This window comes from Camellia sinensis, chromosome 9 (genome assembly GCF_055761805.1).
Source record: "Camellia sinensis isolate YWXY chromosome 9, ASM5576180v1, whole genome shotgun sequence".
In the NCBI taxonomy this organism is placed as follows: Eukaryota; Viridiplantae; Streptophyta; class Magnoliopsida; order Ericales; family Theaceae; genus Camellia; species Camellia sinensis.
The window spans coordinates 66,481,178-66,625,356 of NC_138969.1; the positions used below are offsets into that span (position 1 = coordinate 66,481,178).

At 37.2% G+C, this 144,179-nt stretch overlaps 3 protein-coding genes across 4 annotated transcripts; all 3 read right to left on the reverse strand.

Annotated features, from left to right (window-relative positions):
• Window positions 1–9,420: 9,420 nt before the first annotated feature.
• Window positions 9,421–10,676, reverse strand: LOC145799507 (uncharacterized). The gene is made up of 2 exons (XM_082889099.1): window positions 10,163–10,676; window positions 9,421–10,079 (listed from the first exon to the last, which is right to left on the reverse strand). The coding sequence occupies exons 1-2, from the start codon at window positions 10,674–10,676 to the stop codon at window positions 9,421–9,423; spliced, it is 1,173 nt and encodes a 390-aa protein (XP_082745225.1).
• Window positions 10,677–29,364: 18,688 nt separating this feature from the next.
• LOC145799508 (uncharacterized) lies at window positions 29,365–30,564 on the reverse strand. The gene is made up of 2 exons (XM_082889100.1): window positions 30,330–30,564; window positions 29,365–29,669 (listed from the first exon to the last, which is right to left on the reverse strand). Exons 1-2 carry the CDS (start codon window positions 30,562–30,564, stop codon window positions 29,365–29,367), a joined length of 540 nt encoding a protein of 179 aa, XP_082745226.1.
• Window positions 30,565–53,458: 22,894 nt separating this feature from the next.
• Window positions 53,459–112,203, reverse strand: LOC145798640 (disease resistance protein At4g27190-like). 2 transcript variants are annotated; one of them, XR_014339914.1, is made up of 5 exons: window positions 112,004–112,203; window positions 103,098–103,203; window positions 70,193–73,443; window positions 54,087–54,182; window positions 53,459–53,704 (listed from the first exon to the last, which is right to left on the reverse strand). XR_014339914.1 is itself a non-coding variant. In XM_082887011.1 (4 exons), exons 3-4 carry the CDS (start codon window positions 73,439–73,441, stop codon window positions 53,660–53,662), a joined length of 3,294 nt encoding a protein of 1,097 aa, XP_082743137.1. In that variant the 5' UTR covers window positions 73,442–73,443; window positions 103,098–103,203; window positions 112,004–112,203; the 3' UTR covers window positions 53,459–53,659. The 2 variants fall into 2 exon arrangements, 1 of the variants encoding a protein (XP_082743137.1); XM_082887011.1 differs by lacking the exon at window positions 54,087–54,182.
• Between the last annotated feature and the right edge of the window lie 31,976 nt (window positions 112,204–144,179).

Genomic DNA, 144,179 nt, shown 5'->3' on the forward strand with positions numbered 1-144,179 from the left:
ACCAGTTGCCCCAATTTCCAATTTTTTACCATTAGACAATTGAATAGTCTTGATCGATTATTTGTAATCCAAGGGCCAATAATTAGGTTGCATATGGTGTGCAACCTTAAAAAGGTTGCTCAATTAAACAACTCCCATAAATATTTTACTAAGGTGAGGAGTGAAACCACAAGAAGTGTGTGTTTGATGTTTGCCAATTATTCTTCATGGTTGTAATGTAAAATTTTATTTTATTTGGAAAATTATTTTATTCTATATAATTCTTTGATTTATCTTAACTCCGAGTACGGTGAATGCTTAGAATTCCCTACGAATTAAATTACTAGTTTTGACATGTTTAACCAATCAAGATTTTATGAAATCATCTTTTGGAAAATAATTTTCATGAACTAAAAATTGCTAAACTTTCCGATTGGGTTCAACTTTTGTATGAATCTCAATTTAGTTATAAAATTAGAATTTTTGGCAAACACCATTCAACTTGTTGTGAGTGGATCTCTGAACCTTAATCTCATTAAAATTTTTATAATCAATCACGTTAAATTTTCTGTGACCAAATCAAACTTCATATCAATCCAAAATTTCATAATCACTTTGGACTTGCGCAATAAATCCCTGTGGAAATGACCTTGGAACTTCCAAGAATTACTATGCATGATGATGACATTTTCCTATGCTTGGGAAGCCAATTATAGTGAACAACAAAAACCGACAAGCACTAAGTAACTTAGGCTTAAACTTTTAGGTCATGTTGGTAGACCCACAAGCTATTTGGGATAGCAAGTAGTGGGGCGTTACAACATAGAGTGGTGGTTTTGCTCTATTAATCTCTTAAAGGTAAGATTTTGTTATTGTACCCCTATATCTATGAATTTAGTTTCAATATATCAATAGATGATTTGTATGGGCATATATGATTAACTAAATATATTGACGCAGCTTGTATTGGGGTGTTGGTTTTGCTGGAATTTAGAGTGTACCTTGCATTCCTTTTGGGTGTTTGTGTATTGGAGCTGATACGTGATAGGTGTACTTAATGGTGGTGTAACTGTGGGATGCAAGTTTGGCTGCTAGCAATTGAAAATGTGTATATATATAATATATATATATATATATATATATATATATGCATATAAACAACAATAGAATAATGTAAGTTTTGAAGAAATATCGAAGACATAGTGGCTCTATTTTGGTGTTGGAGTTTGGAAACTACTGATAGACTACAGGATTAGTTTATTCTATTATAAAAAAATAAAAAAAAATGATGGATGCATTATGGCGGTCAATAATAATATTTTATTAGGTATGTGAGATTAAGGCGGATCTTGGTAATTTGAGATTAGCTTTGGAAATATTATTTAGCTGTTTGAGGCAAATAACCCTCTATCATTGTTGGTTCATTTTTATTCCTATTGAATCGTTTGAAATTATAAATATTTATTTATAGCCCTCCTTATCTCTTAAAATAAAATATGGGTCAAGTATAAAATAGCATCGAATAATATTCTGAAAATTATTTGAATATTTTGTGAAACTATTATGAAAGTTTGTACCAAATATTTATTTTGAAAATATCGAACACTTTCTTTAAAAGGAGTTTATTGTTTGAATTTTGACCATCACTAGTCTAATTATGATTTGGACCCTAGCCAATGAGAGTTTTTTATTGGCACAAAAACTAGTTTCTTTTGGGGCTTTACCACCAGCCTATGTGTGGTTCTGGGCCTTGTCGCAAGCTAATTGACCAGAGTCACCAAGACTTGAGTTTTTGTGTATCAAATCATTGAACTATCTGAATATCGAACTATCGATTTGAACAACGAAATCACTTTAAATTATCCTATTGTCTTTTCAGTTAAAATGTATTGCTACATTGTTTATTCCCAGCTATGAAACCATCTTACAAGAGAATTGTTCATTTATTGATTTGTAGCAAAAATATATTTATTGGTTATCAACTATTTTCTTTGTATACTTGATCCAGCTAACAGTGATGGTTGGTTATTTACTAGACTTCCTAGCTTACCTCTTTTTTTTTTTTTTTTTTTGGGGAATAGACTTGTGCATGGTTTTTCACTTGTGGCAGTGCCGAAAGTAGGAATATGATTTTAAATTACTTTGGATTACTATTTTGTTAGTGAATTATATTATTGGATTTGGTGGACAATTTCATATGACAAAGATTGTTTATGACAATTAAAGATTTGTTTTGAGTATTTTTATTTTGGTGGTTTATTTAATTGGACTCGTAGCCTTATATGCTCAGTTAGATGGGCGTAACAATAGAAGTGTTGTTAGGCTTTTGCGGGCCATCACAGAACTTACATCAATAATTCAGATCGTTTAATGTGTATAACTCGTCAAGTATTTCATTATTGTAAAAAATCACGTTACTCAGATCTCAATAGCCACTTGGTTATATTATATTTGTATTAACAATTTATTTTTAAGATTATACTTACCGTTCATATAAATTTGAGATGATCAAGTGGCTATCGATATCTGATCAACATGATTTTTTTAAGGGATGAAATACTCAACTATTTCTATACATTGAACAGTTTGGATTATCGCGGTAGGCCCACAGAGGGCCAACAACATGCTCCAGTAAGATTTCGAATTGGAGAGTGCCTTTCAAATATCCCAATTCTTGAACAAAATTCAAAAAATATTGGGTTAATTAAAAAAAAGAAAAGGTGTTACGCGTTTTTTATTTTAAATGTCAGTGTTTTAATTTCAACAAATTAAATCCTGAAGTTTCATTTGTGTTTTAATATGCCCTCTTTGTCCATCTCCATCACTATAAGGTAACGGAGAATCGCTTTAGGGTTTAAAGTTAAAAATACTGAGGTTTAAAGTGGAAAAGGACTGAAACCTTGAGATTATTTTTATTTTTATTTTTATTTTTTTATTTTTTGTAATAAACCCCAATATTTGATTTTTTTTTTAAATGTATATATATAACTGACATATCTTATGTGTACTTGTATATCTAGTGAAATTTTTTTAGTCAAATTTTGGCTCTTCCGATGATAAAATTTTAATTTTGCCCATAATTTTGATGATTAAAAATAACAATAATTCATTAAAGCACTGATAAGTGTCTCTTACATTTTAGGTAGCCTTAATCCATTAAAATTAATGTCTCTTACATTTTAGGTAGCCTTAATCCATTAAAGTACTGATAAGTGACTCTTACATTTCAGGTAGTCTTAATCCATTGCAGCACTAATTAGTGTCTCTTACATTTCAGGTAGCCCTTCTTAAAAATAACATTAATCCATTAAAGCGCAGATAAGTGCCTCTTACATTTTTGGTAACTTTAATATATTAATACACTGATTAGTGTCTCTTATATTTCAGGTAGCCCTTCTTACATATTCATCAAAATTAGAGACGAAATTAAAATTTTATCATTGGAAGAGTCAAAATTTGAATAATTTTTTTTTAATCATATAAACAAGCACATACAATGTTATATATACACCCAAAAAAAATAAAATATTGGGTGTTGATACCCCCATTTTGTCCCACCTGATAAATAAATGCCCCCAAGAAATGCTTTAAAAAAAAAAAAGATTTTATTTTATTATTTTATTAGGTGTGGTCCTTTAACCCAGAACTTTGGTATTATGATTGTGTGCCGCCACTTTACGGTTGCGATTGTGGATTCAACTCCTGTAATTAAGAGTTTGATATTTGTGGTGCTTATTCATTTGCCATTGTTAAGGGTTGTATATAGTTTATTTATTTTTTAAGTTTGGACTAATTGTGGATATGGGAATAGTAGTCAATTTGATGTAATATTTTATATATTTTGTAATTACTCTGTTATTATTATTATTATTATTTTCTTTAACAAAAACAAAAAAATAAAAATAAATATGTCGCCAAAGCGAGTATGGGGTGGCTGCTGTGCGGGGTCACAGCAGCCACTGTGGTGCAGTGGGACCCATTTCGATAATCTAAACCGTTCTCATTTTAGAATACATCAAGTAGAACATGTTTGCAAAAAATCAAATTAATTGGATATTGTTTACCCATTCATTCACTCACATTTACATTCATTTTAATACTTTAAATCACAATTATTATTTATTTTTGTAGATACAAATGTGAGTAGATGAATAGGTGAACGATATCCGATTAACTTGATTTTTTGCAGACATGTTCTACTTGATATATTCTAAAATGTGAATGATTCAGATTATCAAAATAGACCCCTGAAATGGGCCCATTTTGCTACACCACAGTGGCTGTTGTGCCCCTCGCATAGCAGCCACCCCAAACTACACCAAAGCATAGCAGCCAGGCATTGTGGCCCTATTATGGGACCATTTGATAATCCAAATCATTTATTTTATAAGTTTCTTTTGATAAAAAAAAAAACTAATATTTATAGAATAATTGTAACTATATGATCAGATCACCTCTCCCTTGGTATTGTTCACACAAGAACACACACTCAAACAACATATTCGGATGAAAGGAAAGAGAGGTAAAACTTGCCAAGACGATATTCATGCATTGAGATTTGGTGAGATTTGCTTGGCTTGCTTTGTATTGGTTGGAAAGGGTGGCAGCGTCTCCTATATAAGGAGTTGTTTGTTGGGTAAATTACACTTTACATCCCTGCACTTTTCATAAAATTTTACTTCGGTTTTTACACATCAAATTGTGACACTTAACCCCCTGTGCTTTTAGTCAAGTGTCACATTGGCCCTTCTGTTACTCCCATTGTTTGCCTCTTTAACAGAAACTGTAAGAACCTGAATTTTTGGACAACTAATTAGTTTGTTAATAACAATATTAAGTCAATTAATAGTGATTATTAAATTATCAAATTATAGTGTTAATAGCATCATGATTAATACCAATGTTAAATTCCTTTAAATAAAATTATTTATCTTCCTGTGATAAAAATTTCTATAGCTAATGCAATTGTGAAAACTAAATGGATTAAATTAATAGTAAATAAGCTAGTTAGAGTTTCGTAGGAAGAAAACCATCCAGTTAAAAAGGTTATATATATATACATACTAATATTGTATTGGCATCAATTTCAATTCAATTCAAAATAAAATAAAATAAAGATGTCAATTTGCAAGAAAAGTGGCGGGCTGCCCCTTCTTTTCCCTAGGCTGCTCTGCTGCATGCAAGGCATGCTTGTTTTCCCAATTGCACACTCAATGTCCCTAGAGAAGCAAGCATGGCATAGGATGGCAATTCCAAGCAAATAGAAAAAAAAAATTTGCTAAAGAAAGGAAATAATTAAATAAAACCAAAAGTTGCTCCCATATTCCCTACATAAGGGACTTCACCATCAGCCATAATGCATACACACGGCTAAGAAAGAAAAGAAAGAGCGGAGAGAAAGAGGGAGAGAAGGAAGAAGGAAAGAGAAAGGGGTCTCAAATTTTTTTTGAACTTCATTGAGGTAGGAATACTCAACCTCTATCCCCCCTTAGATATTTTTCTTAACTGAATTTATATATTAAAAATATGCAAGAGTGTGCATCGTTAATACACAATAGCTCAATGCATGATCACATTTTGATAGAATGATAATCTTATGATTATAGGATTTCTATCCTTCTTGCAAGCATGAATTAGATGGTTTAGCTACTGATGTTTCTTTTTATGTGTTCAAATATTCTCCATTGTTTGAATTAATCTTGCATGCTTATGAATTTGTGTTTACTTTTCATAAATATTATTTTCATATATTCCCTGTTACCACTAATGAGAGTAAATATGAAGGATTAGAGTTTCACATGGGAATAGTAGCAAGAAATAATTTTTATGGTCTTACGTATGATTCATGGTGAATACAAAGTGTGTTTTTCACAAAATAATGAACTTCCAGCAAAACAGATGTTTAATCCGTTTTGAATAAACCCAAACAAACTCATGAGAACACTTTCATAAAATCTGAAACTACTGGAGTTAGTTTAACATGTTTTCATGGTGCTAGAATATCGAAAAAAATTATTTGACAACGTTTCGTGGTCAAAACATATTTTTAACTTCATTGTTGTCTGGAGGCAGCAGCAATGCTAACTTTACTAGGTCACCGTTTATTCTACATAATGATTTTTCAAGTGATTCAAATTGTAAAAGTTATATTATTAAGTTACCTTTCAAATGCTGCCAATTTCATAATTTTTTTAAAAGCATTGAGAGAGAAACGTCAGTTTTTCCAAAATGTGACAGAATCTGTTCAGTTTTCTTAGAAAAATTATTTGACCATCTTCCATTGGGTTTCAGTCTTCAAACTTTTCTGGAAATATGTTCTAAACTCAAATATTTAGCAACCGTTCTGACCATACCTCTTTTTGACACCGTTTGAGGCCCCTTTCTATTTTTCAAGCACAGATCACCTGTGCTGGAAGTTAATTTAACTCACTGTCCCAGAAAAATCACTTTTCTCCAAATTTTATTTCTCCATTTTAAAATTGTTTTTAGCCCTGGTATTCTTCTTGAAATATTTTCCTAACTCGATGAACTAGCACCAGTTAAAATAATGTAATGGTTGAACTTCGTTTGGTATGGGTTTCATATTTTTTTGTCTGACCATACAGTGCTGAAAGAAGAAGTGTTTGAATTCTTAAGAAATTTTGTGATGATTCCTAAGACATTCTATCGTATTTATTTTGGTTTCCATACATGATTGTGTTGTGCTATAAAACTAAAACTCGTACATGCATCCAAATGTGAATTCGACGAATTAAAGAAACATGAAATTGAACTGATGATACATTAAAATTTAAAAGTGATTGCAAACCCTAACATGGCACGGGAAGGTATTTTGATTCTTATCGGTGTAGGCAATATAAGGTTGGTGGTGCGGGTGTCCCAACATAGACCGTTCCCTTGGGGCAGACTAAGATGTCACGACTCGGGTACATAACCCTGGTGCGTGGGCATTATTGGTAGTTACAGCAAGTAACATTTGAATATTTGACCAAGGGGGAGTCAGAATTGCCCGTGGCCATTGCTTAGCGGTTCAGTGGAAATAGTGCTTCATGGGAAGTTACTTAAATTTATTTAATAAACTAAATCATTGAGAATTTAAAAAGAAAGGTGGGCATTTTCCTTATGATGAAATACTGTTTCTGTTTGCCATTTATTTATTATTATCTATTGTTATTATTTCAACTGATAGCATTCCTGTTATGCTTATTAAATGCTACTTGTTATTCTATTACTACACATTATTCATTAATTGTGAGTATTATTATCGGGGTGGGTATTTTCTGGTTGTAGTATCTTATTGAGCTTGTCGCTCATTGGCATTCCCGTTGCCCTGGCGTTTTATGCCAGGTACCGAAGAAACCGAAGGGAACACCAAGGCCTTGCAAGGCAACATTCAGCCTTGGTTAGCTTGAAGAGTGCCCAAATTCCATGAACTATTTTCTAAATTTTCTAGTTTTCCTCTAGTTTTCTTTTTATATTTGTGTTATTTTTTTTATGTACTAAGACTAAGTTGTAATTTAAGAACTTTAAATTTCTGGGTTGTTAATTAATAGATGTTAGTGATATTGGTGGCAATATTGATTTTAAGTTCTAAATCTTATTATGATGTCCTCAAATTTTGGGCGTCATAGAAACTATCCATAACTACAGTGCCACAAATGAAGCCAATATCCACATGAACACGCAGATGGCCATAATTCATTTCATAAAATATATTGTTGGTATCCACCAAGTCAAAATGGCCACATATTCATGATGCAAACATGCTGGCAGTATCCATGACTACATACACAAAACATGCCACATTGTCAAAATAGTTCGATAATCAAAACAAACAACACCCCTACTTTGGGTTCTTCACCTTAGAGGCAGATGCATTATGAAGTGAGGACAAGGTCACAACATTCCTCCCTCTCCAGGTAATGAGGCTGTTGTTGGTGTTGATATTGCTCCTCTTTATGCTTCAGATGTTTGTGACGATGCTGACTTTGTTATTGTTGTTGCACTTCTTGTTCTTGTTGCTGTTGCTGTTGCTGTTACTGTTGTCCTTGTTCCTACTGCTATTGTTGCCCTTGATGTTGAAGTTGCCTTTGTTGCTGAAGTTTCGCTTTGTGTTTGTGAACTTGCCCTTGATGCAGATGGATTTGGTGCCCTTGGAATTGCTGAAGTTGCCCTTGGAATGGCTGAAGCTGGATTTGGTGTTACCATTAGTATTGGTGTTTGGGTTGCACTTCGTGTTGCCATTGGTGTTGATGCTTGGGATGGTGTTGATCCAGCCTTAGTGCACTGCAATTGGCAAAAAATATTCGGTCCAATCAAACATATATCTAGTTGTATTAATTTAAAACATTAACAACAAAGTATGCACTCACCCTTTTCCTTTTATAGCCTAAGCTCTTCCATCTTGGTTTATTTTTTTGTTGGTACTCCTTGTTTGGTGGATTCTTGCAGCTCCTATAGTTATGGCCCTATGTCCTACAATTACCACACTTTACTGTTGTATTCTGCCTTGTGACTTTGGTAGGTTTGGTAGGTTCATCTGATATAGTACATACCTTTTGTTTGTCTGTAATAAATGTCCATCCATGTTGATTCTCTATGCCAATGTCTTCCATGAGCAACTGAATAAACCACAACTAAGAGCTCTTTGTTTCACCCTCCACCACTACATACGCTACTGGGAACATTTGGTTATTGGCATCAATTCCTATTACACATAATAACTGTCCAGTTTGTTCACTTTTCAAATGGCATCCATCTAGACCAATCAGTGGCCTACACCCTGTTACAAAGCCCTCTGGCAAGCTCCAAGGCAAATGTACCATCTCTCAAAGGTAGATTGATTAGTAGGGTCCTCAGGGTGTGTTAGGGAAAACAGATGATTTCCCACAAGTAAATAAATCGATGGAATAAAAAATAATGCGAAAAAATTAAATCAACAACAACACAAGAATTTTTATGTGGTTCCCTTAATGTGAGTTTCAAATAACGAGACATGAATGGTCTTACAAACCACCCTTAGGTGAATTTCAAATAATCACAAATAAATAAGAGGAAATACCTCACCAAATAGACGAAAAAATTATCTTCGAAGCAAAGTTAAAGAAGACCCAAAATAACGAACCAAACAATGCTTTGAAGGAAGGGTGAAATAGAACCAAAACTTCCAAGCAAAATAGCAACAAACAAAGCACAAAGCTTTGGACCGATATTATCCACCAATTGAAAATACACACAGCACCAAGATTAGCAACACCAAGACAATACCAAAAAAATATTGTTGACTCTTGGGCTTTTTATCAAAGTTCTAGTTGTTACCAAACAGATTATTAAATACCCATTAGACTTTCAAAAGTCATATATAATATATAAAAACATATATTATAACCAACACCAAACCAATTAAATATTTTTAATAAACCAATTGGGTCTCATACTCCACTAAGGAGGTATACCCAACAATGTTTCAGGAGGAGTTGACTTCATGATGATGGTTGTGTCAGGATTTGTTTTCCTCAACTTTTCACAGCAATCCCAAAGTTGATTATATTGTTTATTGTTAGTAACCTGTATGATGGTTAAAGCCTTTCTCTTGGCCCTGTATAACTGACTCCTAGATGCTCCAACCACATAATCCTCCTGAACTTGTGCTTGAAAAGATTCAATTAAGAGTTTAAGGTTTCTCCTAATGCTATCCATATACTTTTTTGACAGCCACCTAAAGTTAGCATGCCTGTTTTGAAACACCATTCCACAATTATGTTGTTTCCTATATGTTTCCACTTGCAAAGTGTTCTGGTTCTGCATATTAGAAGCAAATATGATCCATTTGCATCCCTCCCTACACACTGCCCTCATCCTTTTTTTCTCATTATTGACAAACTTTACATTCTTACCATTCTTTACTGCATACTCTCTCATTGCAGCCCCAAATTCTGTTGCTGAACCAAATAACATGCCCACTTTAAATTCAACATTGGTCATGCCAGTGTCAGGATTAAACTCTGGATGCTTTGGACCTCTTCTATCCTCATTAGTTGAGTCATAAATGCTTTGGAGCTCATCAGATGATCCACCACCTTGCTTAAGCTCTACACCCTCTAGTTCAATGTTTGTAAACCCATATGATACTCATCTGCTTAGTCATTAGTGTTCCCTCTATTGCTTCCAACCCACTCAACACCTTTGTCAACATTGTTTTCAAACAACACATCATCATCACTCACTGCATAATCACTATCATAGAAGTCTACATCCTCACTGTCATTTTCAGCCTCACTGTCATCACCATCATTTTCAACCTGAACGTCATGACTCTTATCTACAGAAACATCACCATTATCAGCAATTAATTCCTTTATATGATCACTTTCAATTTGACTAATCACTTCTCTAGGTTGACTACTCCCAGAAACATCACATGACACCACTTGGTTGTCCCAACAATCCATTACTGGAACATTTTCTAAGTACACTTCAATGGCTCTACTAGGAGGCATTTGAGCAATCATTTCAACCAAATTAGCATCAGTTGCTAGCAACCTTAAACCATTATCAAAGTCCATCCCATGGATTCTGTAAAAGTAAATAATTAAACCATCATACCCAAATTTCTTCACATCAACATTAAAGTCAAATAAAGAAAAATTAGCAAGATCACAATTTTCAACTAAAGTAATGTTTCCACCAATGTACATCTTTCTTGGAGAGTAAACAAAGTCACCCCCATGGTGAATCTTAATAGTAAAACATTAACCACCCCCTGTAGAAAATAGTTTAGAGACCACAAAGTCATGAATAAATTTTCTTCAACCATTTTAATTAAACAATTCATAAACAAAAAGTCCACAAATGCCCACTGTGAACTAAAAGTGTAATTGGATTATTGATTTGGGTAGGGATTTTGTAATAACCCTCACGCTGTCCTAACCATTCTCGTATGCATTCATATGATTCTGTCTTGTTAAGCTTGCATTTCAAGTCTTGTCCTTGTTCGCTTAAGTGTTACAGCATGCTTTGTACCTTACTCGGTACGGGTTTAGCCGAGGTCACCCTGAGCCTAGGTCGGTTTTGAACCTCTTGCATCTGAGACCATCTTGGAATTTACTTTTGGTTGACTCCACCTTCGCTCTGACATGTTGGCCGAGATGTCACTATCTAGGCCGAGGTGTTCGTCGCCGAGGCCGAGGTGTGTATTATCTAGGTCGAGATGTTACCCTTGAACCTAAGTGACCTTACTCCTGGATTGGTACGACCTAGACCGAGGTGTGGCACATCTAGGCCAAGGTGTGGCACAGCTAGGCCGAGTGTTGTCCTTTCTAGCCGATGTCCTTGCCCCTTGCTTGCCGAAGTCTTGTTGTTAGCCGATGTCGTTACTTGTCGGAGTGCTCTTGCCGCCTAGTTTGTTCAGTACACTTTGTCATAGTCTTGTCTTTTCACTCAGTCACCTTTTTTAGAAGAACCAACCAGCCGTTGCCACGTACCCCTGCAGAGGGTTAAGTCAGCCGACAGACCCAGAAAATATACATTTTGTATTATATCTTTGCCTTGTAGAGAGAGAAGCTCTAGGAAGAAGAAGAAGTTTTAGAGTGAGAGAGTGGGCTTTCGAGCTTGATTCCTAGAGATCAAACCGTTAGATTCGTGTATTGAGGTTAGATTCTTGATTTACTCTTGTCGTTCTTTATGTTTATCTAGCTGCATTGCACGATTGAACCTGTTCTGCACGTCATGCATTGATTTAAAGTTGGTTTTAGAAAGAGAAAATAGTGTTCATGTGTTCTTGAAGAAAAAGTCTTGTTTGATCCGAAAGTTTGCATTAAGATTCATGTTTTTGTGTTTGTTCTCACAAGATCGTTGAATATGGGTACCTAGGTCCATGTTTTTGAATGCATAGCATGAAATCTCAGATTTTGTAATAGCAAATTATGATCTTGGCATTCATCTTCCTCATGTTCATGTTCTTCATGTTCGTCATGTTCTTTAAGAGAGGGAAACCCAGATTTTCCCGACTTCATTCCCTTAAATGTGGCCATCGAGGCCACACCTCGGCAAGGAGGTGTGGGACCTCGGCCTAGACCTGGTAGTTGCCCAACATGTTTTCCCGAGATAAGGAATTGTGTTTTGTTTTGATTTGACTTAGTTTTTGGAAGAATGCCGAGGTCATTTGCATGCATGCAAGACTTGTTTTGCGTAGTGCATTCAATAGACTTTGCCACGTGTTTGTAGGACTTGGGCTTGCCTTGACCCCGACGTTTAAAGAACTAGGTGAGTGGTATTTCTAATAAAATTATGTTATTAATGTTTTGATAAGCTTTGCTTTGCTTTGTTTTGAAAAGTATTTGTTAAGCATGAATGATTACCCCTATTTTGTGTATCAAGTATTAGCTTTGGTTTTGACAATCTTTGAAAGTCCGTACGTGCTAGGGGACTATAAGCATTTGTAGCACAATCTTGAAAAGTCCGTACGTGCTAGGGGACTATAAGCATTTGTAGCACAATCTTGAAAAGTCCATACGTGTTAGGGGACTATAAGCATTTGTAGCACAATCTTTGAAAGTCCGTACGTGCTAGGGGACTATAAGCATTTGTAGCACAATCTTGAAAAATCCATACGTGCTAAGGGACTATAAGCATTTGTAGCACAATCTTGAAAAGTCTGTACGTGCTAGGGGACTATAAGCATTTGTAGCACAACCTTTGTTAATGTCATCCCTTGGAACTTGAAAGCCTTGGAAGACTTAATTGTTGAGACCTGAAAGATTTGTTAGATAAACTTAATTTGCCATTGGATTTTGTACAAGATGTGATGTGCCTTGATTTGATAAAGATTTCGGATATCATTCATGTAAACCCCTTTATTATTTATACCATTCACTGAGTATCCAAGCTCACCCCTCTCTATATATATATGTAGGTGACGAGCAGGACGGCGATGACGCCTAGATATACTTGCCACTTGTTTTGGATTTTTCACTTTTGCAGCATCTTGAAGATTATGCTTCTTAGTTATATTTCATTGTATTCTTGTATTTGATGGCTAAGAAGCCTTTTGGTCAAGATGTATTTTTGTACTTCATTTTGTTGTATTAAATCTATGTAATGATGTATGCCATTCCATTTAACTTATGCACTGCTCTTATGGACTACTTAGCTTTGAATTTATTGCTTCCGCATTTGTAAGCCCCATATGTATACTATGTTTGTATGTGAATTTTGAAAGTTGGGCTTCGGTAATCTCGGATTACTGGCCATCACGGCACCATTCTACTAGGGATGGAATGGGGTCGTGACAGATTTAGAAAATGGAAGGAAAATGTTTTTGAAATGTAGATATATTTCATTCAAATTTCACCATATTTTTCCATTTTCCTTTTCAAATTTCTATACAAATTCATGAACCAAACACAAGACAAGTGTTAATACAAATAGACAAAGACTAGTCAACACACTCGAGACCACATTTTTCTTCAGCCAATAAAGTAGTAAATAAAAAAATTGAACAAAAGTTACACTTGATCCGAGAAATTGTTCTAGAAACCCACACATAGAACCAAACAAACAAAGAAAATGATAAATCAATAAATCATTGTAAAAACCCCCCACACACAAACAAAGACAATCAATTATTATAAAATATTATGAAGTTATGCTTTACCTGATGGATGCGCACCTCTGTCTTCCATTCCCTTCAATTCGTGACTCACTTTTTGCATAACCGTAATAGTTCACCATCTGCATTTTGGTTTAGCCCTAAATTGATAGAAATTTTGGACAATCACAAGCTGTATTGGCAGGAAATAGGGTCAATTTCCGACCTTTCCCTATTTAGTGGCCACATACTAATTGTGCGACTAACTTCTGTTAAAGAGTCAAACAGTGAGAGTAACATCAGGGTACTTGACTAAAAGTGCAGAAGTTAAGTGTCACAATTTAATACGTAAAGACCAAAATGAGATTTTATGTAAAATATAGGAATGCAAAGTGTAATTTATCTTTGTTTGTTTCTGTTGGAACAATCTTCTGTGTACAAAATAAATTGAAACAAATCAAACAAATAAAATAAATTACATACCGAATTTATTTTTTATCGAACCGAATGAATAATTAAAGACCAAGTCGAGTGTGTGACACCTTGTCCTTAAGACAGATTCGCCCCACTACAGTGCTTACGGTTAAGTGGCGTCTATCTTCCAGGATACAATGATCTTCACAAATTTGTAGTAGCACTCCAAACAAATTTGTCTGGCGAACTAGAACCTTGTGTTCTATACTGTCTTTATTTTTATTCTAAAACTAATATGAAGAATAATGCACTAAAAGAGCAAAGTTGGACAGCAAAAAGGAATTTTTCAGACTGTTTTTTCAATGTCCCAGACTGCTGAAAAGGCTGGTATATATAGGCAAATTAATCTGACCCGAACAGGTACAAAAGAAGTGGACAGGTGAAGTTTTGAATTTGAACAGATGCTGTTTGAATTCAAACATATCTGCAAACTGTTTCAATAGATTAACTGCTGCAGTTATTTATCTGTTCAGAAACTGCCCAAAACCGAATATGTTATGGTCTTTTTGAACCTGTTGGACATGGACCGAATGAGGAAAGAAATTAAATTCAAATTTGAATTTAATTAAATTTTCCCGCAAGTAATTTTTGAAAAAATTCAAATGAATTTTGTCCAAAAAATTAATACAAGAACCGACCCGACCCCGACACAGCTAGCGGCGCGCGTGTGGTGGTTTGGGCTAAGGTTCATTTTGTCTATAACTCCTCCCTTCGACAAACTTGGGGTGCCTCTTGGGGCCCAACCCAAGTATTGTACTGTAGAGCTTATATACATACGCGAGCTCTCTTAAAGTTTCAATGTGGGACAATGCATTTCAAGGAAACCCACATTTAATTTTTTAAATGTCCAATTCCACGAACCCGAAAATGATGTCAACTTCTCATTCACTCATAAATGGTTTTGATGAACCGTCTTCACTGTGTGACTTGCCATGCGACAAGGAACACGTCACCTCTTCGAACCCACCCCAAAAGACGTTTGGGGCTCATTCAATTTTGGGCTCAAAGTTGGCCCAAAATAAGCCTTATAAAAACCAAATTTCCAACAATTTCATTTGTGGGGGAGGCTCTGGAGAGGCCAAGAGAAGACAAGGGAATGCAAGGCCCACTTTTGTTTCTCTCTCTCAATTAAGGGTTGGTTTGGGAAGTGGGTTGACTTTTTGGCTTTTTTGGCTATTTTAGTCTGGGCTAAAAAGCTTGGTTTGGGAAGTGGGTTGACTTTTTGGCTTTTTTTGTGAGGGAAGAGTGTAATGATTATAGATTTGATGTGATATTTTATTTTTTGTGGCTAAAATAGCCTATTTTGTCTTTTGTGGCTAAAATAGCCAAAAAAGCCTACTTTAGCTCTTCCCATACGATGCCTTGGTTTCTTTCATTCTTGAGTTACTGCTCAATTTTTTTTTTTTTTTTTTGTTTTATTTTGGTCGAGTAAGTTCAAAAGAAATAAAAAAAATTAATGTTACAGAGATGTTGGGAAAAAGCTGTCAAGTTTCACACACAATTGTGGATTAAGAATAGTGAGTGTTATTGTTGTCATATCTTTTATTAGGATATTGGTTTAATACTATGCCTTATGATTTCACTTTCTCCCTTTGTTAAAATTTCGAGCCATCACATTTGAACATTGCAAGGTTTGTCTCTAAACTTTATGGATCCATAAAATTGAAGACCATCTAATCTCTTCATATATATATTTTTATTGGTTTCATATGTGTATATATATATATTAACGACTAGCCACGCCAGGAATATAATAATAAATAAAACAATAAGTATTATCTTATCAAAAAATTTATACAGAACATGTAACCAAAATGATGTGGTAGTGATATCCATGAAATGAAAATTACTTTGATAAATATTTTGATTTAAAATAGTAAAATTTACTACATCATTTTGTATGGACTTTTTGTACAAATTTTCTATTTCACCTAATATCATATATGTATATAGAATTGTGTGTGTATATATACTTGTAGCTATATATACATATCCATATATGCATATTATTTTTTTTATTATACATGTATACTACTTGTATCTTTATATATATATATATATATATATATATATCTACATATGCATATTTTAATTTATTATACTTATTTACTACTTGTATATATATATCTATACATATGCATATTTTATTTTATATTATTTGCATCAACCTCACATCCATTCTATATTTCCCAAATCACCTTTTTATTTTCAATGTTACCTGTGTTTAAAAAAAGAAAAAGAAAAAAGAACAAAACACAAAAAAAAAAAAAAAAAGGATGAGCAAAGAAACAAACTTTTTTTTTCTTCAAATTTTTGGTTTGAATCTAAAAAAAAAGAGAGAGTTTTCCTTAACAAAAAAAAAATAAAAGAAAAGAAAAGAAAAGAAAAAGGCTAAAAAAAAAAAAGAATTTCAAAAAAGACTTCTTTAAAAAATCGAACTACGATTGGACCTGATTCCTACAACAGGATACATAGGCAGCCATGTTGCTCTGTCCGAATCCTTCTAATTCTCATTTTTATCTTTCTTTTATCATCAAGTTCAAAAAGGCTTCTTCAAAAAGGCTTCTTTTATCATCACAGTTGTCAATTCCATTTCAATTCATCACATTAAGCTAAAGATTTTCTAAAACTCCTTTTTCTTTTTGTAAAAAGCGAGGGATGAAAAATTCAGACGCAATAGCTAGCGACTTCGCTGGAGACACTTAGAGGATTTCGGCTATTTTTATTCTCTTTTATTTGATCCATTTTTGGTTTCATGACTCCTCAAATTTTTCTTCTTATTTCAATCATCTAATGTATATATTTTGTAGGAACACTAATGAGTTATTTCTTATTCTTTTGTAGCATAAATAAATTATGGAAGGCATGATCAAATATATAGCTTCATGATTGTCAAGGCAAGAGGGACATTTGTAAAATAAAAAAATATATAACGGGGATTTATTATTATTATTATTATTGTTAATGGCCCCTCAGTATGAAAAAATATATGTCATTCTTCTTCCATCTTGAATTTTCTTTTTATTTTACACCCAAAAAACTTCCTGATTTTATTAAAAATTGCTTCTGTGGTATTTAATTTTTTTTTATGTATATATGATTTATATATTATATTATAAATACATCTGTGTTTTGTGTATATGATGAAAAAAATTATTTTTCTTTTGACCCCTCTGATAATAAAATCATGGTTCCGTTATGTGCATAACATACTCACTTGTAACCTTTTGGGAAAGTATGAAGGGAGGTCATTATCGGATTTAGTTATTATATGGTCCCGGTAGCTTCTACACCGAATCTTTTCCTACTCAAATCACCAATCTGTGAAGGTTCCACTTGTGGGATTGGAAGTTTGAAGATTTGGGAACCAAACCTCTGTTTAGGAGCTGCATTAGTTAACCTACTCATGTTGCACATATCTCTCTTGCGAAGGACCTCCTAAACTTTGTACCATTAGGAACGCTTGGTTTTACACCCCCCCCCCCCCCCCCCCCCCCAAAAAAAAAAAAGAAAAAAGAAAAGAAGTGAATAATAACAAGGGGTACCATTGTGTACTTTTTTTGTGCTTACATTTGTCATCATGCATTGCAAAGTCATCTCTGACAGGAGTTTCAAGTAACTCGAGCCATTGTATTTCATGCATTGTCAGCCCTAATTGAAATGGCCAAGGCCACTTTACATAGGAAAACCTACCAAATATTCTTAACGGCACACATATCCTAGACATGCATTGACTGTACACCCATATGAGATAGCCATGTCTACGTCTCAAGATTGGGTCAGAGAGTTCCACCACTCTAAATATCATCAGGCCACCTTTCTGTGCAACAGTTGAATGACAAGACCGTATCCAAATTGTGACCAAAACAAGCTCTATGCTAATTTAAACTATCACTCTGATTAATTGTAGTATGGTTGAGGGTTTGCCCAACTCATAATCAAGTTACTGCAACATTAAACTTTGTTTAGGACACTTTGACATGTGGTTGTTATTAGGCATCATACAATTATCTTTGGTCAGGTAACAATTTTTGCCTGGTCAAAAATGAGATTTTTCATTTCGCCAATTCACAAAGCAGTCTCAACTTAACTACAATCAAATCATTGTCATGTTTTTGTTGTTACAATGAGAACTAAGGTTTTTCTTGACAACTTTTGGACAATACGTTGCCTGACTGCATTTTCAAGTTGTTGATCATTGGAGTTCAAGGTTGGGGCTCATGAGAATGTGACTGGGCTAGAAGAAAGGTTGGGCCTTATGAGAACCTAACTGCGAGTGCATGAACATCATATGCTCATGTCACCATGTGAGTAACAAAAGTCATTCCTCAAAGAAAACATGCAAATGTTTGTCCAAGGAAGAAGAAAAGACAATTCATTTGAGACATCAATAAGATCTTGAGATGGTTCTTCTGAATTTAACGAAGTCCATAGGCAGGTGAATGAGCTCATGAATGTTGTCCAGACTTGACTGCTATCCAGAGATTGCCAACTATTTCATTCACCAGAAACAACTACTGGAATAAGGCAAATACTGCTACTTGGAGGTTCTTCTTGTGGCAAGGCCTAGTAACACAACAGTTCCTTATGGTCTTTTGGTACAAAGCCCACAAGCTCCTATGACTGCACCAGTATAATTTGTGCTGCCCATTGTTCACATTCCACAAGCTTAACTGTTACCACCCATTATACCAATTGAATGTCATGCTTACACACAAAATGAGTCTGATGGAGAGGACATTTCTCACTTTCTTGATGTATCATGGAAAGTGGAAAGAGAAAATGTTGGCTTAAAAATTTCATGCCCCTCAAAGCACATCCTAGTCAATGCAAAGAGCTTTCCATGTATTCAATCATTTATACTTGTATCCAGACCATCCATCACTTAGAAAGTTCAAAATCCTTGGCTTCGCCTAGTTCAATGGCACGGAGAATGAAATTTCTTTGATTAACTCAAGCTCTATGTTGGGGCCATTATGTTGAGATGCACATGATAGAACTCTTTGTTCTTAAATTTTTCAATGCAGCATTACAGGATTAGTCTTGCAGTAGTTTGCCCGCTTAAATGTATACAAGATCCACACATGGATGAGTTTTTTGAACTTATTCTTTGCACAATGCTAGCATAATTGCGAGCTCACCATTGACCATTGCACCTTACTGGGCATGAGCTGTAATTCCGAGGAATCATTTCTGGAGTATGCCCTCAGGTTTAGGGAATCTATTGCTCAAGTGCATCCAATATTGATTCTGCCATAGCATGCCTGCAAAGGCTTGTGCTTCGACAAGTTGTGTATCAATATCAGGCATACTTTCACCCAAATCACCCTCCAAGGTGAACTTATTGAAGCCACCATTAAGTTTGGTTACATAATTGATATTGCTACATGAAGTTACAGAGAGTTTTTATCCTCTATGGAAAAGCTTGAGACCAAGGAATTTGAGCAAAATAAGGGGCAAGTAGCCATCGTCCATCCTATAGTTAAGTATGGGAGAGGCCAACATGCCACCATTACTTCAACCAGCATCAGTACAACCAAGCTTTGCTTCAATGATCATGGATATCATAAAGAAAACAAAACAAAAGAAAAAGAAGTCAGGAGTATAATCTTTGGCTACCAATAGAGTCAAGACAAGTCATAATCGGCTCGTATCTGATTAAATTACACCTTCTGAAGCTAAGCCCATTCCTACTTCTCTCCCTATAAGGGTTCTTGGCCTTAAATGTGCATATCATTTAGTCCAAGCAGGACACTGATGGCAAGTCTTGTTTCACTACAAGACATAAAGACGGTGGGGACACAAATAAGTGAACCTAATTAACCAATCCCATGTCAATGCTAACCTCATACCTCTTGGTACTCAGGTACACATGAAGGTTGGTAATCAAGGAAGGGTGAACTCATGCCCACATGTAATGATCCTAGTCAATATACCACCCTGGCAAATCAATCTGACAAGGTAAAAAGGGAAATCAAACTCAAGCTTGTGGTCCTGATAGAACCAGAATTATTTTTCTTTCGAATCACAATCTGCACAAAGATTAGTCACTTCATATGGTTATCAAGGTGTACAACTACTATGAGAAACCTTTCTGTTGCAACACATGATGAACATAGGAGAAAATGGGTCCATGTCTAAAGTCCTTTAAGTTACCAGCCCTTCCCATCAATCATACCTTGGTGTGCACCCTTGCCTGCAACCTCAATGAATACAAGAAGGGCTTAACCAAATAACTTTACGTCCATTAGTGCTAATTATAGGCTCATCCTTAGCCTATACAAGTAAAGCAATGGAGCTAATTCCGGGGCAGCTTGAAAAGAAGAATATAGTTTTCACTCCCTTGATAGTCATTTGAACTCTTCAATTGACTTTGAGCTTCTGGAAAAGCTCTAGTCAAAGCATAACTACCGCCAATTTCACTACCCAAGAAGTTCAATCTAGGCTTTCATTGCGCCTACAATTTTGGGGCATCAGAGCATGACATGGAGAATTGCTACTCACTGTATCACAACATCCAAGTCTTTATCGATGTCAGGATCATTGGTATAAGGCTAGGAAGCATAGATACGGATACGAGATACGGATACGACACGATATGGATACGACGATACGACAAAACCTAAAAAAATAGGATACCCGTACGGCTAGGATACGTTTGTGAAAAATATATTTTTTAAAATTATTAATAGTGAGTTTACACATAAGCTAAAGAACGTTGAGAAACCATAATATAATTTTATAATGCAAAATACTGACTTTTAAGAGTTTTGTATTAATTTAAGCTAGTAGCTTGTTTACTTTTTAAATTTTTAATAGATCTTGCAAATATTTCATTTCAATATCAAGTTTAATATATTTATATTACAATAATAGAACAATTCACAACTTGTCCCTATGCTTTTTCCTTTGACACTAGTGAAAAATATTGTATTCAAGTTTACTTGCTTATTTATTTATTGATATTTAATTTACAATTGTTATATTCTCTTGTTAATTCTTACTTTCTATGTAATTATAGGGGACATGCATGAAATAATTAGGATACATCAATTTGATAAATTCTATTATTTAACTCATTATGCTCTTCTTATCGAAGAACTTAACAAAGTATTAGAAAAATATTCTTATATTTATACTTGCAATTATATTATATTATATTACTATGCAAGAAATGCTACAATTCTAATTTCATAAAACAAGTAAACATGACCTGGAGTATCCAATACTTCAAAATTAAGTATCCGATATTCCAAAATTAATGAAAAAATAATTAAGAAGTATCTGATACTTTTAATAAATATCCGATACGTATTCGCGAGTATTTAAGGAGTATCAGTATCCGATACGGATATGATACGGATACGTCACCCTATTTGAAGTATCCGTGCTTTATAGGTATAAGGGCTAAAGACCAACAAGGATGCATCCAATCATTCTTGAACGACGCACCCTGGAGTGCAACCATCAAGTTGACAGTGACAAAGGATTAATAATCTTTTTGGCAGATCAATTGCACTTGTAAACATGATGAAGAGTTGACTACACTTGACATCATCAGGTCAATACTGACAAAGGATAAAAAATCCACAATAGTAGATGGTCGAATCACACATGAAATGAAAAACGGATAATTTCATAAAAGGACAATCTTTATCATTACAAACGATGAGAGCAACTCTGTCAAAAGCACTAAGATCATCCAGATCAGTAAGTCATTCAGTTTGGAACCAATTGGAGCACTCCATAAGGACCCATTCAATTATATCGATAGTGCAAGAGCATGTTTGACCCTTATGGAAACAACTAAAGTGGATGAGCTGGAAGCAAGGTCCCCCCTCCATGACTCTTTGAAGATGAATGAGTCCCACAAGAAGAGTAGCCCTGACAATCAACCAAACCTCACGAGGCAATCTTTAAATGCCATAGTTGCAACTTGGCAGATCATTTGATACCATGGGCCTAATGCTTTTTGCAATCTTGCCATTAGATATCAGGTCTATTGGTTCAATAAAAATGATAGATTGACATGACTTGCATGCTAACAAACCATTTTGCCTCTTCAAATCTTATTTTCAGGATCTCAAAGATCATATCCTTCGATTCAACTGATATTGTGTCCTTAGAGAGTAAAGATTGTGGAATTGACATCAATTTTGAAAAAAAATGATGTCAATATGATCGGAGAAGTCTCAAAACCAAATTCCTTAACATCTATTTCGCTTCAACCGAACCTTCTTTGCATCCACCAGAGCTCAAAAACCAAAACCCAACTTCCAGCCCAGTCAAGCTCAAAAAAAAAAAAAAAAAAAAAAAAAAAACCTTAGCCACCACAAATAAGCTATCTAATTCCCTCTCAACCTACCATAGAGCTTTCCATTCCAATATTCCAGGGCTTTTCCAAATCAAACCAAAGGACCACCAAACCCAACGTCCAAACAATATCCCCTTCAAGCCTTCAATCCAATAACCTCCAACACAAAATAAACCTAGTTCTCAAGCAACGAACCTTCAACCCTCATCTTTATGCTGGTACAAGATTGCAATCCTCCAAGGATTGAAGGAACGTAGTGCATCAACTTGCTCATAAGGGCTAAAGGCCAACATCAATGTCAATAACTCGTACGCAATACCCTTGCGGACAGAATCATATTTCCAGGTTTCATCAACTCAATCAATGCACTACGATGTGTAATTTACTTCTTCTAATAAGCAATGAAATTTAGATCTAAAAGGAAGAAAGGCCCTCATTTCTTCTACCATTAGTTCTTTTAGGATCAAAATCCCCTTGTTAAACCCTTTGAGCCTACTATGGTCATTTCTAGCAAGCTCTGGTTATCCACTACACTAGGAAAATCCAAATAGAGCATTCAATTGAAAGAAGAGTCCTAGAACCGGGGCAATTCCCAAGTGAAGTGTCAAAAGAACACTGGATCAACAACAACAAAAAAAAAAAAAAATGAAGGTAAAGGAATGTTGGGAACAAAGTGAAACCCCAAACTCATTCTAGTTATGAGAGATACATACACACACACACACAAAATAAAGAAAATAAAATTAAAAAAAAAAAACAAGAAAATGTGTTCTCTCAAACTAAGTCAAACAAATCAAATCAAGGTCTTGCAGAGATTCAGAGTTCATCACAGCCTAAGTTCAGGAACAAGTGTTAGGAGACCATTTGGAGAAGAAGACACTAGGACACAAAAACACACAAATATTATTTTGGCCTCCATGCATCCCTTTCTTTCATTACCCTAACCTAAAGCCTAAACTACAGTCCAAATAAAAGACCTTTAAGATTGGATCAAATTCTCATTGCTCAAAAGAAAAAAGTTCTTAACACTAGGATAGTGTTTTGATAGTTTGGGATTAACTCTCTCATATCAAGGTGCTATATGGAGTGCATTAGCATTGTACGGGGATCAAATATTCCGCAGAGCCCGTACTCCTTTCGTCCAAGCTCCTTGTCTATCCGATTGACCTGCGAGCACAACGGCGGTGAGCTACCCGACGGTGTGTGGCTGAAAAACCCCTCCGACGGTCAAGTTAGCACACACACTCAGGGAGAGAGAGAGGAAGAGAGAGATAAATCACAAAGAGTGTTTCTCACCAAATGATGTTCCATCCCCAGCATGGGGGACGCAGTCAAGCTTATATACTTTCTGCACTTATATCTGCTCCCATTAGTCTCTTGACACATTGAGCTGCTCTTCCATCTGTCAGCACAAATCCCGCAATCACCACCTAAACAAACCGCTAGACAACATTAACAGGATCTCGGCAGATCGGCAGAATCACCTCGGCCTTCCACGTCCGTGCTGCGTAACGTGCCCGAGTGCTGCACTCACCGAGCTCCATAACAGTTGAGCTCGGTAGCATTCCGGCATAACCGTGTTTAAGATAAGCCGAGCCGGTGAACAGAAGACTTTACCATCGAGCTAACCATGCTCCCCTAAAATCTGTGTAGCAGATGCTCATCTCGGCCTAGCAAGTCCAAATCCGGGGGAGTTTGATCAATCACATGGCCGCAAACCTCAAGCCTGGGCCTCGACCGAGCAAGATCACCTCCAGGGAAGCCCCAGTTAGCTCAGCCTAGACAGGGGCTGGGTCTCAACTGAGCAAATCCCACTCCAAATCAGGCCCAAGTGATCTCGGCCCAAACATGCTCGGCCTTGACCTGTTTGACCTCGTCTACGGTCCAAAGCCAGATTATAAATCTCCCTCTCAATTGCCCCTTAATTTCGTCCGCGCAAGCGTGACTGGGATTACATGATTCGTCCGGGGTAGACTCTTCCTAGGTCCTCAGTTTGCAAGACAGTAACCACGCTAATCTCCATGCCCAGTTTCTGGGCTTGCTCGGTTAACGCCTCAACTTGCCATCTTGTCTCTTCAGTACTGACGTCACCGCCATTATGAACACACGTCATGCATTTATTGGCCTGGAGCAGCCAACCCAGACATCCTTTCAAATTCGGATTTTGGCGGCCTTTTTCTCTTACATATACGCCTCTCCCCCCTTTCATTTCCTCCTTACGGACTCTCTTCCGTTCCAGACGACCTGAAGCTGCAGTGCCCTTCTCAAGCTCCATTCTTGCCCTCCTCTGCATTCGTGTTCGAGGAACCAGCTCTTGCCTCTATACTAGTAAGCTCTTCGAATCTCTTTATAGCTTTTCCCTTTGGTATTTCTCATTTTAAGGCACCAAAATCATAGATTTTAGGGTATAGCTCCCCAAAACCCACCTCTACCCCTATTCCCTTTACTGTTCTTCAGCCTAAATGATGAACACATGAAGATTTGGAGTGGACCGGGCTCCAGGTCTTCTTTTGATCCCAAAAAACATCTAAACCGAGCAAATTGCGAGTTTGTAAAAACTCCTGTAGGAACCTAGGTAGGTAGAGGATTTGACCACTTGACCGGGCTAACATCTGGTCCGCTTGAGCGACCGAGCTTCTGGATTTACCTTCATGACCGGGGTGGTCTAGCACTCCACCTGACCGAGCTAAAGTCAAGCTCATTTTGCGTGACCACGCTCCCACTTACACTTACCCTCTTTTTCCTGCAGAGTCCAAGGGGACCACGCACCAACACTAAGGCTCTCAAACACAGAGCAGCCACTAAACAAGAGTTTGTGCCAAACCAACACAGCTGTGCTAAAACCAACCGGCTACACATGGGGCGCTACCGCTTCCTGGTCGACACGCCGGTCGCTCTAGCCACGTTCCGAGAAGAATACGGTATCCCAACCGACATACATCTCGAGCTTGGTGCTGAGGAAACAATCCCCTGGGGTAGACTAGACCAGTGCCCTTTCGCCGTGCTATCCATAATAGAAGGTGGCCTTCGCTTCCCGGTTAACCTCCTTTTGTGCGAGTTCTTGTGGCGCACCGGGCTAGTGCCAACCCAAGTCTCAACCAACACTTACAGGATAATTAACGGGATCCACAAACTGAACAACCGGCTAGGAACCAACCTAGGATTAGCTGAAATACTTTGCCAGTATACCCTCAGGCATACGGGCGACGGCCTTGCCTATTATTTAAAGATCAGACCGGGCAAGGAGAAGATAGTGACCGGCACCCCGGATAAAGACATGCACGATGACGACGTTTTCTAGGTGTCCAATAATTATGAAACGGCCGACGTGCCGGGCTGGTATATAAGCAAAAACTTCGGTGAAACATGTAAGCCGTGCTAACTGCTTGGTCAAATTTCTTTCTTTCTAAATTCCGTACTTAATATATTTTCTTCTTTTGCAGCAATTGAGGCTTTGCAAACCAACTACCATTATCCCAACGAAGCAGCCATCAGAATTGTGCTGCGGTACCGAAACTGAGATTGTCACGAACTTGTCGGCTACGTACTGACCTACCAATACTCCGCTCCATGCTGGAGTAGAGTGATAGACTTTCTTCGAGCGCCATCGCCACCTCCTGGCCCCACATTACCCGACGTGCCCTTCATTCGGCTGACTGAGGTAGAGGACATGGCCAAACGAAGCCGCATCAAGAATCTCATCACCGCCACATCTACCGAGCTATCGAGCATCCCACCTCGCACTTCAAGAGTCGGGAAAACATCTGAGGCCGCCATTGCCTTGGCCTCAACCCCCCCATCACAGGTCTGCAAGGACACCCGCCGAGCTAGAAAAAGGCCTCGAACTGTCGATCCCTCAGCCGAGCTCGTTGCGGAGCTGAACACCGAGCAACCCGCGGTCACAACCGAGCTACCACCGCCCTGGAAGCCCCAGTTAAAGCACCGGGGTAAGGAGATCCCAGCAACCACCTCAATCAAAGGCGACAAGGAACACCTCCTAGCCTTCGACCTGACAAAAGCCCTCCTACTGCCGAGCGACGTGGTCGGTAGCGATTACGTGCCCGACACCCGGCTGGTGAAGTCCTCGATCAAGTCCATGACTCAGGTAAGAGTTTTGCATGCTTTATTCAAAATTTTCAAAGTGTTTGCTCGGTTCCATCTCTAATCAAACTCTCTTCTTGCAGGCCATCCAAAAATAACACCTTGTACTGGAGCGGATTCACAGACTCCGGCAGAAGGCAACCGACACTGCCAGCCAGGTTGAGCACCTTCAGACCAAGCTGGGGCGATCAAAAGCTTCTTTGGAGATCGTGAACTCTGACAACTCTAGATTGCTCGGCCAACTGGGTGCCACCGAGAAAGAAAGGGACACTTTCTGGGCCGAGCTGGAAGCGTTGAAGCAATCGAGGAAGGACGAACTGGACAAGGCAAACAACGAAGGTTTCAATGAGGCCGAGGAAAACTATACCAAGCAAGTGGAGGCCACCAAGGACATTTTCTTCGAGTCTGGGTGGAAAGCTGCTTGCGAACAGCTCGGCCAAGGATCTGGGATCGACGTGTTTGCCTCTCTTCCCATTGCCTTTCTGCCGGCATACATGGTGCCATATGCCAATGGCGTCTTCAGCGCATTGCAGGCTGAGGCCGAGGAAGAAGAAGGCTTGGAGGAGGCCGAGGAAACTGCCGAGGGAGATAACCGCCCAAAGTAGGGCGACCAAGTTGAGACCGGCGTCAAGGAAACCATAATCACAGTCGATCTGGAAGCAACCTCAACTAGGGATGACTTCGCCGGCCTGTCCCCCTTGGTTTAGTTGTCTTTTTCTTCTTTGTTTTTAAGAATGTAACTGGGTTGCCAGCCCCACCGTATGTAATTCTATTCCTCATCAATGAAAAGTTCTGATTTCGTTAAGTGTTTGCACTGTGTTTAAACTAAACAACTTTGGCCGGGGTAAAGCACATTGGCTTAGCAAATCATCAACTCGTCCTTGAACGAATTATCAACTCATATAGCCGAGATAAACCATCTCGGTTGATAAAACATCAACTCATTTAACCAGAGCAAAATCATCTCGGTCTAAATCACAGAGTTGAGCAAATCATCAACTCACGTAACCGGAGAAAAACATCTCGGTTTAAGCTGAGTAAATCATCAACTCATTCAACCGGAATAAAACATCTCGGTCTAAGTTGAGTAAATCATCAACTCATTCAACCGGAATAAAACATCTCGGTTGAAATTTCAGAGTTGAGTAAGTCATTAACTCATTCAACCGGAGTAAAACATCTCAGTTGAAATCTCAGAGTTGAGTAAATCATTAACTCATTCAACCGGAGTAAAACATCTTGGTTACAATTCCAAAGAGTTGAGTAAATCATCAACTCATTCAACCGGAGTAAAACATCTCGGTTACCATTTCAAAGAGTTGAGTAAATCATCAACTCATTCAACCGGAATAAAACATCTCGGTCGAAATCTCAAAGTAAGCATCGAAAACAACAAAATGCTCTAGCAAAGTCAAGTCACATCTATTATATTGACAAAAAGAGTTACATTCTGAAGCGTAAGGCAAACAAATCCTTGCTCAAAAGAATAACATAAAAACTATGAGAAACTTAAAAATAGTATAGTTTGAGGTTGGTTGCATTCCATGGCCGGGGTATGCCTTTGCCATCCAAATCTTCCAAGTGGTATGCCCCCTTGCCTGCCAGACCGGTTAACCTGTAGGGTCCTTCCCAGTTTGGCCCTAGCTTGCTTCGCCCGGCACCAGGGTGTTGCCCATGACCTTCCTTAAAACCCAGTCGCCTATTTTAAATGGTCTGGGGTGCACGATTTTGTTGTATTTCCTAGACAATTCTTGTTGGTACGCAGCCACACGAATCAAAGCTTTTTCTCGGCGCTCTTCAGCAATGTCCAACTCCAGGGCTACTGCTTTAGCGTTCAGCTTCGGCTCAAAATTTTCATTGGGATGGTGGGCATGCTGATTTCCAACGGGATGACCGCCTCCATGTCATATGCCAGGGCAAAAGGAGTTTCCCCGGTAGATCACCGTGGGGTCGTCCGGTATGCCTAAAGGACATTTGGGAGTTCCTCGGCTCATTTTCCTTTGGCTTTCTCAAGTCTTTTCTTCAACCCATCAAGAATGGTCTTGTTTGATGCTTCGACTTGGCCGTTGGACTGCGGGTAAGCCGGGGTGGAATTGCAGAATTCAATCTTCAATTCTTCACAAAATCCTCTGAATAGGCGCCCGTCAAATTGGGTCCCATTGTCAAAGATCAGAATTTTAGGGACGCCAAATCGCGTTACCACATTCTGCCAGACAAACCGTTTGACGTCTTTCTCCTTGATAGTTGCTAAGGGCTTTGCTTCAACCCATTTGGTGTAGTAGTCCATAGCCGCGATGAAGAACTTTCGATTGCCTGGTGCCGTTGGGAGTGGTCCCACTATGTCTAGCCTCCACATTGCAAAAGGCCAAGGGCTTGTGAGGGGAAGAAGTTCTCTGACCTGCTGGTGAATTTGGTGGGCGAACTTCTGGCACTTCTCACATTTGCGAACATATTTCTGAGCGTTCGCTTGCATGCACGACCACCAATACCCTTGCGAAATAGCCCGGTAGGCCAAAGATCTGCCCCCGATGTGACTACTGCATATGCCTTTATGAATTTCGTACAGGAAAGATTCCACGTTGTTTGGGTGTACACACTTGAGATAGGGGCCGGTGAAAGACTTCTTGTATAAAGTGCCAGATGGAGAGAGCCAAAACCGCTCTGACTTCACCCAGACTTTATGCGCTTCCTTTTTATCGGCCAGAAAGGTCGGCTCCTTGAGGAAGAGGATAATAGGGTCCATCCAAGAAGGACCTAGCTCGATGCAAAGTACCTCTGTCAGCTCGGTTTCCTCGATACTTGGCCTTGGAAGATACTCAATCAGGAGAGGATCGGGAGATGTTCGGTCAACCATGGAAGCCAGACTGGCTAACTCATCCACACGGCCGTTGTCTTTCCGGCTAATTTGTTAGACCCTAATTGCTTGGAATCGCTTGATGTGTTCTCTCACTAGAGCTTGGTATTTTTCCATTCTATCATCTTTAGCTTCGTAAACCCCAGACACTTGGTTGATAACGAGTTGGGAATCGCTGTAAACCATCAGCTCGGATGCGTACACCTGAAGGGCGCTCTTGAGCCCGGCCAACGGTGCCTCGTATTCAGCCTCGTTGTTTGATGCAGGGAACCCGAGGGTGATGGAGTGTTCGATGGTCAGACCATCTGGTGAAATCAGAACTATGCCCAGCCCAGCACTGTGACGGTTCGAGGCTCCATCTACAAAGAGTTTCCAAATTTCGCCGACAAAGAGCTTCCAACACTCTGAGGGGTCCTGGGAGGCTTAAAGGTTAAAGGGATCGTGGTCGCTCGGTTGTTCAGCTTCTGTTTCAATGCTGATCTGTTCCAATTCCTCCCGCCTCGGCGATGCGGCACCGGACCCAATAGGTTGGTTTGTTATGCCCAAGTCCATCACCATATCACCGGTCTGCAGTATCATGCCGGCTGAAGGTTCTATGATGGGGCGCGCAGGTTCCACGTTGCCAACATCGTCATGCTGTGTAATTTCGGTTGAGCCTGCATTCACCTCCTCAGTTGCCGTGGCAAGATCCACCGGGCATATTGGATGAATGCCAGGTGAGAATTCAACAACGAAATCGGCCAGGGTCTGTGCTTTTATGGCCGTTTGTGGTTGGAACTTGACGTCAAATTGTCCCAATTCGACCGCCCACTTGAGGATTCGACCGGAGAAATCTGCCCGCTCGAACAAGGCTTTGAGGGGGAACTAGGTCAAAACGACGATTGTGTGAGCATGAAAATAGTGCGCCAATTTCCTTGAGGCCATCGTCAATGCCAAGGCAAGTTTTTGCAGCGGCAAGTATCTCAACTCTACCGGTAGCATGGTTTTGCTGACGTAGAAAATGGGAAAATATTGGATGCCTTCTGACTGGACAAGTACCGCGCTAACTGCATACTGAGAGATGGCCAGATAAAGGTAGAGTTCTTCGCCGGGCTTTGGCATCACCAGTAATGGAGCAGAAGACATATATGCCTTTAGCTCGGCCAAAGCCTTGTCGCATTCCTCGTCCCATGAAAACTTGGATTTTAAGGCTCGAAAGAAAGGGCGGCAGCGATCTGATGACTGGCTTATGAATCTATTAAGCGCGGCTGCCATACCGGCAAGATGCTGCACGTCCTTCTCCGAGTTTGGCTACTTTAACTCTTGTACGGCTCTGATTTGTGTGGGGTCTGCCTCGATGCCTCGGTTTGTGACTAGGAAGCCCAAGAATTTTTCGGATCCCACACCAAAGGCACACTTGGACGCATTCAGGCATAGCTTGTGCTGTTTGAGAATGGCGAACATCTCGACTAGGTTGGACAAGTGGTCTGCTTGATGCCGGCTTTTGACCACCATGTCATCGATATAAGCCTCCATCGTCCGGCCTTGCAGAGGAGTGAACATTTTGGTCACCATCCTTTGGAAAGTCGCCCCGGCGTTCTTCAAACCAAAAGGCATGACTCGGTAGCAGAAGAGTCCCCTTGGAGTAGTGAAAGAGGTGATTTCACGGTCGGGGCCATGCATGGCAATCTAATGATAACCATGGTAGGCATCCAAGAAAATGAGCCTGTTATGTTTGGTCGTTAGATCCACTAGCTGGTCTATTCGAGGTAGGGGAAAGCTGTCTTTAGGGCAAGCTCGGTTGATGATTTTGTAATCGACACAAACTTGCCACTTCCCATTCTTCTTGGGCACTACGACCGTGTTTGAAATCCACCAAGGGTAGTGCACTTCCTGAATAGCCCGTGCCTCAAGCAAGTTCCTTACCTCCTCCGCGACTACCTCAGCGTGGTGCAGCGCCGATCTTCTCATTCTCTGAATGACCGGCCGTGCACTGGGGAAAACATTGAGGTGATGACAAATAAAGCTTGGATCGATGCCGGGCATGTCGTAGGGTGACCATGCAAAGACTTCGATATTTGCCATCAAGAACTCTACCATCTCGGTTCTTTCTTTGGCGGTAAGGCTTGATCCGAGCAAAAAGAACTTGTTCGGACTTTCCGTGTCAATCCGCACTTCTACCAACTCTTCAACAGCTTTGTCCTCAGCCTTGGCGCCCACATCTTCAAGGACTCCCTGGTCCTCCGGTCCTTCGATTATTTGGACGAAGCCTTTGGCAGCCCGGCTCCCGTTCATTGCCACGAAGCATTGCTTCGACATGACTTGATTGCCCCAAATTTCCTCAATTTCCCCCATAGCCGAGGGGAATCTCATAACCTAATGGTAGGTTGACGCTACAGCTTGCATAGCGTGAAGCCATCCCCTACTGAAGATCAGATTGTACGTAGACGGCACCTGCAGTACCCAAAACTCCACTTGCTTGACCACGGTTCCGACTTTGACGGGTAAAATTATCTTTCCCAAAGGCCATTTCGATTGCGAGTTGAAACCTACCAGTGGCGAAGTCACCGGAGCCAAGTCTGTATCACGGAGTTTGAGTTGCTTGAACGCATCGTAGTACATAATCTCAACCGAACTTCCCTGGTCAATTAAGATGCGCTTGACATCGAACTCTTTGACACGAAGAGTGACCACTAGGGCGTCATTGTGTGGCATTTGAATGTGCTCTAGGTCCCTGGTAGAGAAACTAATCATGTCTTTTTGCTCGGTCTTCCCCCTTTTGATCGCGGGCTGGACTGACAAAACTTCCCTCATGTGTTCAGCCTTTTTGATCATTCTTCGAAGCTCACATACACGCGCCGACTCCACTATGCCATGGATCACATTAACCACTCCTTGAAGGGGCGCCTCCAAGTCATTCGGTCCATGTGGGTCAACTAGGGCAGGATGCGCGGCCGTAACTCCCCCATCAATGTAAAGATCCAAGTGTCCGACTGCGACTAACTCCTCCAAGTGTTGCTTCAGAGGCAAACAGTCCTCTGTCTAGTGTCCTTGCTCCCAGTGATATGTACAACGGTACCTTGGATTGAAGCCCTTTTGCGCGTTGCCTATCTTAGCAGGAAACTGGACGCAATCCTCGTCACGAATTTCACTAAATATGCGATAGATTGAAATTTTGAAGACCGTGGTGATGCCCGTCTGAGCTTTCAACCTTCTGTTCACATCAGCTATGTCATTGCGGGGGTATTCAGCTCGGTTATTCCGACGGCCCCTTTCCCGGTTCTGATGATTTGACTCACGATTAGATTCTTCGACGCGATCATTTGGTCGGTTAGACTCCTGTCCGATCGCGTGTACCTTGCTAGCCGACCTCTTGTCTGTTACCCCGGAGTTGTCTTTAGGGTAGATGCCGCTGCATCGTCCTCTACCCAGATGTGCTCATTGATGCGCTGCATTAGTTGGCCAATGGATGTCGACTAGTTCATGGTAAGCGAGTCCCACAGCCTATGTCCGACCGGGAGACCGCGCTTATATTGGGTGATGGCCAAGTTGATCGGGCAATCTAAAATCTCGTTGAAGGTTTCCCAGTATCTGGAGTTGTATGCCTTGAGTGTGTCGCTCGACTCCATTTTGACACTGAGAAGGTGGTCCACCTCCTTCGGTGTTTTGGTGTTGGTCTTGAAACGAGTCACAAATGCTTCCGCCAACTGTTGCCACCTTTCGATGCTTCCCTCCGACAGCCTTTCAAACCATTTCAAGCCCTGCTCACCCAAACTTGATGGGAAGATAAGGCACGTAAGAGCGTCATTGCGCCTATGTCCGGCCATGACTTGCCGAAAGTGGCTTAAATACATGTATGGATCGGTCTTTCCATCATAAAACGTAAACTTGGGCTGGTGGAAGCCCATGGGGAGAGGAGTGGTTTCTATCTCAAGGGAGAAGGGGGTAGCGCTCAGCCGCGCCAAATTTGTGTCTAGATGGAGAGGCACGGCTGGGCGGGGTGGTGGTATTATGACCTCTTCACTGGCACGGCCATCGAAAGATAGCCGTTGGAGCGTCGGCACCCTTTGAGTCTTCTGCCGGCGAGCCCGCTCCTTCATGACTGCCCGCAAGTCCTCCGAGCGAGCGGAATAGGAATACCTTGACGTTGTCGCCGGATGTGAAGGTTGATAGGTACTATCTTGCGCGCTAGACTTCTCTACAGGCGCGTCGGATTCTCCAGCCCTGTAGCTTCTGGTGATAGAAAGGGAGGGAGAGTGCCGCTGGCTCTGACTGCCTGAACGGCATGGTTGGGTGCACTCACTGTGCTCTCCCACTCCAGCAACACCCTTCCCTTTGACATGTCATTTGAGATCTTCCATCTCCGCTGCCATTCTCCGGATCACGGCGTCTTGGTCACTTAACTTGTGCTCCAGGCGCCTGGTGTGCGATTCTCGTCGCCGCCGGTGCCCGTCTGGGCTCCGAGAGTTACCAAAACTTCTACCGCACTTATCCCGCGCGTCTCTTGAATGTCCTCCTGCCGAAGTCTCCAGGCTCGCCATGTTTGGAACGGCGGGGAGTCTGTCTCTCCGTCTGGCTGACTCCGGGGTAACACTGTCGATGGCGGACAATGGTATCTCGTCGTTGTTCGCCATGGAAGGCGATCAGATGAGCTTCGAAGACAAGGTTTTGTCTATCAAAGTTCCCACAGACGGCGCCAATTGTACGGGGAGCAAATATTCCATGGAGCCCGTACTCCTTTCGTCCAAGCTCCTTGTGTATCTGATCGACCTGCGAGCACAACGGCAGTGAGCTACCCGACGGTGTGTGGCCAGAAAACCCCTCCGACGGTCAAGTTAGCACACACACTCAAGGAGAGAGAGAGAGGAAGAGATAGATAAATCACAAAGAGTGTTTCTCACCAAATGATGTTCCATCCCCAGCATGAGGGGCGTAGTCAAGCTTATATACTTTCTGTGCTTATATCTGCTCCCATTAGTCTCTTGACACGTGGAGCTGCTCTCTTATCTGTCAGCACAAATCCCACAATCACCACCTAACCAAACCGCCAGACAACATTAACAGTATCTCGGCAGATCGGCAGAATCACCTCGGCCTTCCACGTCCGTGCTGCGTAACGTGCCCGAGTGCTCCACTCGCCGAGCTCCACAACAGCTGAGCTCGGTAGCATTCTGGCATAACTGAGTTTAAGATAAGCCGAGCCGATGAACAGAAGACTTTACCACCGAGCTAACCATGCTCCCCCAAAACCTGTGTAGCAGATGCTCATCTCGGCCCAGCATGTCCAAATCCAGGGGAGTTCGGTCAATCACATGGCTGCGGACCTCAAGCCTGGGCCTCGACCGAGCAAGATCACCTCCATGGAAGCCCCAGTTAGGTCAACCTAGACAGGGGCTGGGCCAAGACCGAGCAAATCCCACTCCAAATCAGGCCCAAGTGATCTCGGCCCAAACATGCTCGGCCCTGACCTGTTCGACCTCTTCCACGGTCCAAAGCCAGATTATAAATCTCCCTCTTAAGCATCATCAATTGATGAGAGCTGCCATAGCCGACACACCAACCAATGCAATTTCAGCATTCAACAAGTCCAAAGTTCAAACCCCGAACTGTCAAAGGGTTTCACTCATACCTCAAACCCAATATCCCCACACATAACTCCAATTCATATAGCCTTTCCTCATGCTCACAAATCTTCTTTCATCCATAACATTTTAGCATCCAAACCATCTCGAGCAACATACAATTCAAAAGTCTTACTCAACTTGCCCACAACTCAAAATCTGGATGCTTTTAAAAACATCCATCTTCGGCTAGCCTCAGCATCTCGATGGCTCAGATCAACTCCAAATTTGTTTGACTAATGAACGGATAAATCATGATCCATGTGTGCTAAGGGAAAAAATATGAGATTCAAATCAAAGGTAATATCTTCTGAGAACCATATGAACTCAATTTGTCTTATATTAACTGTTACAAAATTGGTTTGCAAAAGCATACATTTCACTTTCAAAATGTTATTACATATTGAAAAACTAGTATTGCTTCATATCTATTGACAAAATGTTAAAGCATAAGTACAAGAGCAAAAGATCACCATTATGCAATTATGTGTCAAATTCATCTGGAAGTATAGAACCCACCAATGGAACAAGATTTCAACTCGAGAAGATTTTCAATAGTCAATTCATTCATTCATTAAGAGAGTCAATTATAAAACAAGCTTGATGTCCAACATTCAAGCACCCAGAGCATGTTCTTTGTGTTTGTCACTCTCACTCCCATCCAAATCATTAAGGGTATGAATTGTTTTTTCAAAGCAACCACCAATTCCCTTCAAACAATATCTCCCTTGGCCCAAGACTGGTCTCTATCAAAAAAAGCAACCTGCTTATCACTACCATAAAGAACATTTTGCAAGGACGCTATTCTTTAGATGCTATCCTTTGCTGTAAAGATGACTTGACAAGTTGTCAGAGGCCGCAGTAAGTCTCTACAATTATAGCAAGGATAATTGAGTGACCTTCATTCATTCTTCTCGTTAGAACTCCCAGTCAAACATCAAGCTTCCCATCATCCCGACTGCTGATAAGAATAAAGGCACAAATTTTGCTTTCATTAGCAAATCTAGTCTTCTATGGGTGCACAAAGTGTGTCTCTCATGATGTCGAGAAAGAGAATGAGGGAAAATATTCCATTTACTCATTAATTACCTCAAATGGCATAGCATGTTTTCGCAATTTCTTGGAAGGACGTCTATCCACACAAATGCTTGTTACAAAGCACAAAGATTGCTCCATTACAAGAACATCATGGTATTCATGGAGAGGATGAGTCAATTCAAAGAGGCTTAACATTGGGTACCTACATGCATTAGGTGCAAAACTACTACAAAAATAGTTAAAGATCACACTTTGACAAAAAAAAATATCTCACTTTTATTGGAAGTGTGATAAAAAAAATTAGATTGATATTTTAATCACACTTAATTTGATTGAGTGTGATAATATTCATTTTTTATGTCACTTTTCAATTAAGTGTGATTATATATATATTTTTTTTAATCACACATTCTAATTAAAGTGTGATTACATATACACTACTACTTTTTAATCACACTTTTTAAATAAGTGTGATTAGATATATATTTTTTAATCACACATTCTAATTAAAGTGTGATTATTTATATATTTTTTAATCACCTTCTAATTAAAGTGTGATTATATATACATTACTACTTTTTAATCACACTTTTTAAATAAGTGTAATTATGTATATATTTAATCACACTCCACTACAAGAAAAAGCATCTTTGGCGACTAAAAAAGCACATTTGGTCATTGAAAGAATAGGTTTTGGCGACTAAAAAAGCATTAGTAGCCAAAAGTAAAGATTTTTGGTGACTAAAAAAATTTAGTAGCCAAAAGTATAGGCTTTGGAGACTAAAAATCTATTTGGTTGCCCATATATGGCTTTTACCGAATAAAAAAATTTTAGTAGCCAAAAGTAAGGCTTTTTGGCGACTAAAAAAATTTAGTAGCCAAAAGTGAGGTATTGGGTGACTCAAAAGATGTTTGGTCGCCAAAAGTGAGGCTTTTACCGACTAAAAAAATTTTAGTAGCCAAAAAGTGAGATTTTTTGGCGACTAAAAAAATTTAGTAGCCAAAACTAAGGCATTAGGAGACTAAAAAGATGTTTAGTAGCCAAAAGTGAGACTTTTTGGCGACTAAAAAGAAGTTTAGTCGCCAAAAGTAGTAATTTTAGCCTGAGAATTAAATTTTTTAACAAAAAATAATTAGTAGCCAAAAGTATAGAATTGGCGACTAAAATTATGTTTAGTCGCCAAAAGTGGTCTCTTTTTTTCTAGTAAATAATTATTTTTACATAAATTATGTTCAATAAAAAATAATTATCCTTATATATATACTTTTATATTAATACGGGTCTATGTACTATATAAATAATATATGTTGCATATATAATCATATGGTGTTATAGAGGTGTAGTGGAAAGAGTGTGTTGTATAAGGTTTATGGTGTGAGAGGGTTGATGGTTCGAATCTCCACATGAGCAAACGAGAAGCTAGTGAATGTAATATTTTTTTTTTCACATCTAAATGTTATTAATTACACTTAAAAGGTGTGATCTAAATGTTATTAATCACACTTAAAATGTGTGATCTAAATATTTTTAATCACACTTAAAAGGTGTAATTTAAATGTTATTAATCACACTTAAAAAGTGTGATCTAAATATTTTTAATTACACTTAAAAGGTGTGATCTAAATGTTATTAAGCACACTTAAAAGGTATGATTAAAAATGACCCATTTTAATCACACTCCCAAATATCACACTTTAATAAAACTTAAAAGGTGTGATTAAATAACATACATCACACAAAAAAAGTGTGATCTTTATCTGTTTTTGTAATAGAACAATCAACCTTGGATCAAAGTTGGGCCTCTTCAACTATAAAAAATACATCTCCAGAATGAAGGCACAAAATTTCAAATTTCAATTTTCAAGTCCCGTGGTGGGATAGATCCATAACCCCGTGGTAGGACACATCCACAGCTTCACTTTGACAGAAGGGTATGTCAGACCCAATGACCGAGAAGCGTGAAAATTTCAATTTTCAATTTTCAATCCCCGTGGTGGGATAGATCCATGCCCTGTGGTGGGATTGATCTAACCCAATCATGATTGGTTCCAAGTTTTTAAACCTAGAACCAAATCAATTATGCACTAGAACTCATCCAACCCAATGTAACTTGGGTTGGTTAGGTTTGAAACTACGGTTCTACTATATTAAAAAAAATTAAAATCAATCAATAATAAATAATTAAAAGGAACAAATCTTTTAACATTTAAACATAACACAAACAAAAAGCAAAATATTGTTGAATGCAAACTAATACAAATTAAATCTAACTCAAGTTTAAATATAACCAATTCAAATTAAATCCATTAATACAACTAATGCAAATTAAATCAATTGCAAAATCTAATTGAAACTTCTAGTACTTCCTTCGTTTACCTAATAATTTTTCACATAGTACTTTCTTCGTTCACCTAATAATCCTTGTATGTAAAAAATTATTAGGTATAATCAAATCCATTATAATAGAGTAATTAGGTGAAGATATGCCAATATAAATAAAATTTTAAAAAATATATATATAAATAGGTTCGGTTTTCGGGTTGGTTTAATTTAGGCAAGGCCTAAACAAAGAACCAACTCAGTCCTATTAATTTGATGATTTGAAAACCCATAATCAAACTAATACACTCAAAAACCAACCCAAAAAGATCGATTTGATTAGATTCTTCAATTCATCGCCATATAAAGGGCTCAACAAAATGGTAATTTGGTACATAAAATTCTCTATTTCTTTCAATTTTTCTCTCTCTAAATGGTGTGATTAATTCTCTTTTCTTACTTTTTGTATGTTTCTTATGTTTTGCTCTATGAACATGACCGGCCCTGTTTTTTTGAGGCTTAAGACAAACTCAAAAAAATAGAGTCTGAACTCTCATATATATTGGTAAAATAATAAAAAAATTTAATTTATTTTTATTTTTTACTTGTACTTTCTATAAATTTATTGCATATGGTACACATAATTATTGACGTAAATCATAATTATTGAGATAAATTTTGAACATTTTTTATTGTTAACATTATTAATTTATTCTCATTTTTTTGTCCTGATGTAATAAATTAAATTGTAAAATTTCATTAACTTCAACTTAAAAAAAATATTTCTCTAGAAGCCATTGTAATTTGTATAGTCAAACAATATTCTATAAATAATTCATACATTTGACAAACAACCATCCATTATTTTTGAATAATGGACCAATCCAATTTTTTTTTAAAAAAAAATCTTCATTTCTAAACTATTGATACTATAATGCAGTGTTTGGTTCACTGAAATTAGATTAAATTGAATGGAATGGCCATTCCTTAGTCTCTTTGTAAAATTACTATTCCCCCACAATGATGAATGATGATTTCGTTTAAAATCTTTATTAGTAAATCAAACGTAAAAATGGATATTATGATGAAATGATTACTCTATTCAACTTTATTTTAATAACCAAATTTGACTTAAGGGGAATTTTTTTTTAAGGTCCCTGATATTAAGATTTTATAAAATAAAGGACATATAATATTTTCATAGTAATTAAGGTCCCTCAACATTTCTACAAAGAAAATTCGATTTAGAAAAATTTTGCTCAACTTAGTAAAATTTAGCCCTGACTTAGAGATATTTCAATTTTCACAGAAAAATTTCTCTGATTTGATAGAGAAATTTCAAAATTTATCTGTGATCATACTAGAGAAATTTTTGAAATTTCTCTGAGTCAGAGCTGAAATTTCTCTGAGTCGGGTGAAATTTCTCTGAGTCGAATTTTATCTGTGAAAATGTTAAGGGACCTTAGCTAATAAACAAAAAACATCTTGGATCTCTCCTACTACACAAAGTTGGAGATGGATGTTTCACTAGTTTTCCCTTAACTTAAAACTGAAATAATTAAGAGGAAATATCATTTTGCCCTCCAAACTATTACGCATTTTTCAATATGGCACCTAAACTTCGCGTTATTTTAATTTGACCCCAAAACTTTTTAAATTTGATCAATTTATCCCTCGCCTTCTGTTTCCTTCCACAATCAAACGAAACTTACTGATGTGGCACTAAATTTAATTTGGAACTTCATTTTATCCCCCAAACTATACCATAAAAATCAATGAACTCCCCAAATATAAAAAAAATTAAATTTAAATGAAATAAATAATATACTTTGCAAAAAATATAAAAATCCTCATTTAGAATTATCTCTTTAAATTCAAATTATCTCGAGTCTATCCTTAAGAAATTAATTGAGCCAAAAATTTCTTGGCTACTCTATGTGTGCGCGCCCCAATTGTAACTAGTTTATTCTCCAAATTAATTGCAATGGAATTGATCGACTAACAGTAATTTCAAAATTGAGTGGGTAAAAAAAAAATTAAAATTCAATTACTGTCTAAATAATATTCAACAGGACTAACACTTAGTTTTTTTATTTAAAATTTAATTTTTTCATTTTTGAAATAAAAATTATTAATTAAATATCTAATTTTTTTTTTAATATTTGGAGGGCTAATTGATTTTTAAGATATAGTTTAATCATAACGATTCTATCTATTTTCCAAAAGATTAAAGGGACTCAGTATATTATTTTTAAAAAAATTCAAATCAATGATAAAATAATATTCACTGGTACTAACAGCATTCCTTTAATCATGTTTTGAAATAAAGCTCTTAGTGGATCTCTTGTTGCTCCTTGTTCTATTCCAAATATGAGTGAACAAATAATGTTGAATGTGAGGGTCTTCATTAAAGGCGTCACCTATATTATCAACAAATTGTGTCGTACTATTAATGCAAGGAGGAAAAATTAATAGATTAACATGTCTAAGGTCCAATGGAAATTGTCATTTCTCCAGGTGTATATGTGGTTGGTTTTGTAGATTCTTAAATAGCTACTAGCCAAACAAGAACCTCATGTGCGTCTCTTGTTCCACCTATGACATCATGATTTGCTTTTGTAAAGAAAGAACCATCTTCATCCATCTTCCCAACATACTCCCTTAATGCTTTAAGCTTCAAAAAGGATACAAGTGCTCCCCTTATTCGCTTGTGATCTTCTCCACTCAACGCCAATATATTGTTCTCACCACAGACTCTCCTCATTGATGTTGGTTGCTGGTTGGAAAACGTCCTGCTGTCTCACGTGTATATAAATTTGTTTGCAGCCTATCCATGGAGAAAAACTATAGGAGTTCCAAAGAGGCTGAGTTTGGAAATGGGACTATACTTTCTTATTCTTTCATGGAACCATGCCTCACCCTTGTTTGCTCACATGGCATGTAGAAGGCTGAGGCTATGACCTATGATTGGTAATCCCATGGAACCTGGTGGGAGCTTGTTAGAAGTTTTCTTGGTGAGGAAGAGGAATATAGGAATAAGTAAAAGTAGCAAACTCAGATAGTTAATAAATTCCATGGCTCAGAGAGAGAGAGTGGTATATTGGTGGAGGACTGTACTTAATGGGGGATTTTGAGGTGATAATATATATATATATATATATAGAGAGAGAGAGAGAGAGATTGGCCCTTGTTATCTTTGTAGTCACAATCTTGCTTTGTCATTTTCTTTTTGTAGATACTTGTCTTTGTAGTTATAATCTTGCTTGTCATTTTCTTTTTGTTTTCTTTAGTTGATGATGTTGATATGAATAGATGTTGTCAATATTTGTTAGGCATATAAGCTATATAATGGAGTTCCTTGGACATTTCCATAGTGATTAAAGCACTGCCTTCTAAAAAGGACATGCAATGTTTCCATGGGTGGCAAATGACAATAAAGACACATTATCTTTTTATGTTTGACGAGATGACAATTATTGTCGTATGAAATTTTTTCCCTCGCATCATCTCCTCATTTCACATCATCACTTTTCACCTCTCACTACTTTTCCTCTTCCCGTCATTTCTCTCTCTCACCCTTTTTTACACCGATAATTTTGATAATATAGGAATTGATGATAAAATGATGTTCATCTTGGTCTTGTGGATTTTTTACTAAAAAATGGGTTTTTCAAATTTTTTTTGGGGTGCTTAATACATCCTTAAGCAATTAAAACTTCTTTCTAGTTTTTGTCTTGGAGTCTTTGAAATTTAGTAAGGCTTGTTTAGGTCATAGGATGAGAAATAGGCTTTTTTCCCTTGAAAATGTGAAGTCCTCGGGACATTTTGTCAAGGAAAAAAAAAATTGTGAGTCTTAAGATTTTTACTTGGTCATTTTATAATTCAATTCTCCATTCACTAACAGTGAGCGATTATAGGTGGTTTTTCATTCTATACTGTTGGTCCAAACTAGAAACTTCATCTAGGTTTTGAAGTTTTAAAAAACCTTTCGTAGTTGTGGTCTGAATAGAAGAGAGAAAGACAAACGATTGGGGGTGATAAGTGTTTTTGTAATCGGCAATCCCTTTTAACAAAACTCCTTTCAGCTATAATTTTATTCACTCTTTTATTTCAATGAGGCTATGAGTGTTTAGATGCGAATCCAACCCGAATTGTGCCTATACATAGGAGTTTGTGATCTTGAGGCTTTCATGTTTGTCACTTCATTGACTATCTTGAGGCTTTCATGTTTGTCACTTCGTTGACTATGTACGGGGATCGAGCTGTTTAAGCAAAAAGCAAAAATGCAGTTGAAGTTGTTTGATCGTTTGAGCGGTCATTTGTGCGCTCGAGCGAAGAAAAGGATCATCTAGTACTTTTGTAGAGCTCTTGCACTTTTGGGAAGAAAGTTTTACCACTTGAGCGGTGAAAGTTGCGCTCGAGCGGTCAACCTATATGTTTTGCCCTGCCTTTGTTCACATCGTTTGAGCAATCTGCGCGATCCTGTTTTCTATAAAGTGCGCCATTCGATGTTTTTACGGTTCGAGCCATCAAGATTTTCAGAGAGGAAGATAAAACAAAGTGTTTTATGTTCAAGGGTGCTTTATGAGTGTTTCCTTGATGATTTAAGAGTGATCAATGGATCCATGAACTTGATATCAACATCATCAAGGTGTTTGTTTGGTTTCTTTCATTCACACAAGAGAGAGTTGTTCTTTGGTGGATTCCGAAGAATTTGAGCCTGAAGCATTGTTGGATTCTGGAGTGGCTCATCGTTGTGGATTTGGCATCAATGTTGTGGATTTAACGTTGGGCAAGACAATTCCGAGGTAAAGATGGTGATGGAACAGGCACATTGGGGTCGGTTCAATTCGGGCATGGATTCGCTAGGTAATTGAGGGTACACTTATGTAATTCTTTTTTGTCTTCTTAATGGATTGTTTTGTCGTTTTGGCCCGTAATTTTTTAATCACAATTGGAGACGCTCCAATTGTGTTTTTTTCCATGTTAAATTGTTGTGTCGATTTGTTTTTTAATGTTTGATTGGAATTGTTATTGCGTTGTTTAAAATTGAACCATAATCACAAATCAATATCTCAAGGATTTTAGATTTTTCAGGGGGGAGAGAGAGAGAGAGAGAGAGAGAGAAACTGTTGAAAAAGGGAGATGATGAAGAGAGAACAAGTGGAGAGAGAGTAAAAGGTGAATGATGGTTGAGCTAAGCCCTAGAGGAGTAACCAATAAGAGGAAAGGGTCTTAATTTATATTTGAACAGATGCATCACACACAAGTTAAAACAAAAAGTATCATGGTATCTCATCCATCCCTAAAATGGAACTTTCATGATGGAGTAAGAACTAGCATGAAAATCAATCTAGACCTAAAGTAGAGTCAAGGGCTCTTGCTATTGACAGGAATGGACCTACTTCTCGAGACTAGATATGCAGCTTGTTGGTTGCATTGAGTATGTCGTGGTTGGTTAGGCTTAGTTTACTTTGTAATGAATGCAAACAAAAAATAGGCGGCCTTTATGCTAAACAAGGGGAACTGAAGATTTCCTTGGTACTTCAGTTCCATGACAATAGTTGTTGTACTATTAAACAAAAATAGTTGTTGTACTATTAAGATTAAGTGGTTGTACAATAGAATGTCGTTGGCCTTGACCTTAGCTAAGTTTTCAAAGTTGAACAACCCCTTTATAGAATTCGAACATCATCCCATGTCAACCAAAAATACAACCCTGTCAAAGATATGTATCCTTCCTTCCTATGAGTGGAAATCCAATCCCGTTGTGTCTTTTTTGCATGAAAAGCATCCAGCAGATAATATATAAGTATAGATATAAACTTTGTGCCTTTTTTTTGACCCATTTGTGAAAGTGCATAGTTTCTCCTCCTAAAATGGGGCATCACTTGTACTACTCTACTAAATAAAGAGAAGTGCTTTTTAATAGTAGAGCTACAAGAAATTTCTTTCTTTAACTTAACCGAGGATGGTTGCCGATAGAATGACCGTGAGATTGATGGAATGCAAATTCCAGACAAGTATCTAGTTGTTGTCATCTAGAGTAGTATAGGTTCTAAACAATGTGTTGGGCATAGTTATTGCACAGGTGGACTCTCCAGGTTCCCCAACATAAGCTCACTTCAAATGAACCACAATCTCCTCTTTCTCCTCAACCACCCCTTACAACTCTAGCAACAATTCATTTTTGTACTCTTGAGTTATTAGTAGTCAATCACATTCCAATAGAGAGAAAATGGCCTAATATTTTTACTATAGATCACTAAGATGCATGAAAACAAATATACGACATTGTTAACGAGAAATTATTTTGGACAAAAGCTCCACTGCAATGCAAAAAGTAAAATTACACAAGAGTACACTTTTCCCCTTTGTTCTCTCTTAATATATTTAGCACACATTAGACCTTTATTTAGAGTAGCAGTTTCGACATTGCAAAGTAAGACAATTATTTGGAAACATATGCCTGCACAAAAATAATATCCAAGTAAGGTAGACATAATCATAGGGTAGGAGCTCATTTTGATATTTCGTCTCTATTTCCTATCGCTACATTTATGGATCCATGCATCCCATTGTATTTGTCAAATTTTCAATGTATTTCTTTTGGTGAATCACATAACTTAACTGACATCCAACTAGCTCCACCAATAATTTAGCAACTTTTCATCCAGCAGAAATTAGAATATCTGAAGACAAATATTGAATGAGCAACATTTGAAAATTGTTGAGAGTATTATTGTTATTAAAAACAAGAGAAACTTGTGTCTGGATCAATTTCTTACACTTGAAACCTTTGGATTGAATTTTTTATTTTTATTTTTTTGATTGGCACGGGGTTTGATGTAATTGTATAATGATAAACTATTGTATGGATTAGTTTTGTTGATTTAATAAGGCCTTGCTGCCTTGATATTGTATGCTAAAGGTCACTTTTTAAAGAAAAAGAGGATCTTTCAGCTCTTTTTGCGATAAGAGTAAACAAAACAAGGAGTGCAACTATATGATCTTGTCCTTTCTGTACTATTCTTGTAGAACTTATAATACTTGTCTCATATAGCAAAAAGGTGTTTGAAAAGTCTTGTGTGTTTTGTTTTAGTTTGACAGATTAAGGAACACTGCTGGAAGCTTGTGGCATACATGAACTGTATTATGGAGAATGTCTACACCTACAATTTGGTATGAGCGTACTTTGACATTGAAGTTATACTAAGTTAAAATGTGTTTTTGTTTCTGAGAATAATTTGGGTAAATTTTTACTTGTCATGCATAAATTCTTATTTATGTTATGTGATTCAATACTTGCATAAAACATATGTACTTATTCTCCAACACGAACCGAACAATGCAATTGAAACCAATTTGACAGAAGTGTTATGGAAGAATTTGCACTATTGTGCTGCTAGAATCTCATTAATTGGGAGATTTATCATTTTCTTGATTTTTAATTTTATCTATTTACTAATGTATTTTTGCTTAGAAGTAACTATTTTGTCATGTGTATATTGAAACCTGAATTTGTTTTTCTTTTTTCTTTTCCTTTTGCTCAGAGGGTTTCTTGCACTAGGCAAGTGAGTTGTGCTTTTTCCACTCTAGTAGCCCCCTTGATCATCTTTAGATCATCTTTAGATGATTTTTCTTGGAAGAAAGAATATGAATCCTATAAAAAATAGGATTTCAAGGTTAATACAGTTTTGTTGTTTGTTTGGATTAGTAAAAAATTTCTCCATGAAAAATTGTTCAATTTTATATAATGTGGAACCATATTTTTAAACTTGAATGCTTGAGAAATATGAAATTTTTTGGAGTGTGAGAGTGGTATTCTCACATTGGGAAGGTAGCCAAAATTATGTTATATATTTTGTATTTGAACTCACTCAAACAACATAATCAAGGAGAACAAAGATAAAATTCTAATTTTACCTCTATTTCTACTATTTGATCATAGTTTTGCCAACTAGCTAAGATGGATTTCTTATAAATAAATAAAGGGTAATGCTATTTTTTTTTCCTGAGATAGCGTTAGTATGTTAGTATAGTTAGATTACAACTGAAGGCCCGCCGTTGTTCCATCAACTCGAACCTGACCTCCCACTCACTACACCCTAAGGTGTAGCTACTAGACCATTGAGCCACACCCTAATGTCTGAGTAATGCTATGTTAACAAATATTTTTTTGAAGTTTCCTTCATATTAGTTCATTGGATTCCATTTGGTATATTGAAATTTTTTTAGTACATATCATATTAGTTTGTGACAAAAGTTCATTTGTATAGGATTTTCATGAATAAACACATTAAAAATAGCAGGTATCTCCTTTAATCTTCCAGCAATTCTTTTTTGTTTGGATCCGTTTGCATGGTCTGCATAATGAGGTAGCTTTCTCTAAACCACAAACCTCAAATTGGCATTATCATGTGGAATTTTTTTTCTGGTTCGTACGTTTTCTATTTTTTCCTATTTTCTAAAAAAAATTTTGAAATCATTTATTTCCTCAAAATTCATGTGCCATGAAGCAAGATGGAAACGTATAGGAGGAAAGTAGATGAGTCAATCATTTTTCCTCTAAATAGTTCATATATGTAAACAAACACAGAACCTTGAAAAAAAAAATTCAACAACATTACAGAGGTTTTATATGATGCATAAAATATACTCACACCCCATCGGTGGCCATACATGTTATGACCATTGGCCACTATATATTCTGCTTTACAGTGGAACTTAGTAGCTCATGCAGATCATTCAGTTAGCTTTGCATTATGAATAGAATAATCAATTAATGGACTACATGTAGCGTTATTAACATATTTATTACTTAGTAAAAATTCTGACCAAAAAAAAAAAAAAAGGAAGCAGGAATTTTAAGCGTACCTCTCTTTTTGTCAACAATTATACAAATGAAAAGTAGATGTGGAAAGTTTTGATGATAATTTGGATGAATCTTAGGGTTAACATTGTTCAAATCAAAATAATAGGAATCAAAGTGAAATTTTGGTCAAAAGGGAGTTAATAATCTCCCAAATGAAATATTAATGAAGATAAGAACAATAAGTTGGAAGACAAGTGGGTTGTCTATAAATGAACCTTATTTTGCAGTCCTTTTTTGTATGCAGTTTCATGAGTTCAATGGCATGATGTTTGATTCTTTCTAGGGATAAAAGGTGACAAAGAACATATACCGACTCCTTTTTCTCTATTTTTCTTTTCCTTTTGATAATCTTTCATTTTCTTGAGAAAAATGTAGTACACTTCGCTCAACTCACTACAACTATGTTTTCATATTTATTGAGAAAGCCAATAAGTCCCTCAAATTGAAAAGTACTAACGAACTTACACCAAAAAATAGAAGGAAACACACACACACACACACACACACACACACACACTCTCTCTCTCTCTCTCTCTCTCTCTCTCTCTCACACACACACACACACACACACACACACACGCACACACACATTAATGAACTTTGCAACCCTCGCATGCAAATTCATTGGCCATGGCTAACATTTAAGAATTACTACTATGATAGTATTAGGTTGAATAAGTAATACCAAATGCTTACATTTGTTTACCACTAGATTATTACATCAAGACAAATTGCTCATGTTTGTATTGCACTAGTTTGTCCGGATTAATATATGAAATTTCATCTAAGACCTCATTACATAAAAGTTGATTTTATTGTTTATATATTGCAGAGGCAAAATTGTCTTTTGCCACACATTCTCATGGGACAAATTCATCCCATGGTATTCCTAATTCGCCCATTTTGGGGAATTTATTGTTTAACGGGATTGTTTATCCATGACTTTTTTTTCCTTGTTTTTTTTTGGGTGTGCAGCTAAACATGAATTATGCGGAACTTATCAAATAACCAATCCAATCCCAACTCCTACTAGGGTTATCAAATAAAACCTCAATGTTGGTAGATCCCAAGTACGTCTTTGCATTGCAAATAGGAATATTGTTCAAGAGGGATTCTCTGTTATGATTGGTTCAGGGGTCTACATCAAGTTTTGTTTTGGCATGATTCATGGTTCGGTGATAAATCTTTGAAATATGAGTTTCCTAGACTATTCTCGATTTTGTCTCATAAATCTGTTATGGTTAATGATGTTTTTTTGTTCGATAGAAGATTGAACAAGTGGTGTTTGCAATTTAGGAGGAGTTCATTTGTTTGGGAGAATGTCCTTTTGGATAATTTAATGAATAAACTTAATTTGCTTTGCTTGACTCTTGACATGGAGGATAAGTTGCAATGAAAGTGGGATAAAAATAATGGAACCTATTCGATTAGATCTTTTTATAATGCTTATGAAAATTTATCTTGTGGTTTTGAGGTTTCTCCTCTTAAGATGCATCTCTTTTTTGGAATAATCTTCCCCCATTCAAAGTCGAAATATTTTGTTGGCAAACTATTCTAGGTAAAGTAGCCTCTCAGAAATTTTTTAGCTAATAGGGGTAATCCAAAACGAGTTTTAAGCGCCTTGTCCAATGTGTTTGAGATTTGTCAAATTTGTATATCATCTTTTCATTCACTGTCAATTCGCTTGGGAACATTGGTCCTATTGTTTAAACTGGTGTGGGTGGTTTTTGTTGGGTCTACCCTACCTCTCTCCTTGATCTTTTTATGTGGTGGTTTGATCCTCTTTTTCGGAACCTTGAGAAACGACTTTGGGTGACCCTCTTCTGCATGGTTATCTGGTTAGCTCAAAATGCTACTATCTTTAACCACTCAGAATAGCATGTTCATGACGTTATTCACCTAGTAAACTTGTGTTTCACTCTTTGGACTAAAGCTTGTTCTGGTATTGTCAATTACCCAGTGTTGGGTATTATCAGCTACCTTGACGGGATCAAGAAACTAAAACTGAAGTCTTTTTCAAAGTCGCCTTGACAATATAGCGATCCCGGTTGTCCCTTTACTGTTCCGTTGTATTCCGGACGGTTCCGTGGAGTTGGTAGTTGTATCTATCTTGTTGTCGTCCTTAAATTCCATTTGTTTGAGTTTTAGGATGTGTTGGGCTTGTTTTGAACAGGTGGGTTGAACCTTGGTCTAAAATCTTGTTGCCAGGTTTTTGGTCGTTCCGCTCGAGCGGGTCTTCTTGCGCTCGAGCAGAGATTGCACGCTCCCAGTTTTTCGTGTCCCTGCAAAACTTCTGCAGGTGTGATTTTTACACTCGAGCGGGTTTCTTTACACTCGAGCGGTGGCACTCGAGCGGGTACTTTGGCGCTCGAGCAGGTAGTGCTTTTTGGTGTAAGTTCTGGAAGGGGGAAATCTACGCTCGAGCGGACTGGTTTTCGCGCTCGAGCGGATGTACTTTATTCTTGTGTCTTGGCGCTCGAGCGGGCATTCTTGCGCTCGAGCGTAACTAGTTTTTTGTTCTTGACGCTCGAGCGTTGTGTTCTCCGCTCGAGCGGGAATGTCGTATATCAGTTGGCAGCTGGGCTTTTTAAAATCCCTTTTTACATTCACACTCTCTTTCTTACTTTTCTAAAATGCCATTTGAGAGCTTCTCTCTCTAGAACCTTGCCTTCTCTCTAGGTATTGATCTAGTTGGAGTTGTTTCCTCACCTTTGGCCTTTACAAAAAAGTTGTTGATCGTCGAGGGCTATCTTTTGATCCGAGAAACTTGTGATTTGGAGCAACTTCGTTTTTATCATCTTCTTCGTTGGGTGTCAACTTTTGAGGTAGGGATATCCTACTCCTTCTCATGAGTTTTGTCTTTGAATTTTAGTATTTTGATAAGTTGGGGTTGTTGGGTAATTTTGAGAAAGTTTGGGCCTTTGTGTAATTTTACCAAAGTTGGGGTTTTGTTTATATAAACGTATATGCATGTTTGGCATAGAGAAATGAGATCAATATTGGTCTATTGGTGAAAATGGGACCTTAGGGGTGTGATGTTAATTATGAGAAATGCTCTAATTACATTGATAAATTAATTGGTATAATTAATTTGAAGAAAAGAGGAATTAAACTGAGAACGTTGAAATGTTGATTATATATCCATTCGGTGCATTTATTTTCAGTATAGAAATAACTGCTTTGGGCTATCGGTGGAGGATAGTCTTGATTGTTGTAGACACTGCATGATGATTAGGCAAACTAAAACTAATCGATTGAGTATGCTATTGAATTTAGCAAGTGGCATAATACATAAATTCTATGTATTGATTGATTGTATATGATCTATGTTTATATACATGTGTTGTGTGGGAGGACATGGGGGATGTACTCCACGGTTTAGGGGAAGATAGGGGATGGACCTCTAAACCAGGTTTTGTGTGACAGTGATACAGCACTACAATGTGTATCAGGCTGCGAATTAGAAGTATTTTTGTTTCATTAATACAACACTACAATGTGTATTATTTGAAGACTTATGGAAGTGTTTGAATTGATTTGATATAGCACTAAAATGTATATCGTTATCAATTGTAAAGTATAGGAGTGATTCTATGTTATGTTGATGGTACTGAAATGTGTATCTTTCGCAAAGTGTGGGAATGGTTTATGTGTTATTGATACAGCATTAAAATGTGTATCCCTCATGAATTTTAAAAGTGTTTTAAAGATGAGTCTAAACCTCATTAAGTTATTTGGCTAAGTGTTGAGCCTTGGTTTCAAACTCAAAGTTGGAAAAAGATATGAGAAATGAAATGTAACATGGACTTAATGTCATGAAATCGAAATGTGATATATGTGAATGTATCTATGTTGACCATCTATCAACTGCTAATCTTTTAGTCATTATTCATGGCTGGTTTAGTGTATTTCTACTAGGTTGTGGCTCACCCTTTATGGGACATCATTTCAGATACAGGTAGCATGCCACCTCCAAGGACATAGCTTGGGAGGCTAGAGGCAGGCAGATTGTTTTGTTTACTTTCTTTTGATGTATTACATGTAAATTCAAGCCAAGGGCTTATTATGTATTGAGTTAGCACTCTTCTTTTTGTAACCAAGTGTTAACTTGGAAAGCTGTAAGCCCGTAGGGCACTTGCTTTTGTTGTTAACATGTAATATTTTTGTAAGAACTACTCTGATTAATAAAAAGATGTTTGATTTCTTTTATGTCAATGCATGTCTAAAGTGATGGGATTAATGTTATTATTTAAGGGCGTTACAGACAAACATTGAAGCGATAAGATGGTTGAGGTGTGAAGGAGGCTTGGCTTTTTTTTATTGTTCTTGTTGTTGCTACTGGTATGTTCTTTGATGTTGCTGGTGGTGTAGGGTGGTTGTTTTGTTGGCTAGGGAGGTCTTGCTTTCGTGAAAAATATTTTTGCTGCTATGGAAAGCCTTAAGTTATAAGGCAGTGTTGTTGCTTTTTAAGGCTGAGGGTTGTTCTTGATTTGGGAGTTTTGGGGAAGTTTTTCGGTTGCTCTTTTAAGTTGTGCGAGAATGAGTTCTGCTCTTGTTCTCTCTCTCTCTCTCTCTCTCTCTCTCTCTCTCTGTGTGTTTTTGTGTTTGTTTGTTTGTTTGTTTTTTGGTTTCGGTTTAGCTTTGATTCTTTTTGCACTTTCTTATGCTTTATTGATGTATTTCATTTCTTCATTTATATCAATAAAGTGATTTTTTTGCCGATAAAACGAAAGAAAGTGGAAGGCCTTTATCATGTGCTTTTGGATGCTTCTTTGTAAACAGAACATGGAGTGAGGTGGATGCTTGCTACAATATATATATATATATACATATTTAAATTGGTAGCAGGGTAATACGGGGAGGGGAAGCTACATAACAGTAAACTTGAATTTAGACATTACATTTGGTAACTCATCTATCGGGCTAACCTTTAATGTTGCTTGTACAATAACCATATATATTTTGGTGGGTGGCAAGTCAATACATGGTGGGTTGTACTCGATGCTGGAGTTAGGAATTTGAAGATGGACAATAATTGTCATTTTTCATGCTATCAAAATTTGATGTGTTCCACATATAGCTTGTTTATGGATTTAGTACATGTCTTTTTTTTATTTTAAAAAAAAAATTCTCAATATTTTGTGTTCCACATATATCTTGTTTGTGGGAGCCCTTTGGAAGATTTCTTGGTTAGGAGAAGGAAGATAAGTAATAAAATTAGCAAGCTCAGATAGCTAACAAATTCCATGCTGAGGAGACTTAGTTGTTGCCTTTGTAGTTACAAGCATGCTCACTAGGGTTTAACGGTTTTGTTTTGTCGGAGTTGGATAAAATTTGGCATTGAACTAAATCTTTTGATTTTATTAATTGAGAACTAAAACCGACCACATTATGATTCAATTTGCTTGGATGTTTCTATAGTTACTGAGAACTTACTTCCAAATAAGGCCTGCCTTAGTTGATGATGTTGATATGTATGAATAAATGTTGTTTGTCAATATTGGTTGGACTTGGACATGTAAACCATAAACTATACACAAGTTGCTTGGACGTTACCCTAGTGACTAAAGCACTTCTTTCCAAAAGGGGCAAGCAATAGATTTCTATTTCTAAATGGAGATCCTATGTCTTTGTAATGTGTCATTTTCTATTTCCTCAATATTATTGGTCCTCATATTCACTTGAGATAAATATAAGAATCAATTGCTAAGGATTCATTGCTAAAGAAACATTATTTCCCATATGTTTTTATAATCATCCTATGTTTTTGAAATGTTGCATGAGATAGTTCAACTATCTTTCTGGAAGTAACTTGTTACAAACCTCATTAGAAGGCATAAGACACAACGTTAGAGTAGTAAATTAGACTCGAGCAAAAACTTTGCCCAATGTATAAGTTCACATTTGAGGGAGAGATTGTTGGAACTTCTTGAAGTAAAGTGATCCCATATTGGAAGAAAAGAAAAAGAAGAGTCCTAATATATGTCGGATGGATTCACCCCATATATGTTTAAGCCTTTAAGTGAATGTGTGTTTGAAATAACGTGTATTGATTCTAAGTATGGACACTTTGGATTCCCTAACATAAATCTAAGTACGGACTCTTTGGATTCCGTAATATAAACTCCCTTCAAATGAATTACAAGCTCTTCTTCACAAATTCAAGCAACAATTCATTGTTGTACTCTAAATTATTACTAGTTAATCACAATTCAGTAAAGAGCAAATTGCAATAATTTTTTTTACCACAAATACAAACAAGCATGAAAACAAACATATAATATTGTTAATTGAGATAAATAATTTAGGATACAAGCTCCATTACGATGCATAGAAAGTAAAATTACACACACTAGGTACCCCCCCCCCCCTCTATTCACTCTTTCTTTAGCACACATTAGGTAAACATTCCTTTAGTTAGAGTAGGAGTTTTGATATTGCAAAGCAAGACAATCATTTAGAAACACAAATCATAGGAAGCGTATGTCCTTACACAATAAAATCCTAAGGTAGACATCACATAACCTTAGGCAGTAGCTCAGCATTGTTTATGGTTGACAACTGCAAAAAGAAAATGAAAACTCAATAACAATTTAGCAGTATATTTCTATAGAGGATAGAGATATCTATATTTTGCTACATATAATGTTCACTTTTTTTATTTTTTATTTTTTATTTTCAGAAAAAAAATGAAAATTTCAAAAACACCATTCTCTTCATATTGTTTTCATTTTTGCACAAAAAATAACTTTTGAAATTTTGGAAGTAACTTTTTGTTGTTACCTAAAAATGTGACAGGTATTAGAAAAAAATTCTGAAAAAAAAATATTCAAAAAAAATTTCACAAAACATGTCTATTTTTCTGTAATAGAAAATTCCTTTCAGATAAGAATTGTATTGTTTTTGGGCATAGCTTGAGGTAAATCATGAATTGTTCACTTACTCATGAGAGTTATTCGTCATAAATTCATAATCTAGTTCACAATCTAATTAGGATTCAACTTGGATTTCATCTTCAAAGAGTACCAATCTGTCTTGCCTAAAAATAAAAAAAAAGAAAAGAAAAAATTAGGAAAGATTATGATAGGAAACATTCATAATGACAACAAAAAAAGAGGTGAGAAACCTAATAATATTGTCTATGTAGATGGAAAATAAGATATTTAAACAACCAATGCATGATTTCATAGGCTATGTAGATGGAAAATAAGATATTTAAACAACCTATGCATGATTTCATAGGCTGACAAATCTATCAAGTGTATGTTGAATGGGCCTCAAAGAAAATATGCAAATTGAAAGGCCAATTAATTTTATTTATTCCTTATGTAGTAAAATTTATATTGAAAACTTTCAACATTTTCAGATTACCTATTGATTGAATAAAGATCTTACGCAATGCACAATGACCAAAAATTTCTATGAGAGAGATAGCAAGTAGGCATTCTTCCTCTCTTTCACTTTTTGGTGAATAACACTTTCCATTAAGGCGATCGCCTAAGGTCTCACTTTTGGAATTCGACAAATTGAAACCAAAAAAAAAAAAACAATCCCTTACCAAAACCTAACATAAAATTTATTAAGAGGCATAAAAACAAAAGAAAAAAAGAAATCCATTGTTAGCATTTTCTTTTTTATTTAAGGAAGGCGTTATCTCAATCCACTAGGTCTCTTCCATCTTTATCCAAAGGCCTAAAAAAAATTCATTGTCCAAAGGTCCTTATACTAAAATTTGATTAAAAAAAACTCCCAAACAAAAATAGAACTATTCAAATGGTTCGTTGTAGGGAGCATTACCATGTGAGTAGTTGCTAGAATATTAAATAATTTATTATCTCAATTTTTTTTTTTTTTAGATAGTCAAAGGCATTCAACAATAAAGACATAAATGAACATTCATTGTAAAAGGCCAATAAAAAGTAAAATTTCTTTATCCATCAACTTAACTTAACACTTAAAAATAAAAGTAAAACTCTATGCATGAAAAAAGACAATATGTTAAATTTTAACTAAATAATAAAAGAAAACAATAAATTTTACATTAAAAAGTGTAATCTATATAAATAAATAAATAATTAAAAATGTTTTTTGAGTGTAATAAAGGGCCTCTCTATGCACAAAATTCATGCACAATAATATACCTAAAAAATTGAATGAATTTCGACCGTATATTAAAATTTTTGAGTATTTTTAAGTGTACATATTTTGTGTGTGTAGTATTGCTCTAAATATAATTCAAAATTACTAGAGATCTCTAATTATCTACAAACTAAATTATCATGAATTTTCATCTTAAAATTTATTCTGAAACTGAAGTGTATGATGTTAATTTAAAATTAGTCGGATATGAATCATACAAACACAATGAATATATATAGTCCATTGATTTACTAGTTTATTAGTCAAGGACCCAATTTAATTTAATTTATTTTTATTTTTTTTTTAAGAAAAACATTGCCTCATAATGTAAGTAATTATCTGATATATCTATATATATATATATAATCTATACTATATATATAATAGAATGTAGTGCTATTTTAAAAGGCTTCAAAATGTCATTTTAAAATTCTCATAAATTTGAAAAATACGTGGCACCTCTCTTTTGAGTTTATAGCTCTTTTCCTTCATTCCCAAAGACTTTCATAACAATAAAAACTCCTATCCTTCCACCTTTCTCTCCTACCCTACGTTTGTCCCTCACCCTCAAAGACTTTCACTCCCACTCTTCCACTATCCACAACTCCTATTCATAAAAAGTTGTCAACAAAAAAAAAAAAAAAACAAAACAAAACCTATCCAAACTCAAAAAAAAAAAAAAAAAAAAACAAAACCTATCCAAACAAATCTGTTACTCTCCTACCTCAAACAAATCTCTCATACTCTCAAACACTTTCAATCTCACTCTCTCACTATCCTACAACAGATTGATATATATATATATATAAAAAACAACCCGTCTGTCCATATCCCCTTAAACCATTACTAATCCACTACTACAAATACATATACTTCATCTGCTAAAAACAAAACCTATCCAAACAAATCTATTACTCTCCTACCTCAAACAAATCTCTTCTACCCTCAAACACTTTCAATCACACTCTCTCACTATCCTACAACAGATTGATATATATATATATATATATATATATATAAAACAACCCATCTATCCATATCCCCTTAAACCATTATTTCTAACAATCCACTACTGCAAATACATATACTGCATCAACTTCCTTCATCAGCAGTGAATGCCAGCAGTCCGCAATCCGCCATCGAATGCAAGTCTCGGTTTTTCTTTTTCTTTAATAATTTATTTTTTGTTCCAAGCATTTGAGATTTTGTACTTTGACTACAAAGATTGCAGAAAATTGTAATCTCCAAATTTAATCTTTCATGTTTTATTTTGTTTTACAAAATCCAAAATATATATGTACATGCTTGGCTTGAAAATCGGAAATATTATGTTTTGAAATGAAAATTCTATCATATTAAATATGATTTCAATTCTTTTGTTTTTCTTTATAGTTTTTAATTTAAGATTAAAATTTAATTATTTACATTACTTCTTTAATTTCTTAGATTGCAAGAATCTATTAAATTTGATACTATATTTTGTTTATAATTTTAGTGGATAAATAATTCAATAAAAAATAAAGTTTAAGATGGTTAAAAGTATATTTTGATAGGTATTTGTAGTGTTTCATCAATAAGATAATGCAAGTTTACCATTATATTAACGATACATGTTAGTTTTATTTTTATTTTATGTTATGAAAAATAAAATCAATAATTTTACACAAAATACAGCTAAATTTATTTTGGGTGGAGTAAGGGGAAATTAATTAATTTTATGTATATTATAAAATCATAACAATTATTAAGTTATTTGTGCATTAAACTCATAATTTTTTTAATTTTTTTTTTTATAATTTTACACAACTTTTAAATTTACAAATAATACTCTATTTGGTTTGGAATTTTCAAAAACAGTTTTTTGAGTTTTCAATTCGTATTTTATATTTTTAGATTCACTTAATCTTGATATACTTAAAAGGTATAAAATTTGTACAAAAATCTTTAAAAGATTTATTGAATACAACAAAATACGAAAATGTATTGAATTTTCTTATTTTTTATTTATTTATTTTTTTTTTGGTGAATTTTTTTTTTAAAAAAATTATATAAATATTATACTTTTTTAGTGTATCTAGATTAGGTATATCTAAAAAAATTTAAAAACCTATCTAAAATATTAAAAAAATTACTAAAGAATAAAAACTTAATTTTCTAAAAAGTGAGTCAAATCAAAAGTTTAATATAAGACAAACAAAATTATTTAAAAAAAAAATGAGTACAATATATATGGACAAAAAATATTTATCCCGTGCATAGCACGGGTAAATGCTAGTATAATATAAGCAAATGTAGGTATTATGTCAAACGTCTCCAAATGTTTATTCTTAAATTCTCATAATTTTGGAATAAATAAATATGTGGTATCTCTCTTCACCTCCCTTCTCACTATTCAGGTCTTCTCACTCTCTTCTCTAATTGTTATATAAAAGATAATAATAAAAAAATTAAATAATGTCTCTCCTTAGAGTTTTATGTATAGATATGTATATAGAAACTGACATGTCTATCCCTATATCACGTAAATTTAAATTAAAAAAAAAAGAACCCACAAATCCCACAACTCTTAATCCTAACTGTTATATTAAAAAAAAAAATCTTAAAAAAAAATCAGATAATATCTTTGTGGGTGTCTATCTAAAATCTCAATCCAAAATTTTTGAATTTTTACATTTAAAAAAAATTAGAAAATGCCAGACTCAATTTCTATTGGATCATACTTCATTTTACAATATATATATATATATATATATATATATGAAAAAGGTCAAAAATAAATAAACAACTAGATAAGTGTTTGCATTTATCAGATAAATGTTTGCTTTTAAAAAAAAAAAAATAATTGATTTGTATTTAAAAAATGTGATGTTAAAATTTTAAATTTAAATTTTCTATGATATCTTTAGCTCCTTATCTCTATCCAAAAATCAAATTTGAATTTAAACACTAAACCTCCAAAATACATTATCTTTAAATTAAGTTTTTATATAAATCTGAACATCCACCAACAAAACCCAACATTGGAAACAACTCCCAACAAAATCCATTCCCCTCCCCTCCCTTCTCTCTCTTAACGTATTCATGATCATAAAAATTTCTTTAAGTTATCAATATTTTATATCTCCTAACTCCGAATTCCATGTAAATTTTTTTCATCTTTATTTTATTATATATTTTAATGATAGATCTTTTTAAGCAATATGGTCAACTTCATATAAATTTACATACGGTCTATATAGTTTTACATAAAATCTTCTTAGGTCTATAAACTTTTTCAGTCTCTATTGATGTAATTATTAGTTCTATACAGGGGCGGAGATAGAGAGGAGCCAGAGGGGTCACGTGCCCCCTTGGGTTTTGGGTTTCTTTTTTTTTTTATCAAATATAAAGAAAATATTTTTTAAAAAAATTATAAAAATATTATTTAAAGTGAAATGTCAATGAAATTTTTAAAATTATGAAAACAATAATGATTGTTTTGATTGAAAATTAAAAAATTACGATAAGTCATATTATTATCTATAAAAGATTTATAATTTTTTTTTTAATGTAATGGTGATATCTATTATTATTGGCATGCAAGCATAATTAATCTTACTATAAAGATATATAATTTATTGGATTGTTGTTACATTTGACATGTGAGATTTACCCTTCATGTGTTTTTTATTATTGGTTGATGATATCACATGTCAATGATGACGTAATATTACCATGATATTGAATTTTTACTCAAATTTTGTATAAAAAATTACTTTATCATTTTATAATTTATTTTAAGACTTATATTCATAACTTTTTTTGTATTGTCTATGATACATTAGTTACAAATAACATCATTTTTTTTTTAATCTTTCTCAAAGTCAATCGTAAAAATTTATGTGAAATATTTTTGTAAAAAATTTCAATATTATAATTAATAAGTGCCCCTTCTGATTTAATTTTCTGGTTCCGCTTCTGGTTCTATATGATATCTTAAAAATTCATTTCAATTATTGATTGCAATTATTAAATGGATATATGTTTTTTTTCTATTTTTTTTATTGTTTTTATTCTCACTTGTCTATTCTATTGTTTATGTGAGAACTTTATTAATAAATTGTATGGTATAAAAATTATAAATATTTAGTTTGAATAATTATTCATATATATATATATATATATATATTTGGATCGGCAAAAGTCAGTTGTTAGATATTATTCATATTGTTTAGCTTAAGTATGAGATATTATGGCTCATTTTATTTAATGATTAATTTTATATTAAGATATTTTTCTTCTTAATCTTATTTCCTTTCCAAAAAAAAAAACTTGAGACTCCTTATGGGAAAAAACTGATAAAGTAACAGTATCAATTTGGTTTCTGTTGAATCATCCTTTAATCATCTTTGCTAAATTTAAAAATTAAAACAATTATCTTATTGATATAAGTAACAAAATTTAATGGGATTATACATGACTACAATTCAATTATATCTATTAGCTAAATTTAAAAAATTAAAATTAAAAACATCTATTACATGGGGTAGAATCTAATTGGGTTAAACATTTTGACTATAACTTAATCATAACTATTTATTAAACTTTAAAAAAAATAAAATTGAGCATTAAAAATACTTATCTTATTCTACTACAAATAAAAAAATAAATAAAAACACCTAATTTTTTTTAGATTAATTAATCGACATACGTGGTCATGATCAATTGGGTCAGATATTTGACTATATCTCAATCATAACTATTTGATTATAAAAAATGTAATAAATATAAAAAAATTAAAATAAATTTTTTTATAATCATTAGATTATTTACCATGTCGCCCAATGTTCACTAAAAAAATTTCTTATGTGTAAGGTTCAAATTTTAGAATACCCACAAGATAAGACCTAATTTTGATGTATAAAAAATATTGAATCACTACTAATCTAAATCTACCTTATACTACTAAAATTACCCCATCAAATCTCTATCATAATCAAAATCTACTATGTAACGCCCTCAAAATAATAACAATAAACCCATCAGATAAGACATGAATTTACATTTAAACTAACCGCATTCCTTTCATTCATTAGAATTCCAAGACATAAGTATTACATGTTAACCTCATAACAAAATGCCCTACGGGCTTACAGCTTTCCAAGTTAGCACTTGGTTACAACAAAGAGTTCTAACTCGTTTACACATTAAGCCCTTGGCTTGAAATTACATGTAATACATCAAAAGTAAAACGACAAAACTATGCCCGCCACTAGCCTCCCAGCTATGTCCTTGGAGGTGGCATGCTTCCTGCACCTGAAAATGATATTCCCATATAGGGTGAGCCACAGCCCAGTAGAAATACACTAAACCAACCATGGACAATGACTAAAACATTAGCAATTGATAGTTGGTCAACACTGATACAATCACATAAATTACATATTTATGTCAATGACTTACAAGTCCCAATTACTTTTCATTTTCCCTTTTTCAACAGATAAGCATGCTAGCTCTATCATCATTTCCACAGATATGTATAAAAACTATATCTCACATTCAGATAAGCATAAAAGCTATATCCACATTCTCAACAGATATGTATATCAACAATATCCACAGATAAGCATACAAGCTGTATCCACACTCTACAACAGATATGTATATCAACAATATCCACAGATAAGCATACAAGCTGTATCCACACTCTACAACAGATATGTATATCAACAATATCCACAGATAAGCATACAAGCTGTATCCACACTTCACTTCACAAAGATAAGCATATGAGCTCTATCTTCACTTCTCTAGACAAGCATATGAGCTCTGTCTACGGAGTTCATCCCCTATCTCCTCCCAATACCTATCCGGTTTAGAGGTACATCCCCTATCTTCCCTTAAACCGCGGAGTACATCCCCTATCTCCTCCTCTACACATAACGTATATAAACACATTGGTTCTATATACAATCACACAATACACACAATTAATGTATTCTATCAACCGTCAAGTTCCATGACACATTCCATTGATTAGTTTCAGTTTACCTAATCTTCATGCATTGTCTACAACAATCACGACTATCCTCCACCGATAGCCCAAGCAGTTATTTCTAAACAGAAAATAAATGCACAAATGGATATTCAATCAACATTTCTTTTCCTCATTTCTCACCAATTAATTATCTCAATTAATTAAACAATGTAATTAGGCCATTTTCCATAATTACTATTTCAACCCTTAGGTTCCATTTTCATCAATGATTCAACAATCATTCTATTTTTCTATGCCAAACATGCATCTAGTTTTATTATGAATAAAACCCCAACTTTTGTAAAATTACACAAAAATCCCAATCTTTCACAAAATTACCAAACCAAGCCCAACATCTCAAAATACCAAAATTTAAAGACAAAACCCATAGAGAGGAGTAGGTTATCCCTACCTCAATTTCGGAGCTCCAAGGGAGAAGAAGACAAAACTCAACGTGCTCCAAAACCCGAGATTTTCAGATTAAAATGAAGCCCTCGACGATCAACAACTTTTTTGTAAAGGCCAAAGGTGAGCAAATCACTCCTACTAGATCAAAACCTAGAGAGAAGGTAGAGTCTAGAGTGAGAGGCTCAACAATGGTGATTTTGGAAAAGTAAGAGAGAGAAGAGAAAGTGAAAAAGTGATTTGGAAAGTCACAACTTCGGGTCTTAAACTCAGTCTTCCGCTCGAGCGTAAAACACCCCGCTCGAGCGGCCACTCACAGACTTCCGCTCGAGCGGCCAACCTCCCGCTCGAGCGCAGAATGCACTCGCCCAGCACTTTTGCAGAACCAGGCCTCCGCTCGAGCTCCCAACCCTACGCTCGAGCTCACAACATTGCACAACAAGATACTGGATGGATGTAATCTACGCTCGAGCGCCAACACCCCCGCTCGAGCGTACAGGCCAAAAATCTGGGCAACTAGTTTTGGTTTCTAAACTCAACCAACCTGTAACAAACCCGCTCAACACATCCTATAACTCAAATACAAAGTAAGAAAGGATGTAAACAAGATAATAAACAACTACCAACATCCACGGACACATGTCCGGATCACTGTACAACAAGGGTAAACCCGGGATCGCTATAACCTCCCCCCCTTAAAGAATTTCGCCCCCGAAATTAAGCACAAGTTTTCAAAAACAAGTTTTCCTCCATTTTAAACAATGTTACATTTTAACATTCAACAATTCGACCCATTACCGGTCATCCCATCCCTTTAACAAGAGACATATCACAATATGTAAACAACATATGTATTTTCAACATGCATCAACATTATGCACTATCCTTCCAATTTCAACAATATATTTAACGCATATAATGTCACTTTCAACTTCCAAAAGAGGCAAGTTCCAAAACATACTTCCAATAAACCAAACATTTTCAATGTTTCACAACTTAAGACATATATAAAAGCTCTTAAGTTCAACAAAACGTAAAATTTGAATACAAGATCACACATCAACAAACAAGTCCGGATATTTCTCACGGACTCCCGACTCACGTTCCCAAGTGGCTTCCTCCACTCCGTGATGTTTCCACAAGACTTTCACCAAACGAATGGTCTTGCCACGCAGGACCTGATCCCGCCTATCCAAGATCCGAACCGGTCTCTCCTCATACGAGGCATCCTCATCTACCTCTAAATCGCTCCAATCCAGCACATGTGATGGATCTGGCTCATACTTCCGAAGCATACTCACATGAAACACGTCATGCACTCCGGACAACTGCGGCGGTAAGGCTAACCGATAAGCAACCTCACCTATCCTCTCAAGGATCTCAAAAGGACCTATAAACCGAGGGGATAACTTCCCACTCTTCCCAAACCTCATCAGGCCTCGCCTAGGTGATATTTTCAGAAAGACATGATCACCTACCTCAAACGCCAAAGGCCTCCTCCTACGGTCGGCATAACTCTTTTGTCGACTCTGGGCTGTAACAAGCCTCCTACGGATAAGCTCAACTTTCTCCGTCGTCTCCCTAACCAACTCTGGACCCAACAAAGGTGCATCACCCACCTCGGCCCAACACATTGGAGACCTACACGGTCGGCCATACAAGGCCTCAAACGGTGCCATACCGATGCTAGACTGAAAACTATTGTTGTAGGCAAACTCTACCAATGGCAAGTGCCTCTCCCACGTCCCACTGAAGTCCAGGACACAACCCCGAAGCATATCCTCGAGGATCTGAATAGTACGCTCGGACTGCCCGTCAGTCTGAGGATGATAAGCCGTACTAAAGGTCAACTTAGTGCCCAGTGCACTCTGCAAACTCTGCCACAACCTAGCAGTAAAACGAGGATCTCTATCTGAGACGATCGTCACTGGGACCCCGTGCAATCTCACTACATCCCGAATATACAAATCGGCAAGATGATCTACCGAATCTCTCACGCGCATAGGAATAAAGTGCGCCGACTTAGTCAACCGGTCTACAACCACCCAAATAGCATCACTACCCCGCTGAGTCCTCGGAAGACCTACAACGAAGTCCATAGTGACATGCTCCCACTTCCACTCGGCAATAGGCAAGGGTTGCAACAAACCCGCTGGCCTCTGATGCTCGGCCTTCACCTGCTGGCAAGTAAGGCATTTCGATACGAAAACAGCCACATCTCTTTTCATACCCCGCCACCAAAACTGGCGACCCAAATCCTGATACATCTTAGTACCTCCCGGATGCACCGCAAGGCGCGAATGATGAAACTCTCGGAGTACTTCCTCACGGCAAGCCTCCGGTACAAACAAACGGTCTCGGTATCTCACACTCAGGTCGGGATACACCGTCAAACCCTTCTCAACTTTCCCACTGGAGATCTTCTCTCGGAGGGATTCTACCTCAAGGTCACCTCTCTGTGCCTCTAACACTCTAGTCACAAGTGTAGGTTGCACCACAACAGAAAACAAGGCCGCAGCCTCAACAGATTCGCCCAGTAGCAAATCAAACTCGCCAAGTGCTCCCAACATCACCCATTCCCGGATGGCTATACAAGCTACATCACTAATGGTTTTCCTACTAAGGGCATCGGCCACAACATTGGCCTTTCCCGGATGATAATGCAACTCAAAATCATAATCCTCGATGAACTCCATCCATCTCCTCTGCCTCAAATTCAAGTCTCTCTGTGTAAACAGATACTTCAAACTCTTATGATCCGAGAATACCTCGAACCTCTCACCATAAAGGTAGTGCCTCCAGATTTTCAAGGCAAAGATCACAGCTGCTAACTCTAGGTCGTGTGTGGGGTAATTCTTCTCGTGTATTTTCAACTGACGTGAGCCATAAGCTACCACTTTCCCCTCCTGCATCAACACACAACCCAAACCCTCTCGTGAGGCATCACAATAAACCGCATAACCCAACCCTCTCTCCGGAATAATCAACACCAGAGCGGTGGTCAATCTAACTTTCAACTCTTGGAACGACTTTTCACAAGTCTCACTCCACACAAACTTGACTCCCTTCCTAGTCAGTCTAGTCAACGGTGACGCTAACCTGGAGAAATCTTTCACAAACCGACGGTAATACCCAGCTAATCCCAGAAAACTGCGGATCTCGAACACACTCTTAGGCTGTGCCCAATCTTGCACTGCCTCAACCTTGGATGTATCAACAGACACCCCTTCTCCGGATACTACGTGGCCTAAGAATTTGACTTCCCTCAGCCAGAACTCACACTTCCCAAACTTGGCATACAGCCTATGGGCTCTAAGTAACTCAAGCACCACTCTCAAGTGTGCCTCGTGCTCCTCCTCAGAAGACGAATAGATAAGGATGTCGTCCACGAAAACAACCACAAATCGGTCTAAGAACTCCCGGAAAATCCGGTTCATCAAGTCCATAAAGACTGCCGGTGCATTGGTAAGCCCAAATGGCATCACCAGAAACTCATAATGGCCATACCGCGTACGGAATGCCGTCTTAGGAATATCTTCCTCCCTGACCCTCAACTGATGGTAACCCGATCTCAAGTCTATCTTAGAGAAACAACGGGAACCCTTCAACTGGTCAAACAAATCATCTATACGGGGCATAGGGTACTTATTTTTAACCGTAGCCCGATTCAACTTCCGGTAGTCTATACACAATCTCAAGGCACCATCTTTCTTTTTAACAAAGAGGGCCGGCGCTCCCCACGGTGAAACACTAGGGCGAACAAAGCCCTTATCGAGCAATTCCTGGAGCTGAACTTTCAACTCAACCAACTCTGCTGGAGCAAAACGGTAAGGTGCCATAGAAATCGGCGCCGTGCCGGGCACTAAATCAATAGAGAACTCTATCTCTCGGTGAGGTGGCAAACTAACAAGATCTTCGGGAAAGACATCCGAATACTCACAAACCACCCTCGGTAACACAGCCTGGGTCTCACCACTCTCACCACTCTCAAAGCTAGCAAGTAGACTACTAAGCTCACTTCGCCCTCGCGAATCATACCCCGGTAGCAAAACACTACCAACCCGGTCTCCCAAGAAATGGAACCACTCCCCGCTCAAGGTACACAATGTAACCCTCTGGCGGTAGTAATCAATAACAGCCCGGTATGACGATAACCAGTCCATACCCAAAATAACATCAAAACCCTTCATGGGCATGACAACAAACGGAAAAGGAAGCCTATAATCGGCGACCTCTATATCACATCCTCTAACACCCTGTTTCAGGATCAACTCACCACCCAAAGGCGATACCACACAAATAGGAGATGCTAACTGTGCTAACTCCAATTCCAAAACAGATGCAAATGCAGCAGATACAAAAGAATGAGATGCACCCGTGTCTATCAACACATTAGCAACTGAGTTGCAAAACAGAAAAGTACCTCTCACTACTGATGGAGCTGGTACTAAATCCTGCGCGGTAACAGCATACACGCGCCCTGTAGGCCCCTGGTCTACCTGCTCACCTCTCGGAGCAAAAGACTGCCGCACAGACTGGGATGACGAAGCTCCCGGATTGGCCCTCGAGGCCTGCACAGACTGAGCTGGCTGAAAACCCTGCGTCTGCCTAGAACCAGACGCTCCCGAAGTGGCACTCAACTGTGGGCAAAACCTCTTCATGTGCCCAGGTTGTCCACACTGATAACAAGTCAAGAGCTGCCCCCTGCCCAAACTCTGACTCTGCGGTCTAGCTGAAGAAGAAGCAGCTTTCTGACCCCCACCCTTCTGCGGGCAAACTGAAACCTTGTGACCCATCTGGCCACACTTGTAACAAGTGAATTCTCCCTGACTGCCTCTCCCCGAGCCTGCACTCGGCACTGGGAAGGTCGATCTAGCAACACCACCCTGCGACTGCTGAGGGTTAGAACCCCTCTGCCTCCTGCCATCGCTCTGACTATCCTGGCTCCTCTTGGAGCCTCTCTGACCCTCATCCTCCTCCTGCATCATAAGCTCCATATGAGCTGCAGCATCCACTAGGTGTCTATACTCTCGAATATAAGACCCACCAATTCTCAACTTGAGGCCCCGCCTCAACTTCCGCTCAAACTCATAGCATCGGCGTTCCTCAGACGCCACCAGTTCAGGTGCAAACCTAGACAGACTGGTAAAAGTAGCCTCAAACTCGGCCACTGACAAGCCCTGCTGATTAAGCCGGCTAAACTGATCTCTCAGCTTCTCCCTAGCTGCTGCTGATAAAAACCTCTCCTGAAAAGCATTTACAAACGCCTCCCAAGTACCACCAACACGAGCTTTCTCGTACTTCCACCATTGACCCGCATCTCCCTTCAGTTGGAAGGATGCCAAGGTCACTTTCAGTGCTCCGTCCTCGATGCCAAGCATCTCAAACGTCTTCGTTGTCTGTTCGAGCCATTCATCTGCCTTAAGCGGCTCTTTAGGATCCCCGATAAATTCGTCCGGATTACACCGAAAGAACTCCCTCTTCAAGAAGGAAGGCCCTGTCTCAGCTGCCTGATTCCCAGCTCTAAGAATACCTAAAGCTCCTGCTATCTCTCTGGCCAAGGCACCCATAGCCTGCTGACCTACTGGCTCGGCCACATTGGCCTGCCCAACTCCCTCCTGCACTGCCGGAATCTCACCCTGTAACGGTACTTCCTGCCTCGCAGGTCTACCACGCCTAGCACCTCTTCCTCGTCCTGACATCCTAATAAAGGCAACACAGAACGTTAGCACATTCATAAATGTGCCGAAACTAAACACTCACGTCCTAATGCATGGACAACTGTAATTCACTCCACATAAGCACATAAACACATAAGCACTTACGAATTTCATTTCCGGATAATGATAGTCCCGAGGCGTTACTAGAGTTCTGGTTAGAAACAGCATTGATCAAGTGCCTTTCCAACAAGACTCCCAGAAACTCAAGGATCCAATCAACATCCTAGAAATTAAATCCCATACCCACATAGTCACATAAGCATGTTATCAAATAAACACATAGCATATGGTACTACATCTAAGTCTCTATCAAGCGAGACAAACCCATTGTGATACTAATCACTTCCCACGTACCCAAAGTATTCGAACCCGGTACGCTCTGATACCAAGTTGTAACGCCCTCAAAATAATAACAATAAACCCATCAGATAAGACATGAATTTACATTTAAACTAACCGCATTCCTTTCATTCATTAGAATTCCAAGACATAAGTATTACATGTTAACCTCATAACAAAATGCCCTACGGGCTTACAGCTTTCCAAGTTAGCACTTGGTTACAACAAAGAGTTCTAACTCGTTTACACATTAAGCCCTTGGCTTGAAATTACATGTAATACATCAAAAGTAAAACGACAAAACTATGCCCGCCACTAGCCTCCCAGCTATGTCCTTGGAGGTGGCATGCTTCCTGCACCTGAAAATGATATTCCCATATAGGGTGAGCCACAGCCCAGTAGAAATACACTAAACCAACCATGGACAATGACTAAAACATTAGCAATTGATAGTTGGTCAACACTGATACAATCACATAAATTACATATTTATGTCAATGACTTACAAGTCCCAATTACTTTTCATTTTCCCTTTTTCAACAGATAAGCATGCTAGCTCTATCATCATTTCCACAGATATGTATAAAAACTATATCTCACATTCAGATAAGCATAAAAGCTATATCCACATTCTCAACAGATATGTATATCAACAATATCCACAGATAAGCATACAAGCTGTATCCACACTCTACAACAGATATGTATATCAACAATATCCACAGATAAGCATACAAGCTGTATCCACACTCTACAACAGATATGTATATCAACAATATCCACAGATAAGCATACAAGCTGTATCCACACTTCACTTCACAAAGATAAGCATATGAGCTCTATCTTCACTTCTCTAGACAAGCATATGAGCTCTGTCTACGGAGTTCATCCCCTATCTCCTCCCAATACCTATCCGGTTTAGAGGTACATCCCCTATCTTCCCTTAAACCGCGGAGTACATCCCCTATCTCCTCCTCTACACATAACGTATATAAACACATTGGTTCTATATACAATCACACAATACACACAATTAATGTATTCTATCAACCGTCAAGTTCCATGACACATTCCATTGATTAGTTTCAGTTTACCTAATCTTCATGCATTGTCTACAACAATCACGACTATCCTCCACCGATAGCCCAAGCAGTTATTTCTAAACAGAAAATAAATGCACAAATGGATATTCAATCAACATTTCTTTTCCTCATTTCTCACCAATTAATTATCTCAATTAATTAAACAATGTAATTAGGCCATTTTCCATAATTACTATTTCAACCCTTAGGTTCCATTTTCATCAATGATTCAACAATCATTCTATTTTTCTATGCCAAACATGCATCTAGTTTTATTATGAATAAAACCCCAACTTTTGTAAAATTACACAAAAATCCCAATCTTTCACAAAATTACCAAACCAAGCCCAACATCTCAAAATACCAAAATTTAAAGACAAAACCCATAGAGAGGAGTAGGTTATCCCTACCTCAATTTCGGAGCTCCAAGGGAGAAGAAGACAAAACTCAACGTGCTCCAAAACCCGAGATTTTCAGATTAAAATGAAGCCCTCGACGATCAACAACTTTTTTGTAAAGGCCAAAGGTGAGCAAATCACTCCTACTAGATCAAACCTAGAGAGAAGGTAGAGTCTAGAGTGAGAGGCTCAACAATGGTGATTTTGGAAAAGTAAGAGAGAGAAGAGAAAGTGAAAAAGTGATTTGGAAAGTCACAACTTCGGGTCTTAAACCCAGTCCTCCGCTCGAGCGTAAAACACCCCGCTCGAGCGGCCACTCACAGACTTCCGCTCGAGCGGCCAACCTCCCGCTCGAGCGCAGAATGCACTCGCCCAGCACTTTTGCAGAACCAGGCCTCCGCTCGAGCTCCCAACCCTACGCTCGAGCTCACAACATTGCACAACAAGATACTGGATGGATGTAATCTACGCTCGAGCGCCAACACCCCCGCTCGAGCGTACAGGCCAAAAATCTGGGCAACTAGTTTTGGTTTCTAAACTCAACCAACCTGTAACAAACCCGCTCAACACATCCTATAACTCAAATACAAAGTAAGAAAGGATGTAAACAAGATAATAAACAACTACCAACATCCACGGACACATGTCCGGATCACTGTACAACAAGGGTAAACCCGGGATCGCTATATACTAACTCCACCATATTAGATTCACACCACAACTAAAATCACATCTCTTTTTCTCTTTCAAATTTAAATATTTTTAATAAAATATTAAAAACAAAGAGAAATATAAATCGGGATTGTGCAATATATATATTTTAATAGGTTTCATTATTTTTAATTTATAAATAAAATTTTGACTCTTTTGTGCATAGCATAGGTTTTATGCTAGTGTGTATATATATATATATATATATATATGTTAAATGTGGTAAAATATAGAAGTACCTTAGGTGGCTTTGAAATGATATGGGTTTGCACAAACTGATTCAAGTCCATCCCCTGTAGCGGTATCACGGATTCATCTGAATAAACTTCCTTCAGTTTTGGTGTGCTGCCAGAAGTAGTGGCAGCGAAAGTCTTCATTTTGGGGCAGTTTTCCACTGTAAGTTCTTCCAAGGATGGCCATTCAAAAGGAAAGTCGTCTCCTCCTGTGCAGAAACCACTTAGATTTGGAAGATCTTGAAGGTAGAGTTTTTTGAGACTTTTGAACACTCTCTCTTCTTCTTCTTCTTGCCCTTCGTTTTGCTTCGCAGCAACAATTTCCTCCATTTCTTCACACTTAATTACCCAAAGCACTTCAAGTTGATGAAGAGCTTGAGCTATGGAAGGTTGGAAGACATATTTCAGTTTGTCACATGAAACGACAGACATAAATCTTAGGTTGCAGAGTTGCACATGTTGACGACTGGAGCAGTTCAATATATGCTTCAATCTAGGCAACTTGATCAGATATAAATCTCTCAAACTAGAAAGCAGCTTCATGCCTTTTCCTTCAGAACCAAAATCAAATACTTGTTCCAATTTCTCGCATTCTGCTACCCGAAGCTTCTCCAAATGTTGTAGCCTTTGAAGCAAATCGAATGGAAGAAGAACAGTTGATAGTGAAGGACAATCGCCAACTTTCAAACTTCTAAGCTTTGGGAAGCACACCCAGCTCGAAGTAGTAAGTGCACTTGCTGCACATATCCCTTTGAAAGTAACCAAACAGCTGAGTTCCAATTCTTCCAGGTTGAAAAGCAATTGCAGATCCAATTGTTGTGCTTGTGATGAAATCCCCCATTCCTCTGTGTTGATCAAGTATTCGAATTGAGAACAATCTACAATCTTTAGGCGTGTAGCTCTCTTCAACACCATCTTTAGCCATTTACTCCAATAAACCATGGTTCCTACCAAATTTCCAAGTACCAAATAATTTGGGGAATAATTTTCAACGCTTGCCTCTGAACTCGATTTTCCAATAAAAATAATAAAACTTTCCAGCTCAGGAAAAACAAAGTCCTTGGATATATACGCAATGTCAGGTATGGAAATGGTTAGCACTTTTAGGCGAGGCCAAGATCTTAGTGCAGCAGCTACTTCTATTGCAGGGTCAGGGTCTTCTGGGCCTTCTATTGGGTATTCCGCTGCAAGGTCAACGGCTTCTATTGTAGGGTCCGGGTCTCCGATCCTTCTAGAATATTTGGTACCAAACAAGTACAACTCCTCCAAATGGGATAAAGGCAATACCATTGCAGCCGGAATCAGAAATTCATGATGGCTTTCAGTCATGTCCAATAACCTTAGATTAGTTAACTCCCTTATTGCATTTGGTGCCTCGGAAAAAAAGGCACACCTAAGGCTAAGGACTTCAAGCGTCTTTAACTGTCCAAGATATTTAGTGTCCCCAAACTTAATTCTGTCAAGGACTAATGTTCGAAGACACGTTTGGTTATTGAAAGCATCAGGACTACGAATTGGATCAGGACTACAGTCAAAATTGTAGTCAAGTTGTTGGCTCAAATCTAAAACCCTAAGTGCATTCATCCTTGAAAAGAATTCATGTGAACATGACCATTCATTTTTATTGTGTTGTAATAGTAATATTTGGAGCTTTGGACATTCTAAGACCTCAGGAAGGTTACTGATTTGATTTCTCATCAACGATATGCCAGTGTATTGATCCAAACTATCGATCTTTGGCCAATCATTCAAATTGCAACCAGCTTGTACAAAATACTTTTTGGACCCAATATCTATGGCAACATCACGTACAACATCATGCATTTTGATGCAATCTTGTTTACTAGCTAATAACAAACATGAAGCTATGAGATTGTTGGTTACTGACTTTGCTCTGCCCCTGGCTTCATGCACTGTATTAACATTTTTGAATACCCTCAACCCCATCCCATATCGTACCAAGTCTTCTATTAAGATGTTATGATCATCGGGAAATAGAGAACAAAGCAAGAAGCAAGCCTTGGCTTCTTCATCCTGCAGGTAGTCATAGCTCAACTTAAGACTTTTGTACACACGTTGATCGACACCTTCAATGTTTGTTGGCACTGATTTTCTCAATTCTCGAGCTGCCTCATCCCATAAAGTAGGGTCATCTTTTCCCTTCATTGCATTTCCAACCGTAACAAGTGCTATTGGCAGGCCTCCACATTCTTTACAAACCTCATTAGCGACAACAGTCAACACATTAGAGGCAACATCGCCAACATTCTTTTTGAACAAGTCCCATGAATCTTTTTCAGATAAAACATCGAGATGAACAATCTTTGTCCTCAGCCTTTCCATTCCCATGGAATTACATTCTTGTTCACGCCGTGTTGTGATTATGATTTTGCAACCCTGGTGATCATTGCCGAATGGAATACCCACGGCTGCCAAATTAAGTTTGGCCCAAACATCATCCAATATAACAAGGATCTTCTTCACATCCTTGAGTCTTGCATACAACATGCTTGCTCTTTCGATTTCACTTTGTTGATCAGTTAATCTGGTGAAACCCAACATGCTAGCTATTTGACCTTGAATGTTTTTAATGTTTGGGTTCTGAGACACTACAGCCATCACAACTTCATCAAAATGCTTATTAGATTTTTCTTTTTTGCCGATTTCTTTCACAAAAGTTGTCTTTCCAACTCCCCCAACACCATGTATTCCAATGATGTTAATCTTTTCGTCAATTAGTGCCTCCATTACACTCGTCATTGTTGAATTTCTAGAAGCATAAGGCACGAACAGTTCAGAGGGTATGGATTCTATCCCCAAGGGAGGTGCAGGTTTGGATATGTTGTTATTGAATTTGCCTTCTTTTTCCAGCTCTTTAGCCTCCTCTGCTTTATTTTTTGCTTCCTTACCTAGCCGGCGTCTTGTGACCAAATCAGGAAACCACCCATTGAAACATTTCAAATTCACATTGGTACCACCTTCTAGAAACTCTTTAGCCTCAAGAATGAACCCATTAACTTTGTCAATCCAATTCTTGACACTTACTAGAATTTCTTCTCTGTTCCTTTTTGCTGCATTGATGGAGTAGAGCACATCTTTTCTCTGAGCCTCTAAATTTTGTACTTGCTCTCGTAGATCTTCAATGTATTTCACTCGATAGAAGACATAATCGAATTGACGCCCAACTGGCTTCACCAATAATTCAGCAACTTTTCCTTCAATGGAAATCAAAGCATCACAGATAGCCATAGCCATGTCTGATAACAAACAAAGCAATACTTTAATAAATAAATAAATAAATAATATTGTACAATTGGCAGTAATAACTATTTGCATGCTTGCTGATAAAATAAATAAATAAATGGGAAGTTGCGAGCCAGTCCTTTATTTATCAAAAAAAAGTCCTACTCTAATTTTCTCTATAAAAATATTTATAAAAAAATATAATTTAACTATTTATATTTCGCACATCATATTTCAATACTAACTAACTCAAATAAATTAAAATTAAATCAAAACTCACAAATAGAAACTCAAATAATTTTGGTTATGACTTGGTTATCACTCATTATAATGTTAGTTGTGATTATTGTTTTGGTTATGACCAAAAAGGTCTTTGGTTATTCTTTAAGTAGTATTTGATTATAACTTATTGAGTTTTTTTAGTTATGACTAACACAAATATTATAACTTGTATATGGTACACGCCAAAGTAAAATGTGTATTGTAGAATAACCCTACTTTTTATAATAAATTCATAACTAGATACTTATTGATATATACAAACATAATTCAAATGAAATTTATAAAGTATGATATTCAAAATATATACTTATATTTTATAACGTGTATTGTATGGGTTAACTGCTAGTAACATATCATAAAATTTTGACCCATCTTTGTTAGTTGAGAGAAAAGAATAATCTACTTGATATGTTTTGGAATTCTTTATTTGTTAAGAATACCACATAAACAATATCAATAGAATCTCTAAGAGCATCTCCAATGCACTAGGCATATCATACTTGTTAGTTAAAATACCTAGTGTGATTCACTTTTTTTAATTCCAATGCACTAGGCATATAATTAGGCATTTTGGCTCAACTCATATTCACTAGCTACATGTAGCTAGCCTTCAACGCTAGGCAAAATGTATTCAATCATTAGGATCATTTCCCTCCATCTTTATTGTTGACGTGGCATTCTATAAAATTAATAGTATTTAGATAAATAGTTAAAATAAAGAGTATGGTTGGAGTAAAAACATAAAACTGTTGATGTAACGCCCTCAAAATAATAACAATAAACCCATCAGGTAAGACATGCATTTACATTTAAACTAACTGCATTCCTTTCATTCATTAGAATTCCAAGACATAAGTATTACATGTTAACCTCATAACAAAATGCCCTACGGGCTTACAGCTTTCCAAGTTAACACTTGGTTACAACAAAGAGTTCTAACTCGTTTACACATTAAGCCCTTGGCTTGAAATTACATGTAATACATCAACAGTAAAACGACAAAACTATGTCCGCCACTAGCCTCCCAGCTATGTCCTTGGAGGTGGCATGCTTCCTGCACCTGAAAATGATATTCCCATATAGGGTGAGCCACAGCCCAGTAGAAATACACTAAACCAACCATGGACAATGACTAAAACATTAGCAATTGATAGTTGGTCAACACTGATTCAATCACATAAATTACATATTTATGTCAACGACTTACAAGTCCCAATTACTTTTCATTTTCCCTTTTTTCAACAGATAAGCATGCTAGCTCTATCATCATTTCCACAGGTATGTATAAAAACTATATCTCACATTCAGATAAGCATAAAAGCTATATCCACATTCTCAACAGATATGTATATCAACAATATCCACAGATAAGCATACAAGCTGTATCCACACTCTACAACAGATATGTATATCAACAATATCCACAGATAAGCATACAAGCTGTATCCACACTTCACTTCACAAAGATAAGCATATGAGCTCTATCTTCACTTCTCTAGACAAGCATATGAGCTCTGTCTACGGAGTACATCCCCTATCTCCTCCAAATACCTATCCGGTTTAGAGGTCCATCCCCTATCTTCCCCTAAACCGCGGAGTACATCCCCTATCTCCTCCTCTACACATAACGTATATAAACACATTGGTTCTATATACAATCACACAATACAAACAATTAATGTATTCTAGCAACTGTCAAGTTCCATAACACATTCCATTGATTAGTTTCAGTTTGCCTAATCAACATACATTGTCTACAACAATCTCGACTATCCTCCACCGATAGCCCCAAGCAGTTATTTCTAAAACAGAAAATAAATGCGCAAATGGATATTCAATCAACATTTCATTTCCTCATTTCTCACCAATTAATTATCCCAATTAATTAAACAATGTAATTAGGCCATTTTCCATAATTACCATTTCAACCCTTAGGTCCCATTTTCATCAATGATTCAACAATCATTCCATTTTCTTCATGCCAAACATGCATCTAGGTTTATTATGAATGAAACCCCAACCTTTGTAAAATTACACAAAAGTCCCAAACTTTCACAAAATTACCCAACCAAGCCCAACATCTCAAAATACCAAAATTTAAAGACAAAACCCATAGAGAGGAGTAGGTTATCCCTACCTCAAACCCGGAGCCTCAAAGGAGATGAAGATCAAAACCAAAATGCTCCAAACCTCGAAATTTTCTGATCAAAAGGAAGCCCTCGACGATCAACAACTTTTTTGTAAAGGCCAAAGATGAGCAAATCACTCCTACTAGATCAAAACCTAGAGAGAAGGTAGAGTCTAGAGTGAGAGGCTCAACAATGGTGATTTTTAGAAAAGTAAGAGAGAGAAGAGAAAGCAAAAAGTGATTTGAAAAGTCATAATTTCGGGACTTTAACCCAGTCTCCCGCTCGAGCGTAAAACACCCCGCTCGAGCGGCCACTCACAGACTTACGCTCGAGCGGCCAACCTCCCGCTCGAGCGCAGAATGCACTCGCTCAGCACTTTTGCAGAACCAGACCTCCGCTCGAGCTCCCAACCCTACGCTCGAGCGTACAACACTGCACAACAAATACTGGATGGGTGTATTCCACGCTCGAGCGCCAACATCTACGCTCGAGCGGACAGGCCAAAAATCTGGGCAACTAGTTTTGGTTTCTAAACTCAACCAACCTGAAACAAACCCACCCAACACATCCCATAACTCAAATATGAAGTAAAGAGGATGCAAACAAGATAATAGTCAACTACCAACATCTACAGACACAAGTCTGGATCACTATACAACAAGGGTAAACCCGAGATCGCTATAACCTCCCCCCCTTAAAGAATTTCGTCCCCGAAATTAAGCACCAGTTTTCAAAACAAGTCTTCCTCCATTTTAAACAATGTTATATTTTAACATTCAACAATTCGACCCATTACCGGTCATCCCATCCCTTAAACAAGAGACATATCACAATATGTAAACAACATATGTACTTTCAACATGCATCAACATTATGCACTATCCTTCCAATTTCAACAATATGTTCAACAGATATAATGTTACATTCAACTTCCATATGAGGCAAGTTCCAAAACATACTACCAATAATCAAAACATTCTCAATGTTTCACAACTTAAGACATATATAAAAGCTCTTAAGTTCAACAAAATGTAAAATTCAAATACAAGATTACATATCAATAAACAAGTCCGGATATTTCTCACGGACTTCCAACTCACGTTCCCAAGTGGCTTCCTCCACTCCGTGATGTTTCCACAAGACTTTCACCAAAGGAATGGTCTTGCCACGCAGGACCTGATCCCGCCTATCCAAGACCCGAACCGGTCTCTCCTCATACGAGGCATCCTCATCTACCTCTAAATCGCTCCAATCCAGCACATGTGATGGATCTGGCTCATACTTCCGAAGCATACTCACATGAAACACGTCATGCACCCCGGACAACTGCGGCGGTAAGGCTAACCGATAAGCAACCTCACCTATCCTCTCAAGGATCTCAAAAGGACCAATAAACCGAGGGGACAACTTCCCACTCTTCCCAAACCTCATCAGGCCTCGCCTAGGTGATATCTTCAGAAAGACATGATCACCTACCTCAAACGCCAAAGGCCTCCTCCTACGATCGGCATAACTCTTTTGTCGACTCTGGGCTGTAACAAGTCTCCTACGGATAAGCTCAACTTTCTCCGTCGTCTCCCTAACCAACTCCGGACCCCACAAAGGTGCATCACCCACCTCGGCCCAACAAACTGGAGACCTACACGGTCGGCCATACAAGGCCTCAAACGGTGCCATACCGATGCTAGACTGAAAACTGTTGTTGTAGGCAAACTCTACCAAGGGTAAGTGCCTCTCCCACGTCCCACTGAAGTCCAGGACACAACCCCGAAGCATATCCTCGAGGATCTGAATAGTACGCTCGGACTGCCCGTCAGTCTGAGGATGATAAGCCGTACTAAAGGTCAACTTAGTGCCCAAGGCACTCTGCAAACTCTGCCACAACCTAGCAGTAAAACGAGGATCTCTATCTGAGACAATCGTCACTGGGACCCCGTGCAATCTCACTACGTCCCGAATATACAAATCGGCAAGATGATCTACCGAATCTCTCACGCGCATAGGAATAAAGTGCGCCGACTTAGTCAACCGGTCTACAACCACCCAAATAGCATCACTACCCCGCTGAGTCCTCGGAAGACCTACAACGAAGTCCATAGTGACATGCTCCCACTTCCACTCGGCAATAGGCAAGGGTTGCAACAAACCCGCTGGCCTCTGATGCTCGGCCTTCACTTGCTGGCAAGTAAGGCACTTCGATACGAAAACAGCCACATCTCTCTTCATACCCCGCCACCAAAACTGGCGACCCAAATCCTGATACATCTTAGTACCTCCCGGATGCACCGCAAGGCGCGAATGGTGAAACTCTCGGAGTACTTCCTCACGGCAAGCCTCCGGTACAAACAAACGGTCTCGGTATCTCACACTCAGGTCAGGATACACCGTCAAACCCTTCTCAACTTTCCCACTGGAGATCTTCTCTCGGAGGGATTCTACCTCAAGGTCACCTCTCTGTGCCTCTAACACTCTAATCATAAGTGTAGGCTGCGCAACAACAGAAAACAAGGCCGCAGCCTCGACAGATTCGCCCAGTAGCAAATCAAACTCGCCAAGTGCTCCCAACATCACCCATTCCCGGATGGCTATACAAGCTACATCACTAATGGTCTTCCTACTAAGGGCATCGGCCACAACATTGGCCTTTCCCGGATGATAATGCAACTCAAAATCATAATCCTCGATGAACTCCATCCACCTCCTCTGCCTCAGATTCAAGTCTCTCTGTGTAAACAGATACTTCAAACTCTTATGATCCGAGAATACCTCGAACCTCTCACCATAAAGGTAGTGCCTCCAGATTTTCAAGGCAAAGATTACAGCTGCTAACTCTAGGTCATGTGTGGGGTAATTCTTCTCGTGTATTTTCAACTGACGTGAGCCATAAGCTACCACTTTCCCCTCTTGCATCAACACACAACCCAAACCCTCTCGTGAGGCATCACAATAAACCGCATAACCCAACCCTCTCTCCGGAATAATCAACACCGGAGCGGTGGTCAATCTAACTTTCAACTCTTGGAACGACTTTTCACAAGTCTTACTCCACACAAACTTGACTCCCTTCTGAGTCAGCCTAGTCAACGGTGACGCTAACCTGGAGAAATCCTTCACAAACCGACGGTAATACCCAGCTAATCCCAGAAAACTGCGGATCTCAAACACACTCTTAGGCTGTGCCCAATCTTGCACTGCCTCAACCTTGGATGTATCAACAGACACCCCTTCCCCGGATACCACATGGCCTAAGAACTTGACTTCCCCCAGCCAGAACTCACACTTCCCAAACTTGGCATACAGCCTATGGGCTCTAAGTAACTCAAGCACCACTCTCAAGTGTTCCTCGTGCTCCTCCTTAGATGACGAATAGATAAGGATGTCGTCCACAAAAACAACCACAAAGCGGTCTAAGAACTCCCGGAAAATCCGGTTCATCAAGTCCATAAAGACTGCCGGTGCATTGGTAAGCCCAAATGGCATCACCAGAAACTCATAATGGCCATACCGCGTACGAAATGCCGTCTTCGGAATATCTTCCTCCCTGACCCTCAACTGATGGTAACCCGATCTCAAGTCTATCTTAGAGAAACAACGGGAACCCTTCAACTGGTCAAACAAATCATCTATACGGGGCATAGGATACTTATTCTTAACCGTAGCCCGATTCAACTTCCGGTAGTCAATACACAATCTCAAGGCACCATCTTTCTTTTTAACAAAGAGGGCCGGTGCTCCCCACGGTGAAACACTAGGGCGAACAAAGCCCTTATCTAGCAATTCCTGGAGCTGAACTTTCAACTCAACCAACTCTGCTGGAGCAAAACGGTAAGGTGCCATAGAAATCGGCGCCGTACCAGGCACTAAATCAATAGAGAACTCTATCTCTCGGTGAGGTGGCAAACTAACAAGATCTTCGGGAAAGACATCCGAATACTCACAAACCACCCTCGGCAATACATGCTGGGTCTCACCACTCTCACCACTCTCAAAGCTAGCAAGTAGACTACTAAGCTCACTTCGCCCTCGCGAATCATACCCCGGTGGCAAAACACTACCAACCCGGTCTCCCAAGAAATGGAACCACTCCCCGCTCAAGGTACACAATGTAACCCTCTGGCGGTAGCAATCAATAACAGCCCGGTATGACGATAACCAGTCCATACCCAAAATAACATCAAAACCCTTCATGGGCATGACAACAAACGGAAAAGGAAGCCTATAGTCGGCGACCTCTATATCACATCCTCTAACACCCTGTTTCAGAATCAACTCACCACCCAAAGGTGATACCACACAAATAGGAGATGCTAACTGTGCTAACTCCAATTCCAAAACAGATGCAAATGCAGCAGATACAAAAGAATGAGATGCACCCGTGTCTATCAACACATTAGCAACTGAGTTGCAAAACAGAAAAGTACCTCTCACTACTGATGGAGCCGGTACTAAATCCTGCGCGGTAACAGCATACACGCGCCCCGTAGGCCCCTGGTCTACCTGCTCACCTCTCGGAGCAAAAGACTGCTGCACAGACTGGGATGACGAAGCTCCCGGATTGGCCCTCGAGGCCTGCACAGACTGAGCTGGCTGAAAACCCTGCGTCTGCCTAGAACCAGGCGCTCCCGAAGTGGCACACAACTGTGGGCAAAACCTCTTCATGTGCCCAGGTTGTCCACACTGATAACAAGTCAAGAGCTGCCCCCTGCCCAAACTCTGACTCTGCGGTCTAGCTGAAGAAGAAGCAGCTTTCTGACCTCCACCCTTCTGCGGGCAAACAGAAACCTTGTGACCCAACTGGCCACACTTGTAACAAGTGAATTCCCCCTGACCACCTCTCCCGGAGCCTGCACTCGGCACTGGGAAGGTCGATCTAGCAACACCACCCTGCGACTGCTGAGGGTTAGAACCCCTCTGCCTCCTACCATCACCCTGACTATCCTGACTCCTCTTGGAGCCTCTCTGCCCCTCATCCTCCTCCTGCATCATAAGCTCCATATGAGCTGCAGCATCCACTAGGTGTCTATACTCTCGAATATAAGACCCACCAATTCTCAACTTGAGGCCCCGCCTCAACTTCCGCTCAAACTCATAGCAACGGCGTTCCTCAGACGCCACCAGTTCAGGTGCAAACCTAGACAGACTGGTAAAAGTAGCCTCAAACTCGGCCACTGACAAGCCCTGCTGATTAAGCCGGCTAAACTGATCCCTCAGCTTCTCTCTAGCTACTGCAGACAAAAACCTCTCCTGAAAAGCATTCACAAATGCCTCCCAAGTCCCACCAACACGAGCCTTCTCGTATTTCCACCATTGACCCGCATCTCCCTTCAGCTGGAAGGATGCCAAGGTCACTTTCAGTGCTCCGTCCTCGATGCCAAGCATCTCAAACGTCTTCGTTGTCTGTTCGAGCCATTCATCTGCCTTAAGCGGCTCTTTAGGATCCCCGATAAACTCGTCCGGATTACACCGAAAGAACTCCCTCTTCAAGAAGGAAGGCCCTGTCTCAGCTGCCTGATTCTCAGCCCTAAGAATACCCAAAGCTCCTGCTAACTCTCTGGCCAAGGCACCCATAGCCTGCTGACCTACTGGCTCGGCCACAGTGGCCTGTCCAACTCCCTCCTGCACTGCCGGAACCTCCTCCGGTAACGGTACTTCCTGCCTCGCAGGTCTACCACGCCTAGCACCTCTTCCTCGTCCTGACATCCTAATAAAGGCAACACAGAACGTTAGCACATTCATAGGTGTGCCGAAACTAATCACTCACGTCCTAATGCATGGACAACTGTAATTCACTCCACATAAGCACATAAACACATAAGCACTTACGAATTTCATTTCCGGATAATGATAGTCCCGAGGCGTTACTAGAGTTCCGGTTAGAAACAGCGTTGATCAAGTGCTTTTCCAACAAGACTCCCAGAAACTCAAGGATCCAATCAACATCCTAGAAATTAAATCCCATACCCACATAGTCACATAAGCATGTTATCAATTAAGCACATAGCATATGATACTACATCTAAGTCTCTATCAAGCGAGACAAACCCATTGTGATCCTAATCACTTCCCACGTACCCAAAATATTCGAACCCGGTACGCTCTGATACCAAGTTGTAACGCCCTCAAAATAATAACAATAAACCCATCAGGTAAGACATGCATTTACATTTAAACTAACTGCATTCCTTTCATTCATTAGAATTCCAAGACATAAGTATTACATGTTAACCTCATAACAAAATGCCCTACGGGCTTACAGCTTTCCAAGTTAACACTTGGTTACAACAAAGAGTTCTAACTCGTTTACACATTAAGCCCTTGGCTTGAAATTACATGTAATACATCAACAGTAAAACGACAAAACTATGTCCGCCACTAGCCTCCCAGCTATGTCCTTGGAGGTGGCATGCTTCCTGCACCTGAAAATGATATTCCCATATAGGGTGAGCCACAGCCCAGTAGAAATACACTAAACCAACCATGGACAATGACTAAAACATTAGCAATTGATAGTTGGTCAACACTGATTCAATCACATAAATTACATATTTATGTCAACGACTTACAAGTCCCAATTACTTTTCATTTTCCCTTTTTTCAACAGATAAGCATGCTAGCTCTATCATCATTTCCACAGGTATGTATAAAAACTATATCTCACATTCAGATAAGCATAAAAGCTATATCCACATTCTCAACAGATATGTATATCAACAATATCCACAGATAAGCATACAAGCTGTATCCACACTCTACAACAGATATGTATATCAACAATATCCACAGATAAGCATACAAGCTGTATCCACACTTCACTTCACAAAGATAAGCATATGAGCTCTATCTTCACTTCTCTAGACAAGCATATGAGCTCTGTCTACGGAGTACATCCCCTATCTCCTCCAAATACCTATCCGGTTTAGAGGTCCATCCCCTATCTTCCCCTAAACCGCGGAGTACATCCCCTATCTCCTCCTCTACACATAACGTATATAAACACATTGGTTCTATATACAATCACACAATACAAACAATTAATGTATTCTAGCAACTGTCAAGTTCTATAACACATTCCATTGATTAGTTTCAGTTTGCCTAATCAACATACATTGTCTACAACAATCTCGACTATCCTCCACCGATAGCCCCAAGCAGTTATTTCTAAAACAGAAAATAAATGCGCAAATGGATATTCAATCAACATTTCATTTCCTCATTTCTCACCAATTAATTATCCCAATTAATTAAACAATGTAATTAGGCCATTTTCCATAATTACCATTTCAACCCTTAGGTCCCATTTTCATCAATGATTCAACAATCATTCCATTTTCTTCATGCCAAACATGCATCTAGGTTTATTATGAATGAAACCCCAACCTTTGTAAAATTACACAAAAGCCCCAAACTTTCACAAAATTACCCAACCAAGCCCAACATCTCAAAATACCAAAATTTAAAGACAAAACCCATAGAGAGGAGTAGGTTATCCCTACCTCAAACCCGGAGCCTCAAAGGAGATGAAGATCAAAACCAAAATGCTCCAAACCTCGAAATTTTCTGATCAAAAGGAAGCCCTCGACGATCAACAACTTTTTTGTAAAGGCCAAAGATGAGCAAATCACTCCTACTAGATCAAAACCTAGAGAGAAGGTAGAGTCTAGAGTGAGAGGCTCAACAATGGTGATTTTTAGAAAAGTAAGAGAGAGAAGAGAAAGCAAAAAGTGATTTGAAAAGTCATAATTTCGGGACTTTAACCCAGTCTCCCGCTCGAGCGTAAAACACCCCGCTCGAGCGGCCACTCACAGACTTACGCTCGAGCGGCCAACCTCCCGCTCGAGCGCAGAATGCACTCGCTCAGCACTTTTGCAGAACCAGACCTCCGCTCGAGCTCCCAACCCTACGCTCGAGCGTACAACACTGCACAACAAATACTGGATGGGTGTATTCCACGCTCGAGCGCCAACATCTACGCTCGAGCGGACAGGCCAAAAATCTGGGCAACTAGTTTTGGTTTCTAAACTCAACCAACCTGAAACAAACCCACCCAACACATCCCATAACTCAAATATGAAGTAAAGAGGATGCAAACAAGATAATAGTCAACTACCAACATCTACAGACACAAGTCTGGATCACTATACAACAAGGGTAAACCCGAGATCGCTATAGTTGATAGGCAAAATAAAATATATACTTTATAGTAATATTTGGATAAGTAAAATGCCTACTACCGTTGGAGATACCTAATAATTTTTCAATATATATATACTAGTGTATAATGAGATCAAAATGTAATTAAATATAAAATTATTGGATTAAAATATAATTTATTTAATTTGTTACTAAAAATTTAAAGTGAAAATATGAATAGAAATCTAATTAGTTTTTCAATAAAATAATTCATATAAATATAAAATAGTCCATATAAATATAGATTCAATTTTAGATTTATTCAATAATAAACATTTATATAATAAATCTTAAAAAAAATAATCAAAAGAAAGAGTGAGAGAGAGAGAGAGAGAGAGTGGAGAGACTCTACTCTCACCACATTATTCGCTTTTTTTAATAGAGATAGTGAAGACAAAAGAGAATTTTGAAGTGAAAAATGTTATGAAACTCAAATAATTTACTAAATATTTTATCAAACTTTTTATATGGGTGTAAAATTCACACAAACTCACATATATATAAATCACATACTTATGTAAAATATTTGATAAAAAATTTAATAAATTATTTGAGATTCTAAACATAACTATTTTGAAATTTGAAAAGGAAGAAAATAAGAGATTAGGCGAGAGGAGAGAGAAGAAGACAAGAGAGAGAGAGGGCAAGGGTGACGAGAGGAGAGAGAGGACTTAATCACATCATTATTAAATACTCTTTGTCATTGACCGATACATACATCAACCATAACATAATCAAATACCAAATGCCAAACAATTTAATCACATCACCCCATTATTTCTCTTCTCTTTCATTTGCACTTGCCAATATTTCAAATTCCATAGTGAAATGTAAACCACTTTTTTATCACTATTTTTTTTAATAGAATTTAATTTAAATTTTGAATTCAAATTTATCAAAAATAAATAAACAATTTTTCACACAACCATTTTTTAACATGACCAATCTTTTTTAATGACATTACACTAATAAATATAAACATTTTTAATGATGTTAGGTTTCTGAATAACTAAAGCTACTTAATTTTTTCATATTTTTTTAATAAACATTTCTAGACAGTGTGCAATGAACAATTATTCAAATAGATTAATTCGTACCCAATTCAATCTTATAAGAAAATAAATTATCAACTTAATATAAAAGTAATACCCTTTTTGATAAAAATATATGAAAAGAAATTTATATTATAAAATTTTGAGATATTATACAATATCTTTTGTATTAATGTATGAGGTGGGGTTGAGTGAGAATCCTTGGGAAGGGAAAACAGACCCGCGTGGGTTGCCTCCCACTCCCTTTGCCTACTTTTTATTTTCTTCTTCTACTTCTTTTTTCTTTTGTTCTTTTTTGAGCAGAGGGTTATGTCTCTCTTTTTCCTCTACGTCTCTCTCTTCCTCTTTGAACTCTATTGTTGCTCAAGTTTGAGCTTCGAATGGGTAATGAAAATTCATTAACCTAGAACATTCATTAAAACACATTAAAAAATCACAAATCCAAACCCAAATCTTAGAAACACAAATCCAAACACGTACCTAATCAATAGAAATAAAAAAAAAAATACACAAACCCAACACAATGAAACCTTTCAGAAATCAAAACATATTTAAAAATGAAACCCATTTCAAAACCGTCGAACCCATTTCAAAAACTTATCAAACTCTCAACGGTGAAGGATGGAGGCGCTGTTGTGGGTTAAGATTTGAGAGAAGATCTGAGAACTGAGAGAGAGAAGAGATGAAGAGTTGCTGTCGATGGAGATTGCAGTGTGGAAACGATGTGGCAGTGGAGAGTTGTTGTGGATGGTAGAGATGTTGCTTCCGACGACAATAGAGGAGGAAGAGGAAGAGGACATGAAGACAGAGAAAGGGTTTTGTTGACAGTGTGCTCTTGGTTGAGAGTGATGGTGCCGAGAGGAGAGGCAGAGGGCAGAGTGATAAAAGGTAGAGAGAGAGAGAGAGAGAGAGAGAGAGAGAGAGAGAGAGAGAGAGAGAGAGAGTGTTTGAAAGAGAGAGAGAGAGAGAGTGTTTGAGAGAGAGAGAGAGAGAGTAGTGGAATGATAAAAGATGAGAGAAGAGAGGAGAGATAGGTAGGAAACATATTTTGGACCAAAAAAATCTGATGATTAATTTTGTAGATGAAATGATCTGAATCATTGATGATGCCATGTAGGACAAAAATATGCATAAATTCAAAAAACGTTCTACCATATTATATAGATATATATACTCTATATAACAATTTCGGTTTAGACCTTTCCCTTTTCTTGCTTTCGAACCCGAGAATCCATGTCCTTAATTATTGTTCATCTCATTTTCATCTTGTTACTAGTTGAGTTTGGTTATTCGGAAGTTTTGATTGCGTTTGAAACAAGTTTGGAAGTTAGTTTTTCAAAGAGTTGTTGCCCAGATTTTTTGACTGTTCGCTTGAGTGGTCTTTTTTGCGCTCGAGTGATCTTTTATAGTCTTCAAAACTGCTAGAAGTGTGGTATCTTCATTTGAGCAGTCCTTCTTGTGTTTGGGTGGTCTTTTTTGGGAGGAGGTCATTGTGCACTCCAGTGGTGGTTTTGGTTGCTTGAGTGGTGTCACTTATTGTGTTTGACGCTTGAGCGGTGTATTGGTCGCTTGAGCGGTCTATGCATATATCAGTCAGAGAAAAGGCCATTTTGAGTCACTTTTTCATTTCTCTCTCTCTCTCTCTAAAAACCTTAAATCCACACACTCTCTCTCTAGTTCTTACCTTCTAGCCCTAAATACTCCCACTTCTTTGATTTCTTCACCCTAGCCCTTTGGAGAAAAAGGTAGAGCACGTTCAGGGCTTCGCCTCAATTGGAGGAGTTGTTGTTTTCGGCTCCGTCAAGGTTCTACCTTTGTTCCCTCTTGTCTTCTACTTTGAGGTAAGGATTTCTTCAACCTTTAATATGGTTCTTAGCTTAGTTATTTGCTCTTTGAAATAGGTTAGTGATTTGGGGGTTCTTGGTTAAACCTAGGGTTTGGTTTTGGAAAGTAAAATAGGGGTTTTTCAAATAAATGCTTGAGAATGTTGTAGAATGGCATTTATTGTTGGGTTGTGTGGAAATTGTGGAAACTTACTCTTTGAATGAGATTTTAAAGAACAAAAAAGATTTTGTTGAAAATCATTGATATTTGATTTATGGAAGTAAAGGAAAAGGTGTTGGGCCTTGAATAGATATAGAGAATGTATTTGTTGATGATGAGAGTGGAGTTGGATATTTATTATCGCTCCCATTTTGAAATTGTTGAGATTTTATCTATTGTTGAATAAAATATCTATTTAGTAGAAATATCTATTTTGAGCTATTGGTGGAGGATAGTGTTGATTGTTGTAGACATTGCATGAGGATTAGGTTAAATTGAAACCAAATTTTCATACATCTTGCATCAAGCATCGTTTGATATTGAACATTAAAAATGTATTGATTTTGAGAAAAATGGGTGAATACCTTGGAGAATCTAGTTAGGGGGTGCAGTTGTGGTTATGATGTTGGCATGTGTGCCCTTGAAGAAAGTCCAGAAACCCGTGCAGTTGGGTGTCGATCCTTCTGCTTAGTACTGGTAAAATGGCTTTGGTAGTGCTTGTATAGCCTACTGGTAGACAAGTACCTAAAGATTCTATGACGACTGGGTCTTTATTTTCCTTCTTTTCTTTTCTCTTCACTTCGTCCTCTTTTGCTCTCATTGGGTTTGAAACGTCCAGAAATAATTCTCAAAATTAAGTCCTTGTCCTTGTTTTCGCTCGGTGTAAAATTTTATTGGTTCCGAAGAGCGTGAGGTCAGGTCCGGAGTGCCCGAGGGTTGAACCAAAAACTTTTCTGGGTTGGTTGGCTAGTCGCACGTGCGGGGGTCTTGGGCCCCACGTGCGGGAGGCTAGGTCGTACGTGCAGAATTCAGGGGAGATGGGAGGCTACACAGTGCCTAAAAGGCAGGTGCGGAGGAAGGTGCGGCAAAGGGCCACCGCACGTGCGGGAAAGGGCACCGCACGTGCGGCAGTCTGGGCAGCCGAACCTCTGTTTTTTTTTCCTCTTTTGGCCAAATGTGTATCATATTTTGGGCATATTTCTCTCACTCTAAACCTCATTTCTCTCCTCCTTCTCTCTAGAAACTCTCACCAAAACACCAAAACACTTTGATTCTTGCTATCCTTTGGGTCTAGATCATCCTCATCTTCCTCTAATCTTGAAGATCAAGCTTGGGCCCCTCTTGGTGTAGTGGGAGTTGAAGAATCCTCATTTGAAGCTAGGGTTTCATCTCTTGTTTCTTCATCAAACATTGAGGTAGGGTTTTCTTTGAGTTATATATATGTTTATGTAAATTTTGAGTTGATTTTGTGTGCTCCTCTTGCTATTGCGAAAAAGGGTTTTGGTAACTCAAGAAGTTGTTGATTTTGTGGAGCAAACTTTATCTTGTGTTCTTTTAAAGACTTTCCTTGAGATTTTGGACAAAATGAGTTGAGATTGAGATGTATGATGAGATTTTATGAAGGGATGAACAATGTTAGGGTTTTTGTGAAAAACCTAGAAAATTGGGGCTTTTGGGGAACATGGGAAAATTCATGGAATAAATTTTTTCCTTGTGTTAAAATGAGTGGGTGAGTGTGGAGTTCACCCTTTGGTAAGAGAAATGGTAAGCTTCTTGTTATGAGAAAGTGAAGGACTTACCTTCAAATTGTTGTTGAATTTATGAAAATGTTTAATTTATGTGATTATAATTGTTGGCCCCCATGAATCATGGGAATTGAAGTCTTGGAAGTTGATGTTTTGAAATTTCATATAGTCTTGAAATGATTAGAATGCTAAGAATTTGCATGATGAGAGGTTGTTATTATGTATTGATTGGCATATGGTTATTTTGTGAAATAAAATTGGAGAAAGAAAATGGGAAATGTATTTGCTTCAATATTGTGTCAAGATAATTAAAATTGGAGGAATACCATGAGCGAAGGAAGGTCATTGCATTTCACTCACATATAGTAAATTAATTGGCATTTGTGAATTGTGATTGGAGATATTACTTCAAGCAAAGATCATATTATGAATAAGAACTATGGAAATTCGGTATGGGGTAAATACGTTGGTAAGTCCGAATAGGGGGTGTAGTCGAACTTGATAAGTTAGCCTAAGTGTCCTTGGTGAAAGACCAGAAAACCACGCGGATAGGTGTTGAGCCTTCCGGTTAATACTAGTAAAAATGACGATTTGGTAGTACTTGTAAAGTCTATTTGCAGACACCAACCTAAGGATTACCAGTGTCGTATTTACCGCCCCTTATGATTAAAATTGGATGTTTGGAAATTAATGAGATTGCAAATATATTAATAAAACATGGTGGTCTTTAAGAAAAGCATGACATGTGATTGTTTTGAAATGGCACTGCATGGCATTGCATTTGCAATTAATATTTGATATATTACATAAATGTATATACTTTGTTAAGGATTTCTCTACTAGACTTTATGCTCACCCTTATGGGATATTGGTGCAGGTAAAGATGTGGTGATCCCGCCAAGCTGAGGGCGTGGATATGTTTTTGGTGAAGAATAGATTGCTCTTTTATTTGTGTTAACTTTTGAAAAGCCAAGGGCTAATTTGTATGGGTCCGAGAGACCATTTTGTGTAACCGGGCTATTGCCTTGGAACTTGTAAGCCCTTGAGGGCCTTATTCTTTTTTATTAAATGATTTTACATGCTATAGATTCATGTACTAGTTTGTCAATGAATGTATAATCGCATGTGAGATTATTGTGGTATAACTTTTGGAACTTTGTAAAGGAACATGGTGAATGTATCTTTCCGGCATCTCTTGAGCCATGGTTATTATTTTGCTTGGAAGTGGGTTGATGTATTTTCTATGTTGAGTAAATTTCGAGGCGTTACAGATTCCAAGTGTTGCTCTGTTTTCTGTTATAAAATGATTATTTTCATGAATTGATTTATAATTTGGCATTGCATTGTTCTGAGATGGAACAAGAGAAACGTTTGACAAATGGCATACATGTGCATTCACCTTATAATTTTGTTAAGATTCATCTATTGTGTTAGGATATCTCTACTAGGTTTTGGCTCACCCTATGTGGAAAATAATTGTAAGGTGCTGATGATATGATTCCACCAAGGACATAGCTTGGGAGGACTTGGAGCCAATGGCTTCATTTTTTCTTTATTTTTTGTAATTAATTTTGTATAAGCCACGGGCTTTACTTGTATTAAGTTAAACTCATTTTGTTGTACCCAAGCATCAACTTGGAAAGATGTAGCCATTATGACATATAATTATTTAGTTTTACTTTTAGTTTAAATCATGTATCTATGTCATATGCTACAGATTCAGGATTTAGGATTTATAAATGTATTGGCATATGTCATCTTTTGTATGATCAAAGTTATGAATGGAATGGAAGATGTGATGTTGTTGATCATTTGTAAGTAATGTTATAAGACGAGTTATTATTATTTATTTTGAGGCGTTACACTCTATGATGGTATGGTCACTCAATCTTCATAAAGACAATTAAATTCTAGGGACAATTAGAGAATAGAGTGATTTGGGTCAATTATTTACAAATTAATAGAGAATCATAATTGCAAAAGCATGGAATCTGTGGTTGTAATTACTAGAATGTTTTTTTTTTTTCCTTCTCTTTTCTTCTCTCTTCCACTATCTACAACTATTGGCCAACGCTTCCTTACCCCTCTTTAGTTGTTAATCACCCTTCCACCTACCCCCAACATCTCTATCACCACCCTCCACACCTCCCTACCCTCAACTCCTTTGCCCACCTGTAGTGTCTCGGATCTTAAATCCGACTTGTTTATGTTAATTGGTACCCGTTACCTTATATTTGTATTATTTTCAAACTTTTGGAATTAATGGGTTTGCCTTTGACCTTTTTGTTATTATAATTGGGACCTCTTTCTTGATGTTTGGAGTCTTGATTTATAAGTTAACATGGTGGTTAGATAAGATTGGATCAAAAACCCCAAATGCAAATATTTATTTTTTAGTAGTGTTCACTCTTTTACGCTTTTCTATCTCCGCACTTTGAATCTTGATATGAGTTCGGAACCATTGGAAAGCTTACTTTTGGAACTTCAATTTAGATACAAAATCGACCAAATTCTAACTCCAAAAGAGGGAGATACGCTTGTTTGAAGTTTACTATGTAAAAGTTGTCTAGGTCAATCCGCACGTGCGAAATATATGTTCTGCACAAGCAGATTATGCAAGAGAGCATTTTTTCCTGGATAAATCCGCATTTACGGCCAGAAGCTCCGTACGAGCGAACATGGGCTATAGACCTTGATTTTTGAACCTCTTACCCTCAAAATCTAATATTTTCTTTCCTCTTTCCCTCATTTCTTTCAACTCTCTCTCTCTAAAACTCTTTTCTCTTCTCTTTCTCTACAAACCACCGCCAAACTATACCAAACTCTTGATCTACCATACTTAGAGTCAAAATCTCATCTTGGTTCTTTGGGAAAAAGTGTAGAGAGCATCGAACGTGTTGTTTTGAGCTAGAGCAATCTTTAATCCGACAACCGTGAAATTTCAAAATTCATACTTCTCCCTCTTCATTTTTGAGGTAAGGATTTTCTTAACTTTATGTAAATATTTTAGCAAGATTATGTGGTACTCTGATAGTTATGATTGTTTGAGGAATTAGGATTTTGTCATTATTATTATTGCCCAAATTGGGGGTTTACTCGAATTTTTGTAACGTTTCTCAAATTGTTCTTCAAAACATAAACTATAGTGTATGAATTTAAAGATTTTGTTTTTAAATTTAGAAAATCCCATTTTTTTCTAAAAACGTAGAAAATGTGGAAAGTTTGAATGCGGATTGTGAATTGAGAAATTATGAAAATTCTTCGAGATGTTGATATATCTAGAAAATATGCAAAAGTTATGAAATTCTCAAAAAATTATGAATGTTTGGAAGGTATTGAGAAATGATGAGATTATTGGAAACCATGTTTTATTTTGAAAGTATTGAAAATTGTGAATTATGCTCTAAATATTGCCTTGTTGGAATTTTGATAGAAATAATTGTTTTGGCAATCGGTGGAGGATTGCATTAACTTATTGTAGAATTGACATGAAAAATAGAAAAATTAAAACATTTGGAAAAGCATGCATAGTATTGACATACTAATGATTTCATGTTTTCACTTCTTATCGCATTTGAGAAATGCATTGTGATTGCTTGTTAAGAACTTTTGAAAAATATTAAGAAATGGGGTAAATACCTTGGTAAATCTAGTTAGGTTGTGTAGATATGATTTGAGAATTAATTTGGCTTGAGGTCCATAATGAAAGTCCTCAAACTCACGCAGAGTAGGTTTCAATTTCCTTTCGGTTAATAATTGGTAAAATGGAGTATTTGGTAGTGCTTTAAGAGACTACTAGTAGACACGTACCTAGGGATTTCCATTGTTATATTTACCGCCCAATGTTGATGAAACAAAAGTTGTTGAATCGTTTACGATTTTGGAAAATGCATGGCATGATCTCTTGCAAACAAAACATTTATTTTGAGCATGGCACATTATTGCATCTCATGACCATGAGAATGTTAAAACTCTTGTTCTTTGTTAAGATTATCTCTGTTGGACTATATGTTCATCCCTATGTAGAAAACCATTTTTAGGTGTTGGCCGTATGCCTCTGCCGAGGTCAGGGCCAATGAGGCTTTTGGGAGCTATGTATTTTGTGAAGCCTAGGGCTTAACTTGTATTGGGTTGAAACCCTTATTTAATTTGTAATAGCTCAAGTCCCTTGAAAACATGTAAACCTTTAATGCATGTATTTTTGTATATCGTTTACTTAAATGTTTCTCCTATTACATGCTATAGATTCATGCTTGTTGGGTTATGAATATATTAGTGCATGTAACCACCTCTTGTGAATCTCAAAACATTTGAAATGGGACATATATAATGAAATGAAAGAGAATGATATTTGTTATGAATGTTGGCTCATGTCGAGATTTTGTTTTCTGCATGTATAATTGTATTAATTAATGGGAATGAATGATGAATGTAGTTTTGATTTGATAAATCGGATCTTAAGAATTGAGGGCATTACACCACCATAGTCTCCTTCCATTTCCACGAAAGAGAGAGAGAAAGAGAGACAGAGAGAGACAGAGAGAGAGAGAGAAACTAGATCTAGATTTTCAATCGAAAGAAGTCAGTCTAGTAATGATGAAAGAGATTGTAGTGATCCCGGTTTCAACCCTTCTTTCATGTTTTTGCCACTTTGACTGGGTAGGTCGGGGATCGAGCTGCCCGGTCAGCTCGCGGGGATTCAAGGGGCAACGCCCCTTGGCGGGTCCGAGGACAGGGCTCTGGCAGGGTTGAGGGGCAGCACCCCTGAAGCAAAAATGCAAAATGCATTCAAAGTTGCTTGTATGCTCGAGCGAAGCTTCTTGCGCTCAAGCGAGTAGTGCGTCTGAAAAACTTCTGAAGTTAGGTATTTTACGCTCGAGCGAGAACTCCATCGCTCGAGCGAGCCTGGCATATATTAGTTACCAGCAGCGCCGTTTTGCTTCACTTTTGATTTCCTTTTCACTCAAAAACCCTAAATCTGCAGCTCCTCTCTCTAGAAGTCATCGTCTCTCTTTGATTTCTCCAAATCTATTGGGATTTAAGCCTAAGTTCTTCACCAAAGTTGGTCATCACCTCGAGGGCTTCGTGTTGTGCTGTGGAGATCAAGTTTCGACACTGTAAATTTTGGGGTTTCATCTCTATTCTTCTTCAATACTTCAGGTAGGGATTTTCTTTGAGTTATATATATATTTTTGCAAGATCTAGATGATTTTCGAAATCATCCTTTGATTTGTTTTGGAAAATTGATTGTTGATTCAAGAAGTTGAGCGATTTTGAAAGTGGGTTTGTCTCTTGATCTTTTAAAATGATCTTATGGGTTTTGATCTTCGTTGATTTTCGAAAAGATGATTTTTGAAAGTTTTCTTTCAAAAGATTTGAGCTGTGTAGTTTTGGTGAGAAAACCTAGAAATTGGGGATTTTAAAAAAGATTGAAAATCCATGGATAATATTGTTATATTTATTTTGTGTGCCAAAATAAATGATGTTTCGACAATTTCTTATTTATATTTGTATAAATGATTAATTTTGTGAATTGTGAGAATTGTTGTTCATTTTGGAAATGGTTGTTCAAAATGTTGATATAGTCTTGAAATGACTAAATTGTTGAAAATACTTGAGAAGAGGAAATTGTGTTATTCCTTGGATGATGAATTGGAATAAAAGTATTTATGTTCATCTTGTGAAATTGGCATATCATTTCATTTTATTACATTAAACTTTGAAGGTTGATTTGAAACCTTGCATTGAGAAAAGAATGTTGAGAAATAAGTTTTCATGAAATGGTTTTGGGGTAAATATGTTGGTAAGTCTTGATAGGTGGTGTAGATGATATTGAATAAGTTTGCCTGAGGGTCCGGGGTGAAAGACCGAAAACCCGCACGGGTAGGTGTCGAGCCTTCCAATTAATACCGGTAAAAATGACAATTTGGTAGTACTCGTATAGTCTATTTGCAGACACCAGCCTAGGGATTACCAGAGTCGTATTTATCGCCCTTGAAATGAATTGTTAAGTTTTGAATAATTGAAATGGCATGACATCATTGAGCATGAAGGTTTTCAAAAGATGAAGATGTGATTTTCTTTCAGAAAAAAGGCATAGCATGGCATATGCATTTCATCTCTTGAGACTTGTATAAAATGTATATACTTTGTTAAGGATTTCCTACTGGGCTTTATGCTCACCCTACGGGATTTTTGTGCAGGAAAAGATGTAGTGATGCCGCATAACTAAAGGTGAGGAAATGTGTGTTGAGCGTACGAGACTCTCATTCTGCTGTGACTCTATGTGTAAGCCAAGGGCTGTATGTGTGTGAGTTTGGATAACCGTTTTGTGTAACTAGGCTCAAGCCTTGGAAACTTGTAAACCCTTGGGGGTATTTATTTGTTTATTTACTTGTTGTTAGATTAATGTATTGTTGCATGAAAAACTATTGTATCATGTAATGTAAGTTTGGAGATTTATATTCGGTTTTCCTTGAAAGAGCCATGATTGTTGTATTATCATTTGGGTTAGAAATTTGGGGCGTTACAGAGATCTCAATGGTGAAAGTGCGACGGAGTTGTAGGGGTGATGGATTTGGTGGTGGAAGCAAGTAAAAAAGGGTTGAGTGTAGCAAAGGGGATTAGGGGAGGGTAGAAGTAGGGAGGTCGGTATCTTAGAAGGGTGTGAAATAGGGATGGCCAACAACTAGAGAGGGTGCAGGAAAGCTTGTTGAGGTAGTAGTGGCAATGAAGGTGCTAGGGTCAGTGGAGGAATTGGCGAAACGGATTGAGGGTGGGCAGTTAAGAGTAGGGAAGGCGTGGGCGTAACAGGGGAGAATGAGGGAGGGATGGATAGTAAGAAGGGTGGAAGAGGAAGGGTAATCGACAGTAGAGAAAAGGAATGGAGAGAAAATGGAAGAATGAAGGAACAAGTGAAGAGAAACTAAAAATAAATCGGGGTCAAAAATGTAAAATTGTCAATGATTTTGTAATTTTATTATAATTCTTACCACTAGAGTACTTAAGAAAAAGGTAGCCAGTATTTTGTAATTAATTATCTGTGGTACTCTATGTTATTTATTTATTTTTATTTTCTCTAAGCATCTTTGTGATACTTGAGGTTAAGAGAAGTAGCTTGAGAACTTAAAATTTGCTTGTTGGTGCAAATTTGGTAAATGTGATGAAATAAGATAATACAGAAAATATTCACCCCCATCAATTTGGTCAAATCTGGTGTGCACCTGGTTATTCGTGAATCTGCCTCTAGGATACAATGAAGCCCAGTTTAAAGACTGACTGTGTTATGCATGTACAAAATTAGTTCCTGAATACCTTTTGATTTTCTAATCCACCAAGTAAAAAAAATAAACAACATGAATTCTATAGAGAAAATCCATGGAAGTTCTGTCTTACAAATGCCAACCCTTTTCGCGTTTATATAGGCATGGGTTTGTGTCTATTGAATCCAAAAGTCACATCCTTTGGATCCAAAAGTCATATCTTTTGGTTTAAATCTAATACTTACACCATTTGGTTTAAACTCAAAAGTCACAGGCCAAATTACCAATACCCCCTCGAGGTTTGATTAAAATATGGATTCCCCCATGAGGTTTGAGAAATTACATCTCGGCCTCTGAGGTTTATATTTGCATAACAAATTGCCCCCTAAGGTTTATATTTGCGTAACAAATTGCCCCCTTATTTGTTATGTAAATATAAACCTCATAGGGCAATTTGTAATTTCCCAAATCTCATGGGGGAATCCGTATTTTAGTCAAACCTCGAGGGAGGTGTTGGTAATTTTCATGAAACATAGTAGTTGATGCCTTCAGGGTAAAGGAAATAAAAAGGAGTGGAAACTGAGAAGGCTCTTTGTGGGATCTCTGAAAGGGTATCCAGCACACCCGATAGTTCGCCCTCTCATCTTGCTCTCACAGAAAATCTGCTAATGTATCAAAATGCCAAATAAAGACTGTATCATTAGACCTAGAGTCACCACCTAATCTTGGAAAAACTAAAAAACTCTAACTCCTATTAATTGTGACGATCGGGTCCTTGTTTTCTTTATTTTCTTTCTTCTTCACTCCGTCCTCTTTTCGCTCTCGTTGGGTTTGAAACATTCGGAAGTTATTCTCAAATAAAGTCCTTGTTCTTGTTTTCGCTCGGTGTTAAATTTCACTTGTCCCGGGGAGTGTAGGGTCAAGTCTAGAGTGCCCGAGGAGTGAAGCCTGAAATTCTGGGTTGCTGGGTCAGGGCCGCATGTACGGGGGATGAGGTTGCACGTGCGGAGAGGGGAGATTTTTAGAAGTGTGCCTACTGCTTAAAAGGCACGAGCGGAGAATGGTGCGGGAGGACCACCACACGTGCGAGGATGAGGGCCGCACGTGCGGGAAGGGGCGCTCTGCACGTGCGGGGAGGGACTCCGCACGTGCGGCACTCTGGGCATCCGAAACTCTGGTTTTTTTTGCTCTTTGGCCGAACTTGTAACACATTATGGGCACTTTCCTCTCACTCTAAACCTCATTTCTCTCTTCCTTCTCTCTAGAAACCCTCACCAAAACACTAAAACACTTTGATTCTTGCCATCTTTGAGGCTAGATTATCATCCTCTCTCTCTAATCTTGAAGATCTAAGCTAGAGCTCCTCTTGGTGTAGTGAAAGATTGAAGGATCTTCTATCAAAGGTAGGGTTTCCATCTCTTTCATCATCAAACATTGAGGTAGGGATTTCTTGAGTTATATATACATGTTTTGCTAAAGTGATGTTGATTTTAAAGCTTTCTTGAAGTTATGGTGTTGATTTTGATTATTGCTCTAAATGTAGAGAAGGTTTTAAAGAAATGAGTTTTTATCTCAACCCCTTTTTAATCCGTGAGGATATTCTTTTATAAAACTCTAGGAAGATGATTTTGGTGGGATTTTTGCCAAGGAAATGGGAAAACTTTTGTCTTTGATGAAAAACCCTAAAATTTGGGGATTTTGGAAAAAAATAAAAATGCCTATGAAATTCCTTATTGTCTTGTGTCAAGAGGATGAATGAGAGTACATTTCATTACATGTTTAGCAAAATTGCAAATCTATTTGATGTATGAGAAATGAAATAGTATTGTAACATATTAGTCAAACACTTGAACATGCATAGTTGGGAAATGGCAAATGGTTATGTACCATGAAATGTGAAAATTGTAAAATCTCGGAGATTAACGTTGAGAACATTACATGTAGTCTTGAAGAGGCTAATTTGTTATGAATTATGTAGGGTGAGAGATTGATGTTGCTAAGAATTGATGGTATGTGGTTATTTTGTGAAATAACATTAAAAAGAAGGAAATGAGAAACTTAATAAATTGGTGTTGTAGTATAGATATTTAAAATAGGAAATGCTATGAGGCATGGTGAAATCATTGTATTGCATACTTACTTAATTTAATATCATGCATTATAAATTTCGATTGAAGATATTTATTTCATGAATGAAAAAGGTTTTGTAATAAGAACAACGGAAATGTGTATGGGGTAAATACGTTTGGTAAGTCCGGTTAGGAGATGTAGATGAAATGATAAGTTGGCCTGAGTGTCTGGGGTGAAAGACCGAAAACACGCGCGGAGGAGATACCACTTCCCTTCCAGTTAGCAACCGGTAAAGTGGGGCTATTGGTAGTGCTTGTTGAGCCTACTTGCAGACACCAACCTAGGGATTACCTGAGTCGTATTTACCGTCCCTGTTGATTAAAAGAATAGGAAGTTTTGAAATTGATGAGATTGCATAAGATTATTGAAAACATGGTGATTTTCAAGTTGTGCATTTAAAATGAAGTACTTCTTTATAATGGCATGGCATCATATTTGCATATGATGTTGATGAGTTTTGCATAACTGTATATATTTTGTGAGAATTCTCTACTGGGCTTTGTGCTCACCCCTATGGGATTTTGATGTAGGTAAAGATGTGGTGATCTCGCCGAGTTGATGGGGAGGATATGTTTTGTGAAGAGTAGATTGCTCTTTATTTTGTTGTAAATCTTTTTGTAAGCCAAGGGCTAAACGTGTATGGGTCTGAGAGACCATTTTGTGTAACCAGGCTATTGCCTTGGAAGATGTAAGCCCATAAGGGCATTTTATTTGTTTTGAGATGACATGCTTCACATGCTATAAATTCATGCGTTTTCTTACCTATGAATGTATAATTTGCATGTGAAACTTTTGTATAAACTTGATTATTTATCATATAAGGATGGAAGGCTTATTGTCTTTTATTTTGTGAATGAGGATTGATGTGGTTAGTTCATGTTAGTTTATTTTCGGGGCGTGACACTAATATAGGTCATTGCCTGTCGCAATTGGAAAATTTGGTTCGAGAGTTTAGGTATAAGAAAGAAAGGTCGTGAATTGACCACCCTCTACTTACCTGATCAAAGATCGACCTATACTAATTCTTGATATGAGAATCATTTCCAAAATATGTTCATACTCCAATTATTAATGTTATCTTTATTATGTGAAGTAAACATGTATAGATTGAATCACCTATTTTGAAAAGATTTTACTCTCTCAAAAATGAAAATAGTCTTATTATGAGGATTTTTCTAAAAAAAATAAAATAAAATAAAATAAAATAAAATAAAATGAAAAACCCTCACAAAAGATAGAGGCATTTTCAATTTAGGCAAAATGCCCTCCAAACAATGAGCGAAAATCGAAATATATATTAAGTAAGTACATAGTCTTATGGTAGCATGCTAGACAAAATAAGAAAGAATACAAAAGCAATATGTAAATAAAAGGGAAGAAACTTACCTAGTACTCCTTAGCATCAAGCCAAGTATGAAAGGGATTAGAGAGACAAAAAAATATGCATAATCTTAGACGCAAAAGTCTATAAATGCAATAACTCATAAAATGAATCCTATGAACCCGTTTGCCACTAAAATTTCATGTGAATCGTCTCATACATGGAAACCATCTCAATACATATAATCGACATAACGAGATAGCAACAATAATAAAACACGATGTACCGGGCTTAAAAAGTACGAACGAAGCTATGATCATGAAAGATGGACATGAGATAAGAGAACGAATCAAAATGGTGAAGAAATATATAATGACTAAGATCTACCCCTTTATATATGAAAATAAGCCAAGATCTCACCTAAGAAGGGAGATAAAGGCTCAAAGTCATGAAACATGGAGTTGAGGCAAGTAGATCTCAGCCATTATCAAAGAGGATAATAACAAAACAAAAAATAAAGGGAAAGAAAATAAACGAGAGGGAAGTGATTGGAATCTACCTCCAACACATGAAAATAAACATGTAAAAGTCTAAATCCATGAATAGTGGTTTTGTGGAGATAGATTCCATTATTTCACCAAGAGCAAAACTAAGAACAAGAAACAAATGCTACTCTACTTAAAGGAAAGCAAAAAGAAAAAAGGGAAAGATAGATAATGAGGTGAATTTTGTGACGACCGGGTCTTTATTTTCCTTCTTTTCTTTCCTCTTCACTTCGTCTCTTTTGGTCTCATTGGGTTTGAAACGTCTGGAAATAATTCTCAAAATTAAGTTGTTGTCCTTGTTTTCGCTCAGTGTTTAAATTTTACTGGTTCCGGAGAGCGTGAGGTCAGGTCCGGAGTGCCCGAGAGTTGAACCAAAAACTTTTCTGAGCTGGTTGGCTAGCCGCACCTGCGGGGGTCTTGGGCCTCACGTGCGGGAGAGGGGCTGCACGTGCCGGAGGCTAGGCCGCACGTGCGAAATTCAGGGGAGATGGGAGGCCCCACACTGCCTAAAAGGCACGTGTGGAAGAAGGTGCAGGAGAGGGCCACCGCACGTGCAGGGATGAAGGCCGCACGTGCGGGAAGAGGAGCTCCGCACATACGGGGAAGGGCGCCACACGTGCGGCAGCCTGGGCAGTCCGAAACTCTGTTTTTTTTCCCTCTTTTTGTCCAAATGTATCTCTCATTTTAGACATTTCTCTTTCACTCTAAACCCTATTTTTCTCCTCATTCTCTCTAGAAAACCTCCGCAACTACTTAAACTCCTTGATTCTTGCAACCTATTGGGGTTTAGATTATCATTACCATCCTTTTCTAGCATTAAAGGTCAAGCTAGAGCTTCTTTTGGTGTGGTAGAGGTTGAAGAGTCTCCCATCAAAGCTAGGGTTTCATTCTATTTCTTCATCAAACCTTGAGGTAGGGACATTCTTGAGTTATATATACATGTTTTGCAAGATTAAAGGTTGATTTTGTGTTTCTCATGAATTTGTTTGATAGTTGGGTTATGACTCAAGGGTGTAGAGATTTTCCAAAAGAGGGTTTTATACTTTCAAAAGTTTCTAGGTCAATCCTTGAGGGTTTCATCTATTTAACTTAAGAAAAATGTTTTGGATAGGAATTCATCAAGAAAAATGGAAATGTTTGGTTTTATGATGAAAAAACCCTAGAAATTGGGGATTTTTGAAAAAGATAGAAATGTGACTATGAAACTCTTTATTTTCTCGTGTCAGGAAAATGAGGGAGAGTAAACTTCATCTTATGTTTAGCAAAATAATCATCTACATGATAAATGAGAAAAGAGATGTTGTATTAACATTATTACTAAACACTTGAGCATGTGTGGTTGTGGTGTGGTTAACTGTTGTGCACCATAGATTGTGGGAATTGTGAACATTGGAGATTAATATCGGAAAGTGTTACATATAATTTTGAAAGACTAAAGTGTTAAAACTTGAGAAATGTGAATGTTGACATTATTGTAGAGATATTTGCCAATGGAGGAATGTTATGAGGTATGGAAATTCATTGTATGGCATATTCATTCACTTGTTTTTATTATGCATTGTGAATTTAGATTGAAAATATTTATTTCATGAAAGAGGAAGGTACTGTAATAAGAACTATGGAAATGTGTATGGGGTAAATACATGGTAAGTTCGGATAGGGGATGTAGTTGAACTTGATAAGTTGGCCTGAGTGTCCATGGTGAAAGACCAGAAAACCGCGCAAATAGGTGTCAAGCCTTCCGGTTAATACCGGTAAAAATGACAATTTGGTAGTACTTGTAGAGTTTACTTGCAGACACCAGTCTAGGGATTACCAGTGTCGTATTTACCGCCCCTATTGATTAAAAGAATTTGAAGTTTTGAAATTGATGAGATTGCATAAGATTATTGGTAACACGGGGATTTTCAAAGTTGTGCATTAAAAATGAAGTCCTTTCATTAATGACATGGCATGGCATCACATTTGCATATGTTGTTAAGAAATTTCGCATAACTGTATATACTTTGTAAGAATTGTTTACTAGGCTTTATGCTCACCCCTATGGGATTTTGGTACAGGTAAAGATGTGATCCCACCGAATTGATGGCATGTATATGATTGTGAAGAGTAGATTACTCTTTTATTTTTGTTATAAATTTTTTGTAAAGCCAAGAGCTAATGTGTATGGGTCTGAAAGATCATTTTTGTGTAATCGGGCTATTGCCTTGGAACTTGTAAGCCCTTGAGGGCCTATTTGTTTTTTATTGAATGATTTTACATGCTATAGATTCATGTACTAGTTTGCCAATGAATGTATAATCGCATGTGAGATTACTTTTGTATAATTTTTGGAACTATGTAAGGGAACATGGTGAATGTATCTTTCCGACATCTCTTGAGCCATGGTTATTATTTTAGTTGGAAGTGGGTTGATGTATTATGCATGTTGGGTCTTTTTGGGGACGTTACAAATTTATTCCAAAAGAACATGGAAAAGGGCATTTGGAAAAGCAAAGGCCTCAATCCATGAAAGGAAACATGAGGGAAATAGATTTAACCCATAATCTGAGAAAACTTAATAAGCAAGATAATGTAAGTTAGAAAGTATAAATGGACTGAATCTACTCTCTACACGTGAAAATGAGTATGAAATACCCAAATCCATAGAATGATGGTTTTGAGAGAGTAGGTTCAAGTATCTTCCAAAAAAACTAAGCTACTAATCAAAAAAATGAAAGCTAAAGGAAAGAGAATGGAAGAAGTCTCACTATCTACTAATGGAAATGAGCATGAGATGCTCAAATCCATGTAATGATAGGTTGAAAGAGTAGACTCATCCATTTTCAAATGGAAAGAACATGTTTGGCTTCCAAAAAATGCAAGAAAGTGGTAAAAAAGTGAAGATAATGGAGTTAAAACCATTATAAATAGGATTTGGCTAGAATCCTAACTATACAAGCCAAAGATACAACTAAAAGGAAAACAAATGCAACAATATAAAGTGTTTGGTTACTGAGGAAAGGAAAGAAAGTTCTAAGAAAATGAATATAATGCAACTCAAGCAATATATGGGGGAATAGGCAAGTATCCCCAATCTATTCAAGTTTAACAAGCTATATACTCCAAAGATCACAAGAGATAGAGAGTGTTTGAGAGAAGAGAAAATAAAAGAAAACGAAAGAAAATGATCAAAGATATAGATTTACCTCTTTACCAAAGCTCTAAGCAACTAAGAATCAAGTCCAAATAGTAGATGAGTCTTCTCAAGCTTTCCTCAAGTCTCCAGTGGTGCTAAAAGTCCTCCAAGTTTAGCTATGGATGAAAAGAGATGGGAGTTGAGTATATATTTTGGCATAAATTGAGTTGTGTGTGTGTGTCTGTGTGTGTGTGTGTGAGAGAGAGAGAGAGAGAGAGAGAGAGAGGAAAGACCCTTTTTCTCACACAAATGTGTGCATATATAGGCCAAGGGATCCTCTGGAATATGCCATTTCCCATGGATAACCGGAGTATATGCGAATAGAATCTTCTAAGATGTTTGAGGGACAATCTTCTAGAAACTATTCTGTCATGCATGACTTTTGCGGCCACATATAATTCCTACGGGTGCAGGGAACAAAAAAGCTATGGCTAGGACAAAAACCTATGACTCAGCTATTTCGAGAGTATTCTTCATTCTTTCATTCATTTCAACTTTGTCCTCACTTGTTTTCTAGAATAAACATGTTTTTCATTTTTTGAAAAGAGTCTTGAAAACAATTTCGAAAATCATTTTTAAAGGTTTGAAAACATTTTGGCTAAAACAGGTTTAGGGTCGGGAGTCTCTCTCTATCCAAAAGTTGTTCCAAGTGGATCAAAAGCATTCATCTTTGTTTCATCATCGAGAGGCTTTGGAAGGCACCCACCTTAAGACTGGTAAAAAATGGAATAATGTCTACACTCTTAAAATCATATTAGCATTATTGTTTATGGTGGTCCACAGTGGTTACAGTCAAGGGTAGAGGAGGATAGAAGAATAAGTGATGACTCATGACGTAAGGAGATTGAGTTTGTTTTAAGTGAGTTATGGACATGTGGCGGTACAAGAATGATAGTTTTTTTAATGAGCACGTGGTGGTTCAAGAATACCGGGATATAAAATTGGTACAGAGTGTTGGGAAGAGGATCCCAAGTCACTAATTTAACCCTAATAAAAGATAGGCAGGATAGAGCAATTGATTCTGTTCTTTCGATGTCATTGAAAATTAAAGTGTCTTGCACCAGCTAAATGATTTGTAGTTTTCTATTCTTGCTAACTAATTTAACCCCTTTTTTTTCAATCGATATGAGAGTAATTATAAATATAAAAAATATTACATCAAATAAACCAGCTATAACTAGAAAGCTAATAATCATCAAGCCTAACAACAATGAATAGCTAAATGCAAATAAAGCGTTCTTGTTTAGTATCAAATTTGAGTTAAGAAGTACTTTAAAAAAGATGAAAAAATTAAAAAAAAAATGTTATGAAATCAATGAAAAGTGTTACGAAATTTGTTTTGTGTTAAGCTCAATTTTAAAAAAATCTTTTTTCTTATTCCATAAGGGTATTTGTTAGCAAGATCCTAAATATATTTAGGATTTTCATGCATTTATGGTTTAATCTTTATAATTGTCACCTTTTTGAGGATGTGTACCATAACATGGCCCTTGTTAATTTGGTATTACAGTTAGTATGAAATGAAAAAACAACATAGAAATTTTTAAGAAATTAGAAATAATCAGAGATGATTTAGAAGAAACTATAAATTCACACCTTTAAAACAGTTATCAAAAATTGAAATTTCAAATTGTGAAACTTCATACTTTCAAACTAGAAAATTATGAACTTTCACTTTTATTCTTGTTACATAATTCCATATTTCAATAGAGATATTTGAAATTATACATAAAAATGATAAATATACACCTTTTGAGTTCAAAAACTATGAACTTTCGGTCTTTTAAAAATAGTTTTGAAACTGTTAAATTTTAGGTTTTCAAAGTTTTCAATTTAGAACTATGAAATTGAGGATTTACACTTTTGAAACTGTTCATTTTGGATTAAACAAAGTGTAAAATTTAACTCTCTTTGACATGATTTCATGAATCTCTATTGTGTGAATTTTCACTTTTTGAAACAACTTCGAAAGTGTAAAATTTCAAAAAGCATGAACTTTCACAGCATCGGACCCAAACTCTCTCTCTCTCTCTCTCTCTCTCTCTCTCTCTCATTTTAAATATTTTCATATTCAAAATTTTATTTGATAGATCTCATCAAGTAAGTCTCAAAAATACAAATTTTATCTAAAACAAATATATACAACGAAAGTAATGTAATTTTGAAGTTTGAAACATAAAAAATAAAGTAGTTGTCACGAATAAGTGTAAAAATGTACCAAAAAAAGAAAAAGAAAAAGAAATTGTCAAAAATTTGGAAAAAAAAATGACTTAAACCTTCAAACAATGTATAGAATGGGACCTTGTGGGTTGACAAAAAAGTGATGGGATCTAATTGGAAATAAGTGCACATGCGGTAGGATTTTTCACTAATTTTTAAAAAATAAAAAACTATACCAACCATTCATGTGCATTTTTCATTTTAAGAGCATTTTTTTATTTAAAAGAGTAGAAAAATAAATAAATTATATATATGTACTCTAATATAGGGTAAATTACACAAAATTGTAAATGATAAAATTGCTTTTTTGCTACTTTAGTTATTAACCAATGTCAGATTAAGGCCTATGATTATGTTAGGTCCACCAGCAAGTGTGAGTTGTTGGTGCTTTGTAAGCCTATAAATGTGTTGGTGCTTTGTAATGGCCTATTAATACGGTGGGCTTGAATGTATTACGAGTGTTAACAGTATGAGATAAGTTATGTTAGTGCTTTGGTTATTAATCTTTCGAAGGTTCACTGGGCAGCTTCATCGGAGAGTTTGGATGTGCTACAAATAATTATTTTATGTCTAATGTGTGCTTGCTCCACCGTTGAGTGTATTTAGGTATTAAGTGGATACTGATAATTAGTTTTACTAGTAATGATCAATTTAGAAGTGTCATAAGCATGGGTAATTTTTTTTTTTTTTTTTTTTTATATTTTTTATTATTGAGATTGTGTACTACCATGGATTTTTTACACCTAGATTTTACTGTTTTTGATGCAGGGAATGGTAATAGAATGAATACTCGAACACAAAAAATAATTATGAATTTGATAAAGAAATGAGTTTATCCCTTACTATATTATTGATTCTCCAAAATCGATTGACTTGTCCTAAAGCGTACATGTCAATATATGCTAGAGAAAATCTAAAATAAAAAAGGAAAATCAAATCTTAAGATAATTACTTGCTAATCAAGTCAAAATAAAATAAATTACCAAAAATGAAAATATTTGAGTTAGGCTCAAATATCTTGCGTCCACTGGTCTTTTTGCAATTCCCTTACTTGCCCATAAGTTTCAGAAATTCTATAATCAAATGCTATGAATCAGTTTTGGATTTGTCAAATTGTTAGTAGATCAAAGGAGTTGCACCCGCAACCCCACCGCCCCCCCCCCCCCACCCCAAATTTCACTATATTGGATTTGATGAAAAACTTTCATTAATATTGCTAATTTGTAAAAATTTAACTTTTATGATTATAAACATCATATTGAATTCTTGAGTTATTCACAACGTTAACTTGGATTATTTAATTTATTTTATACAATTGATTTTCTTAAAGGGCTTGTGTTTATTTGCTTAAAAAAAATTACGGTGCCTCTATTTGTGTGTTTTTTTTTTTTTCGGTGGGTAAGCCATAAATTAAAGACAAATTTATACATTTACAAAGGACATACTCCAACTAATACAATGAATCACAAACTCCCCCCCCCCCCCCCCAGGGGAGAACTAATAATAAAAAAAATAACTAATTAAAACAATCCCGTAACAATCGGATCCCCAACAAAACAATAATAAAACCAAAATTGTCCATATATCATTTTAATCTCCAAATACCCTCTACCATCCAAAAAATAATAGATGGGTACTGAGGAAGACACCCACAGGTCACCTGAGCTTAACACCAAGCTTTGGGCAGCACCCCAAACCAGCCATAAGAATAGCCGGAGTGAGACAGACACGTCGGACCTCCATGAAACCGAAATAAACACGACTTGCGTTAAAAAAACAAATCAAAACACAACATAAACAAATAGAGCTGGCCTGAAAATCAGATCAGCCACTAAGTAACTCTCTTACCAAACCAGACAGAGAATCTGATGAGGAACTATTAAAGAAAACTCCATGGGTAACAACGGAGGGAGTTTTCTCTCTCTAGATTCTATTTGTGTTTTTGATTCCTATATGAGAGTAATGTTTGTTTATTCAATTGCATTATAAAAACATTTTATTGCATTTGGTGCTATGTTTTTTTCATTGTATTTGGAGCTTTGTTTTTTTATGTTTTTTATTCACGTTGTTGACCCAAGTAAAAATAAATAAATTGCTCTCCGTTATTTTTCCCCACCGTAAGACAAAACGGTGCGGTTTTTCCAAAAACGATACCGTTTCTATTAGTTCACATGTCTTCATCTTATGTAAAGTGTAGGGAACTGAGGGATCAATTGTTGGAGAGGATCTATTTATAAAGCATAGATACCGATATGACAATATATTAAATTTTAAAAAAAAATAGAATATAGGTACGATTAGTAGGGGTGAATAACGGATATATCGATTCGTTAAAATTGATCGAATCGAACTGATCTGTCACATTTTGGACGGATGCGTGATGATGAGCGGACGGTTACAGATTGATTTTCTCTAATCTGCCAATTTGGCGGACGGATGGCGGTTTTGAGGTCCCTTTGGCCGTAACCGAACCGCCAAACCGCGAGCACCCTTAATAATTTATAAGATTTTGTGTTTTCAATTTATTTAAATATATTGTTTGTGTTTTCAATTGAAAAAGAGTTTAAATATTCTGTTGAAAAAAAGTTTTCAACTTGAATATATTTTTTGAATTGAAAAAAATAAATGCGTTATTTATTTATATTTTTTGGTTTTTAAATCTAACTCTAAAAGTAATAAATAGAAAATATGATATATGCTGGTTAGTTTTTGTTTTCAAAAACATATATAAATGTAACAATACAGAGACATACAATCTCTACTACTGCTATGTTCATGGTTTTGGTGGTTTGAATTATTTTTATATTTTAAGAACCACATATTGTAATACTTTATGTGGATAAGGCATGTTGTGATTGTAATATGTGGATGAGACATGCAGTGATTTTGATATTCTAAAGTTTCAAAGTTTCTTTCTTTGAATGAGCATGCAGTAATTGTAATACTTTTTTAAGTCATTGACTGTAATATTTTTTTTTTTTTTTTGAGGAAGTGTACAAGTTGAACTATGTTGAAAAGTTATAAAATTTCAAACCGTCAAACCGATTCGCATCTATCCGCCAAACCGCCAATCCGCTCAATCCACATCCGCCGGATTGGCGTACGGATGCGGATTGATTTTCTCCAATCCGCCAACCTGGCGGACGGATGACGGATTGGAGGTTCCATGGCCGCAAGCGACCCGCACCCACCCCTTAACGGTTAGGATATGTTTGTAAAAAAATATATTTTTTAAATTAGTAGTAGCAAAGCAAGTTACACATAAGTTAAAGAATGTTGATAAACTATATTATAATTTATAATGTAAAATATTAACCTTTAAAAATTAGATATTATAAATTCACTATGTTTTTTTTTATCAAAGAACTAAACAAAATATTAGAAAATATTCTTCTATTTATCCTTACAATTATATTATATTTTATTGGTATGCGATAAATGACACTTCTAATTTCGTAAAAGAAGTAATACGTAACTTAAAATATTCGATACTTCAAAATTAAGTATTCGATACACCAAATAATGAAAAATTAATTAAAAAGTATCTAATACTTTGAATAAATATCTAATACATATCCGCGAATATCCAAAGAGTATTGATATTCAATACAAATACGTGACCCTTTTTGAAATATCCGCGCTTCATAAGGATTCATACTCCAAAAAGAGAGTGTGAGAAAGAAATGGGAGAGATTATTTGGTTTGACTGAGAAATAAATGTCAGTTTGTATTAAAATATTGTGGTAGGATAAAAATGATTTATGGCATTATCACCACTCTTTTTATTGGCACTGTCTAGGGGTGGAAATTTGGTACATAAATCGTTAACATAACTCGAATCGTATATGTAATTAGAAAGTTAGGATTAATCATTTTTTGACTTGAATCCGAATATGATGACATGACCCGAAAATACGAATATTAAATGAGTTGTAATTGGGTTGAACAAGTGAAACTCGAAATGGACACGTCTGACCTGCGTAAAAATTCGTGTCGACACATTAACACAAATCCACTATTGACTCGCATGTAACCCGAACACAACATAAATTTAGTAACCATAAGATCTTATATAAGTAATTCATTCTCATCCATTAAATTAAAATTTAAATCTCTCTATATATATATATATACCTAATAAAATGTAACTCTAAATTAATGATAAATCGACTGTCGGTTGTGATTTGATAAATTGTTTCCCTCTCTCAAAATCTAGAAGAACTCTTCAATCAAGGAAAAGCCATAATTTTTTTTTTTTTCATTCTTCTTAGTATACAAGTTACAAGTTGCAATGGTGAATTAACATAATTGACAATTATAATATATTTTGTTAGTTTATTAATATTTTTTTGTGTTACAATTTTTATTCACGTTGTTTGATTTAGTTAATTTATTAATTTTTTTGTGTTATAGTTATTAGTTTGGTATTGGATGAAAACTTATTTTGCTTTTAAAATTATATTGGATATTTAAATATTAATGAGTGACAATAATTTAGATTGGATATGTAATGGACTAGTGATGAATATTTTTAATTATTTTCATAGATATTGGCATGCATATATATTATCATTGTGTGTCAATGTTTAAACAAATTATTCTGATGCATGTGATCTGAAACGAATTATTATTATTAATTTTTTAAATAGACGGTTCAATTTGCTTATAATTAATCTGAAATATGAACTTTTACTAATCGTATTAAACGTGTCAGTTTAAGATTAACACGATTATAAGTAAGTCAGGTCAGCATTAAGATAACTGACACGTTTAATTAAATAGATCGTGTTAGTGTTGGAGTATTTTAAATATGACCTTGATATAACACGACACAAAACCGACGCACACGGGCCAATTTATACCCCTAACACTATCTAATGATTTCTTTCAAGTTTCAAGCTTGCTTTGTTGCGTGCAATGTTTTTGTTTTCTATTAAAAAAATAAAAAACTGAAAGAACAAAAATTCATTGGTTAAGGTAGTGTTGGTATCATTGTCAATACAGAAAATAAATTTTAAAAAAAAAAATTGTTCTGAAAAAAATAATAAAAAATAATGTGTGATACATATTTTTAAAATAAAAAAATAATAATAAGAAAACATATTTAATGAGTTATTGAATGCTGGGCGTTGTAGGAAGGGAGGAGGCCAACAATTTTTTTCAAAACAAATAAAACTTCTTTTTTCTTTCCACAAATTTTAAAAATTATTTCAATTTTTAGAAACAAAAACGAATACAAAATGTACTTTATTTCTCAAAACAGAAAATGAAAACACAACTAGACAAGAATTTTTTCATAGCCAAAAACAATAGCAACAATATGTGGCCAATTTTTGGGCTTTACTTGTGATTTTCTTTTGGTGCCCCGATTATTGCAGGGTTTGTTATATTTTGTTTGGCTCCCCCCTTATTTGGGGGGGGGGGTGTTAGATTTATTGTATTACCTGGGGTATGCAATGCGTATATTTTTTGTCTTTAATTTATAATTTATCCACCCATAAATATAAATATATATATATATATATTCAAAATTTTGAGGGGGAAAAAATTGGTTTTTGTTTTGGTTGGCACCTCACCAACTTTGATGCAGTGTTAGTAGATGATTGAGCTTGTTTTTCAGCATAAATCTAATTGGAATTGATTAGTTTTGTTTTGATACATTGTAGAGTCTCTTTGTTTTATTGATGCTCATGTCAGTATTTTATGTACACTAGTTTTCATAATTAATGTTTCTCTTTTTCACCGATAAAATAATTAAAACAAGGGAGAATAATACGTCAATGAAATAGATAAAAAAAAAAAAATTACATACAAATGAAGAGATGCAACGCACACTTGCACTCCCCATGTTTTATAAAAAAAAATTGGGTATCCTACCTTACATTGTTATTTCCCCTTAAAAAATTAATCTTACCTTTACTTTTTGGAAAAATACTGAATTTTTGTAAATTGAACTCATGCCACAACACTAGAACGAGGATGGTGCTTGTCATTACACCAGATCACCACCTATTAAAACTATCTACACCTAACTTAGTCTCTATTAATTAATTTAGACGTAGATAGAAAAACTAGATACAAACTCACCTTTACTCATTCTATAAAATGGTCATGTGTTATATGTAAGTAATGTTATTACTAAGATTGATAATTAGAAATATCATAATTGGATCTTTTTTAGTTATGATTAAGAAAAAAATGAGTCACAACTAAACACTACATAAGGTACGTATAACCAAAAACTTTTAAATCATAATCATCACAACGAATTATAACTAACACCATAACAAATCATAATAAAAATCCATAAAACAATAATAACAATAACAAACACACATCGAAAGGTGATCCCATATAACAATAATGCGTTGTATGTGATGCATAAATTAGTACACACACAACTGTGTGCATACAAAATATTATGGCCATTATCATGCAATTTGAGTAGCTTATGTTGACAGACATTCAATTAGCTTTGCATTATAAATAGAATAGGCAATTAGTGGACTACATTTATTTATACAGTGTTTGAATTAGGAATTTGAATAGAAATTTGGAAAGAAAAAGAGAAATAGAAAAAAAAAATTTAACTTATATTTCATTCATGTTTGTTTCACATTAAATCCCTATCAAAATTTATAATCCAAATACAGTCTTAACACTATTCAAAATGAGGAACTAGAAATTTAAGCGTACCTTTTTTTTGTAAACAATTATACGAGGGAAAGAGAAATGGTTGCTGCAAGGATCACAATGGAGATAGAGATGGAGAGGGAAAGAGAAATGGTTGTTGTAGGGATCACAATGGAGATAGAGATGGAGATGGGATGGAGACCTGAACATTCTATATTTGAGAAATGGAAAGCAATTCTTTTCTTGGTTTGATCATTGATGTATGTGGCACAGATGTTTGATGCTTTGCTTCCATGTACTAAAGATGACAAATGTATGTGGCACAAATGTTTGATGCTTTGCTTCCATGGATTAAAGATGACAAAGGATATACACTAGCTTCTTTTTCTCTTTTGCTTTTTCCTATAGATTTTCTTGCCTTGAGAAAAATGATATTCTTTCCTTGATAAGTCAATAAATCTTCACCATCAATTCAACTACAACTTTAAGTTATTAAATAAAGAAATAATTTTATTATTTATATTTTTGATATAATCAAGCTTTTTTTATAAGCATATTAAATATGTTCAAATTTTTTAGTTATTTAGGTGCCGTCTGGTAACACTTACGTTTTCAGTTTTCTTTTTATATTTATAAAAATTTTAAAAACTCAAATAAAAACTTGTTTGGTAAAATTTTTGATTTATAAGTCAGTGGTCTCAGTTTATAAATTTGGCCAAGAAATGAAAACACAAAAAATGTGTTTCCATTTTGAGTTTTCAGTTTTTTTTTTTTGTACCACCCAACACTAGCCACCACCCGCCACCATTTTTCACCACCGTCTTCCGCCACCACCACCCACCACCCACCACCACCACCACCTGCCACCACCACTCACCACCCACCACCCGCCACCACCAGCCACTCACCAGCCACCACCCACCTGCCACCTACTCGCCACCACCACCCACCCCTTGCCACCACCACCACCACCAACCACCACCCACCTGCCATCCACTCGCCACCACCCACCACCCGCCACTACCATCTACTGCCTGCCACCACCACCACCACCACCACCCGCCACCAACTTGCCACCACCACTCACCACCCACCTACCACCATCATCCACCACCTGCCACCCACCACCATCATCCACCACCTGCCACCCACCACCACCAGCCACCTGCCACTCACCCGCCACCACCACCACCACCCACCACCACCACCACCATTACCCACCACCACCACCACCATTACCCACCACCCACCTGCCACTACCACCCACCTGCCACTACCACCCACCACCCACGCGCCACCCACCTACCACTACCATCCACCTACCCCCACCACCCACCACCACCCACTCGCTACCGCCTACCACCAACCACTGTCACCTACCCACCCACCACCACCCGCCATCCGCCACCCACTTGCCACCACCACCCGCCATCACTACCACCACCACCACCACCACCTACTCGCTACCATCCACCACCCGTCACCATCACCCACCCACCCACTATCACCACCTACCATCCACCTGCCACTACCCACCACCACCCGCCATCCGCCACCCACCTACCGCCACCACCCATCACCTGCCACCGTCACCCATCCACCCACCCACCACCACCACCACCCGCTACCTACCCGCCACCACCACCTGCCAGCTGCCACTCACCTGCCACCATCACCTACTCGCTACCACCCACCACCCGCCACCGTCACCCACCCACCCACCACCACCACCACCACCCACCGTCACCACTTTCCACCACCGTCTTCCGCCGCCACTTGCCACCACTTGCCATTTCTCACTCTTTTTTATATTTTTAAATTTTTTAAAACATTTTGTCAATTACCAAACGCGTTTGTAGTTTATGTTTTTCTAAAAATAAACAAAAAATAAACAAAAACCAATTTATAAAATTTTTGTAAATATAAACTGAAAACGTAAACGTTACCAAACACATGCTTAGTAAATAGCAAGGTTCAAATATAAGATTTATTCTCTTATCTAATAATAATAACAATAATTAATTATATTAAATTGTTAAAAAGAAGAATAGTTTTATTAAAAAAAAAATTTACAACTCGGTATATGGTCTACTAAACTGTAACGCCCTCAAAATAATAACGTTAAACCCATCAACATAGACATGCATTGATATATAAAAGCTTCACATTTTACTATTCATCTGAGTTCCATTACCAAAGGTATTACATGTTAACAACAAAAGCAAATGCCCTACGGGCTTACAGCTTTCCAAGTTAACACTTGGTTACAACAAAAGAGTGCTAATTCATTTACACATTAAGCCCTTGGCTTGAATATACATGTAATACATCAAAAGAAATAAGACAACAAAAGTAAGCCCGCCTCTAGCCTCCCAAGCTATGTCCTTTGAGGTGGCATGCTACCTGTACCTGAAAATGATATTCCCATATAGGGTGAGCCACAGCCCAGTAGAAATACACTAAACCAAATATGAACAATGACTAAAAGATTAGCAGTTGATAGATGGCCAACACTAATACTTTCCCTTATCACACTTTACGGTTTCATGACATACAAGTCCATATTACAATTCATTTTCCAATTCCTTTAGATTCTCAATTTACAACCATGGCTCAGAACCTGGCCAAACAACTCACATGAGACAGTAACTCATGTTAACCACTTTCCCATTTCATAATAGATAAGCATACTAGCTATATCACACACCAACAGATAAGCATACAAGCTATATCGTCACCAATAGATAAGCATACAAGCTATATCATCACTTCCATAGATATGCATAAGAGCACTATCACACTTCCAATGACAAGCATATGAGCTCTGTCAACACATTACTAGATAAGCATATGAGCTCTATCTATGGAGTCCATCCCCTATCTCCTCCCAACAACATCCGGTTTAGAGGTCCATCTCCTATCTTCCCCTAAACCGTGGAGTACATCCCCTATCTCCTCCAACACAACACAATGCATATAAACAATAATTATACACATCATATAGCGATCCCGGATTTACCCTTGTTGTATAGTGATCCGGACATGTGTCCGTGGATGTTGGTAGTTGTTTATTATCTTGTTTACATCCTTTCTTACTTTGTATTTGAGTTATAGGATGTGTTGGGCGGGTTGGTTACAGGTTGGTTGAGTTTAGAAACCAAAACTAGTTGCCCAGATTTTTGGCCTGTCCGCTCGAGCGGAGGTGTTGGCGCTCGAGCGGGGAATACATCCATCCAGTATCTTGTTGTGCAGTGTTGTGAGCTCGAGCGTAGGGTTGGGAGCTCGAGCGGAGGCTTGGTTCTGCAAAAGTGCTGGGCGAGAGCATTCTGCGCTCGAGCGGGAGGTTGGCCGCTCGAGCGGAAGTCTGTGAGTGGCCGCTCGAGCGGGGTGTTTTACGCTCGAGCGGATACCTGGGTTAAAGTCCCGAAATTGTGACTTTTCAAATCACTTTTTCACTTTCTCTTCTCTCTCTTACTTTTCTAAAATCACCATTGTTGAGCCTCTCACTCTAGACTCTACCTTCTCTCTAGGTTTTGATCTAGTAGGAGTGATTTACTCACCTTTGGCCTTTACAAAAAAGTTGTTGATCGTCGAAGGCTTCATTTTAATCTGAAAATCTCGGGTTTTGGAGCACGTTGGGTTTTGTCGTCTTCTCCTTTGGAACTCCGAATTTGAGGTAGGGATATCCTACTCCTCTCTATGGGTTTTGTCTTTAAATTTTGGTATTTTGAGATGTTGGGTTTGGTTTGGTAATTTTGTGAAAGTTTGGGGCTTTTGTGTAATTTTACAAAAGTTGGGGTTTTATTCATAATAAACCTGAATGCATGTTTGGCATAGAGAAATTGAATGAATGTTAAATCATTGATGAAAATGGGACCTAAGGGTTGAAATGGTAATTATGGATAATGGCCTAATTACATTGTTTAATTAATTGAGATAATTAATGGTGAGAAATGAGGAAATGAAATGTTGATTGAATATCCATTTGTGCATTTATTTTCTGTTTAGAAATAACTGCTTTGGGCTATCGGTGGAGGATAGTCGTGATTGTTGTAGACAATGCATGATGATTAGGTAAACTGAAACTAATCAATGAAATGTGTCATGGAACTTGACGGTTGATAGAATACATTATTTGTATGTATTGGGTGATTGTATATAGAACCATTGTGTTTGTATACGTTATGTGTAGAGGAGGAGATAGGGGATGTACTCCGCGGTTTAGGGGAAGATAGGGGATGTACCTCTAAACCGGATAGGTATTGGGAGGAGATAGGGGATGAACTCCGTAGACAGAGCTCATATGCTTGTCTAGAGAAGTGAAGATAGAGCTCATATGCTTATCTTTGTGAAGTGAAGTGTGGATACAGCTTGTATGCTTATCTGTGGATATTGTTGTTATACATATCTGTTGAGAATGTGGATATAGCTTGTATGCTTATCTGTGGATATTGTTGTTATACATATCTGTTGAGAATGTGGATATAGCTTGTATGCTTATCTGTGGATATTGTTGTTATACATATCTGTTGAGAATGTGGATATAGCTTGTATGCTTATCTGTGGATATTGTTGTTATACTTATCTGTTGAAAAAGGGATAATGAAAAGTAATTGGGACTTGTAAGTCGTTGACATAAATATGTTATTTATGTGATTGTATCAGTGTTGACCAACTATCAATTGCTAATGTTTTAGTCATTGTCCATGGTTGGTTTAGTGTATTTCTACTGGGCTGTGGCTCACCCTATATGGGAATATCATTTTCAGGTGCAGGAAGCATGCCACCTCCAAGGACATAGCTGGGAGGCTAGTGGCGGGCATAGTTTTGTCGTTTTACTTTTGATGTATTACATGTAATTTCAAGCCAAGGGCTTAATGTGTAAACGAGTTAGAACTCTTGTTGTAACCAAGTGTTAACTTGGAAAGCTGTAAGCCCGTAGGGCATTTTGTTATGAGGTTAACATGTAATACTTATGTAATGGAATTCTAATGAATGAAAGGAATGCGGTTAGTTTAAATGTAAATGCATGTCTTATCTGATGGGTTTATTGTTGTTATTTTGAGGGCGTTACAACTTGGTATCAGAGCGTACCGGGTTCGAATACTTTGGGTACGTGGGAAGTGATTAGTATCACAATGGGTTTGTCTCGCTTGATAGAGACTTAGATGTAGTATCATATGCTATGTGCTTAAGTGATAACATGCTTATGTGACTATGTGGGTATGGGATTTAATTTCTAGGATGTTGATTGGATCCTTGAGTTTCTGGGAGTCTTGTTGGAAAAGCACTTGATCAACGCTGTTTCTAACCGGAACTCTGGTAACGCCTCGGGACTATCATTATCCGGAAATGAAATTCGTAAGTGCTTATGTGTTTATGTGCTTATGTGGAGTGAATTACAGTTGTCCAGGCATTAGGACGTGAGTGTTTAGTTTCGGCACATTTATGAATGTGCTAACGTTCTGTGTTGCCTTTATTAGGATGTCAGGACGAGGAAGAGGTGCTAGGCGTGGTAGACCTGCGAGGCAGGAAGTACCGTTACAGGGTGAGATTCCGGCAGTGCAGGAGGGAGTTGGGCAGGCCAATGTGGCCGAGCCAGTAGGTCAGCAGGCTATGGGTGCCTTGGCCAGAGAGATAGCAGGAGCTTTGGGTATTCTTAGAGCTGGGAATCAGGCAGCTGAGGCAGGGCCTTCCTTCTTGAAGAGGGAGTTCTTCCGGTGTAATCCGGACGAGTTTATCGGGGATCCTAAAGAGCCGCTTAAGGCAGATGAATGGCTCGAACAGACAACGAAGACGTTTGAGATGCTTGGCATCGAGGACGGAGCACTGAAAGTGACCTTAGCATCCTTCCAACTGAAGGGAGATGCGGGTCAATGGTGGAAGTACGAGAAAGCTCGTGTTGGTGGTACTTGGGAGGCGTTTGTGAATGCTTTTCAGGAGAGGTTTTTATCAGCAGCAGCTAGGGAGAAGCTGAGGGATCAGTTTAGCCGGCTTAATCAGCAGGGCTCGTCAGTGGCCGAGTTTGAGGCTACTTTTACCAGTCTGTCTAGGTTTGCACCTGAACTGGTGGCGTCTGAGGAACGCCGTTGCTATGAGTTTGAGCGGAAGTTGAGGCGGGGCCTCAAGTTGAGAATTGGTGGGTCTTATATTCGAGAGTATAGACACCTAGTGGACGCTGCAGCTCATATGGAGCTTATGATGCAGGAGGAGGATGAGGGTCAGAGAGGCTCCAAGAGGAGCCAGGATAGTCAGAGTGATGGCAGGAGACAGAAGGGTTATAACCCTCAGCAGTCTCAGGGTGCAGTTTCTAGATCGACCTTTCCAGTGCCGAGTGGAGGCTCGGGGAGAGGTGGTCAGGGGGATTTCACCTGTTACAAGTGTGGCCAGCTGGGTCACAAGGTTTCAGTTTGCCCGCAGAAGGGTGGGGGTCAGAAAGCTGCTTCTTCTTCAGCTAGACCGCAGAGTCAGAGTTTGGGCAGGGGACAGCTCTTGACTTGTTATCAGTGTGGACAACCTGGGCACATGAAAAGGTTTTGCCCACAGTTGAGTGCCACTTCGGGAGCGTCTGGTTCTAGGCAGACGCAGGGTTTTCAGCCAGCTCAGTCTGTGCAGGCCTCGAGGGCCAATCCGGGAGTTTCGTCATCCCAGTCTGTGCAGCAGTCTTTTGCTCCGAGAGGTGAGCAGGTAGACCAGGGGCCTACGGGGCGCGTGTATGCTGTTACCGCGCAGGATTTAGTACCAGCTCCATCAGTAGTGAGAGGTACTTTTCTGTTTTGCAACTCAGTTGCTAGTGTGTTGATAGACACGGGTGCATCTCATTCTTTTGTATCTGCTGAATTTGCATCTGTTTTGGAATTGGAGTTAGCACAGTTAGCATCTCCTATTTGTGTGGTATCGCCTTTGGGTGGTGAGTTGATCCTGAAACAGGGTGTTAGAGGATGTGATATAGAGGTCGCCGACTATAGGCTTCCTTTTCCGTTTGTTGTCATGCCCATGAAGGGTTTTGATGTTATTTTGGGTATGGACTGGTTATCGTCATACCGGGCTGTTATTGATTGCTACCGCCAGAAGGTTACATTGTGTACCTTGAGCGGGGAGTGGTTCCATTTCTTGGGAGACCGGGTTGGTAGTGTTTTGCCACCGGGGTATGATTCGCGAGGGCGAAGTGAGCTTAGTAGTCTACTTGCTAGCTTTGAGAGTAGTAAGTGTGATGAGACACTGATTGTATTGCCGAGGGTGGTTTGTGAGTATTCGGATGTTTTTCCCGAAGATCTTGTTAGTTTGCCACCTCACCGAGAGATAGAGTTCTCTATTGATTTAGTGCCTGGTACGGCGCCGATTTCTATAGCACCTTACCGTTTTGCTCCAGCAGAGTTGGTTGAGTTGAAAGTTCAGCTCCAGGAATTGCTCGATAAGGGCTTTGTTCGCCCTAGTGTTTCACCGTGGGGAGCACCGGCACTCTTTGTTAAAAAGAAAGATGGTGCCTTGAGATTGTGTATTGACTACCGGAAGTTGAATCGGGCTACGGTTAAGAATAAGTATCCTATGCCCCGTATAGATGATTTGTTTGACCAGTTGAAGGGTTCCCGTTGTTTCTCTAAGATAGACTTGAGATCGGGTTACCATCAGTTGAGGGTCAGGGAGGAAGATATTCCTAAGACGGCATTCCGTACGCGGTATGGCCATTATGAGTTTCTGGTGATGCCATTTGGGCTTACCAATGCACCGGCAGTCTTTATGGACTTGATGAACCGGATTTTCCGGGAGTTCTTAGACCGATTTGTGGTTGTTTTCGTGGACGATATCCTTATCTATTCGCCTTCTGAGGAGGAGCACGAGGCACACTTGAGAGTGGTGCTTGAGTTACTTAGAGCCCATAGGCTGTATGCCAAGTTTGGGAAGTGTGAATTCTGGCTGAGGGAAGTCAAATTCTTAGGCCACGTGGTATCCGGGGAAGGGGTGTCTGTTGATACATCCAAGGTTGAGGCAGTGCAAGATTGGGCACAGCCTAAGAGTGTGTTTGAGATCCGCAGTTTTCTGGGATTAGCTGGGTATTACCGTCGGTTTGTGAAAGATTTCTCCAGGTTAGCGTCACCGTTGACTAGACTGACTCGGAAGGGAGTCAGGTTTGTGTGGAGTGAGACTTGTGAAAGGTCATTCCAAGAGTTGAAAGTTAGATTGACCACCGCTCCAGTGTTGATTATTCCGGAGAGAGGGTTGGGTTATGCGGTTTATTGTGATGCCTCACGAGAGGGTTTGGGTTGTGTGTTGATGCAAGAGGGGAAAGTGATAGCTTATGGCTCACGTCAGTTGAAAATACACGAGAAGAATTACCCCACACACGACCTAGAGTTAGCAGCTGTGATTTTTGCCTTGAAAATCTGGAGGCACTACCTTTATGGTGAGAGGTTCGAGGTATTCTCGGATCACAAGAGTTTGAAGTATCTGTTTACACAGAGAGACTTGAATCTGAGGCAGAGGAGATGGATGGAGTTCATCGAGGATTATGATTTTGAGTTACATTATCATCCGGGAAAGGCCAATGTTGTGGCCGATGCCCTTAGTCGGAAAACCATTAGTGATGTAGCTTGTATAGCCATCCGGGAATGGGAGATGTTGGGAACACTCGGTGAGTTTGATTTGCTACTGGGCGAATCTGTCGAGGCTGCGGCCTTGTTTTCTGTTGTTGCGCAGCCTACACTTGTGACTAGAGTGTTAGAGGCACAGAGAGGTGACCTTGAGGTGGAATCCCTCCGAGAGAAGATCTCTAGTGGGAAAGTTGAGAAGGGTTTGACGGTGTATCCCGACCTGAGTGTGAGATACCGAGACCGTTTGTTTGTACCGGAGGCTTGCCGAGAGGAAGTACTCCGAGAGTTTCATCATTCGCGCCTTGCGGTGCATCCGGGAGGTACTAAGATGTATCAGGATTTGGGTCGCCAGTTTTGGTGGCAGGGTATGAAAAGAGATGTGGCTGTTTTCGTATCGAAGTGCCTTACTTGCCAGCAAGTGAAGGCCGAGCATCAGAGGCCAGCGGGTTTGTTGCAACCCTTGCCTATTGCCGAGTGGAAGTGGGAGCATGTCACTATGGACTTCGTTGTAGGTCTTCCGAGGACTCAACGGGGTAGTGATGCTATTTGGGTGGTTGTAGACCGGTTGACTAAGTCGGCGCACTTTATTCCTATGCGCGTGAGAGATTCGGTAGATCATCTTGCCGATTTGTATATTCGGGACGTAGTGAGATTGCACGGGGTCCCAGTGACGATCGTCTCAGATAGAGATCCTCGTTTTACTGCCAGGTTGTGGCAGAGTTTGCAGAGTGCCTTGGGCACTAAGTTGACCTTTAGTACGGCCTATCATCCTCAGACTGATGGGCAGTCCGAGCGTACTATTCAGATCCTCGAGGATATGCTTCGGGGTTGTGTCCTGGACTTCAGCGGGACGTGGGAGAGGCACTTGCCATTGGTAGAGTTTGCCTACAACAACAGTTTTCAGTCTAGCATCGGTATGGCACCGTTTGAGGCCTTGTATGGCCGACCGTGTAGGTCTCCAGTTTGTTGGGCCGAGGTGGGTGATGCACCTTTGTTGGGTCCGGAGTTGGTTAGGGAGACGACGGAGAAAGTTGAGCTTATCCGTAGGAGGCTTGTTACAGCCCAGAGTCGGCAGAAATCTTATGCTGACCGTAGGAGGAGGCCTTTGGCGTTTGAGGTAGGTGATCATGTCTTTCTGAAAATATCACCTAGGCGAGGTCTGATGAGGTTTGGGAAGAGTGGGAAGTTATCCCCTCGGTTTATTGGTCCTTTTGAGATCCTTGAGAGGATTGGTGAGGTTGCTTATCGGTTAGCCTTACCACCGCAGTTGTCCGGAGTACATGACGTGTTTCATGTGAGTATGCTTCGGAAGTATGAGCCAGATCCATCACATGTGCTGGATTGGACTGATTTAGAGGTAGATGAGGATGCCTCGTATGAGGAGAGACCGGTTCGGGTCTTGGATAGGCGGGATCAGGTCCTGCGGGGCAAGACTATTCCTTTGGTGAAAGTCTTGTGGAAACATCACGGAGTGGAGGAAGCCACTTGGGAACGTGAGTTGGAAGTCCGAGAGAAATATCCGGACTTGTTTGTTGTTATGTAATCTTATATTTAAATTTTACATCTTGTTGAACTTAAGAGCTTTGATATATGTCTTAAGTTGTGAAACATTGAAAATGTTTTGATTATTGGAAGTATGTTTTGGAACTTGCCTAATATGGAAGTTGAAAATGACATTATATGTGTTAAATATATTGTTGAAATTGGAAGGATAGTGCATAATGTTGATGCATGTTGAAAGTACATATGTTGTTTACATATTGTGATATGTCTCTTGTTAAAGGGATGGGATGACCGGTAATGGGTCGAATTGTTGAATGTTAAAATGTAACATTGTTTAAAATGGAGGAAAACTTGTTTTTGAAAACTTGTGTTTAATTTCGGGGACGAAATTCTTTAAGGGGGGGAGGTTATAGCGATCCCGGATTTACCCTTGTTGTATAGTGATCCGGACATGTGTCCGTGGATGTTGGTAGTTGTTTATTATCTTGTTTACATCCTTTCTTACTTTGTATTTGAGTTATAGGATGTGTTGGGCGGGTTGGTTACAGGTTGGTTGAGTTTAGAAACCAAAACTAGTTGCCCAGATTTTTGGCCTGTCCGCTCGAGCGGAGGTGTTGGCGCTCGAGTGGGGAATACATCCATCCAGTATCTTGTTGTGCAGTGTTGTGAGCTCGAGCGTAGGGTTGGGAGCTCGAGCGGAGGCTTGGTTCTGCAAAAGTGCTGGGCGAGAGCATTCTGCGCTCGAGCGGGAGGTTGGCCGCTCGAGCGGAAGTCTGTGAGTGGCCGCTCGAGCGGGGTGTTTTACGCTCGAGCGGATACCTGGGTTAAAGTCCCGAAATTGTGACTTTTCAAATCACTTTTTCACTTTCTCTTCTCTCTCTTACTTTTCTAAAATCACCATTGTTGAGCCTCTCACTCTAGACTCTACCTTCTCTCTAGGTTTTGATCTAGTAGGAGTGATTTACTCACCTTTGGCCTTTACAAAAAAGTTGTTGATCGTCGAAGGCTTCATTTTAATCTGAAAATCTCGGGTTTTGGAGCACGTTGGGTTTTGTCGTCTTCTCCTTTGGAACTCCGAATTTGAGGTAGGGATATCCTACTCCTCTCTATGGGTTTTGTCTTTAAATTTTGGTATTTTGAGATGTTGGGTTTGGTTTGGTAATTTTGTGAAAGTTTGGGGCTTTTGTGTAATTTTACAAAAGTTGGGGTTTTATTCATAATAAACCTGAATGCATGTTTGGCATAGAGAAATTGAATGAATGTTAAATCATTGATGAAAATGGGACCTAAGGGTTGAAATGGTAATTATGGATAATGGCCTAATTACATTGTTTAATTAATTGGGATAATTAATGGTGAGAAATGAGGAAATGAAATGTTGATTGAATATCCATTTGTGCATTTATTTTCTGTTTAGAAATAACTGCTTTGGGCTATCGGTGGAGGATAGTCGTGATTGTTGTAGACAATGCATGATGATTAGGTAAACTGAAACTAATCAATGAAATGTGTCATGGAACTTGACGGTTGATAGAATACATTATTTGTATGTATTGGGTGATTGTATATAGAACCATTGTGTTTGTATACGTTATGTGTAGAGGAGGAGATAGGGGATGTACTCCGCGGTTTAGGGGAAGATAGGGGATGTACCTCTAAACCGGATAGGTATTGGGAGGAGATAGGGGATGAACTCCGTAGACAGAGCTCATATGCTTGTCTAGAGAAGTGAAGATAGAGCTCATATGCTTATCTTTGTGAAGTGAAGTGTGGATACAGCTTGTATGCTTATCTGTGGATATTGTTGTTATACATATCTGTTGAGAATGTGGATATAGCTTGTATGCTTATCTGTGGATATTGTTGTTATACATATCTGTTGAGAATGTGGATATAGCTTGTATGCTTATCTGTGGATATTGTTGTTATACATATCTGTTGAGAATGTGGATATAGCTTGTATGCTTATCTGTGGATATTGTTGTTATACTTATCTGTTGAAAAAGGGATAATGAAAAGTAATTGGGACTTGTAAGTCGTTGACATAAATATGTTATTTATGTGATTGTATCAGTGTTGACCAACTATCAATTGCTAATGTTTTAGTCATTGTCCATGGTTGGTTTAGTGTATTTCTACTGGGCTGTGGCTCACCCTATATGGGAATATCATTTTCAGGTGCAGGAAGCATGCCACCTCCAAGGACATAGCTGGGAGGCTAGTGGCGGGCATAGTTTTGTCGTTTTACTTTTGATGTATTACATGTAATTTCAAGCCAAGGGCTTAATGTGTAAACGAGTTAGAACTCTTGTTGTAACCAAGTGTTAACTTGGAAAGCTGTAAGCCCGTAGGGCATTTTGTTATGAGGTTAACATGTAATACTTATGTAATGGAATTCTAATGAATGAAAGGAATGCGGTTAGTTTAAATGTAAATGCATGTCTTATCTGATGGGTTTATTGTTGTTATTTTGAGGGCGTTACACATCATCACACAACACATAAATTTAATGTATTCTTTCAACAGTCATACTCAATGACACATTCCAGTGATTAGTTCCAGTTTGCCTAATCATCATGCATTGTCTACAACAATCAAGACTATCCTCCACCGATAGCCCAAAGCAGTTATTTCTATACAGAAAATAAATGCAACAATGGATATGTAATCAACATTTCAACTAGGTGAGCGATAAACAATCCAACTACCCCCTTTTATCCCATGCCTTTCCAAATCAATTCCTCATTTCTCATAATTAATTCTACAAATTAATTAACTAATGTAATTAGGTCATTTTCCATAATTAACATTACAACCCTTAGGTTCCATTTTCATTAATGTTTCAACATTAATTTCACTTTTCCATGCCAAACATGCATCTAGGTTTTATATAGCTAAAACCCCAACTTTTGTAAATTTACACAAAAGTCCCAAACTTTCTCAAAATTACCCAACAACCCCCAACATATCAAAATGCAAAAATTTAAAGACAAAGCTCATAAAGAGGAGTAGGATATCCCTACATCAAAGTTAGAGCTCGGATGGAGAAGAGACCAAAACCAAAATGCTCCAAAGACCAAGATTCTTGGATCAAAACGACGCCCTCGACGATCAACACAACTTTTACAAAGGCCGAAGAGAAGGAGGACACTCTAACTAGATCAAACCCTAGAGAGAAGGGAGTTTCTAGAGAGAGAGGCTCTCAAAAATGGTTTTTAGAAAAAGTAGGAGAGAGAAAGAAAAGCAAAAAGTGATTTAAAATCACCCAGCAAATAACTCATATACGTATGACCCGCTCGAGCGGAGAACACAATGCTCGAGCGCCAAGAACGAAAATCTGGACACGCTCGAGCGCAATAAGGCCCGCTCGAGCGCCAAGACACAAGAATAAAGCACTTCCGCTCGAGCGCGAAAACCAGTCCGCTCGAGCGTAAATTTCCTCCTCCCAGAACTTATACCTAGAAGGTACTTCCCGCTCGAGCGCCACCAAACCCGCTCGAGCGCCACCGCTCGAGCGTAAACAAACCCGCTCGAGCGTAAAAATCACATCTGCAGAAGTTTTGCAGGAACACGAAATACTGGAGGTGTGCAATCCCCGCTCAAGCGCAAGAAGGCCCGCTCGAGCGGATAGCCTAAAAACTGAACAACAAGGAATTGAAACCAAGGCCTAACCAACCTGTAACAACCCTGCTCAAAACATCCTAAAACTCAATCAAGTGGAATTAAAGGACGACAACAAGATAGATACCACTACCAACTTCTCGGAACCGAGTCCGGAATACAACGTAACAGTAAAGGGACAACCGGGATCACCATATAAACCGACTAATTCGGGGGACCAGCCTCATCATCGTCCACTAGTGGAGCACCAATTAAAGCGAGTTCGGATTTGCTAAAGTTATAGATCTCAACTTCATAGGTAAGTTGCCATCTTATAGGACTAATTTGTACTCATGTAAATGATCTGAATCGTTTATTTCATATGACAAGCCGAGAAAAATATGTATTCAAAAAATTAGTTTAATCAGACATAACTAATCACATGATTAAATCATATATATATATATATATATATACATATAATAAATAAATGATCTATTCTTAAAAATATATAGACTGTATAGATAAAAATGATCTAATAGATGACAATCATCTATGATGAGCACCTCTTGTCTTCCCTAAGTATCCATTGGATGAGAACACAAAAAATAATCACTAAAACCCAATTCTCAATTAATTACTCTGTCCAAAGATGACCTCTTCCCACTTTTTTCCTGCTTGGTGGAACAAGGCACATGACACAACCAGGATTGGTAATTTAGTCATATAAAACATGTATATATATATATATATATATATATAATACAGTTGCCAAACATTCACGACATGAAGGATATATAAGGGGGAGTGAACAAAGTAGTTTTTGCTAGCTCTATCAAACTAAGTTTTAAACTAATTGGAATAGGAGAGTCAGAGTTAAAAAACAAAATACAGAGTTTCTTTTATAGATCATGATTGCTGCAAAGCAATATTGTACAATACAATAAAGTAAATCACAATGTACAATTTGGATGACTAGTTCATGTTAGAAAAAAATTATGCATTAACATTACCACATCCTAATAGTTTAGTCAACAAAATTTAAAACCAATTAATTTGGCAATTTATTTTCATAAATCTTTATAAATAACATTAAAGATCCAAACACTAACCTTCAACAGCCACATGCTATCAATTACACAAAGTAATGGTAAATTACATATGCAACAATTCCATGCAACAATTCACACTGCTTTCTTAATATTTTTAATATAGTCAGGTAATAAGAAGAAAAAAAATTTAACCAAAGATTAAGGTTTTTTTTATTATTAAACACAAGCGGACAACAGAAAATAATATTAATCCACAGGTAAGCCATTAATCTAAAGAATACCATGTACTGAAAACCTCAAGGTACAAATTTAGAATATGAATTTTAATTTGACAGATAATGAGTTTTATTTTAATCTTTAAAATAAGCTCAACACATTTTATAAAACTATTACTTTTAATAGATATTGTTTTGACAAGACTAAACCCATTAACATCTCAACATATATACAAGAGAGGAAGAAAGATAAACATAGATAATGAATCAACTTATTCTAAGCTCAAGTCATACATTTTCATAACAATAGCGATTTTAAACTTATTATCCTTAAGCTCTCTAATCATGGTGGGAATTCAATTGGTTCTTTCACCATTCTCAATTTTTTTTAAAAACTAAAAAATCTTAAACAAAATTTCTTTTTAGAACACAACAGCTTTAGATTGTTAGAAAAATATTATGCACTAATATAATTTAATTAATAAAATGATTAAGAGATGTTGTGAGCACTTGGGTTGTATCTTGGAGCCATTGCACTGCGGTTGTACCCTCACGGTGGGAGGAACAATGGCTTTAGGGCAATGACTACACAAGCCTCTCAATCTCATAGGCCAACCCTTTTTTACTCCATATGAATTTACTTACTTTCATATTTTATTTATATAAATCTCTTAATCATTTTATTAATTAAATTATATTGGTGCATAACATTTTTCTAATAGTTGAAAGCAAAACTCAATGTAAACATGACCTTTATTTGAAGAAGCATTCATTCCCAGAAGCAGCATGAACTTCTTGAAGGAGTATTAGAGAAATATTTTAAATCACTTTTTTGAGTTTGAAATAAATCTTTTTTTGGTGGATTCAATATGAGATTTTTTTTTTCTTTCTTTCTTTCTTTCAATAATTTAACATATGGGACCTCTTGTACCTCATGAATGATTATCTTATGATCTGACAAAGCGTCACATCCAGAAACCTTTACTTGGGAAGGAATGGCTACTAAGAATTTCAATAAATGAATTATGGCATTATAACCATCCGTTGACTATATAACTTTGGTTCCTACAAACTAAATTTCCACAGATGATGCCAAGTTGTACAAAGTAAAATCAGTGGCATATCCCGCAAACTGAATTCACTACAGGAAATATATGATTTTACGGCGTTTATTTAACAGCGTTTTTTTAAACATCACTATTTCTTACATTTAACGACGTTTTATAAACGTCACATTTTATTTTAATTAAAACGGTACCGTTTAAGTAATCCAAGTCGTTTGAAAAGCGCCTTCAAATGTGTTTCTCTCTCTCTCTTCAAACCCTCAAATCTCTCACCAACGTATTTGAATCTGAGAAACCCTAGAGTCGCCAGGAAAGTGATCCCTCAAATATCTCACTCGCTCGCTCTCTCTCTCTCTCTCTCTCTCTCTCTCTCTAAACCCTTCAGCTCCTTCAACTCAATTCAACTTTCTTCACTCGGTGATTCATCATTCGGTCGATCCAATCTCAGAATGATTTTGATTTCGAAGCTCCACCGCCACCGCCGCCGCCACCACCATCTACATCTGCATCGTCTACTAACCATCTGCACGATTTTGATTTCAATCCAATCTCAGTTTCTTCGATTCTTCTCTCTCTCTCTCTCTCTCTCTCTCTCGATCTCTGCCTCTCTCTGTCTCCCTCTCTCTCGATCTCTCAATCTCTCTCTCGATCTCGTTTTCTCTCGCACAATCTCGTTTCTGCGTACACATTATCTGTACTTTTTTTTGGATAATTTTTTTCTCCTAAAAATCTCTCTATACAATTATATATATGAATTTTTATATGTATCTCTATGTATTAATTGAATAATCATCCTTATTTTGTTTTCAGGCTCTCGAATGATCCAATCATTGATCGGCAGTGACGAAAAAAATTAACTCCTGTGAGAAAAGAAACCCTAACTTTCTCATTGGAGGTAAGTTCTAATATATTTGTTTACATGTTTGTTCTGCTTTTGATCTTGTTTAGATTTGTATTGAACAACTCTGTTTAGATTTGTTTACTCAATATACTGATGAGAATCTACTTGAATTTGGTTTCTCTTACTTTTCTGGAGCTATATTCTTTTGTTTATAATGCTTCTAAATATGAGGATACATTCACCATTATGTCAATTTCTATGTATCAAAATATATTTTGGTTTATTTAGATGATAAACATTAATTGGAGAACTCAGTAGTGATTAGCAGTCTGTCTATTGGTTAATTTGGGTATTGACTTAAATTTGATTTTTTTTTCCCATTTATCTTTCGTTATATTTAGAAATTGGAACTAAAAATAATTTAGAAATTGGAAGGAAATAAGCAAAACAAAACAAAAAACAGAACTTATCCACAAACACACACACAAAAAAAAAGGAAAAAAAGAAAAAAAAAACTGACAGATGTAGGAACTTGTTTAATAGGGATTGTTATTCTTCTCTGTAGCATTTCATTTATGAAGTTTGATTTCAAAATTGTATGTTCTGTGCATAGTAGCCAGTAGTAACTACTTGACGTCATATATGGCCAATAATTCTATTGGTACAAGTTCTTAAGAAACCTAAGGTTTAGGCCGCATTCCCCCCAACAAAGAGTCTCAAGTTTGAATCTCCTTAAGACGAAAACAGCTATATTCTCTTTCAATTATCATATTCTGATATTATAATCTACTTCTCCCAGACCCCCATCTAACAGAGACTAACTGGGCATACTTTTTTATATTATATTTCAACCAAAATAGCCAGTAGTCAACAGAAATTGCATTATAATTGGGAAATTCTCAATAATAAATTAACAATGCTAAAGAAAGAAGGATAATGTAAAATGCTAAGCTAGTAATCAGGGGCCAAAGTTTCTTATTAATGTTTATGCCTGACATCTCAATGTCAAGGCATGTATTGCATGCTTTGACTGCCCCCCTTTGAAGCTGTGAGAATTAGAAATAAGTGTCTACAGTTGAACCTCGCCTCAAGAGCAGACTCATGTGATGAAACAATGCCCCAAAAGAGTCACTACCAAAATGCCGCATTTATAAGCTCATTTATTATCAAGACATATGGCTCACTTGTAATTTGATAGTTGCACTGAAATTATAGTTTGTCTAGTGAACTAGAGAACTCCAATGGTCTACAATGGAAGATGATGAAGCTGTAACATACGTATGTATATTGTACCTACCCACTCTACGACTTCATGTTAATGGACTAAAACATGATATCCTCTCTTACATACAGAGCTAAAATATTTGATCATCATTTTTTCTTCAGATCTAATTCAAAAATACGGAGAGAAAAAAAATAGTGCTTGCATATATTATAATTATTGTATATAATATATATATACGTTATAAAAAAATAATTGTAGTATTGTTTAGTGTCTTGATACAAAAAACAGACAAGCAACAACTGCAGAGGTTTTCCAATGCATGCAAAGGAATTCCACAGGTACAAAAAACATTCGGAGTGAATGTTGCTGTTTCATGTTGTGCATAGAGCAGTGACAAATTGATGCATAGTAATCACAGAGAAAATTATGTTGGCGTAAAGTACTAAGAAAGTTTTTTTAAAAATAAAAATAAACCATGACGGCATAAATGAATTCTTGCACACACACACACACACACAAAAAGTGAGTCTGAAGTTGTCGGATCCAAATAATGTATACGCAGTTTAAGTTCACTGTCTACTGACTTGTGCCCTGGCTGTGATAACTACAAACTTACAGTGCTTTGGTTTTTTCCTGAAGTTTCAATTCCCTTCAAAGTCTTTTGTACTTTTCTTTATTTTTTTACTTATGAATATTGAGTTTGACTTTTCAGTTTTTCCATGTACATCAGAAAACCTGCAAATTATGAATTTGATTAACCATTTGATTGTCATGAGATACTTATTACTTGCTCATCCAAAATAAAAATAAAAATGAAATACTTATTTTCATTATTTTCAGTCAGCTATATTCATTATTTTCAAAGATTATCGCAATTCCTTTTTAACATGCAAAAGTATGAGGGTTATCCATCTGGTTCAATGGTTGACTTCGCTTGTGATGCCTATGGATCTCCAATATTAGCAATCAGCAGCTTGGCAGTTCATACCAAGGTTGGCAAAATTTTGAATTTTGTTATCATATGTGTACTAATTGGATAATATATATATATATATATATATATATATATATATATATATATCTTGAAAATTGTTCTAAATGGCGGCATCCAAAGAGATGCCTTGATGTGCACGAATGTGAATTGTCTCTCTCTTTGGTTCACAAGGACAGGTAGAATGACAATCGAAGTTTAGCTGTACAGTTACAGGAGCTTGTAAATTTTATATTCCTACTCAATTCCTGTTTAGCTGTTTGTTAAGAGACAGCAAAAGTAATGCTGAATGCTCTTTGGAATAGAAAATTCTTAAATTTTGGTTATTAGGATTAGTTTTTCTGGTGATGCTTGGGAGGTAAATTTATTTTTGAATTCATTATTTTTAAATGCACCTTCTTATATTTTAGTGATAAACTTGATATGCATTTATTTAATTTAAATTGTTTTATTGAGTATATAGTCCTTAAAAAGGCGGAATGGCGAAAAAGGATTCATGTAGCCGACCATTACTTGATTAAGATACATGGTTTAGTTTGGTTTGGTTTGGAGTCTTTTTGAATGTGCCTTCTTATATGTTAGTGATAAGCTCGATAAGTTGAAATTCAGAATATTGTAATCACTTAATTTTTCGTTAGCACAGGTGTCCTGTCCGTATTCTTTTTCCTTATTAGCATAGGACTTCAAAACTTTGCTATGAAATACTTGCAGCATTTTTTATATTTAAATTTTTTTTTAGGATCTTCTAGTTTATGGAAAGTTACTTAATTAGTTGATACTCGCTGTTTTTTGCAGGACCTTGTAGCTAATCCAAAATGCTCTTTGCTTGTAGCAAAAGATCCTGAGGATAGGACTGATTTAATTATAACCCTGCACGGTGATGTTGTTTCTGTATGTTAATGACTTCTGATTTTTGGATGATGTGTCATTCTGATCTTGATTGCTGCTTCTGTTAGTCTATTCTCAATGCATCCTATCCCCCTTTGAACTCAATTAGAGCACTTAAATTCAAATATTTTTTTGTTTTGATAAACAATGCAGGTCTCTGAAAATGATAGAGAAGCTATCAATACTGCATACTTGGCAAGGCATCCAATGCATTCTGGGTAACTTTTTTGGCCACTTGTTTTTTAGCATGCATGCCTAAATCTAATTCTTTACTCTTTAAAATTTCAACAAAATATATGATGATTGAACATTAACATATGGTTAGATCAGATTCAGTAGTAAAATCTCATATTGTATCCTGAATTTTCGTTGCCTCTTCTCCCCCACAATTTTGCAGATCATGGAGGTTCTTATTCAGATAGCAAATCTCATATCTCCTTGGAGTTGATGGCAAGTATGACAGTATGTCAAGTTTCCAGAAAAAACCAAAGGAAGGGAATGTCGGGTTGATTAATTTTTTCTAATTAATGGCAAGTATGCAGTGTTTTTTATTAATTTTCCTTGGAGTTGATGGCAAGTATGCAGTGTTTTTTATTAATTTTTTCTGTAGAATGTCAGGTTGATTTTTTTTCCTTTGGTTTATGCTCTCAGATGTTTCTAGTTTAGAAAAAACACTGCAGTTTCGATGTCGATGTAATTGAATAAAAAACAGAGAGAAGCAAATGTAGTTTCATTTGTTTCCTCACCCATTTCATGCATGAGAGATTAAATTTAAATGCTATGTTGCCATCTTTCTGATGTGTGATTTTTGGAGAGAGAGTCTGTGGAAAGAGGTACCTTCCTGCGGGTTCTCACTGCAGGAGCAGAGGTTATCCGCTAAGTTTTTTTGTTCTGTTACCAATTATGAGTCCTTCAAGTCTGATTGTTCTTCCTCATGTCTTTCATGCATTATTCTGATCTTGGTGGCTTGGATTGTGTAATGTGTCTCATTAAGTTGTTATAAATGTTGATTACATGTCCTAATGTCTCAAGAGAGAGATTTTATAATGTTTCAAGATACAAAAAGCAATGTTAGTTTTACTTTACTACGGAAATCTTCTTCTTGCCATCAATGAACCTAATTACGGAAATCTTCTTCTTGCCATCAAGAAATTTAATTTCCTAAAAAGTGAACCTAATTTTCTAAAATCAAATATGATAATTTATTTAAATTCTCAAAACTTTTTTTGGAACAAATTTTTTTCTTTGGCAGTTAGGAAGTGGTGGTGTTATAGAAGCTGACAAATTTCCTTTTTGCCTGCATAAATGAGGTGTGATTATATTCTTTTCATTATCTAACTTGTTGATGGCAACATTCTTATAATTTTTGTGCTTTTTTTTGTTTAACCCTTTTTTTAATCATAGGAGCAAATTAAGCATGCTGACAAGCAACTCATGTATCAATGCCGCTGTTCTTTTCTTGAGGTTAAGTAATTGGATTTATTACTTGACATAAATATGAACATTTTAGGTTAATTTCTAGATTTACTTAATCCTTTAAAATTGGTATGTACAGATTTACAATGAACAAATCACTGATTTGTTGGATCCAAGCCAAAGAAACCTCCAGGTAAAGCTGTTATGTCAATTATGTTGTTTGAATTTTTGTGAAATGGTTATGTGGTTTGCTTAAGTTTTTTGTGTGGTTTTTCTTTCTAGATAAGAGAAGATGCTGCTTTTGGTTAGGGTATGATCAAGCTGCTTTTGGTTTTATTTTTTTGGGCTTTTTCCTTACGTTTCTTCATCTTCTTCCCCAACATGATCTTTATATCTAATAAATAATAGGTCACCATTGTGAGAAATGAAGAAAGTGGAAACTTTGTATGCACTGTGGTCCTATGAGGAAGTACTGATAGTATATTAGATGACCTTGAAAGAGCAGTTGATGATGGTGTGAATACATACAAGGTAATTCTGTCCAACACATCTACGATACTTATTTTAGGTAGGTCATCTTTTATAAAAAGTATTGCATCAGTTTCTACTAGACCTTAAGAAGCTAATCTGAATGTGGCTTTATGCATCTTTGTGCTAGGCAATGTGTAGGGACAGTTGTATAGTACCTGGAGCTGCAGCTACTGAAATTGAGTTGGCTAGAAAACTGAAGGAGTTTTCTTTTAAGGAAACAGGGTACGTAGTTTCCTCTCTCTCCATAAATAGATAGATATGATGCATGGGTATATTATGAGATATGCCATGTTGAGATATGTTATCAACCATGAAATGATTAATATTGTAAGAACGCCTCAAGATACTCCAACATATATTTCAATTCCCCGATTAAATGATGTAATTGTTGTGTGTGGGGAAACCTTGGAGGTGGAGATGGGGGTTTGTTACTTTGTTTTTTTGTTTATGTATAGGGTCCTGAATTAGTTAAAGAGGCAATGACTCTTGTTATCTTCCTCTATTGAGAGAAGTTTTACCTTATGGCACTTTTTGTTGTCAAAATTATCTTTTGATCATTTTTTTGCAGATGTTTACACCACAAAGATGTTTCAGCTACTGCTAGCTGCTTATTCAACAATAAGCATTCAAGGTGCTTCTCTCTTCTTGGGAATGAATGAGGATGATGCTACAAACTATAAGGTTCTAGTCTTTCTTGTGTTTTGCCTTGCAATAGCAGTACTTATCTGAATCAGAATTGTATTTTATGGGGTACACGGTGAAATATAGGCCTTGTTTGGTTTGTGTTTTAAGATATTATTTTAAAAATAATTTTCTGGAGGGAGTTTAGAAAATTTAAAAATTTGTTTGGTTGTATATTTTGAAAGGAAAATGAGTGGGAGCACTAATTAGTGCCACCACTAATGATGTGGCAGTGGGTACAGTGTTGTTGTGTCTTTTTTTTTTTTTTTAAATGGATGCCACATTATTAGTGGTTGCTTTAGAGCACCACTTTTAGTGGTCTCTATCATTGCCCATTTTGAAAATAGTTATAGATTTCGGGATAATTTAGAAAATTTAATAATTTGTTTTCTTTAGGCATGTTTGTTCCAATTTGCTCATAGTAGCTTTAGGCATCTTTTTCTTTTCCTTTTATGTTATTTTGTATAATTTTTACTTTCTATAATTTATTTCTTTTTAATCAAAGTATAGGAATTTAGTTGGATTTGCATCTTTTATTGAATTGGGCTTGTACACTTGTTTAAATGGGTATTTCAAGCTTCAATGATCTTGTATTCTCTTTCCTGTTTTTTATGAGTTTTGTAGCCTCTTGCCTGGATTTGAGTTCATGAATACTCTCTCGTGTGAAATTGATCATACGTTGAAGAAATTGTTGGCAATTTTTGCAATTTTTTTAGAAAGAATGGTGTTTTGCTGAATTGGAGAGCATCAGGTGGTGACATCAATTATTTTTTTTATTGTCAATTAAAGTTCTAGATTTGTTCATCATAGACCTGTTCAACATTGGCCCAGATTTTTGGTTGGATTCAAATTTGAATAGCATTTTTATTTTTATTTTTATTTTTTCTTTATATGTATTTAGTGCTTCTTGGTATGTGATAAAATCTTCTTGTTAGTGCTTCTTCAAGTTTTAAGTACTATTTATAAGTATTGGGTACGAATTCTTCAATTTGTGTTTATTTTGGTGAATCTCATTACAGTTTATGTTATGATGCAGGCATGTAGACCAGTGAAGACTACAACTTTAATGTTAAGACATGATTTTTGGATATATGTTAGTTTGTGGTTAATGTTAAGACATGATTTTTGGATATATGTTAGTTTGTGGTTAACGTTTTGGATTTTGGATTTGTTAATTTTGTGGGTAATGGTGATTGGATATTAATTGAATGAGAAAGTGAATTAATGCTTCATTACAACTATTTGAATGGGAGTTGTTATTTTATATTAGTGCTATTACAGATATTTTTTTAGTTCAATCAAATAAAATTAGTACAATTTCCAAAAAAAAAAAAAAAAAAAAGGATATGACGGCGTTTTTACAAACGCCTCTTAAATCTTACATATTAACGGTCATATTTGTTTAAAAAGATATGACGGCATTTTTCAAAAAACGTCGCTAAATATCGTCAGTGACGTCAACATGTGTTTAGGAGGACATTTGGCGGCGTTTTTAAACGCCGCCTATACTAATATCACGACGTTTTTAAAACGCCATAAAGCTATAGCGACGGCCGCGTCCTCGGCGTTTGGTGCTAAGCGTCACAAAAAGAATTGGTGGCATTTTTGGCACTTTTAGCGGCGTTTTTTAAACGCCACTAAAAGCTGAATTTCCTGCAGTGATTTCTATGGATTTCTTGAAAATCTTATATCTTTAGTCCACTACAAACAAAATTTGGGGCCAAGTCATACAAAGTAAAATTAGGAGCATATCCAAAGTGTAGCAGATGAATATAATTATCAAAAAAAAAAAATATTCAGCAAGCTGCTGATTGATACGAGTGGAAATAGTACTAATTTCAGTGTACAAATGGGCTTTCTTGAAGATTATGTTGGATATATCTGCACTAGTGAGGACAACCATTTATCTCATAAGCATTGAATTTCCAACAGCAAATTGGTATCAAATATTCACAAAAAAAAAAAAAAAGGATAACAAAGTTTGTAATCAAAACAAATCATAGCTTATGGGCAAAATTACAAAAAGCTTCAACATATAATGTTAAATACAGTGCCTAAATGACATACACTTATGCCCTACTTCTCTCATCAGCAAACCATTGTCATTAACTGACGACAAACAGATAAAATTGGGGCACGACTCACAAGAAAAGACTCTTTTTGTTTTTTGTTTTTTATTTTTTTATCAAAAACAAGAAAAGACTTTGACTTAGACTCTATTAGCTTTAGGCTCATGAAATTTCGGACTCATCAGTGAGCTAGAAGGTCAATGGACTTGATTGAATCGAGGGCTCTAACCCAGTTCAGTGCAATAACTACATGGGGAGTACTTGGCCAGATGTGTGGTTTAGATTTGAGGGAAAGAATATTGTCGGTACATGATAAAGATGAAAAGTCTCATATCAAGAAGGGAAAACAAAAAGGAAGAGCTTTGGTATTACGTTGGATGAACTCACCACTTATACAAGTTTAAGCTTTTAGGTTGGTATGTGTTTCAAACAATACATGTTGAGAATCTAAGTTTGACACAAGTGGACTCCTTGGATTCCTTAACATAAACTCGCTTCCAATGAATCACAAGCTCCTCTTAACAAATTCAAGCAACAATTTATTGTTGTACAATGAATTATTACTAGTCAATCACGTGTCAATAAATAACAAATTGCAAAATATTTTTTACCACAGATACAAAGAAGCATGAAAACAAACATAGAATACTGTTAATTGAGATAAAAGAATTTTGGATACAAGCTCCATTACAATGTAGAGAAAGCAAAATTACACGCATTGGGTACTTTTTCCCCCTTTATTTACTCTTCAAATCTTTAGCACACATTAGGCAAACATACCTTTAATTAGAGTAATCATTTTTGAAAAATCTAGAAATCCCCTAAATATTGATTTGTGATTATGTAACAATTTTAAGCAGTATATAACAATCCCAATCAAACAATCAAGACAAATCAATACAACGATTTTAACGTGGAAAAACCACAATTGGACACCTCCAACTGTGATTAAAAAACCGCGGGCAACAGCCACAAAACAATCCACTAAGAAGATTTAAAGGAATTACATAGGTATACTCTCAATTACCTAGCGAATCCACACCTAATTGAACCAACCTCTATGTGCCTCTTCCAACCCCGTCTTCACCTCGGAATTGTCTTGACGATGAGCCACTCCAGAATCCACCGAAGCTTCAGGCTCAAATTCTTCAGAATCCACCGAAGAACAACTCTCTCTCTCTTGTGTATAACAAACAAAACTTTTGATGTACTCTCTTTAAACCATGAGTTGAATACTCAATAAAACATCAAAGAAAACTAACAAAATATCCCTAGATATAAACCTTAAGAACCAAAAAGAAGATCTGGAGGAATTAAGGAGTAGACTAGTTTTGGGAGAAAACCAACTACTTATAGAAAACCAAAAGTAATCCTAGATTTGGAAGAAAACCCAATCCTTATTGAAATCCGAAAAATTGTGTTCGCGCAGTCCGCTCGAGTGCCCAACAGCCCGCTCGAGTGGCTTCAGCAAAATATGCACGTGATATAACAGAGGTCTGCTCGACCGCTAGAGAACCCGCTCGAGCGCGAAATCACACATCTCAATACTTTTACAGGCGACCAAAACTACTGGAACCAAGGATTCTCCGCTCGAGCGGATAGGCAACTTTGAAGACAATTTTCCATTTTGCTTCGGGGGCGCTGCCCCTCGACCCCACCTAGGCGCTGCCCCGGACCCGCCAAGGGGCGCTGCCCCCTCGACCCCCGCGAGCTGACCGGGCAGCTCGATCCCCGTCATAATCAGCGAAGTGGCAATCTTGAAAGCATTAGCATCACAAACTTCTCTGAAAGGCACAATTCGAGTTCGATTCGCATCTAAACACTCATAGCCTCACTAAAATAAAAGTGCGAAAATAAATACAACTGAAAGGAGTTTTGTCAAACGGGGTTGCCAAGAATAAAACCTAACAATTTTGATATAGCAAAGCAAGACAATTATTTGGAAACACAAATCATAGGAAGCATGTGTCCTTACATAATGGCATCCTAAGTAAGGTTGACATCACATAACCATAGGAAGTAGCTCAGCCTTCTTTACAATTGGCAACTGCAAAAAGAAAATGAAAACTCAATAATAAACTAGTTGTATCTATCAATTAAGGGTAGAGCTATCAATATTTTGCGACAAATTCTTTTTATTTTTTGCTTCTTTTTTTTCCCTATTTTTGGGAAAAAAATAAAAATTTCAAAACCACCCATTTCCTGCATATTGTTTTCATTTTTGCACAACAAACAGTTTTTGAAATTTTGGAAATAACTTTTTTGTATTTCCTAAAAAACGGGATAGGTTTTGGAAAAAATTTCTGAAAAAAGTTTTTAAAAAAAAAATCACAAAACAAGTCTGTATTTCTGTAATATCAAATTCCTTTCAAACAAGAATTGTATGATTTTCTGGGTATAGCTTGAGGTAAACCATGAATTGTCCACTTATGAGAGTGATTCCTCATAAATTCATAATCTGGTTCGGAATCTAATTAAGATTCAGCATGGATTTCATCTTCTAGAGTACTAGTCCATATTTCCTGGGAAAAAAAATAGGGAAAAATTCTGATAAACATTGATAATGACAAAAAATAAAAATAAAAATGGAGAAACCTAATAATATTGTCTATGCGGATGGAAAACAAGATATTTAAACAACCTATGCATGATTTCGTAGGCTGACAAATCTATCAAGTGTATGTTGAGTGGGCCTCAAAGAAAACATGTAGATTGAAAGGCAAATTAATTTTATTTATTCCTTATGTATTAAAATTTATATTGAAAACTCAACATTTTTAGATTACTTATCGATTGCATAAAGATCTTACACAATGCACAAGGACCACAGATTGCTTTGAGAGAGATAGCAAGTAGGCATTCTTTCCCTCTTCCAGTTTTTGGCGAATAACTGTAACGCCCCGAATTAATTCAACATGAACTACCCATATAACTGTTACATCCATCCACTTCCACAATAAGATATTAACCATATCCCTTATATAAGATCGAATGTTTTACAGAATTAATCTCACATGCGGTTATACATTCGATAAGCTAGTACATGAATCTATAGCATGTAAAATCATTAAATCAAAACGAATAAGGCCCTCAAGGGCTTACAAGTTCCAAGGCTATAGCCCGGTTACACAAAATGGTCTCTCGAACTCATACACATTAGCCCTTGGCTTTACAAAAAATTACACAAAAATATAAGAGCAAAATACTCTTCACAATCACGTCCACGCCATCAACTCGGTGGGATCACCACATCTTTACCTGCAGCAAATCCCATAGGGGTGAGCATAAAACCCAGTAGAGAATTCTCACAAAGTATCTCAACATAAAGAAACGTAAATGCAAGGTGATGCCAAAGTTAATAAATGAGGAAAATATTCATTTCAATGCACTGTTTCAAAATCACCATGTTCTCAATATTATCTTGTAATCTCATCAATTTCAAACTTCCAATATTAATTCAATGGGGGCGGTAAATACGACTCTGGTAATCCTTAGGCTGGTGTCTGCAAGTAGACTTTACGAGTACTACCAGATTGTCATTTTTACCGGTATTAACCGGAAGGCTCGACACCTATCCGCGCGGTTTTCTGGTCTTTCACCAAGGACACTCAGGCCAACTTAACAAATTCATCTACACCTCCTATCCGGACTTACCAACGTATTTACCGCTTACACAATTTCATGGTTCTCATTACAATAATACTTTTCCTCATGATATCAATCTCTTTTATTTAAGTTCACAATGCACAATGATAAATAAAGTAACATGCAACGCAAAGATCTTTTCCATATCTCATAACATTTCTCCATTTTGAATATCTCTACGACAATGTCAACATTCACATTTTCATATTCTCCTTTCAATATTCATCCATGAAATTAACATTTGTCATCAACATATTGCCATAATTCTCATTTCACATGTCATAACAAATTAGTCTCTCCATGGCTACAAGTGACATATTTCAAATATAAATCCCCAATGTTTACAATTTTTCACCATTTATGATATCCAACAATTTATCACACATACACTTTCTTATTCAAGTATTAGCAATAATATTTAAATAGCACCTCCTTCTCATACATCGAGTAAATTTTCCATCTTGTTAAACATTGATGAAACCCCTCTCATTCATCTTTTTAACATGAGAAAATAAGAAATTTCAAAGACATTTTCCATTTTACCAAAAATCTCCAATTTCTAGGGTTTTCATCAATAACAAACCTTCATCATTTTCTAAGAGAAACTCCTTCACACCATTTTTCATGGGTTTAATAGAGAAAGACCATCAAAATAATAGTAAAAGGTCGAAATACAAACCCACATTCAAAGCCCTCTTCATTTCGAAATCAAAATCAAAGAAATCAACACAAAACTTCAAGAACTCTTTTAAATCAACATCAATCTAGCAAAACTTGTATATGTGACTCAAGAAAACCCTACCTCAAAGGCTTGAGAAGTTGGAGAGGAAGAAACCCTAGCTTTTAATGAAGAGTCCTTCAACCTCTTCCACACCAAGTGAAACTCTAGCCTGATCTTGAAGATTGGAGGAGGATGGTGATGATCTAAGCCCAAATGGATAGCAAGATTTAAGAGTTTTTGGTGCTTTGGTTAGGGTTTCTAGAGAGAAGGAGGAGAGAAAATGACCCATAGAGTGAGAGAAGGAAGCCCCAAAGTGAGATACAACTCGGTAAAAAGTTACAAAAATGCAGATTTTTGGGTCCAGACTGATCGCACGTGCGGCACCCATCCCCGCACGTGCGGCCCTCACCCCCACACGTGCGGGGCTCCCCTCCCGTACCACCTTCCGCACATGCCTTTTAGGCAGCGTGCAACCCCAGCTTCCCTTGAAATCCGCACGTGCGGCCTCACCTCCCGCACGTGCGGCCCCTCTCCCACACGTGTGGCCCTAGGCCCCCACACGTGCGCTAAGCCAACCAATCCAGAAAAGTTGTTGGTTTGACCCCCAGGCACTCCAGACCCGACCTCACACTCTCCGGAACACGTGGAATACAACACCAAACGAACGAAGCGAAGAAAGAAAGGAAGAAAGGGAAAAAGGACCCGGTCGTCACAATAACACTTTCTATCATCACTCCAAGTCATGGCGTTTATCACTTTTTGATTGATTGTACATAACTTTTTTGTTGTTTGGTCTTAAGAAAAACAAAATATTTAATATAAATATACATGTAGCATAGCACCGTGGACTTAATGACAACTTTTTATTATTATTAGGCCATTAAGGCGATTGCCTAAGGTCTCACTTTTGGAATTCGGAAAATTAAAACCCACAAAAAAAGAAAATGACTTCCCTAATAAAAAGGAAAAATTAGTGAAACATCATCTCCAACCTTTGGTAGTTGGAGAGGTCCAATATATTTTTTCTTATTAATTAAGGTTCCTCAATAATATTATTAGAGAAAGTTCTCTTTGAAGAGTTTGAAATTTCTTTGTGTTGAAATTTTTCTATGAAAATGTTGAGGGACCCTTAATAAAAACCTAATATAAAATTCATTAAAAGGCATAAAAACAAAAGACAAAAAGAAATCCATTGTTAGCATTTTCCTTTTTCTTTTCTATTCAAGGAAAGGCATTATCTCAATCCACTCGATGTCTTCCGTCTTTATCCAAAGGCCTTAAAAACATTTATTGTCCAAAGGTTATTACACTAAAATTTGATAAAAATCTCTCAAATAAGAATAAAATTATTTAAATGGTTATAAAAGCTAGAGAGCACTACCATGTGAGTAGTTGAGAGAATGTTAAATAATTTATTATATGTTGTCCAAACACCTTTGAAGCAAATTGAATGGAAGAAAAACAGTTGATATTTCAGGACATTCATTAACTTCCAATCTCCTGAGCTTTGGGAAGCAAGCCCAGATGAAAGTAGTAAGTGCACTTGCACATATTCCTTTGAAAGTATCCAATTTCCAAAATGCCAATTCTTCGAGTTTAAAGAGCAATTGCAGATCAGGTGGTTGTGCCTGTGGTGAAATCCCCCCTTCCTCTGTGTTGATCAAGTATTCGAATTGTGAACATTTACGAATACTCAGATACTTCAAGACATTTAGACCATCGACATCAGCTTATAAATTAGGGATAATGTTCTCCATGTCCTCCAAATGATTCACAAGTAGACTTGTAGCACCATTTTTAGGCACACAAGCTAAAAGGTGAGCATTAAAAGATCTTCCATTGAGATAAAGTTAATTGTTTCTTAGATCACTCTTTAGAAGCAGTTTATGCTTCCTGAATATAAAAGAAATATGTAAAATCATTCTTAAGAAAACTTCACTATGAATTCATTGCTCACCAGTACTGAATTGGTCTGAAATGTTTGTTTGATGGTTCTCAAAAGGTCAACTCAACAAGCCTTTATATTTCACTTCCATGTCAAAACAGGGTCCATGTATTTGGGCTAATATTCTGGACAAAGGCCATAGATAGTGTTCTTTAGCTTCTTCTTTTTTAAGACTTTCATAAACTTATTGATCGACACCTTCAATGGTTGTTCGAAATGATTTTCTAAGTTTATTAGTTGCCTCTTTCCATTCTATGTGAAAGTTGTTGTCTTTCATTGCCCTTCCAACTATGACAATCGATAAGGGCAAACCTTGACATTCACTGTGAAACTACTTCACCTAGGCATTCAATGTGGGGGAGTACACAACATCGCTATCATTCCTTCTACACACATCTCAATATTCTTTTTCAGACAAAACTTGAGGTCAGTCTATTCCTTCTCAACAAGTTCACTTAAATCTTTTGTGTGGTTAGTCTATTGTGTTCTACATAAATATTTTTTTGTGGATTCAGTACAAGTCTTTTTGTTTCTCTCCATAATTTGACATATCTGCATCTAGAACTTCAGGAAATGACCATCTTATGATCTGTTAAAGCATTACATCCAGCAACCCTTAATTGGGAAGGAATGGCTACTCAGACTTTCAAAACTTAGAAAATACTTGACTAAATGAACTACCATCCATTGAAGATATAACTTCTGTTCCCACAAACTGAATTTCTATGGAATTCTTTAAAACTTTATATCTTTAGTCCACTTCAAATGAAATGTGGCACCACGTCATGCAAATAAAATCAATGGCATATCCAAAGTGCAGTGGAAGAATAGAAATTACACCCCAAAAAAAAAAAAATTTAAATTTCAGCGAGCTGTGATTGATACAAGTTGAAATGTACAAGTAATTTTGGTGTAAAACTGGCTTTTGTGATGATTATGTGGGATACATCTACACTTTGAGGCATTGAACAACCATTTATCTCATAATTACCAGCAGCAGATTGGTTCAAATAACAAAAGTAAAAAATAAAAAAAGTAGATCGACAAGAAGGTATATAATCAAAACCTATCATAGATTAAGAGAAAAATTACAAAAGGCTTCAAAAAATTATGTTAAATGTAGTGCCCACATTAGCTAACAACAAGTAGATAAAATTGGGGCACAACTCACAGGAAAAGACTCTGATTCAAACTCTCTTGGCTTCAAGCTCATGTATTAATTACTCCAAGCACAAAACCATTACTGTATGAGGGAAGATTG

Coding starts and splice junctions, on each gene's coding strand:
- LOC145799507 (XM_082889099.1), bottom strand. CDS start 10,676: ATGTACATTGGTGGAAACATTACTTTAGTTGAAAATTGTGATCTTGCT. Junction 10,080..10,162: donor TGAAAACAATGTTGACAAAG/GTGTTGAGTGGG, acceptor ACATTGAACTAG/AGGGTGTAGAGCTTAAGCAA.
- LOC145799508 (XM_082889100.1), bottom strand. CDS start 30,564: ATGGCAGCCGCGCTTAATAGATTCATAAGCCAGTCATCAGATCGCTGC. Junction 29,670..30,329: donor GGTACTTGTCCAGTCAGAAG/GCATCCAATATT, acceptor AACTCTTTGTAG/ATGGAGCCTCGAACCGTCAC.
- LOC145798640 (XM_082887011.1), bottom strand. CDS start 73,441: ATGGCTATGGCTATCTGTGATGCTTTGATTTCCATTGAAGGAAAAGTT. Junction 53,705..70,192: donor TCATTTCAAAGCCACCTAAG/GTACTTCTATAT, acceptor TTCTTTTTGCAG/TTGTCAACCATAAACAATGC.